Source organism: Dasypus novemcinctus, chromosome 9 (assembly GCF_030445035.2).
Source record: "Dasypus novemcinctus isolate mDasNov1 chromosome 9, mDasNov1.1.hap2, whole genome shotgun sequence".
Classification (NCBI taxonomy): domain Eukaryota; kingdom Metazoa; phylum Chordata; class Mammalia; order Cingulata; family Dasypodidae; genus Dasypus; species Dasypus novemcinctus.
Window position 1 is genome coordinate 113,495,404 of NC_080681.1, and position 121,896 is coordinate 113,617,299.

The 121,896-nt window shown below is 52.8% G+C and overlaps 1 protein-coding gene and 1 non-coding gene across 4 annotated transcripts; one reads left to right on the forward strand and one right to left on the reverse strand.

Moving 5' to 3' along the window:
• Positions 1-264: 264 nt before the first annotated feature.
• LOC111765508 (U6 spliceosomal RNA) lies at positions 265-368 on the reverse strand. Its single transcript, XR_002797822.2, has one exon. It is a non-coding gene; the product is annotated as a U6 spliceosomal RNA (small nuclear RNA).
• A 10,110-nt stretch (positions 369-10,478) lies between these two features.
• On the forward strand, positions 10,479-121,050 carry ECE1 (endothelin converting enzyme 1). Of its 3 annotated transcripts, none has more exons than XM_058304192.2 (19): positions 10,479-10,578; positions 62,132-62,218; positions 69,904-70,045; positions 75,334-75,546; positions 86,854-86,975; positions 89,119-89,265; positions 90,645-90,710; positions 91,735-91,926; positions 101,874-102,016; positions 103,491-103,605; positions 106,680-106,790; positions 108,793-108,891; positions 109,379-109,456; positions 110,909-111,012; positions 114,089-114,199; positions 114,850-114,917; positions 115,662-115,852; positions 117,857-117,952; positions 118,541-121,050. In XM_058304192.2, the coding sequence occupies exons 1-19, from the start codon at positions 10,576-10,578 to the stop codon at positions 118,715-118,717; spliced, it is 2,265 nt and encodes a 754-aa protein (XP_058160175.1). In that variant the 5' UTR covers positions 10,479-10,575; the 3' UTR covers positions 118,718-121,050. The 3 variants fall into 3 exon arrangements, with proteins under 3 accessions (XP_058160175.1, XP_058160173.1, XP_058160174.1); XM_058304190.2 differs by lacking the exon at positions 10,479-10,578 and adding an exon at positions 19,118-19,212; XM_058304191.1 differs by lacking the exon at positions 10,479-10,578 and adding an exon at positions 61,798-61,932.
• Positions 121,051-121,896: the final 846 nt, after the last annotated feature.

Below are 121,896 nucleotides of genomic sequence, written 5' to 3' on the forward strand. Positions count from 1 at the left end.
GAAATGGTTATTTTCGAGTCATTAAAATTCTCTTCAGGCCTGAAACATCTTGAGGACCTGGACAGTCTCCCAGGCCCGCGGGCTGCGCTAACGGCACCTGAGAGCAGCCTGGTCCGAGCACAGGCCTGCTGCTTTCTTTCCTGTCAGCCCGAGACAATTAAAGTACCATTGAAGAGACTGCTCCTTTCCATTTGAGTGGTCTTGCCCACCTTGCCAAAAATTAGTTGGCCATAAACGTGAGGACTGATTTCTGAGCTCTCAATTGAAAAACACGACGGCTTCACGAACTTGCATGTCACCCTTGTGCTGGGGTCATGCTAATCGTCCCCGTGTTGCTCCAGTTTTGCATATGTGATGCCAAAGTATAGGTTTTTTGTATAGGTTTTTTTTCCCAAAGAAGTGTATTTTTATTCTAAACCATATGAGAAAATGTGTATCAGGCTTCTCAGTCATGCCTGTTTGAAGGGCACTTGCAGAGTTATACCTCTGACAAATCTCAGAAACAATAATTAGAGCCTACAGAAAAGCAGCGGCACTACAAAGTTCTTTTTCCCATATATATTTTGACCCAACCACTGATATTTATGAAATTCATAATAATCTTTTAACTGATAATATTAGAATAGGGGTCGGGTAAAACTGAGAAAATAGGAGTTCTAATAATGGTTTTTGAAACATCGTTGGCTCCTTGATATTTCAAAGTAGTTTCTCATGATAACAGAATAAAGATTCTCACAGGGGAAAAAAAACTGTATACATATAAAAATTGCATGATTAAATAAATACATCTATAAAACGTGTGTAAATAAGCCTAAGCAAAACAGGACTGATGCGCTCACCTCTCACCACGAAAGCAACACTAACTCTAATGCGTGGAAGAGCCTCAGTGCAGCTAACAGAAATGACAAGCCTGAAGCAATAAGTCTGAAGAGTGATATGATAACACGGAACGAAGAGGGAAAACACAACTTCTAATCTAAAGCTTTGGACAGACACTGATGCTTTGCTGATTTGTGAAATGGTAACAAAGAAAGAAGACAAACTGACAAGATCCCTAGATAATCTTGAAAACTACGACCAAGAAAGGATTGGAAAGATTTGGCGATAAATTCAGGAGAAAAATCCTCAAATGTATTATTTCAAAGCTCTGGAGGCTAGAAATCTAAGATTTTTGTGTCAGGAGAATCATATTCTCTCCATGGAGGAAACGGCCTTTTCTCTCCTAGCCCCCGGCGGTACCAGCAATCCTTCGCATTGCTCAGCTTGTCGCAGTACCTGTATACTTACCTTTACCCAATGTAGCAAATGCTATTTTTCATACAAAGTATTACAAGAAAACAAAGAATATTATAACATGCATCCGTAGCCACATCTGAGTTTTGGCAAATCTTAACATTTTTGCCATATTTGCTTCAGCATTTATTTTCTTTTTAAATAAAACCAAGAGCTATGGTTGAAACCCCCAGAGCACCTCTTCACAATTTCTCCCTTATACCACTTCCCACCCGCAGAGTCAATTTCTCTCACAGATTGGGGGTTTATCATTTTCATTCATGCTTTGCATATTGTTAAATTTCGAATGAATGTTCTGCACATATCCTGCAACTCGCACTTTTTTTTTAGTTCGATGCTAAGTTGTAGTGGCGTGTTCGTGTACATCCATGTGGCTCTAACTTGTCCATTTTTATTGCCAGGCAAGATTCTGTGGAATGAATAGATCACAATTTCTTTACCCATTCCACCGTTGAGGGGCATTTAGGTAGTTTCCAACACTTTGCTTTTGCAAACAGTGCTACAGAACATTCTGGTACAAGTCTTCTTGTGTACAGTAACATGAATTTCTCTGGGATAAATTCCTCACATAGAGTTGCTGGGTTGTAGGGTCCATGCAATAGCATAACCTTCCTTTTGCTTAATTCAATCATTAACATTTTCCCACTTCAACAAATATACTGTATCAATATTTTTGATAATGGCTGGAGAGATTCCGCCCAAAATTTCTCAACACATTTCCTGTGGTGGGCCAGGAATAAAGTAGTTTGTTTCTATTTTTCCTATTAAAAGCTATTCTGCAGTAGGATATCTTTGGAGCTGTATTTGTGTGCATACCCTTAATTATTTCCATAGGAGAAATTCCTAAAGGTGGAACTTCTAGATCTAGCTAGCTAGCTATCCATTTTAGGAGGTACTGGGGATTGAACCCAGGACCTTGTACATGGAAGCAGGTGCTCAACCATTGAGCTACATCCGCTCCCCGGGATATATGTTTTTAAGACTGGCTGCCTTAAGAACTCTTGAACCACATGCTCTTCCTACCGGCAGGGTAGGGAGGGCCTGTTTACCCCAACTCTGGCCCTCTTGCCTCCATACAAGCATTTGCCTCTGGAAATCTTACCTGTCCTTTCACACTTACTCTCCTTCCCCTTCTGCTCCCCTCAGCCCAACTCTGGATGCCTGCACTTCTTAGAAACTCTTTTGTGGCGTTTATCTTCTTTCCTTTACTCCACATCCATTTTTGTGTGTAACTTATCTTTTTATCCAGATGTAAATCCTGTGATGTCAGGAACTTCGTTTTCTTCATTGTTATTCTTTCATAAAGTAAACCCCACCAAGTAACATTTATAGAACCCACAGTAAACTATACATAGAGATGGAACACCGGATAATGTTTTATAATAATATTCTGAGTCAATGAAGTTACTGCAATTCCATCCCATTCCACCCATCTGATGTTTGTTGAGAAAGCTCTCTGGTATGGGAGCTGTGGTGGTCCCTGGTAGGAAAGGTGAGCAGGTCTTAGTCCCTCCCATTCGGGAGTACATGGTCAAGTGAATGCTGCTCTGAGTATCCATTCAGTCAAGGAAAAAGGGAAACATGATGTAATGTCTCAGGCTCATGATAAAGAATGAAGGCCATTTCAGCTAGGAAATGCCCTTTACCCCGGGACTAAAACGCAAGAGGGAGTTGTTACATAGGGGTCAATATGTGAACCTCCATTTTGGGCAATATCTTTCTAATAGCCTTTCACAGACAACACTGGATGCTCCACTCCACGTGGGGTTAATTCCTCCATCACCTTCAAGGACAGCCAAGAGCATAATATGGAGACATTCAGTAAGGGTCTAAATGGTGGGGGTCCCACCAATGTAGCCTGGGTATAAAGTGTTCTGCTGGTTTAATGTCAACCCCAGATGAAAGCAGCCACCAGGTGTGTGGCACAGTAGGAACTGTCTAAATGAAGACTGCCTTCTCCCTCTAAGGGAGTGGAGGTGCCTGGGCACGTGCGGGCAAGGGGACAGCTGAGGTGTGGGTGACCTCATTCTGACCCAACACCCAGTAAACATGGGGCAGGGATGGCTGTTGGGATCCCAGTGACAGCCTCAGGCTTGGGCAGCCCAGATTGCCAGGGAGCCACAGGCCCTTTGATGGTTAAGTTCATGTGTCAACTTGGCCCAGTGTTGGTGTCCAATGTTTGGTCAAGCAAGCCCTGGCCTGATGGTTACTAAGAGGCTATTTTGTGGCTTAAATCATCATTAAGTTGATTACGTCTATGGCTGATTACATCTACCTTCAATTGAGGAGATCCTTTCAACAATGAAAGAAGTCACAGCCAATCAGTTGAAGGCCTTAAAAGGAGAAGTGATGATTTCAGCAGTCAGAAGAGAGGGTTTTTGTATCAACTTCAGCCAGCCAACTTCTTCTGGAGAATTCATCAAAAACCTTCATTGGACTTCCCAGCCAGCAGCCTGCCCTACAGAATTTGACCTTGTGCATCCCCACGGTCCTGTGAGCCAATCCCTATTAAAAATCCTATAACATTTATATAATACTAACATATATACATATCTCGTGTTGGTTCTGTTGACTGACACAGGCTCCACGTGACCAGTCCACCTGCGCCTCCCCTACCTGTCTCGGAGCTCCTCCTGACGGCCGCAGCTCCTGAGGGCACACCTGCATTCACACTTCCTCCATGGCACTTCACCATGTGACCTGGGGCCTCCCTGAGCCCCACTTTCCTCATCTGCTGAATGAGGATGCTGATGTATAGAAAAGAGGAAATCTGGGGTTGGAACCCACATGCACTTGTCTCTGAAGCCCAAGGCCCTCCCAGCTTTTCCTGCTTCTTGCCACGGGCCCTCACCAAGGGGTAAGACCAGGTTCTCAGGCCTCTCCATGCATCCAAACCACCAGAAGCCATTTACGGACTTTGGAACCCACCCCTCAGAGATTTGTATTTACCTGACCTGAGGTGAGTCCAGGCATGAGTACTTTAATGATGATTCAAATCCAACCCTTCATTTTCCAGATGAGGAAACCGAGACCCAGGGATTCTGAGTGACTGTCCCCATCACCAAGGCTCCCAGACATTTGTAGTCGTAACTGGAGTCTCTGAATTCTCCCTACCATGTGAAAGAACTAGTGAGGATATATAGAGTCACAGTGAAAAGCTGGAGCTTTGAGATCATTAGGTAATGGTTTCTTAGATTTTTACACCCAAAGCACAAGTAACCAATGAAAAAATAGAAAAATGAGACCATATCAAAATTAAAAATGTTTGTACCTCAAAAGACTTTATCATGAGAGTAAAACAAGAGCCTACAGCATGGGATAAAATATTTGGAAACCACATCTCTGATAATGGTTTAATATCCAGAATATATAAAGAAATCCTTCAACTTAACAAGAAAAAGACAACCCAATTAAAAGTGGGCTAAAGACTTGAATAGACATCTCTTCAAAGAAGATATACCTGTGGCCAGAAAGCACACAAGAAAATATTCAACATCACTAGCCATCAGGGAAATTGCAAATCAAAACCATATGGAAATACCATTGTGCACCCATTAGTTGGCTGCTAATAAAAACAAAACAAAGCAAAACAAAAACACGCACATACAGAAAACAACAAAAGTTGGAGAGGCTGTGGAGAGGATGTGGAGAAATAGGGGGAAGCGGACTTGGCCCAGTGGTTAGGGCGTCCATCTACCACATGGGGGGTCCGCGGTTCAAACCCTGGGCCTCCTTGACCCGTGTGGAGCTGGCCCATGAGCAGTGCTGATGCGTGCAAGGAGTGCCCTGTCACGCAGGGGTGTTCCCTGTGTAGGGGAGCCCCATGCGCAAGGAGTGCGCCCCATAAGGAGAGCCGCCTGGCGCGAAAGAAAGTGCAGCCTGCCCAGGAATGGCACCACACACATGGAGAGTTGCCACAACAAGATGACACAACAAAAAGAAACACAGATTCCCGTGCCACAGCAGAAGCGGACAAAGAAGAACACGCAGCAAATAGACACAGAGAACAGACAACTGGGGAGGGTGGAAGGGGAGAGAAATAAATAAATAAATCTTTAAAAAAAAGAGAGAGAGAAATAGGGACACCCTTTTATTGCTGGTGGCAATGTAAATTGGTGCAGCTACTGTGGCATACAGTTTGGCAGTTCCTCAGAAAGCTAGTATGGAGCTACTGGGTGACCCAGCTATCCCACTTCTAGGTATATACCCAAAAGAATTGAAAGCAGGGTCTCAGATTTACACACCAATGTTCATAACAGCATTATTCATCATTGGCAAGAAGCCCAATGATGGAAGCAACAAAAGTGTACATCAATTGATGAATGGATAAAGAAAGTGTGGTATATACACATAATGGAATATCACTCAGCTGTAAAAAGGAATAAAGTCCTGATACATATGACAGGAACCTTGAAGACATCATGTTGAGTGAAAGAAGCAAGGCACAAAATGACATACATTGTATGATATCACTAATATGAAATAATCAGAATAGAAAACCTCATGGAGTCAGAATCTAAAATTACCAGGCGATATATTGGAGATAGAGAATGGGAATTTAAGGCTTAAAATGCACAAAATTTCTGTTTGGGATGATCGAAAAGTTTTGGTAATGGATAGTGGTGATGGCACAACATTGTGAATGTATTTAGCAGCACTGAATTTTATATTTGAATGTAATTAAAGGGGGGATTTATGGGTTGCTATATTTATAGGTACTAGAATATAATTTTTTAAAAAAACACACAAAATTAATTAAATCATGGACTATAGTTAAAAATGCAATTATAAAAATGTACTTTTATCAATTGTAATAATGTGCCTCACTGATGTAAGGTGATAACAATAGGAGGAGGGTATATGAGAATCCTGCATTATAGGTAATTGTACAACTTTTCTAATAAATAAATTCAATAAAAAGAAACCAAATGGAAATACTGGCGAGAAGACTAGTAAATGAAATTAAATCTCCCTGCAGGGGTTCAACAGCAGATTAGAGCTGGCAGAAGAAATAATCCATGAATTTGAAAACAAAACAATTGAAATTATTCAGTCTGAGAAGCAGAAACAAAAAAGAATGAAGAAAAGTGAACAGAGTCTAGAGATCTTTGGGACACCATCAAGCATACCAATATATGCACTGTGGGAGTCCCAAAGGAGAAGAAAGAAAGAAAGGGCAGGAAGAATATTCTAAGAAATAGTGGCTATAAACATCCCAAATTTAACAGAAGATTCATCCAAGATGCTCAATGAATGCCAAATGGAGCAAACTCTAAGAAACCCACATTGACAAACATTATAATCAAATTGTCAAATGCCAATGACAAAGAGAGAATCTGAAATTTGCAAGAGAGAAGTAACTCTTCATATACAAAAGAGTCTCACTAAGGCTAAGGGTCTACTTCTCATAAGAAACTGTAGAGGCAGAAAAGCATGGCATGACATATTTAAAACATTGGAAACAAATTGCCAGCCAATAATTCTACATCCAGCAAAACTATCTTTCAAAAATGAGGGAGAGCAAAGTGGATGTGGCTCCAGTATTGGGTGCCTCCCTACCACATGGGAAGTCCTGGGTTTGGTTCCCAGTGAATCCTAAAGAAGACAAGCAAGGCATGAGCTGACACAATGGGCTGGTGTAGCAAGCTGACTCAACAAGATGATGCAACGAGGAGACACATTGAGAAAACATAATGATAGATACAACAAGCAGGGAGCAGAGGTGGCTCAAGCAATTGGCCACCTCCCTCCCACATGGGAGGTCCCAGGTTCAGTTCCAGATACTTCCAAAAAAGAAGATGAGGGAAGCGAATGTGGCTCAAGCAATAGAGCTCCTGCCTACCACATGGGAGGTCCCAGGTTCAGTTCCTAGGGCCTCCTGGAGCAGGCGAGCTGGCGTGACAGGTAGGCACGGCAAGCTGCTGCAACAAGAGGACAGCGACAAACTAGGGAGCTGCGGTGGCTCAAGTGATTGAGTGCCTCTCTCCCACATGGGAGGTCCCAGGTTTGTTTCCTGGTGCCCCAAGAAGGCAAGCAGACACAGAGACCAGACAGTGAACTCAAACAATGGGGTGGTGAGGGGGAGGGAATAAATAAATCTTTAAAAGAAAAAGAAAAGGAGCCATACAATGAGCAGACACAGAGAGCAGACAGTGAATGCAAACAATGAGGTGGTGGTGGTGGTGGTGGTGGTGGTGGTGGGAAAATAAATAAATTAATCTTTTAAAAAAAGAGAGAGGAAGAGTGTAAGACAGTCTCAGATAAATAAAAGCTGAGGAAGTTAACCACCACTACTCTGGCCCTATAAGAAGTGCTAAAGGGAGTTGTTCAGGTTTGATACACAATAGAGGGCCTGCTGAAGCAACCTGAGCTACAAAGTTTCTTTCCTTAAAGAAGGCAGTGGGAAGGGAGCCCATGTGACTCAAGTGGTTGAGCACCTGCTTCCCACATGGGAACTCTGGAGTTCAGTTCCCAGTGCCTCCTAAACAATAAGAAACAAACAAAAAAACCAACTCAGGGGAGCCAATAGGTGCTGGCTTCCCACATACGAGGACCCGTGTTGAGGTACCAGGGCTAGTACCTCAAAATAAATAAATAAATAAAAAGGCAGGGAGTAAGGGAGGCTATGAACAGGTTAATAATTTTTTTCCTCGAATAAAAATATGGACACACATGTTAATACACTAAATGCAGAATCACATTTAGCAGTGGTTATGTCAGGAGTAGGATTACAGGGGGCGCATTTCTTTCTATTGCATTCATGTCTATATTGTTTTTTATTTTACAGGGAACATGTAATACATTTGAAATCAGGAAAAAAATGGAGATTTAATCAAATTTTTAAAGTAAGGAAATGAAAGCAAAGGGAGAAAATAGTGAAAGAAAAAAGAGTAAGGCAAAAGCAGTATAAAGTGAGTATACAAAATATATTCCATTGGTCTGGTATTTTTTAAATCATAAAAAGCACTCAATGTGATGCGCGACATATGGTAGGTGCTTGATAAATAGCCTTATCTTAGGTCTGGGCATAATGGGCCTCTATCCCTCTCAGAAATGCAAACTGCCCATTGACTCAGAGTGGCTGGTGGCTCAAGGAGAAGCTGAGGTTGGCTGGGATGTCCTGGTCTCCAGCCCACGTTAGGTGCCCAGGGCAGGGGAGAGAAAAGGGGGGTTCTTGGCAACCTCTCTGCAGGGTTGAATGAGTCAAGAAATAGTCTAATTGGTTTTGACAAATTCTGCCTGGAACCTGCTCTACAGAGGTCTGCAGGATCTGAGCATGGAGCCCCCCCCACTCCCACCCCCGGCTCCTAATGGACTACCTGGACCCTCCCCAAAAGTAACAATTGCCTGGATTTGACAGCCTGGTTTAGTTTTGTGTAATTTTGAACTTTATGTAAACGGAGTGATACGCAGTGTTTTCACTGTGCTTTGTGGCTTAGAAAGTGCCCACATGTACAATGTGATGAGGTGGGCAGGAATCATGAACCCCATTTTTCAGAAGAGAAAATCGAGGTTCAGAGAGGGGAAGAGAATCCTTCCAATCACCCTGGTGGGAAGTGGAGAGCCAGGACCGATGGGCTCCCTGTCTGCCCAGATCTCAGAACATCTTCCCAGGAGTGAGGGGACGATTCCAGGGAAGACAGCTCAGCAATGGTCAGGAATGGGAAGCCAGGCCAGGCCTGAGGCGGCTGCGGACACGTCGCCCATCCTCCAGGGAGCAGGTCTGAGCTGGGCCTTCACCTTCAGGCCACCGTCCAGCCTCCTCCTCTCCACTGCTTTCCTTCTGCTCTGTGACTTTGGACAAATGACCCTCCTTCCCGTGTCCTTCCCTCCACACTGAAGAATTCAGAGGGCTGCTGAATGCAAGGGGAGGGTTACTTCCACAGAGCCCTCCCCCTCCCCCTGCCTTCTGGACCGCCCTGTGTGCCTAGATGTCCCCCCCCCAGCATGCCCCCAGGGATCAGGGCCAGCAATTTTGGGCAGGGGCTGCTCAGCTGCTCAGACTCCCTCTCCAGGCAGTAGGTCCCCTCCCTCCCAGAATCCACCCTGTCTCACCAATCCACACGTCTCACACACACACACATACACACACACAAGCACAAGCACAAGCACACACACCATGGCTGGTAGACAATTAGATTCCTAGGTCTTTCTTTCTGCTCTTCAAAACCCAAACCCACTTCCTCCAGGGTGTCTTTGTCTTTTCTAAACATACACTCATTAACACCCCACAAAACAGTTTCTCTTTCTCAAAACAACACTAATATAGATGACTACAAACTCACACGCCCAAAACACACTTTCACCTCATACACAGTGTTTCTCCATGTCTCTCTCCTACTCACAAACTGGGCTACATACAGTTGCACCAAGTCACTTGACATGCCTCCCCCATGTGCACACACACACAAACACACCTTCACACACTACAACCCCAAACCACAGGTATTTGGTATGTACATGTTTACCACAAGGGCACAAGGTCTCTTTGTACCACGTCAGCATGCAAGCCCAACAGGACAGATCATACATCACACAAGTAACAAGACACACACCTTTTTCTGTTCCTTCCTCTTTCACTCGGGCACTTACATAACAGAGACGTAGAGACAGTCTCCCCTGGCCATACAAAAGCACAGGCCCCGAGAGTTGCTCCTTCTCTTTGCTTCCCTCCCACCTCCTCTCGCTCTTCTCCCTCCTGTGCACACTCTTTTCTTCCCACACAAACGCACAGGCGCTCGGAGTCCACCCTCCCTGTCTGTTTCCCTCTCCCCTCCCCCTCCCGCCTTACACACACACACACACACACACACACACACACACAAACACACACACGCAGCTGGAGCACCCTGGGTCACATTCCAGGCAGGAGCCAGGCAGGAGACAAAGGTCGCCCAGGCTCTCGGCGCCCCGCATCGGGCGCTGCAGAGCCGCTCTCCCAGCTCCTCGGGTGCCGGAAGCCGGTCCCGGCGGGGTCTGGACCCCGCACCCGCAGCCGGAGGCCCCGACCCCGGCGAGCCCTCCGGGGTCCCCACGTAGCCCGGCGCGCGCAGGGTTAAGGAGCCCGCGGGGGGGCAGCCCGTCCTCGGGGCCTGATTGGCCGCGCCGCCCCGGCCCGGGCCCCCGCGCCCGGCCATTGGCTCCCCCGCGGGCCCCGCCCCCGCCCCCACCCCCCGCGATCCGGCGCCGGAGCCGCGCGCTCGCCCGCGGGCAGCCGAGACCCCGGGCGGAGCCGGGCTGGCGCGGAGCGGCGCGGGGCGCGGGCAGCGGAGCGCGGGAGCCATGGTGAGTGCGGCGGCCGCGCGCCGTGCAGCCCCGACGGTCGGGGGCCGCGGCGCCGCGGGCGGGACCAGCGCCGGCCCGGCCCGCGGGGCCTGGGCCCCGGCAGCAGAGCGGCCCCAGCCTGGCGCTCGGAAGGCGGGAGTCGGGGGCCGCCGGGCAGGGCTCGGCTCGCGGTCCGCGCTGCGCTCGCTTCCGTCGGGGGCGGCTCCGCCGAGCTCGGTTCTGGGCAGCTCGACCGGGCCGGGTTTGGAGGGCTCGGGGTGGCCCGTCCGGGTCGCGGGCAGTTGGGTGGGTCTGGTTTGGGGTCCGGAAGTCTCTGCACCCGACTCGGTTGGGGTCACCGGGCAGCGGGGCTGGGTCCGCTTCGGAGTTAAGACCCGATTCCGAAGCGGCTGGGTCCCGCTGGACCTGAGCGGCCCCGGATGCCGAGGTTGGTCCGGGGCTGAGAGTCAGCCAGCAGCATCGTGGGTGGCCGAGCCGAGTGCACTGGGAATGCTGGGTCGGGGCACTCCGGGCTGCTGTTCCCAAATGGCCTAAGGGGATGCGGGTAGGGGGCACTTGGGCAGCCAGGTCGCTGCGGTCAGAGCCTGGGGAACACCCCGGGTTTCCCAGCACCTCCTAGTATTGGCATGGTGTCCTTAGAGAAGGGGCAACTGAGCCTGAACGCTGACTGGGATGGGCAGGGGCACTGGGAGTAGTGGGGAGAGAGATTTCATGGGGATCTCTGAGCCAGTACCCCAGGAAAAGAATCCATACAGACCCGGCTGAGCTTGCCCAGGGCCACCGTGGGGAGGAGGGCGTGTCCCTGGAGCTGGAGAGCCAGGGCCCTTCGGTGGCCTCTCCACCATGGGGCTGTGGCCACCTCGTACCCTTCGGCTTCCTTCCCCAAGGCCAAGCCCCTCTGCTTCTCTCTTCTAGTCCTTCTCCTGTGCCCTGTGAGATGGAGACAGTACACCACGCAGAGCCCCGATGGCCAGGCAGGCAGTGATGGTGGCTGCCACTCACAGGGTCATAGCCACTTCCTCTTCTCTGAGGATGCTGCCAAACCTCAGGGGACCCGGGCAGGGAAAGGAGGAATCTCCTGTAGACCTAGAGTTCCCTAACTCCTGCTCTGCCCAGAGCTGGTGTCCTTTGACAACATCCCTTTCCTCTCCGCTCCAGGTCCCTCCCTTCTCGCCCCATTAGCATCTGCCTCCCTTGGCCACTAGCACTCGCCTCTCCAGAGTCAATAGTAAAGAAGTTATGGCTTAATTCTACACCTCGTGCTTAGAGACCATCTAGTATCCAACCTATCTCCCCAGGCAGGAATCGCGTCTCTGGAATGCTCTGCTTGAACAGTTTCAGAGGCAGGGAGTTCACTACCTGTGGACTGGCACTTGATTTAAGGTCTTAGCATACTGGCAATAAAAGAGGGTAAGAATTCAAGTTTATGTCATCCCCTGCTCTACACCAAGCCTGCCCTGATCTAAGTTCCTCAGAAAGGGAAGAAGAGTTTTCCTCCTTAAAAACCACTAAGGGGCGGCGGACTTGGCCCAGTTGGTTAGGGCGTCCGTCTTCACATGGGAGGTCCGTGGTTCAAATCCCGGGCCTCCTTGACCTGTGTGGAGCTGGCTCATGCGCAGTGCTGATGCGCGCAAGGAGTGCCCTGCCATGCAGGGGTGTCCCCTGTGCAGGGTTGTCCCCCGCATAGGAGTGTCCCCCGCGTAGGGGAGCCCCACGCTCAAGGAGTGTGCCCCGGAAGGAGAGCCACCCAGCCCAAAAGAAAGTGCAGCCTGCCCAGGAATGGTGCTGCACACAGAGAGCTGACACAGCAAGATGACGCAACAAAAAGAAACACAGATTCCCGTGCCGCTGAGGACAACAGAAGCGGACAAAGAAGAACATGCAGCAAATAGACACAGAGAACAGACAAATGGGGTGTGGGGAAGGGGAGAGAAATAAATAAATAAATCTTTAAAAAAACACACACACAAAAAACCACTAAGATGGCCACCCTGCTTTGGTGATTCTTTCCAGAGCCTTCCAAATGGAGGACTCTCTCAGCCTGATAGGACGACCCCAGGCTCTGGCATCGAGCACATTTGGATTAGAAATCCCAGTTCTGCCACTTCCCCATAGGGACTTCGGTCAAGGTGCACCATTGCTTCCTCATGTCAGTTTCCTCATCTGTGAAATGAAATGGTAGTCCTCTGTCTTGCAGATTCTGTGAGATAACCCAAGTAAAGGTGCTTTGCTCGAAGGCAGCTTTGTTTCCTTTCTTTCACAACCTTAAGCTCAAGGCAGGAAGTCCTACCTGACATCTAACTTACTAGTGGAAGAAGGATTAAAAGTTATTTGAAGGGGAGAGTGATACCTAGGGAATCATTCATTTGTTTATCATTCAACAGAGATTTATTGAATACTTAATACATGCCAAGCCCTTTGCTAGAGGGAAAGATGAAACCAACATAAATCCTGTGTTAAGGGAATGCCCACCAATCAAAATTGTCTACTCTGGGAGCAGATGTGGCTCAAGCTGTTGAGCAACTGCTCCTCAAATAGGAGGTCATCGATTTGGTTCCCAGTGCCTCCTTAAAAACAAAAAACAAACAAAAAAACAAACAACAAGCAAACAAATGAAAAAACCAGCTCAGGAGAGCCGATGAGGCTCAGTAGTTGAGTGCCGGCTTCCCACATACGAGGTCCCGGCTTCAATTCCCAGCCCCCAGTACCTCAAAAAAAAAAAAAAAAGCTCTATGCTGCCTCTCAGGCCACGTGGAGGTGGAAGAGCACAGGAAATGATCCCGAGGGGCTGCAGTGGGGCTTGCCTGGCACGTGGCCTGGGGAGAGCAGGAAAAGGGGAGAGGAGGTCCGTGAGGGATTGCAGGGGTCAGATGGTAGAAGGCTTAAGGGGTCGAGGAGTTGGAAACCCACTGTGGGTGCTGAACCCGCGCGTGGGCCGGGTAGAGCTGATGTTACGCCTCTCTGTCTCTGTCATTGGCTTCCCCTAAACACTAGTTCCCGAGCTGTCACTCCCGAGGAGGGAGTGATTCAGGGCTGCTGAAGTGTTTATTCCCTGGGTCTCCTGCTCCGTGGGTTTTAGACTAATCCAGGCTTCTCTCCCTCCAGCTCAGCCAAGTTTCCCATCCCCTGGGCTCCGAACTGGGCTGCTTTGGAGAGTGCTTGGGCCATTTCCTGTTGTCCTTGCTGAATCTCTCTGATGGCCCCAGCTCCCTCCCGCCCAGGTCTCTAACTCCTTGGCAGGGAGTCAGAACTGTTCTCAGAGGCCTCCAGTGGACCCCCAGCACAGCTAGGAGATGAGAGTTCCAAGGGGAGGCTTTTTATATCTCCTGTTTCCAATTGTCCTAAAACCACCCTACAGCTGGCACAGAGAGGTAGAGGCAGTTACCCGCAGTCACACAGTAAGATAGTGCCATAGCAGGCACAGCTCTCCTGGATGTTTGGCGGGTTAACCAAGCTGGCAGGTAGGGGGAGGGAGGGAGGAGGCCCAAGTCAGCATCGCCAGTCTGCTCTTGTGCTGCGTTGAGAATGTTCCTTCCCATTCCAAATTAGGGGCTGAGCTTAAGACCATGACTGAGGGCTGGGAATCGTCTTTACTGTACAGTGGCTAAGTTAAGAACACAGTCCCGGCTTTCAGTCCTGGATGGACCATCAACTTGCTTTGTGACCTGGGGCCAGCCACACCCCCACTGTGCTTCGCTTTTCCTACCAAATGGGGCAGATTTGCCTGTTTCTCAGGATACAGTGGATGTGGAAATGCTTTGCCAGCTATTAATAGCCCGAGGGAAAGCACTGTTACTCGAAGATCACCCTGAGCCAGCCACTTGGGCTTCCCGGGGCCCTGCGTACTTTCCCTGGGCGGCCAGCACCCGTGCTGGTAAATGGGTTACTCATGTTGCCTGGCGTTGGTTTTTGGTAAACAAGGATGTTGTTAACTTTTGGTAAAGAATAAATACATTGTTTCCCAGGCAGAATTAGAGACCAGGCCCTGTCAGCAGTGGAATGGGATGTGGGGCGTTAGGGGCTGCAGGGCGGACTTGGCAGAAAGTTTTGGGAATTAGCCAAGACATAACCTGAGAGGCTGGAGTCCACACTCTGATGTCGACGGCGAGGGAAGGACCATCAGCAAATGTTTGCAGAATTGTGTGTTTCTGCTCAATTTTCCCTTTTTTCAGAGAGTTGATTAGGCAAGCACCCCTGCTGTGGTCAAAGTGCCTCATTTGTTCATTCATTCATTCATTCACCAAACAAGTCTGCCTGTACAAGGTGAGCTGCTGGGGCTGCGTCTGTGGAATAAGACTGACGAGTCCCTCTTCCGCAGGCTGGCAGGCAGGCAGATGCAGAGCAGGAAATGGCAAGTGCAATTACTGTTACCACGGAGACAGGCAGGGTGCTGTGGGAGCAGATGGGGGGGCTGGCCTGGCCATCAGGAAAGGCTCCCTGGGGCCATGACATGAATGCGGTGGCCTAAAGAAGGAGTGGGTCAGGGGCGAGCACCGGGGCAGAGCAGCAGCGTGTGCGAGACAGGAGGACACGAGGTGCGTTCGGATGAGTTCATCTCGGGGTGCAGAGGGCGATGCTTGGGATGTGGGCAGGAGTGGGTCCACACTCAGGGGTGGGGGTCCAGGAGATGGATTCGGGCCTCCGTCCTAAGGGCCGTGGGGAGCCACTCGGTAGTTTCGAGTGAGGAGACGACATGGCTGGATTTGTGTTTTGAGGTGATCACACAGGCTGCTTTGTGGACAGTGGGTCACATGGGTGAGACTAGGGGCCGGGAGTCAGTTAGGAGGCTGTGGAGTGGTCTTATAAGAGACACCGGTGGTCGGGACACCATTCACTGCCCCCCCTGCTCCCCACACCCCATCACGCTGCTGGGAGTGGGCAGTGATGAGAGGAGGCGGCTGTGGCCCCAGAGGTCCACAGAGCCCCTTCCCCTGGGGCTGCAGACCTCACCCATTGACCTTCCTTCCCTCAGCCTTTCAGGTAAATAGGCAGTGGGCTCCTGCCCACAAGGAAATTTGATCTAATAGAGGAGAAAGGACAAATTCCCAAATTACTATGAAACAAGGTAGAATATGATAAGTACCAGCCTGGGGTTGCAGCTCAAGTGTCATCCTAGCCGCAGGTGTGTATCGGGGAAGGCTTCCCAGAAGAGGTGGCATTTGAGCTTCTTGTGGCAACACTTGGTTGAGTGCTTCCTAGGTGCCGAGCTTAAAAGAGATACAAATGACAAGATACCCTCCTGGTCCTTGAGGAGCCTGTAATCTGGGGAGCACATTTCAGTGAACAATCAATGCTGACTGAACCCTGCTGTGGAGTGGCGCTGGGAGGCAAGGGCGTGGGGGATCTACCCTTTCCCGCGGGGCCCCCAGTCCTGTCTTGGCTCTCTGACAAGCCTCAGCCAGGCTCCGGGGGACCCCGAAGGGAATGTAAGCAGAGGAGCACGTTTCTGGGGCGCATTCAAGAAATGGGTGGGGGAGGGTCTGACTTCAGGGCGCAGAGCAGGGCAGCGGGGCCTGCTTAGGGCCTGCTTAGGGCCTGCTTAGGGGCTCGGCGTGCTTGTATTAAAAGGGGATTGGTGGGGAGCAGAAGGAGCTCAGGGGTCCAGTGCCTGCTTCCCATGTACGGGGTTCCAGGTTCAATCCCCCGGACCTCCTAAAAAAAGGAGGGTGGAATTAGCAACCATCTCGTAATAGTTCAGCTCCCCTGTTTATAGGCAGGACGGCTGAGGGGCAAAAGAAGCTGCTTTTCTTGAGCACACACCGTACGTCCAGCACTTACGTGTACTGTTCACACGTGCCCCAGGCAGAGGGTTACCCCGCTTTAGAGCTGAGAAAGCTGAGGCTCAGGGGTCCCTTAGGGGACGAGGGACTGGGTCTAAGCACTGGCCTCCTGATCCCCGGCCTCAGGTTTCTGGCTTCCTGGATGTACGCGTCTGCTCTGGTTTAGCCGAAACTCGGCCTCCTTGGGGAAACCCCCAGGGACAAGGCTGGGACGATTGGGCAGTGGCCAAAGGCTTTGGGAGCTGATCAGAGAGGGCCGCTGGCCAGGCTGAAGGGCCGACCTTTTATCTTTGACCTTTCACAATCTCTCTTCCCCATTCCCTGACTGTTCTTGGGTCCTGCTGCCCGTTAGTGGCCGAGCTGGGCCCTGAACCAGGCCCTGTGACTCCCAGCCCAGACCCTGCCTTCCCAGCTTTGGTGGTAGCCCCTCCCTGCCTGGCATTGCCCGGGGCCCTGTTCCAGGTCCACAGTGGCCCCCAGACTGGAGCAGTCTCGGGCTTCCTGACCGTATGGCCCTGGCCCAGAAGCCTCCCCTCTCCCATTCTCCTCCACGTGCTCCTTTTCCTCCTTGGCTGGGAAGACAGGAGGACAGCGAGGCGGCAGCGGGGCGGTAGGGTTACAGTGTAAACATCGTCCCGTCAATATTTACCTCTGCTGCAACCGGGCCTCCCCGCTCCCTGCCTGCTGCTGCGAGCTGCTGTCCAGGGGCACTTGGCCTGCTCTGCCGCCCTGATGTGGTCATCGAGGGCAAGGCTAAAGTGGGGTCCTGGCGTCCAGCCCTGTCTCTGCCACTGACCTTTCACGTGACCCTGAACAAGACGCTTCTTCCCCGGGCCTCAGTTGTGCCATCTGTGTGGATCGCACTGACTCAAGGGCCTTTTCCCACCCTGTCGGGAAGGCTCGCAGGCAGAGCCCTCCAGGGCGGAGCACGGACTTGGAGTCGGGGACCCCGGGTTCGCACCCCAGCTCCACCACTTCCTCGCCGTGAGCCCGGGCCTGTCCCTTAACCCCTGTGAGCACTGGGGACCCTAATGGTACTAAGGAAGAGGGTACCGGGACGATGAAGGTGGAGGGTCCTCGGTCAGGGTGAAGGCGGCGGCGCTTGCTCTCGGCACAGGATAAGAACTTAATAAAGGGTGGTGGCGGCGGTTCTTCCAACTAACCGTTTTATGATTCTCTGAATCCAGACCCTGGGTTGCATCACTGGGGAACCGGAGCCAAGGGTGGGGACTCTAACCTCAAGCCCTCCTAGAGCTCTGGGGCCACAGGCTGGGCTGGGGGGGGGGGGCTGGGAGTTGAGAAATCCCTTAGTCAATACTGTACCCGCTCTGCCCCCGCAGCTGCCCAGGCTTTGGAGTTCCCTTTTATTGGGCGGAGGTCCAGGGCCGACGTGACCTCAGAGATGTGTGGCAGTGAGAGGGGCGAGGGAGGGCAGAGGGCTGGGAGGGGGAGGAAGGACACATTTCCTAAGCAGCGCTTGGCATGAGCTGTTCCTTCCAGCCCTGGAGAGGAGGGGCTGCGGGGCGGAGCCTGGCAGCCCCGAGCGGTGTGGGGAGGGGAGGGCAGGGGGCGGGGGCTGCTGGCCGAAGAAATCTGACCTCGGAGGGCGCAGGCCCCGGTTCAATCCTGGTCGGTCACTTTGGACACGTACGTACGTCACCTCTCTGGGCGATTTCCATCTCCAATCTGGAGATACGGGGGTCAGCCCAGTGGTGTTGCAAGAGAACCCAGCTCAGTGCTGGCACGTATCAGGGCTCAGTCGAAATCCGCTGCCATTGTTGTTGTAACTGTTATTGTCCTGCCAGTCCTGGTGCTGCCGGGCTGGGCTTCCTATGGGCAGAGATTGTGCTTTTTTTTTTTCAAATGCCGTTATGCACACACCTTGTGCAGCTCAGTCTTTACAAATGTATACACCTGTGTAACCACCACCCAGCTCAAAACACAGAGCGTTTCCACTTCCCCCAGAAAGTTTTGAGTATGCCCTTCCACCAGGCCCCCCGCGGGAGGGGATTGCCGGCACGCTTTCTGTCACTCTCCTTTTGCCTGGTGTTGAACTTGATGTGCATGGATTCTTGCTTGTTTGTGCCTGGTTTCCTTCAGTCCATGCCGAATGTTTCTGAGGTTCATCCTCACCACAGCCTGTATCAGTCCAGCCCCCTTAAAGGCTGAAGAGTGTGGCACTGGGTGGGCTGATGCCAGCTTGGGCCGTGGCGAACGGAGCTGCCGTGCCTTTCTCGTGCATCAATTTTGACCCAAAGTACTCGCTTCTCTTGAGCCTGCACGGAGAAGAGGACCTGCTGGCTCAGAGGTTCGATGTGTGTTTAACTTCCGTGGAAAGTGCCACACAGCTCTCCACAGTGGGGGTCCCATTTCCAGAGTGCATCTTCACCCTTGGCCTTCGGGCCCACGGCCTCGCCTCGAGTAAGCTCTCGATAGGTGGCTTTTGAAGAGGGGGGCATCCAAGCCCTTTCTTGGCCTTCGTGCCTCAGATCCGCTCTGCTGGCCCTGCCCCTGCCCTGCGGCCTGGCAGCTTGCGGCTGGCACTGTGCCTAGACCCTGGGTGTCAGGCCTCCCCTGGTACCCTCAGGGCAGGGCAGGGGTCCTATCCCTGGAGACTGCCAGCCACAAGGCTCCGCTGATTGGCTGTGTGGCCACAGGCGAGTCCCTCCCTCCTCCCTGACCCTTAGTTTCCTCTTCTACGAGACGCGGTGCTTCCCCAGAGCTGCTGTTTCTTGAGCTGTCTTCAAGTCTTGGTCCTGTTGGCTCTGGGCTGCTCTGCCTCCAGGGTATGGCCGGCTCCCCTCGAGAGCCCCAGCTGCCCCCTAGCTCCGCGGAGGGACCACTCAGGAAGAAGGTAGGCTCTTCATTCTTGCCACCACCCAAGGGCCTCTTTGCGAGCCGGGCCTCCCTCTGACGGAGGCTTGGTGGAGGTGGCCCTGCACCTGAATCCTGCCTCTTCCTGGCTGTGCAACCTTGGACAAGTCACTCCACCTCTCTGAGTTCCAGCATTTCCTCTGCAGGGCTAGAAGGACCATATAAGGTCCTCTCTTAATACAAGGACAGAAGTAAATGGGGCTGCAATATTTCTACGTTTCAGGAGCTACATTCTAGGGGAGAGAGACAGAGACTAAACAGGCCATCAACTAACAGAAAGATGGTTTCAGAGAGAAGAAAGAAAGAATAGGCTGAGGAGTGCTGCTCTAGGGGGGTGGTCAGGGAGGAGGCAGCTCCTGAGCTGAGGCTGAAGGATGCAGGGGGGCAGATGGCCAAGGTAAGGGAGAGGAGAGCTCCGAGCAGAAGGGGCAGCAAGTGCAAGGGGCCTGAGACAGGCATGGGGAGTTTGGCACGTGGAGGTGGCAAGAAGACCCGTGTGGCTGTGGGAGAGGGAGCAAGGCAGAGAGGGGAAGAAAGAGGCCAGCGAGGTGGGCACGGAGGAGCCAGGTCCTCGCAGCCTTGTCAGGCTGGGAGGGAAGTTTGTGTTTCCTTCTGAGTGATGGAAGTCCCAGGAGGGCCATGTAGGGGGCTGGTTCCACCTGGTTTGTTTTGGAAAGGTCCTGGCTGCTATGTGATGCAGACTGGGGGCGCAGGAGTGAGGCAGGGAGGGCAGTTCAGGGGAGGCGGCTGGGGTGGGTGAGAGGAGAGTATGTTCAGTGCATCCACACGGTCCTGAGCGACAGGAGGCTTATGCTTCTCCAGGATTCGTGTGGGATTCTAGGAGCTGCTTCAGAGGATGAGGGAGAGAGGTAGATAGCTGCATCCCAAAGCGGCGAAGTGCCCCTAGCAGCAGCGCATCGGGGGTAAAATTTGCCTTTCCCCCCAGACGGACCTGCCCTTGACACCCCTGCTTGAACTCATCCTTCCAGGATGAGCTTGGGATTCTCCCGAAGTGACCGTGCTCCTACCACTCCAAACCCCGGGGAGCCAGGAGACTGGGGCCAGAAGGGCACCCTGCCAGAGATGGCCTTCCCCGCCTCCACACCCCCTGCCGAGAAGCGTGCGTGGAGGAAGTGGTGGCTGCCAGGGGATGCCCGGCCCTCTGCCCTCCGCCTGGCGGCTGGGCTGCTCTCCCACGGCCGGGCTCGAGGAAACCCTGTGGCTTTGTGGTTCCTGGGTGTCCGGGCTGGTCCGGGGCAGGAGGCGGCCACGGGAAGATGGCACGTCATCTTTCCCTGCAGGCTGGTGAGTGGGTGGTTAGTCCACATCCAGCTGGACTTCCGGGCGCAATGGGCATGAGAAAGGGAAGGGCAGGCACAGGAGTTCACAGAGCCAAAGAAGGTCTGAGTGGAATGGGGACTTGGATGTCAACGAGTGTCACCCCGTGGTGCGAAGACAAAGGCCCAGAAAGGGAAAGAGATTTGCCTGAAGCCACACAGTGTATCAGAAGCAAACTTAGACCCCAATCTCCAGACTCCTTGTCTAGGGTTCTTTCTGGTCAAAATGTGGGTTTTGGAGCCAGGCAGACCCAGCTCTGCCACTTAGACCTAGCTGTGTGACTCAGGTGAGGTGCCTTTATTTCTCTGAGCCTTGGTTGTCTTCTTTGTGGAATGGGGTATGGTAATACCTACTTCACAGTGTTGTCGTGAAGACTGGTTGAGATGATTCACATAGTGTTTATAGAACGGTGCACGGAGTAGGTCCGCAACGAATGGGAGCTGTGCTGACTCACATCATTATTCTGTCGTTCGAAGCCTTGTGATGAGGTGAGTGCCAGCCTTCAGGTCTCCTCTGTCCAGTTCTGATGGCTGCAGCTAGGCAGAGGGGCTGATGAGATCCCTGGTCGACCCGTCTCACCGTGGCTTGCTCATCTTACTTCCCCATTAGAGGGGGTGTGTGTAACAAGCCCTTAGTGACCCGAGAGGGCCATCAAGGGGGTGGAGCTGTGCTCTCCGCCTCTAGCCCTAATGGGGCACGACAGACACAAGTGCGGGCCCAAGATGAAACAGTGGGTGGCTCCCCACTGCACCGGGTCCCTACCGCACCCACCCGTACTATTTGTACCGCGGTTAAGAGCAAGGGCTTGGAGTCAACTTGAGTTTGAATCCCGGATCTCCCACTCATTTGTCGTTAGGGACTTTTAACAGGTGAGTTCTCCCCTCTGAGCCTCAGGTTCCCCAGCTGTAAAGTGGGGTAGCAGCTCCCTCGCTGGGTGGGTGGATGAGAGAAGCTATGCTCTGGGCATATGTGGCACCTACTTGGTGCTCAGTGCAGAGGTGGGTGTCACTATAACAATAGGGGATATGTCCCAAACCCCTTAGGTTTAATTCTCTCCCTGCAGCTGTTCCCAGAAACTTTCTAGACCACTGGCCCCTAGAATGCCTTCTGTCAGGGCATGAGTCATCAGATTTCCCACTGTGTTCAAATCCCAGCTCTGCCATTGACTTGAGCAACTTCAGGCAAATTACTTAATTCATTGCTTCACTTTCATCTGTATACGTAAAATGGAGAAAATGACGGTACCAAGCACAGAGCTGTTTAATTAAGCAATATAATCTTTGTGAAGTACCCATCAGTGCCTACCATACAGTAAGCACCTCAGAAACGTCAGCCATCAGCGGTTACTAAACAGAGTTCTGCTAGAGCAGAGTCCCTGCCTTTTCAGTCTGCATATCCAGTGCTTGGCAAGGCCCTTGTAAACAGAGGTGTACAAATATTTGCTCTCCTGATAGGGATGGAATTGGAAGAGGTTTGGGGTCTGCAGGGATTTGCATCCTGGGCCACGGAGAGTTGCTTTACCAGTGGAACGGGCCTCCTGGGAAGACTGGGCCTATCAGCTTGTGCCTAGAACTGAGCAGGATGTAAACTGGAAGGGATGTGGCCAGTGGCATGGAGAGAGAAGCCTGCAGCATAAAATGCCTAATACTCTTGTCAATTTTCAAAGATGGAAGTGTGATTTCCAACAGGATCACAGGATGAAGGGGCTAAAAATAACCTCAGATCATTCTAGGCCAAGGTATCCCTTTGACAGATGGGAAAACCGAGGCAGTGACCTTGGCCTGATCTCAGGCCTCCTGGCTTTCAGCCCAGACCTTGTTCTAATTTTGGAGCAATCAGATCCAGATGGGGCTGCAGCAAAGCAGTCAGTGGCTTTGCTTTATTAACAAGCTGGGATGGGAGGGTCTTTTCTGGATCTTTTTTCCCTTTACCTGTGTATAAAACTCCCTCAAGTGTCCCTCAGTCCCTGGTGGCTCATTCCTGCAGCTGGCAGAGCTTTACTCCGAGCTCCGTGAGGACAGCAACTGTGTCCACTCTTGTTTGCACTGTATCGCGGCCAAAAGCACGTGCCAGATCCCAGCAGGGAGCTGCCTGTAGAGCACGGGCTGGGGAGTTGGGCGAGCTGGACTTGAGCCCTCTCTATCATTTATTTGCTGAGTGCTCTTGGCAGGTGACCTCCCCTGCCGGGGCCCAGACTTATCACCTGTAAGGGGATCGGATTGCCTCCCTCCCCGGGGTAACTGAAATCACTTACTGGCGGGCAGCAGGTCCGTGTCCATGCTTCTCACTGCATCCTGGGCACCTCGTCAGCTTTGCTGGCTCACGTGTCTTCATGCACAGAGGGTGATTTCTCTTGGAACAAGGTTTTGGGGATTGAATGCAGTGCTCGAGTTGTTCATCTTGCAAGCACCATCTTGCCACACTGAACACGGTCTTCGGCCCACTCCAGCAGCTTCTCATGTTCTCACGGCCACTGCTCAGGCCATGGGCCACGTTCTACACTTGTTTATTTTGTCAGATATTTCCCACCACCCTACTCTGCGTCGTGCTGTGCTGCAACCAAGCTCATAGTCCACAGGGGAAATGGGAGGACATCACTAAGGAGAAAATGATGGGCAGGGGGCTGGGTCTTGAAGACTCCCTGGGGTGAAATATGGTCTCAACTTCTGGCTACACTGGGGCTTTCTTCAACAGTCCTTTTTTCCTTTCTGCCGGAAGTGTTTACCAGTCTCAGCTATCATGTAATACTAACGGTCACATTTGTTGCTGTGTGCCAGGCACAGTGTTGAGTGTTTCATGTTACGAATTCATTTTAGTCCTCATGTCAACTCTATGAGGTGTTTCTTATCATTTTTCCCCATTTTATACGTGGGGGAACAGAGGTAAAGAGAGACAAGGTTTCTATCTTGCCAAGTGTCGCCGAGCCAGTACGTGGCAGAGCAAGATTTGAACCTGGACGGTCTGCCTCCAAGTCCAACCTCTTAACCATTATGCTGTAGTGCTTCCTTTGTAACTGATCTTCCCCCCCAGTCTTTCACTAGACAATCTCATGGACTCTGAGCACCCCACCTGCCATGGAGTCCTTTGCAGCCAGCAGAGGTATGGGAATTAATAGTTGGTGTTTTGTACAGCTGTCCTTCAGCATCAACTGTGGCGTGAGCAGGAAAGCAAGTCTGGAAATCCAAACTAGAAAATCAGGAAGAAGAACAGGAATTAGAATAGGAGGCATTTGGTAAGGAGCAGAAGGAAACACAGAAGACTGAAAAAAACTAGGCTTCCAATTGATGTGTGTGTTTTCTGTGCCAGGCGCTGCCCTCAAGGAATTTCCAAGAGCTGTGGGTAGGCAGGTCAACAGGTAAATTGCCAAATGATGTTGGACCTTTGAAGGCCCAGAGGAAGGGATAACTAGCCTGGCCTGGGGAGGTGATGTTTGATTTGGGTCTTAAAGGATGGGTAGGAGTTTGCCCACGAGTCAGAGCCAGTGATGGGAGAGCTGGTGTTTCAATTTGAGCAGTCTGTGATTCCACCCCCCGTAGTGCACTTAACTCTGCTGCCCTGTGAGGCCCAGCCTTGGGGAACACGATTCTCGGGGCCTGGGTCGCTCAGTGCAAGCCCTGGGCAGCTATCCAGCCCTGTCCCACCCAGCCCCCATTTCTGCTCCCTGCCAACCCTGCACCCTGCCCCTTCTGGAGGGGTGGTTGGCTGAGCAGCCCTGCAGGGAGGGTCTTCACCCTCTCTAAATGGCCCGGGCTTGTGGTGTCCTCAGAAGGATGCACAGATCCCATCCCCAGCACACCGGGCAGCAGAAGAGGCACAGTGGAGGAGACTCAGGGTTCCCTGTTTTGTTTTTCAATGCTTTTCTTTGAGTTTGTGAAATGTGTCAGACCAGGTACCTGGAGCATTTCATAAAACACCTCCTCAGAGTGTCCCAGCAACCCCAGCAGGTAGATAATGTTTACTGTCATTTTACGCATGAGGAAGCAGACTCAGAGAAGTTGAGCCACATAGCCAAGGTCACACAGCTAAGCAAGTAGAGGATCTGGAATTTGCTTCTATCTGTCTGACGTCAAGGCCCAACTCATCTTTTTGAGGCATTAGCAAAAATGCTGTTTGTTACAGGCATAATGTGCCTCTCTGGTGACAGATGCTGTCACCCCTTGTTGAGGATTTGAGTCCTATCCCCTATGAGGACATCTCATCCTAATCCCAGTCCTGTGGGTGTGACCCCATTTGTAAATAGGCCCTTTGGAGAGGATATTAGTAGTTAAGGTGTGGATTCATTTGTGGGTAGGATCTTCATTTGGATGAGGCCAAATTGAACCAGGGCGGCTGATTCATATGACTAGAGGGCTTATAAGCAGAGGAAATTAGATGTCAGGAGAAATCAGCAGAAGCCAGACGAGCAGACACAAGGAGAGAGAGAGATCGCCCTGTGACAAGAGTCACCCTGCTGATTCCTTGATGCTGGACTCCTAGCTTCCAAAACCCTGAGACAATACGTTCCTGTTGTTCAAGCCAACACATTTTGTGGTATTTGTCATAGCAGCCCTGGCAAACTGAGACACCCCTGTTCCAGAAAAGCTCAGCGCTTGAAATCAGGGCACCCAGGAAACAGCAATAAGTAGTGGTAGCAACAAGAAGACTGTGTTGATTACAGCATTTCCTAAAATGGAGTGTGTGGAAGAATCACCCAGGATGCTGGTTACAAACACAGATTTCACTGCTTCGGACCCAAAGATTCTAATTCAGTGAGTTCAGGGTGGCATTTGGGACCTACATTGCCAATAAACTCCCTGGCTGACCCCAGCGCTGGGATCGACCACAGAGCACACTTTGGAAATCCTGATTCGTTGCATGTCTGCTTTGGGTCCAGCATTTTCCCTGGCATTTTATTTTGTGATTTCAGCAACCAGAATGTTCTTTGGTGAGGAAAGCCAATGCAAAGAGAGGTAAAGAGTCTTGAAAGAGACTTCTGCCAGCTGTGGTGAAGAAATTTTTAACCAGTATCTCTAAAGTATTAATTTAATCTTCTTTTTAAAAAACATTTATTTTATGTATTTATCCCCCCGCCCTCCATTATTTGCACTCACTGCCCTCTGTTCGTCTTAGGAGGCAACGGAAACTGAACCCGGGACCTCCCATGTGGGAGGGAGGCACCCAATCACTTGAACCACCTCCGCTCCCGGCTTGTTGTATCTCATCGTGTTTCCTCTCTGTGTCTCTTCGTTGCGTCATCTCACTGAGTCATCTTGCTGCATCATCTTGTGTTAGCTTGCTACGTCAGTCCGTTGCACCAGCCACTCATGTCAGCTCGCTGTCTTGCTCGTCTTCTTTAGAAGGCACCAGGAACCAAACCCAGGACCTCCCATGTAGTAGGTGGGCACACAACTGCTTAAGCCATATCCACCTCCCTGATTTAATCTTTAAATCGACAGATGAGGAAATGGAGGCTCAGAAAGATTAGGTAACTTGCCCAAAGCCAAACAGTACATATAATGGCAGATCTGGGATTAGAACCCAGATCCTCAGCTCCCAAGACCTGTGTTCTTCTCACGGTACCACACTGCCTCTTATCACCACCCACACACAGAGATCCCCAGAGGCGTGGAATCTAGCTCTGCCAACCACTGCCGCAGGTGAATATGGGAAGATAAATGGTTGTTAGCATTTACTGAACACTCACTGCATGCCAGGTATGAGGGTTAGAATGGTGAGCCAACAGGCATGATCTTAGGTAATTAATTGCACAGATCTCTAATCATGAGTATGGTGCTCTGTGAGCTTATATCAGAGGGTCCTGACCCAGGCAGGGGCTGGGGGGGAGAGTGAGGCAGGGAAAATGTCCCTGAGGAAGTAACATTTGAACAGAGACCTCAAGGCTGGATTGAGTGTTAAACAGGTGGAGAAAAATATTCTAGGCCAAGGGAGCAGCATGTGCAAAGGCCCTGAGGTGGCAGATCTATAGTACTTTCAGTGTAGCTGCAGTAGAGAGCAGGGAGAGATGACCCAAGGTGAGGCTAGAGGGGTGGCCAGGGGCTGGCCCCTCAGGGCCAGGCAGAACTGGGTGAGAGATTCAGACTTCATTGCAAGTGTAATGGGAAGCCACACGAGAGAGAGAAAAAGAGAGGGAGGCCATGTTTTCAAGTCAGTAAACTTTAGGCTTTATTTTCTTCTACAACAGAAACACCCCATTTAATCAAGCCCACAAAGGTAGAACATTTATACCTGGCAAGCAAGAGGGTTCACCCAGCCCTTTGAAGAGGTGTCAGCAGAAAGTAACAGGATGTGGCTTGCCTTGTGCTAAACTCACCCTGGCGGGTGAGTGGAGTTGGACTTGGGGGAGGGGACAAGAATGGAGGCGGGGATGGTTGGGAGGTGGAGATGGCAGCGGTAGTGGCAAGGGAGAGGCGGACAGAGATATTCCGGGACAGCTTGACCAGGGGTGGGGAGCATTCTGCCCCTTTCCTGGGCAGAGGAGAGCTCAGAGGCGCAGGAAGGTGGAATGGCTGCCGCTGTCCCTCAGCTCGTTGGCAGCCGAGCCCAGATGCTGAGCCAGGAGCCTCCCGTCCCGGGGCCTGCCGGTAAAAGCTCTGACGTGGGCCCAATTCCTGGCAGCTGTTTTGCATTCGCCCTTTTCCAGGCCTTCTGGCTGCGCCCCCTCCTCACACTCCTCCCCGCCCCCACCGCAGCCCGGCAGCTCCAGGGGAGGGGTGCTTTAAACAGCTTCTGGCTTTGAAGCATCTAAAGGGGGAGGGGCAGCCCCCTGACCTCCAGATTCTTTCCCCGTGACCTCTCCTCCGAGAGCTCAGGCCCCTGGGACCCTGCCCTTCCCAGGCTTTGACCAAGTTCCACGGAGGTCTGGCTGGCGGGGAGAGAGGGCCGGGGCCGGGGGCCGGAGCCACTGCCCAACAGCCCCTGACTGGGAGAGGGTGTGGGTGCTCAGGGTCTGGGTGAAGCCCCCGGCCTGGGAGAGGGCTCCTGTGTGAGCAGCTCTCGGGAATGGATTTGCAGGGGCCAAAGCCCGCACCTTTGCCTGGGCCTGGTCTCTGCCCAGTGGGTCTCCCCAGAAGTAGCGCGACACCCTCTCCTGAACCTCTTGACTGGGAACTGTCGGCCGCCATTGTAAGATTTCCTTCGTCTTCCCCCACTTAAACCCTAGCCAGCAAATAAGGCCTCCGAGGCGGTCAGTTCAGTAGATTTCTAGCTCTGCAGGCTTCTCCCCGCCTCCCCACCCTGGTTCAAACTGTCCCCTCCTAGGATCCAGGACAGCTGTACCGCTCGTCCAGTATGTACCTCACCACTGCATCTGAGCACCCATTTTCCTTAGCCCTTGGACCCCATTTTGGGGTTCAGGCCATCCTTATGTCTCATCAAGTTCTAGGGCCCTTCCTCTCCCTGCTAATTGCCCCTGAACTCTGAATCTGGCCCCATACCCCTGGACCCCAGCCGCTCCCCCCCAGCCCTGCCACATGTACACAATCCCCAGGACTCTGAATCCCCCAGGGACTGGGCCCTTCTCACCCTGACACATAGCAGGTGCTCAAGAAATGTGCTCTCTTCCTGCTGCCACCCCCTCGCAAAGCTTCCCCCACCCCTGCTTTGCGGCCCCACCCCCCTCCCCCTCATGGGTATTTTTGCCCAGGGAGCGGCGTGCTGTGTGGCAGCCGAGCCGGGAAAGCAGCTATTGTTGGCTCCGAACATCGGGTGGAAGAAGGATAAGGGCTGAGAGGGACAGGAAAAGTGCTCAAAAGCTTCGGGCTCAGCCCCCTGGTCCTGATATCCTGTTGCGTCAGAGTGAGGCAAGTTCAGGACAAGTCAGAAAGTCCCCTTCCCACAGTTGGAGCTTTTTTGCACCAGTGGGAAATTGGCAGCAGGTTTGGAAAGAAGAGGTAAGTTGGTGAAAGAGCCTCCAGCAGCTTCACAGAGAGGCCAGCATCTCCTGGGAGACAGCACCCTGTTCCCATTGCTCGCTCACCGGTTATGTGTCTGATCCATGGAGCAGGAGGTAGAAGCCACAATTTATTGAGAATTAGCTTTGATCCAGGGTCCATGCTAAGGAACAGATGTGCAGCAGCTCATTTCACTCCTGAATCAGCCCTAAAGGGCTGGGTCCTCTTGTCCCCCGTTTAACGGAAGAGGACACTGAGGGTTGATGAGGTGAGGTGACTCGGCCAAGGCCACACAGCCGGGAAGTGGCAGAGCGAGAGGCCAGCTGACCCCAGAGCCTGTTTTCTGCAGGCGCCTATGGGGCATCCACCTCCAGGACTGAGGGTGGGTGTGCTTGGGGCCCAGAGAGGCCGTTGGCAGCAAACGGAGCCGGCGTGGGGGCACGAGATGAGGTTGCTCTAGGAGCCCACTGGGGAGTCTCTCGGGGGGCGGGGGGGGGGGGGCGGCGCCCTCCTCCAGGCCTGCAAACCTTTCATTGGGACCGTTATTTCCCTCCCTGGGCATCGCTGCCCTCAGCGGATGCTCAGGGAAAGATGCTTTGGGAGGGAGAAAACCCTCGGGGCTGAAATAGGGTCCAGCGTCAGGAAGGAGAGGACGCCCTCATGTCCCAGGTTGATCTTCTAGGGCCAGTTTATTGTTCATGATGTCATTGGGCACAATGACAATGGAAAATAGAATTTGGTGTACAAACCTGCACCCTCCCATCTGTTGTGCAATGTGCCGCTTTAGAGAAGAGGACCCAGAACAAAATGAATGGGAGCATTTCCATGGGCGATCTCTGGTCCCTCCATCAAAGAGACTGCATCATGGGAACTGCTCTCTGCTTTGGTGAGCCGTGCGTTTTCTTGCTGTCCCCAGGTGAAAGTGATAGAGCTTGTTCAGGAAAGTCCAGAGGAATTTTTCTTCTCCATTAGGTTCCGTTTGAGCAGGGCTGGGTGACACCCAATGACGCATTCAAGTTGGGTAAGGTGAGGCTGGAACACCCTGCTCCGCGGGTCACTTGCCTCCGCCGCCCCCGCCTTCCTGTGGCCCAGTGCCATCTCAGCCAGAGGAGGGAGGCAGATTTAGTGACCCGCGGGCCTCTGCAGCCTGACTCAGCCCAGCCCTGGGCTTTCTGGGTAAAGTGAGTCATTTCTTCAACCCTGCAGTGGTTTCTCTTTATGGGAGAAGTAGGGGGCAAGAGGCAGGGGTGGGAAGATCTCTTCTTGAGGGGTCCCCTCCAAACTTGATCCTCAGCTAGGAGGGTCACTCCAGCCACTGATGGAAGGATTCTAGGGAGACTCTTGAAAGGGGCAGCCAGACCTAGTTGAACCAATAAACCACAGCTCTCACAGCTACTGGGCAGAGCTCTCCTCGGGATGTGGGATGGACAGTGCCCCACCCAAGAATGCTCTCTTCCCTCGGGGATTGTCCACACCAACACGGCCCCCTGCCCCCTTCTCTGCCCACCCAAGGCCCCCATGCTGATCCATTCTACCCCTTACCTCTCTGAAACCTAATCACCTTATCAAGTTAAGAAGGTATATGAAGGGGAGTGTTTTTCTTTTTTTAAAAAAGGTTTATTAATTTTTCCCCCTTTCCCCCCATTGTTTGCTCTCTGTCTCCATTTGCTGTGTGTTCTTCTGTGTCTGCTTGCATTATCAGACAGCACTAGGAATCTGCGTCTCTTTTTTGTTGCCGCCAGCTTGCTGCGTCAGCTCTCTGTGTGTGCGGCACCATTCCTGGGCGGGCTGTGCTTTTTTCGCACGAGGCAGCTCTCCTTGTGAGGTGCACTCCTTGTGCGTGGGGCACTCCTTCGCGGGGGTTCCCCTGCATGGCACAGCACTCCTTGCATGCGGCAGCACTGCGCGTGGGCCAGCTCACCACATGGTCAGGAGGCCCTGGGGATCGAACCCTGGACCCTCCATATGGTAGGTGGGCGCTCTATCAGTTGAGCCGCGTCCACTTCCCGCAAAGTATTTTCACTACTTTGAAAATGTAGCCCCCCATTCTTCTGAGTCCCCCACAGTCTTCTTTTCAGCCACCTCCAAGATTATGCCAAACCCCCTTGATTAGTGACTGTTCTGAAGACTTGGAGATTGGACTTGAGCAAGAGACAGAGGTATGATCGATTAGTGATGTCTGTCAGTGCCAGGGGAAGGGTTGTTAGGGATGCCCCTTGCCTAGGAAGGAGCTGAGGGGTTGGGAGTTGGTCTTATGCTCTCCTTCCCACTTATTTCTTGGGAAATCATTTTACCTCCTTGAGATTCACATTCCTCCTCTGTAAAACAAATGAAAGGCAGGAAATCATTACCACCCACAGTTGTGAAAAATACAGGAGAAGACATCTGCAAAGCAGCCCATTTCCTTTGAGTCTTTACTCAATGTTACCTTCTCAAAGAGGCTTCCCTGGCCACCCTGTTTCAAATTGCTTATTCTGTTCCCCTTCCCTGCTTGGTTTTTCTCCTTAGCACTTACCACAATCTAACTGTACTCCATATTTACTTACTTATTTTATTCTGTCTCTGACCTCTAGCATATATTTTTCACAAAGGCAAAGATTTTTGTTTTATTCCTGGTTATATCTACCTAGATACTAACTATGATCTATAGTGTACATTTGGTATATTTTTTCTATACACCCCTTTTATTTTTTTCTTTTATTGTCTTTTTTTTTAAAGATACATAGACCACACAAAATGTTACATTAAAAAATATAAGAGGTTCCCATATAACCCACTCCCCACTGCCTCCCACTCCTCCCACGTCAATAACCTCTTTCATCAGGATGGTACATTCATTGCATTTGATGAGTACACTTTGGAGCACTGCTGCACAGCATGGATTATAGTTTACGTTGTAGTTTACACTCTCCCCCAGTCCATTCAGTGGGTTATGGCAGGATATATAATGACCTGCATCTGTCCCTGCAATATCATTCAGGACAACTCCAAGTCCCAAAAATGCCCCATATTACACCTCTTCTTCCCTCTCCCTGCCTTCAGCAACTCCCGTGGCCACTGTCTCCACATCAATGACAGAGTTTCTTCCATTGCTAGAGTCACAATAATTCTATAGTAGAATACCAGTAAGTCCAGTTTAATCCATATTTTATTCTCTATTATTAACACAGTACGTCTTTGGCATTGATGCAAGAATAGTAGAGTATTGTTCTTAGCTGTGGTCTGTAGGCTGCATTAATTGTGTTTTCCCATGCTTCACATTCTTACCTCCTTGCGATAGTGATGTCCATTTGTTTAGTTCATGGAAGGACATTCTTGTATTTGTACAGTTAACCACACTTCTCCACCTCTGGGCTCACATGTTATCCAGTCCCTAGATTATTCTCTAGTTTTCTTTCAACTGACAATTACATCCCTAGACTACCTTTTTCAGCCACAGTCCCATTGATAGCCTGCTGTATTAGTTCTACTCACTATAACGTTACCATCAACTCTATCCATTTCCATACTTTTACAGTCAAGTTAATTAAAACTTCCACGTACTTTAAGCATCAGTATACCTTCTCAGCCCTTCCATCTCCTAATCACCTTTACTCTAGGTTTTAACTCCATGTGTTTATTCTTCGTGTTTAGTTTATATTAGTGAGGCCATGTAATAATTGTCCTTTTGTAGAAAGTTCTTTATCAGATAATCACAAACAAGCATGAAATTGCAGTCGTGACAAATGCAGTGAAGACAAGGGTCCAGAAGCCTTGCACAAGCCACACCACAGTCATGCAAGGCACGATGCAGTACTCCCCTTTTAACAGATGAGGAAACTGAGGCCCAGGGAGGTGGCATGATATCCCCAACATCCCAGGACTTTCTGATGGCAGAGATGGACTGAAAGCAGCTCTGACTGACTCAGAGACCTCTGCTTTGCAGTGCTGCTTCTTGGACTTAGAGATCAAGGACACTGGAAGGTCCTTTGAGGTTACCAGACAGTGTTTCTTAATGCAGGTGCTATTGACATTTTAAGAGAGATAGTTTTTATGTTTTGTCGGACTGTCCCACACATTGCAGAAGGTTAACAACCATAGTCTCCAGGACTAAACCAAATTTTGACAACAAAATTACTTCCACATGTATACAAAAACTCCATAGGAAGCAGAGCTGCTCTGATTGGGAGCCAGTGATAATAAAAGCATACATAATGTTAATACCGGATAATATTGTTGAAGGCCTAGTATGAGCTAAGTGCTTAACCTACATAAACTTATTTAATCTTATCTGATGTAGGTACCGTTATTAGACAAATTTTACAGATGAGGATATGAAGGGTCAAAGAGGTTAAAGAACTTGCCTACAGTCACACAGCTTGTTAATGGCGGAGATTCAAATTTGTGCTCCTGTTCCAAAGAGGACAGCACACTGCAAGGCCTAGAGAAGGCAGGAGATATGCCCAGCATCCTACAGCGGGTGAGCATGGGTGATAGACTTAAACTCGGGACTCTCAGGGCAGTGCTCTTTCAGATGGCCGGAAGGATGGGGACGAGCCCCTAGCCTGTGGTTGAGGGAGCAGAGCTGCCTCCCGAGAGGGGGCCCTGGGAGCCTTGGGTCCAGCACTGTCCCCTCCCCCCGACACCTTTGTCATGTCTGCCTGCATCCCCTGTCCCTCCTCTTTTCTCCCCCTCCATCACCCCTAACCTTGTGCCCTTGGGCTGGTTCTATCAGGTCCCACCCCCAGCCTCAATTTCTCTTCTAAATAGGGGATTTAGAATATCTTTTGTGGGGCAGGGCAGTTTAGAGGGTCAGGTGACAAAATTTGTAATGTCAGGCCTGTAATCAGGTAATGTTTGCTAAATCCAAACCCCTTGTCCTTCCAACTCTCCCTCTGTCCTTTTTCCTCTGAGTCTCCTTTCTGTCTCTGGATTTTTCTCTCCTTCTTACCAGGCTAGACATTTTGGCCAACTTCTGACTCCCAGGGCCCAAATAACACCCCGCCTCAGAGTCCCACTCCCGGGGCCAGCAGTGGCCCTGCCTGGGGCCTGGGGCCTGGGGGCAGGCCCGGGGGAGGAGGGGCCCTGACACAGCCTGTGCTTCCCACTGGCCGGGTGGGAAGGCTGACTTCTAGCCTCTCGCCCTCGCCCTCGTAGTATTCTCTGATGTTTCCCTGGCAGTGGTGCAGGATCCCTCTGCATCTGCTGGGAGAAAGGCCATCACGGTCCCCACAGAGTGCCCAGTCTTGGGAAGAGAAGCCTCTTAGGAGGCAAGGGGTGGGCAGCACGGACTGTCCCCAGCGTTTAGTGAAGGGAGCAGCGCTGTGGGCTCAGTTGGGGCCAGAGTCTTCTGGTTTCATCTTCGCCCCCCACCCCCAGTCCATCTCACTGGAAAGCTGCCCAGTGGCCTCCCTGAGCCTTGGTTTCCTTATCTGTAAAATGGGGCTATAATGCTGACCTCAGAGATTGTCCTGGCTGCTCATGGGAGCCACGTGGGGGTGGCACTCGGGGAGCCCGGGGCAGCAGGCCTGTGAGCAAGTGGAGGTGGGAGGTGGGACCAGCTAAGAAAGAGGGGGGCAGGGACGCAGCGCTATTTCACTGGCACTTGGAAACCCACACGGCTGCCCCTTCTAAGCAGTGTGATCTTGAGCAAGCACTCTTCCCTCTCTGAGCCTCACTTTCCCCTTCTCTCAAGTGAAAATAATTCCTGTGTGACAGGACTGCTAGGAAAATGGGATCAGTTTGTGGCATGCCGAGCCCAGGCCTGGCCCAGCACACAGAAAGCGCTCATTAAATGTTGATTATCTGTGAAGGCGCTAACCTGAGCCTGAAGGACAGGAATTTCCTGCGTCAGCCCTGCCTGCCCAGGCCGTGGCCCCACAGGCCACTCCGGGGCAGCTGCTGGAGCTGCAGGGCTCCCTCCTCCCAATAGGGAATTCCTCTTTGTGTCATTCCCACCAAGACTTCCCGAGGAAGGCTGAGCCCTCTGTAAACGTCCCCAGTCCCCAGCCGGTTATCTGGCCTGCCCTGACGGCGCTTATCGCCCTTATCGCTCTCTGGTTTGTGTCAGGGTTGTTTGTGTCCATATCTTATCTCCCCCTGGAGACGGGGACAGCCTGGCCAGCGCCAGGACGTGGCCTTCGAGTCAAAGTACCCTCGGTTTGAGGCCCCAGCTCTGCCCCTTGCAGGTGGTGGAACCCTGGGCAAGTTACTTCGCTTCTCGGAACCTCAGTTTCCTCCTCTCTAAAATGGGGGTAATGCCTATCGTGCATTGCATTTGGGGAGAAAATGTCCACACGGTGCCTCGTGTGGGGTCGATGGGTCAACCATTGCTCCTTCGGCCATTGCCACACCGGGAAGCTCCGTGGCAGCCACGGGATCTACACACTCATACTAGGGGCAAGGGAAGATGTCCCAGACATTCACAGGCCACGGGTAGGGGTGGCTGCAAAGCTGAACCCCAGATGCTGGCAGCTCCCAGGGCCCACATGGCCTGGGGACTTCCCAGGAAGCCTCCTAGAAGCAGGGAAGGTGGGGGAGGAAGGCGGGCAGGTGTGGTGGTTAGGAGCCTGGGCTCTGGATCAGGCACACATTCTTCCATTTAACGGGGGCTGTGCGACCCCATCCAAGTGACTCGCCCTCTCTGAGCCTCAGTTCTCCAACTGTGAAATGGGGGCTAATGATCCACCCTGTTTCCTGGGATGGCTGCGCAGAGTTGATGAGATAATATGTGCAAAGCACTTGGCACAGTCTGGCTAAAAATTTACCGATTTACTTTTAGGATGTTCTCTCAGGGCCAAACTCCACAGCGACCCCTTAAAGAGTAATAGAAACTTTAAAGCTCCCGTGAGCCAGGCGCCATGCTCGGTGCCTTCATGTCACCCCATCTGATCCTCACCTGCCCCTATGGGGCAGGCCCTGTTAGCGCCTCCATCACAGGTGAGGAAGCTGAGCCCCTGGGAGATGGGGTGGCCTGCCCAAGGTGGAGCAGCCAGTGACAGCTGGAGCCTGCCCTTCCCCCTCGCCCCGCGTCTGGAGCGGGGACTGGAGCCGCTTGTCCGCCAGGTGTCAGCTGGAAGCAGCGAACCTCCAGTGTAATCTAAACAGAGGAGCCGGCGGGCGCCCGTGGAACGAAGGCCGGCCCGGGAGGCGCAGGGTCCGCGGAGGCTGGAGGCAGGCGGCCTGTGAACGTGTGTTTATTCAGCTTGCCGTGGCAGGCAGGGGCCCCGACCCGCCAGTGTAAACATCCGGATTGCACATTGGCCAAGTGGGGGGCTAAGGCCGCCTGACAGTGCCTCTGGGGGTGTCGCCAGTGCCAGGGGTGCCCGTAAGATAGAGGGCGTGGCAGCCTGGAACCAGCATTCAGCGAGCACCTGGATGTGCCAGGCACATTTTGTCCCTGCATGGTCTTTCCTTATTTTTCCTTAGCTGATGAGCAAGCAGCTCAGGGAATTGTCCAGACCCACAGAATTTAATTTGCTGAGAGGGAGAGTTGGCGAAGGCATCACTTGGGCCTCACCGGCCCTCTGGTGACTCCCTAGCAGCCTGCCAACGCTCCTCCGACCCTGATTCATTGTCCCTCCCGCTGTGATTCGGCACCTGGTAGATGTCGTCGTGCTGTCAGTCACCTCCCGGGCTCCTCTTGGGCACGTGGCCTGGTGTGGGCCTGTCTGGGCTGAGGGTCAAACCCTGCTGGCCTCCTTGCAGGGCCCGGCTGACCCCACTCAGGGATTTTGCCCCTTTCTCGCCCAGAGCGTGGGGTTTCGCTGGCTTTGTTTACTTAGGCCTGTGGGGTTTGGCCTGATTCAGGTAAAAGTTAGTTCAAAATCCTCAACAAATGAGATTTTAGTTGTCTATAAGACCTAAGATACCATCCCACCCATTTTACAGATGGGGAAACTGAGGCCCAGAGAAGGGAAATGCCCCCAAAGACTCCCCATGAGTGGCAGAGGCAGGACTGGAGCCCAGGTCCCTGGAGAAGGCACCCCAGTAAGGACTTCAAGGGCCAGGGTGATCTTGGTTAACGGGTGGGACAGTATGGGAGCACTATGTCCCCTCAGCACCCCCACTCCCTACTTCTGCTTCCTGGGAGTAGTGCCCCCAGAAATGCCCTTGGACTCTGGGGAACTCAGGACAAATTCCTGTGCATGTGCTATCAGGGTAGTTATTTGATTGGGTCCTGGTGACTGAGAGCCTGTGGAGGACCCCCTGCCCTCCACCTCCTGCCCCAGGTCTTGTCCCACCCTCTCCCCTCGTTTCCCCTCATACCTGCTCGTCCTTGGGTCCAACTCAACAGCCACTTGGGTTATGTCAAAGCTGGGAGGAATCTATTCAATAGAACAGCAGCCGGAGACTGGGCACCTAGAGAGCGCCATCCGGTGCCTCTGGGGTGCAGATTCTATTGCATATGTCAGTCCCACCCAAGGGCTGAGGATGTGCGGTCCCATCCCGAGCCTGGACCTGGCCTGGGAGACTGACATGCTAGGCCTGCACTCTCGGCCACGGCAGCCAAGGCCAGGGCCCTGCAAGAGTCACTTCAGCGGATTGATCTGGGTCCCAGGTGGGTGAGCCTCCACCTTGAGAGCAAGGAGCTGGGCTCTCGGGAAGGGCCCGGGAGACTTGGGCAGGAGGGAGCCTGGCATTCCTGGCCAGCTCACGTGGCATGGCTGCTGGCCCGGGAGGGGTCCTGAGAAGGCCAGGAACAGAAAGTCTTTGCGAAGGGGGTGCAGGTGGCAGAGGGAGTCCTGCCAACCCAGGCCCATGGCTTTGTATATCCTGATCAAAGGACCGAGATTGCCCAACCGCAGGGCCCCGACGCGCCAGCAGCCAGGAGTCGCCGCAGGCCAGCCTGGCCTTCTCCCTCGGGCCGAGTAACCCCTTTTACCGCTTCGTCTCAGGCCTGTGGATCAGGCCCTCCTCCTCTGTCCAGTCATTCCGGGAATTCCTCATAGCAGCCGCTGTGTGCTGAGCACCTACTGTGCACCAGACCCAACCTGGTCTTATTTAATTCTCAGAAGAATCCCAGGAGCTAGAGGGGTGGGTATCGGGATCCCCACTTCAAAGGAGACGACTGAGGTTACGCAGCAGGAAGCATGGCTCTGGCTTTAAATCCAAGTCTGCCTGACCCCAAAGTCCGTGTCTTTTTTGGTGGATAACAAATATTCCAGACATCCAAAAAAACATAGTGCTCTGTAAAAACAAACACTGGAAAACCAACGATCCAGCTTAAGAAATCAAACATTTCAAATTCGGTTGAAGCACCCCACAGGTCCCGCATCCTATTCCTCTCTTCCGGAAGAACCCATTTTCTTGACTGGCTGACTCGTTGCTTTTATTAGATGTGTCTGCCTCCCCACATGATGCATGATATTGCTCACATGTTTTTAAACCTCAAGGGACTGTTAGGTAGAATGCTGTATATTTGCTCCTACAGTTTGCTTTTCTCTCTTTATGCTGTTTGAGCTGTTCCCAGGTCATCTGCAGTGCTGTATAGTATTCCGTCCTATGGCTCCACTGAGGCTTATCTGCGCTGCTATAGGTTTCCTCTTGCTCACTGTTACAAACGATGCTATGGGGACCCCTTGTCCACGCTCCTAGTGACCACGGGAGTGTTTCCAAGGTGGGTATAGAGGTGACGGAGTGGAATTGTGTGAACCTACAGCGTCATCAGACTCGTGGGTGAGAGAATTGGTCAGCAACTTGGGGGATTCCCGCTCTGAGAACTAAAAGCTCCAAAGACAAGACTGTTAGTCTGTTTTATGTGCTGCTGTGAACAGTATTAAGAAGCATGTCTGGCACATAGTAGGTACTTAGTAAATATCTGTTGACTGAGTGAATGCATCCAGATGCAGTCAGGTGGGACAGCCAAATCATGCAGGAGGCAGCCTGGCACAACAGCCAGAGGCTTGGGAAATGAGCCCATCTGAGTTAGAATCCAGCCCTGCCACTGGCTAACTGAACTGAGTCCTTCATTCCCACCTGTTACATTTATTGCATGTAACAATCTTAGCACAGTACCTGGCACGTGGTAGGCCTTGCAGTAGTAGTTAGAGTGCAAGTGGAGAATGTTCTGCTAGAGACACATAAAAACTGCTACAGTTGCACACAGATAGGACACATATGGGATGGTGGTTTATGACATGGAAAAGGACTTCATGGGGAGATGATGTTTAAGCTGGATTTTGAAGGGTGAGTAGGAGTTCTCCAAGCTGAGTAGACCAGGGGCCAAGCCACTTCTGTGTGCTCTGTACTAGACCTGCTGCTGAGGCCCAGGACAGCTGTACATCCTGTCTGCAAATTGTTTACAATTAGATGGAGATACACGATCCTGTGGAGATGTTGCAGGACAGGCACCCACTGCGTAAGCAGAGAATCAGTCAGAGGAATACAAGAGAACCGTGGGCTGGCACAGTCAGGAAGCCTTCCCAGGGGAGGGATGGGGTTCAGATGCGAAAGGAAGAGGGGAGAGGCACCTCCTGACTCTTGGTTTCTCGGCTGGGATGGGTCAGGGAACGGACCTTCCCAGCCTGGCAGGGAATTAGGACAGACCTCATGGCGCTCTCAGAAGCTCAGCTGTGTCCCTGTTACCCGGGGTCTGTTCTGTTCCCTCCCTTGGAAGAGAAGAAAAGTTGTTCTTGATTGTTAATTGTGCAATTGGGAGTTGGCTCCTGAGCTGGGCTGAGCAGGCGCCAAGCCCTGGAATGGGAAGGAGGAGGCCCAGGGCTGGCCAGTGACAGAACCAGGGGTTGGGACGCCCTGGAGGGATACCCGCCTGGTCCAACCAGGCTTCCTTGCCCAGAGCTCCACTTCCTTCTGCAGGATTCTGTAGTGTCCAAGAGTCAGGTAGACCTGGGTTGGAATCAGCCCACCCTCTCACCAGCTGTGCAAATCCAAACTGGTTACTTGACATCTTGGTTCCTCTGCTTCCACATCTGTTACGTGGGGTTGCTGTGATGGTTAAACCCAAAACCTTTGCTCTTCCCACTCCAGGATGGAGGAGTATCCTATTCTCCCACGTGGCACTTGCCTTGAGTCGCCCCTCTGCTCCCCCTGTGTTGTGTTCCCCTGTACCATTTCTCCGCCCCCTTGGCTCTGCCCTGTGCGGGGGGACCACTCTGGGTGTGGGCTTGAGGCCAAGACTGCAGATGGGGCAGTTTGAGGTCCTTTCGATCCAGTAGTCCTTGGTCCCCTACTGTCAGCAGGACTCGGGCCACCTCCTCCCAGCAGGCCTCCCCCCTCACGCCCCCAGGCAAGCATGGCATATGTGTGGTGAGGAGGGTAATGGGGATCAGATGGAAAGCTGAGCCCAGGGTGGGCTTCGTTAGACAAGCATTCCTGGTCACCGAGGCAACGCCAGCTCAGGAGCATCTGGTTGGCCTGCGGGGCCTCCTGATTGGCTGGGGCAGCCCCAGGGAGTCCCTCCCACACAGGGTGGCAGGTGGGGCGAGGGCTTCCTGATGGCACAGGATTTCAGAGTCCATAGAGGACTTACCTGGGGCAGAGGGACAGACTGAAAGCAGCAGGAGGTCAGAGTCAGACAGACTGGGTTTCCAGGCCTGGCTTGATCGCCTTCAGGCTCTAACCTGGGCAGGGCACCATACTTCTGGGAGTTATGGTCTTCTCACTCAAAATGGGAGGCAGCGAGAGCACGTACCTCTCAATGCGTGAAAAAAAACAAATAAAACAGCTCCAGTGTTCAACATGCTCCAGGTATCGTGACCCCTTTTATTCTCAGAACCACCCTCTTGTGTTGTACTATTAGTAGCCTGGTTTTACTGATGAAGAAGTGAAACACAGAGAGGCCCTGCTAGTTGCCCAAGGTCAGGCAGGTCGTTGGAGGCAGAGCTGGGATCTGAACCCAGGCTGCCTGGGTCTGACATCCCCACTCCGCTATCCTGCCTCCAGCCGCGTGTGTGACGCCCGGCGTGAGCTGGGGTTGCTGCAGGCCTTCTTGCTCGGCTGACCCAGGAGCCCGGCTGCTGGTGGCATGTGGCCTGGGCCTTCTGGGTTGATAAATGGATGGACGGAGGAGTGGCTCGACCTTGGGAACATTCCTGCACGTCAGGCGAGGGGAAGCGCTGGGCTGGGACCTCAGGGCCTAGAGGTCTGGGCAGCCGGCCAGACCCAGCGGTTGGCCTGAGAGGACCAGGGAGGCCCACCCTGAAAACAGTAGCGCCATCCATCAAGCCCCCCTTTGTGCCACACACTTGGTCTGCGTTCTCTCGTTTAAGCCCCACAGCCACCCCTGGTGCCCCAGGTAGTAAAGTATGTATTTAGGAGAAGCTGATTTTGAACCCAGGTCCAACTAACTGCAAAGCCAGTGCTCTTTCCCCACAGGACCCATCTCCTGCTTCCTGCAGGGCGGGTTTCAGTCTCCTTGTCAAAGTGTTGTTTTTTTAGGAGGCAATTGGATGCTTGTGGGCAGAGGGGCAGACTGCAGGGTGGGGTCAGAAGAGCCTAGACTAATATTTTCATCCTGGTTGGCTCCTTGGGCAACCCCCTCCACTTCTTGAACCTCTGGTTTCCTTATTCGGCAGGAGTGATTTATGATCAGAGTGGAGCCGGGGGCCCAGCATACTGAGGTCTGTGCCCTTTAAGCCTTCATGGTCCCGTGGGAGAGACCGCCAGGTACCCAGGAATCCCCAGCAGCCCTGTGGGATCTGTTGGAGGAGTGTGCAGTGTGCTGTCGGAGCACAGAGCAAGGAGAGCTCACAGGGTATGCTATGTCAGCAGAGGTGGCATGGACACAGGGTGCTTTTTTTTTTTTTTTTTAAGATTTATTATTTTTTAAAATTTCTTTCTATCCCCCCCTCCATTGTCTCCTCTCTGTGTCCATTTGCTGTGTGTTCTTCTGTGTCTGCTTGCATTCTTGACAGTGGCACCGGGAATCTGTGTCTCTTTTTGTTGCATCATCTTGCCGCATCAGTTCTCTGTGTATGCGGTGCCACTCCTGGGCAGGCTGCACTTTCTTTGCGTGGGGCGGCTCTCCTTGCAGGGCGCAATCCTTGCGCATGGGGCTCCCCTATGTGGGGGACACCTCTCTGTGGCACGGCACTCCTTACACGCATCAGCACTGCGCATGGGCCAGCTCACCACACGGTTCAGGAGGCCCTGGGTTTGAACCCTGGACCTCCAATGTGGTAGGTGGACTCTCTATCAGTTGAGCCAAATCCGCTTCCCAAGGGTGGTTCTGAGCGTCCGCCTTCTGCTAACAGCAGCCCCTTCCTTGGGGAGCAGCTCCTCCCCACCTCCAGGAATACCGGTTAGGCAGCCAATCACAGTCCTCTGCCTCACCTCCACCCCTTTGCAGAGGAGGGCCTGCGAACCAGGCCTGGCCAATCAGAATTCTTCCCTGGGACTTCCTAACTCAACACAGGGAGAGAGAAAGCTGCTTTTCTCTGGGGTGGGCCTAATTCTGTGGGCATGAAGGCCATCTAAACTCAGGAGAGGAGATCAAGGGGAACACAGAGGACAGGCAGGACTGGGGTCAGGGGAAGGGGAGAGAACCCCAACAGCATTGTCTGAACTTCAGGATCTTTTCCTATCTGATGCCTGATCCCCCTTCCCCTTCTCAGCAAGAAGCCAAGATAGTTTCTCTGTTACAAAATCCAGTTAGAGCTCTGTTCTGTCGCTTACAACCCTGACAAGGAAGCTTCACAGAGGAGGTGGCATTTTAACCGTGTATTGAAGGAGTCTGTGAGACAAGCTGCAGCGATGAGATTGTGCCAGGCAAAGGGAGCTGGTGGGAATAACAGGACTGACCAGCATGGGGGGAATGGAGGCCCGTGGTGATCATGTCTGGGTGTTTAGAGGCTGATACGTGAAGCAGAGTCCAGACTCACTGACTCATTCATCCATCCATTTACTCAACCAACCAGTGCAGCATTCACTGTATACTGGGCACTATTTTGAAACTTTATGAAGAACTCATCTTATCTTCCTGACTACTCAAGGATGTCAGTACTAGCATCTTGCCACTTTACAGGTGAGAAAATGGAGGCATGGAGAGGTTAAGTGCCATGCTTGAGGTCACACAGCTGTTAAATGTCAGCACCAAGATTTGAACCCAAGCCGTCTGGCTCCAGTGTTTGTGTTCTTAACCACAGAGGGCAAGTGACCATTCCCTGGCAACAGTGCCCATGCCTGGAAATGTGACCCCAGAGCCCTGGAGCCAGAGTGGTAGGGGAAGGGAGGAAGTGCCGCAGAGATTCTCTCCGAGGAAGCGAGGTGCTGCCCTGGCCCAGCTCCAGACCGAGCTAGGGAGCTGGTGCCAGGTTCCTGCCAGGCGCCCTGCCGTTTCTGCGAGCTGTGATAATCTCCGGCAGCGGTGAATGATGGGCCCTGGCTGGGGCTGGCTAAGCCCTTGGCGGGTGGTCGGTAGCTTTAGGAAGCTCTGGCTTGCAGCCCAGGTACTGGGGAGTTTGTAAACTGCTCTGGCAGGGGAGGCCCTGGGGCAGGCAGGAGGGGCCTCGGGGCTCTGGGTTGCTTGGAGAGCGGAGCATCAGTCTGCTGCTCACAGCTCCCTGTGCCGAGGACTTCCACCTTCTCGACTCCAGAAGGAGGATTTATTAGCCTTGTACAAGGGGGGCTGTTGGACTCAGCAGGGGAAGCGACTTGCGCGGGTCGCACGGCCAGTTGGCTGAGCCCCCGCCCAGGGCTCTGGACGGCCTCACCCCTGCCTCTTAGACCCATCCCTGATCTGAGGACCCGCTAGAGCTCCCTCGGGCCTCACGACCCCTCCCACAGGATACCTTCCCTTCCTTACCCCCAACCCCCAATTCCAAAGAAGGGATTTTGCCCAATGAGAGAGTGCCCTTCCATTTCTGGGTAGGGTCCCGGCAGGCCCTGGGAGCCCTCCAGGAGTGGCAGCTGGGGCAGGCGCTGGGGACTGAGGCCTCCTACCGTCCCCCGGGCGGGGCCCGGCCGGGTATGTGAGAAGGGAGGCCAGCTGGTCTTGAGACCCTCGATAATGCCCTGACAAATTAAAGCTCCAAGGAAGGCACGATTAATGCCAGTTCATGTGGGGGTGGGGAGGATGGATTAAGGAAGATTTTGCAAAGGAAATGCTGTTTAAATGGAAACTGTTAGCCCTACTCATTGGGCAGAGTGGGGCAAAGCCTTCCAGGCAGAGAAAAGGGTCTCGAGTTAGAGAAGTACCAGGTGTGCCCGGGGCGGGAGGCATGCCAGGGGTGGAGCAGGCAGTTTTCTAGAGATGGCCCCTAGACCTTCTGGGGAATCCGGAAGGTGTGTGGCCTGTTGGGGTATAGGAGAGTGACAAACGAGGCTCTCTCCCCACTCTGCCGCCTTCCGTCCTGCCCCAGCGCTCTCTGCCCTGCCGAGGATGCTCCAGGCAGGGTCGGGCTCTCAAGTGGGCGGTGCCCCTCCCCTGTGCCTGGCTGCCTTCCACAAAGGCTTATCTGCCCCTTCCCATTTCCTGCCTGGAGCCGGCGGCCCAGGGGCAGTAGCCCCCGCGTGGGCACAGCCTGGTGATCGCGGCCGGTCAGGTCTCCCAGTTGAGTTTCCATTTCCAACCCTTGGTTTTCTTCCCAGAGGTACAAAGAACCCCAAGTGCTCCACACTAGAACCAGAACCCCAGACTTGGCAGGTGACCTGAATGGTCCCTGGAGTGCAAGGAAGCCTCTTCTCGGGGACCCCACGCTCCTAATGGCCTCACGACAGTGACCGGAATAATGTTTAAAACTGACTTTTTATGGAACGCTCACTACATGGCAGGCACCATGCTTGGCGCTGTTCTCAGTGTCTCATTTAGCACTCGGCAATCCTGCAAGGAAGCCACTCCTATCCTAGAGGAGGAAACAGAGGCTCAGAGAGGCGACGTCATCCGCTCAAGGCCAGACGGCTGCTCCGTGGCTCAGCCGACCGTGCCCGACTCCATAATCATCTTCCCAGCCACGAATGGAGCTCCTAGCTCTGACCCCTCAGAGTGCTGTGCGGAGCAAAAGCAAGTTAAAGGGAGTGAGCCCACATTGGAAATGAGAAAGCCAGGTCCCCAAGGTTAGGTGGCCCAGGCAGGGGAAGGAGGACAGCTCTGAGCAGAGAGCAACCTGGGAACTGGGGCGTACCCTGTACCCAGAAGAAAGGAGAGAATGTGGTGCAGGGAGGCAAGGGACCCCTTGGCTGACCTCAGTCATCCTAAGTCCAACAGTGGGCGCAGTCCCTTCTGCCATGCCCTGAGCATTTGAGGCAGAGGGTGCAGAGCTGTAGAAGGAGCACTGGACTGAGAGTCCAGAGGCCAGGCTTGGACCTGGCGGAGCCCTGATCCAGCTTGCTCAGTGGCTTTGTCACTCAGCCTCAGTCCGTCTGTAGAATGGGATGGGATGGGGTCGGGCAGGGCTCACTCCCCTCCTTAATCACTGTGCTTGGTCCTGCTTTTGGGCTCTGCTCTCGCTGTTCTAATGGCCGTCTCGTGGTTGACACCTCATCATTCTGCTCTCCGTTCCCATGTCACCTACTCTCAGGGACTTTCTTGATTCCTTCCCAGGCTCCCCCTACCCCATGCCCTGCTGTACTTTGTGCAGAACACTGGCCATTTTCTGCAGCGAGGCAGTTAGTGTGCTGTAGGTACAGGGACTCCCGAGGCACGTTGCCTGGGTTCAAATCCTGAACTCCATCACTTATAGTTGGGTAATCTTGGCCTTAACCTCTCTGTGCCCTTGTTTACTCACCTATAAAATGGGGTTAGTGATAATCCATTTCTTTATTTTTGTAAGTATTAAATGAGATAATGCATTAAAAAGCACTTAGAGGGAAGCAGATGTGGCTCAAGTGATTGGGCTTCCACCTACCATGTGGGAAGACCTGGGTTCGATCCCTGGGGCCTCCTGGTGGGGAAAAAAAGCATGCCCGTGTGGCGAGCCAGTGCCTGTGCGGCGAGCCAGTGCCCGTGCAAATGAGTCATGTAACAAGATAATGACACAAAAAAAGAGAGACAAAGGGGAAAGTCAGGTGAGGCACTACAGAAACCAGGAACTGATGTGGCACAAGTGATAGGGAATCCCTCTCCACATCAGAGGTCCTCAGGATCAAATCCCGGTGAATCCTAGAGGAAAAAAAAAAAGCACTTAGAATAGTGCTTGGCACATAGTAGGCCCTCAATAAACCTTGTTTATTGTTTTTCTCCCCTGTTTGTCTTGCTCAGTGATGTATTCCTAGCACTGAGCTCATTTCTTGGTACACAGTAGGGACCTCATAGATGTTTTGTTGAATGAATAGATGAAAGAATGAATGAACAGATGAGCACCAACATTCCTGGCCTCAAAAGGGCTTCATATGCCTGGATATTGAGAAGAACAGATGCTGGGAAGACAGACCTTGATTCCCAGAGAGGCCCTCTCTGCCCCCAGCACCGTCTCTGGTAGGCTGTGCTGGGTCCACGCCCCGCAGGGCAGAGGGGCCCCTCTGGGAATCAGGGAGGCTTCCTGTCCCTCTCCCCCTTGACTGCAGCACTGGGTGTGCATCTGACACTGGGCATGGGGCTAATGTAGATTTTTCCCCGTGCTCAGCAACGCTCCTTCCTGAGCCTGCAGAGTTGGCCCAGCCAGCTTTATCTCTGCCCACCACTAATCACTTTCAAAGGCTGCTCTTGCAAACAGAAATGCCCCCAACTGCCCCCCACACCTTTTCCCGTGCCTCCCTCCTGTTCTAGAATTTCAGGGTGGGGCTGCTGATGCACTGGTTCTCCTGCAGGCCTCTTCTTAGACCCTGGAGCTCCGTGCACCCTCAAGAGGTGGCCAGTCCTAAGACGGAGGGGGAGCTTGTTACACCTCACAGCCACCTCCCATAGTGGGGAGGCATCCTGGGGGCCCCACACTTGGTGAGCGCCAGAGTCAGGATTCAAACCCAGGTCTCACCGTTCACCTCTTGTACCTTCATTCATTCAACTCATACTTATTCTGAGTCAGTCACAGTGCAGTAGTGATCACGGTGCCTCCTCTGGCTGGGGACCCAGGCAGTAATTTGGACCCGAAATTAGCCCAACTCTGTAGCCAGCACGTAGGCCAATGTCGTCCAGTAGAATTTTCTGCGCCGAAGGAAGTGTTCTATATTCTTGCTGTCCATTAGCCATGTGTGGCCATCGAGTACTTGAAATGTGGCTAGTGTGAATGAGGAACTGAATTTTCATTTGCATTTCATTTTTTAAAATTTTAATTAAACAGCCACATGCGGCCAATGGACTACATGTCTGTACAGTTCTTTGAAGATCAGTCACTCAGAGCCACGCTCTCAAACTCAAATGTGAGCAGGAGCCAAGCGGGAAACCGGGTTGATTTTTCCGGGACATCTTAAGTTGTGTCTTCTTTCACTATTGTCAGGATATTAAGCCCACAGGCACTTTCTTGACATCCACAGAGGAATCAGTCCTGTTTTCCTTGAAACATGAGAAGCTCCTGATCCATCTTACATTTTTCCTCTTTTTTTTCCCTTCTGAGGTGTAACTTATGTAGAATGAAGCACGTAGGTCACAAGTGAACAGTCTGATGAGTTTTGACTAATGTGGACACTCCTGTAGCCACACTGTAAGTAAGAACGTTTCCCTTCCCCAGGAAACTCCCTGGTGCCCCTTTCCAGTAGCTCCTGTCCTCAGAGGCAACCACTGTTCTGATTATCTGTCCCATAGATCAGATTTGCCTGTTTTTAAACTTCACATAAATCATTTTCCCACTTCTGACTGAGACAGGGTACAAGACATATTTCACTTTTCTCTTTACTATAAGAAATGGAGCCAGTGTGATGAAGAGTGTCAGGAAGGCAGGAGCTGGTGGCCTGCCCAAAGGGGTGGCCGCTCCCCACCTCCAGCCAGCTGTCACCATGTGAGAATGTGGGTCCGGCAGTGCCAAGGTTCTTGTATTTGTTTGTTTAAGAAAAGCTGAAAATTCTGATTTGTGTGTGTGTGTGTAAAATCTCTGGATTTCAGAAAATTTTGTAACACTGCAGGCCAAATAATCCAACTCTTTGGGGCAGATTTGACTGCTCAGCTTGCAAATCTGCTTTAGGCTAATGAGAATGTGAATAATCATAATTGCTGATATTTGTTGAGTGGTTTCTTTGTTTCAGGTCCTGTGTTATTAAGTCATTTGATCCTCATAACAACCTGTTAATAAATCCATTTTACAGATCAATAAACTGAGCCCTGGAGAGGGGGTTAGAGAGGGAGTGCTGAGCAGAGCTGACCTTTGAACCCTGACTGCCTGATTCCAGGGTCCGTGTTCCCAACCACTACATGTGTTCCCCGGGAGTGGAGGTGGAGACCGTGGCAATGTTTATGCTACTTGGGTGCAGCTCTGCAGGCCACTGAGATACCCTGCTGGGATGGTCCTGGCGTGGGCATTTGTATGTCCAGGCTTCCAATTTTAGGAAGTGCTGGAAAGAAGCCAGTGGTTGGGTTGGGGAGGATGGAGGCTTGGCTGATGCTTAATGAGGAGCCTTCAGTGGCGCTGGGGAGCAGCTGGGCAAGTAGGGGCAGAAGTGGTAGGAACCAGGCAGAGGGAGGGCCCAGGCCCGGGAGGGTGGCAGGGACAGGAGGAATGACGACAGAAAAATCAGCCAGCCTGGGCCCAGGGCCAGGACAGGTGGCTGCTGCCAAGGGAGCTGGCAGCTGGGGCCTCCCCACTCCCTTGTGCTTTGTCCAGACAAGCCCATCACCTGGGGAAGGATGGGGAGGGGATGATAAGGATTTCACCAACAAAAACAATGCTGCTTCCATTGTGGCAGGGTGGCAGGGAGTGGGGTGGGGCATGGGAGGAAACGGAGGCTCAGAGAATGAGCTTCTTAGCAGCACAGCCAGGATTTAGCCCAGAACTTCTGACTCCCTCTCCAGTGCTCTTTCTGCTCCACCTGGCTGCATCCCTCAGGACCCATCCCTCAGGGAGAAAAGAGATAGCTGTCACTAACAGGCAAGCCAGGTGCCTGACAGGTGTGGCCCGGAGGGGCCCACAGACGGGTCCAGATCCTGCTTTCCGCTGCTTATCACGCAGTCCTGAGCTGGGCCTGGCATACTCTAGGTGCTAAATACATGTTTGCCATTGTGGCAGTTTGAAATTATTTTATGAATCCCCAAAAAAGAAAGATTATGTGTTTAAACTAATCTGTTCCTGTGGGTGTGATACTCTTTAATTGCAGTAAATCTGGTTGAGGGTCCTTTGATTAGTTTACTTGATAAGATTGATTTGGGGCTTTTGTGTGGACTACGTCAGTGAGGTGTGACTCAGGTTAAGTCTCCGCCTTTTGGCTGGGTCTGATAAAAATGGAAACACAGGAAAAGAAACCCACCATTTTTGACCCTGCCATGTGAGGGAGGTTAAGCCAACCAGCTTCTTCTGATCTGTACGAATAAAACCACTGTCAGCCTGGACTAAAAGGGACAGGGAGGGGAAGAGATTGAACGAAAATGGCTTTAAGAGGAAAATCATGGAACCTGAGATCTGGAACTAAGACATCTCTGGCCAAGTGGCGGACCCCACTCGTGTGTACTGAAGAGTGAGCTTGCCTTGGCATTTGAAGAGGGCGGCTGTTCCATCCCATTGTTGAGGGAGAGTTTGGCCACCCCAGGCTACAGAGAGGGTGGGGTGCATTCCCTAGCGGTTGGGGAGAGTCAGGGTGCCACCCGCTGTTCAGAGGGGCTGGACCAGTATGCTGGAGATGAGGGAGAATGTTGCCACCACCTCACTGTACTTAGGGGGTTGAGACTTCACCCCAGAGATTGGGGCAAGTGTGGCTGTCACCCCAGTGTTCTTGGAGGGTGAGGTCTGGAGCTTAGTCACCACCCAGATGCTTGAAGAAGGTGAAACTGAAAGTGTAGCTGTTGGGTGAGCCCATGGAAAGGGTGGGCTCCCTGCAGCCCTGAGAACACTTTGTTCTAGAGATGACTCCAAGACTTTGAAATCTAATGGAGTATGCCCTGCAGATTTTCGGAACTGTTTGGGATATATGACACCTGTTTTCCTCCCAAAGTCTCCCTCTGGTAATGCAAATATTTATCTTAATGCCTGTCCCTCCCTTGTATATTGAAAGCAGAAGACTTGTTTTGTAGCTTTCACAAGTCTACAGCCAGAGGGGACTTTTGACCCAAGACAAACTTCATGCCTGTCGCTGATTTTTATGTGATTCAGCTTTGCTACTAAAATGATTTAAGGTCTTTGGAATATTGTGATGTAATGAATGTATTTTACTTATGGAAAGACATGTCTTTTGAGGATTCAGAGAATGAAATGTGGCAGTTTGAAATTATCTTATGAATACCAAAAGTAAAGATTATGTTTTTGTAAGTAATCTGTTCCGGTAGGTGTGATACTCTCCGACTGCATGAAAATTTGGTTGAAGGTCCTTTGGTTAGATTACTTGATAAGATCGATGTAGGGCTTTTGGTCGGACTACATTAGTGAGGCACTCAGGTTGAGTCTCTGTCCTTTGGCTGGGTTTGATAAAAACAGAGAGACAGGGAAAGGAATCTTTCATTTTTGACCCTATGAGAGAAGACTAGAAGGTCCCTTAAGCACAAAGCCCCCAAGAGGGAGGGCCCACGGAGCAGCTCCAGAGGAGCGGGGCCCTGCTGTCTGCCTGGTAGCTTACAGCTAAACTCAGGAAGAAAGCAGAGCAGCGAGACTGACAGAGGAGGCCTGGAGAGGGACAGGCCCGCTGCCTGGTTGCTCACAGCTGAGCTCGGAAGCAGCCGAGACCGCGCAGGGGCGGCGGCCATCTCTCTTGTTTGCTTTGACAGGAGGATTGACAGTAGCACCTTTGATGAGAAAGCACCTCTTAGGGTGCCTTGAGCTGGACTTTTTGCGGCCTTGAAACTTTAAACTTTTACCCCAAATACATCCCCTTTATAAAAGCCAAGCCATTTCTGGTACCTTGCATTGGCAGCCTCTAGGCAAACTAAAACAGCCATTATTAGTGTTATTTTTCCAAGTTGATCCTCACACCCATCTGTAAGATCTGCACTGGTACTGTCACCCATTTTACCAGTGAGAAAGCCGAGCTCAGGGAGGTAGCGGTGGGCTAGTCACACAGCTAGAAAGTGGCTGCCGTGCCCAAATGAGCGGCGTGTGGAGTGTTTAGCACGGGGCTGGGTCACAGCTGAGGCTCGTGTGTGAGGGTCTGGGCTGGAGGAGCAGGAGGTGGCAAGACCGGTCAAGGCAGGCTACCTGGGGGAGGTGGCATGGGGCTGGACTTCAGGGGCTCAGTCTCCTAGGCTGCTTGTTCCCTGACCCAAGGCTGTTTCCTGGGTAAGACCTCCGGCCAGGTGGGTCTCCTTGCTCTGAGGATGCCACCACGTGTCAGGGAGCCATGCAACTTGGACTGGTACCCCAGGGCCCTCCACACCAGGGAGACCCTGTGCAACGTAGAGGGGCAGCCTGACCTCGGACTAGTTGTGCCACCTCTCTGAGCCTCGGTTTCCTTTTCTGTGAATTGGGTTGGTATGCCCACCATGCAGGCTGCAGTGAGGGCCTGGCCTAGGATGGGTGCTCTGTAACCGGCTATCCCAGAACCTCCAGGGAGTGGCTCACGAATTGAACTGGTCCTGCGAGGGCAGGGGACAGACGCCCCGAGGCAGCCCAGGAAAGTCTGAGCCACAGGTATAATTCAGAACCCAAAATTCCAGCAACCGCTTTTGAACCTGCATGGTTTTAGAGCAGGGGTTCTTAACCAGGGGCCCATGAGCTTGAATTGAAATTTAAACATGATTCTTGTGGGGACATGTGAGTGCAGGTGTGATATATTCATTAAATAAGATACAGTAAAGTGTGGACTTAGTAAGGGGTCCATGGTTCTCACCTGACTGGCAAAGGGGTCCATGGAACAAAAAAGGTTAAGAACCCTTGTTTTAGAGGGTCGGGGGACCCTCCCCCCTCTTCAGCTATGTCTGTGTTGGGTGAGGGCACCAAAGGGCAAGTGTGCCATTCTTTTTTGGTCCCTAGAGCCCACAGCTGTGTGCCAGGCACTGTGCCAGTCCCTTTATGTCATCATTTGACACAGGAGGAAACAGAGACTCGGGGAGGTTAAGTGACTGGACCCTGAATTCTCAGGTATCTAGTGGTAGATTTGAGATTTAAAACCGAGGTGGTCTGGCACCAGTCTGTGCTCTCAAGAAGGGAAAATAAATCATCTAGCAGAAGAAATGAAAAGTCCTATTAATTTTGTGCACATGATTTAATCCCATCCTGATGACACCCAGTCAATAATGTTATCACCCTGGTTTCACAGTCGAGGAAGGCAAGGCCCACGCAGGGGGCGTGACCTGCCCTGGGCTGTGTCTACCCTGGGTGTGTACCTGTCCCTCACCCCTGCTTTGCAGTTGCCTCTGGGGAAATGATTGTGCAGCTTGAGTGGTGGCGGCAGGCAGGTCTCGGGGAGCCCTGCCACAGGCCGGGGAGCGCGCCTTGATGGTGAGCCCATGCCTGGGCCCTTGCCACGGTCCCCCCGTCCGCCCTGCCTGCAGTCTCAGAGCCTTAGTGCCCTAGGACTCAGGGAGACATGTAGTCAAGGGATTTTCAAACTCTGTTCCTGGGAACACCTGGGGGAAGCCAGCTTCAGAGTTGAGATATGGGACACAGAGTGCCCAGGGCTCCAGGCCGTGTTCCATCATCACCATGGAAGTGCCACTTATATAGCTCTTTTGTACTTCGGGGTGTCAAGTTGAGGTGTTGTTTTTTTTTTTCAATTATTGGATTTTAAATTATATGCATGTTTCAGAATCACTTCCCTAATTCAACAACTATCTGGCCATTTTACAGATGGAAAAATTTAGTCCAAGGCCCATGTCATTTCCATAAATAGTAATACTATTCTGGCATTCTAAGTTTTTTTCACTAATTTAATCCTCACAACCCTTTGGGGGAGGCACCGTTGCTACCTCCGTTTTACAGATGAGGAAGCTGATGCTTCAGTGATGACACACTTGCCCACAGAATAGAATCAAGTTGACTAAGCTCCCACGTCCACTCTCTCAGCTACCCTGGGCCTGACAGATACACTTTCTCTTTGTGTTCTGGAAAGGGGAAGTCACTTGCTAAGCCCCAGCCCTCATTACTTCCTCTTGCCCTAGGCATCACCTGGGCTGAAGAGGGAGATGAGCGTGCTGTGTGAGCCCTGGCTCTACCATTCTGTTTGGCCTTGGGCCAGTGAATGAACCTCTCTGAGCCTGTTTCCTCACCTGTATGAAAGGTGTCTACATTATGGGATTATCATAAAAGCTAAATGTGATCATCCACCTGAGCTGGTTGGCGCTGGACCTGGCACAAGCTGTGAGGGCCCTGGGCACCCTCAGTTTATGGATCCAAGGAGGCCCCAAAAGTTTCCTGCCCTGCCTGCTTCCTCTTCCCTCATTTGCAGCCCCTACCTGCCCACCTGTGTGATGAAAATACTGATTACAGCGATATCTGTGAGCTGCTTCCTGGTTGAGCCTAATTTCCGGACAGCTCAGTCATCACTATTATAAATATCATCAAATGGGACAAGTTTACTTTGTCCTAAGTTCTATGTTTTAGGTCAGCAAATAGTTTGGGTGCACTTGGTCTCTCTACCTTGGGGCTCACCCAGTCTTCTCGTCCCGCACGACTTAAGAAATCACACAGGGGGTGCTGGGACATGAGAAGGCATGCAGCATCTGGAGAGGGACCACCTGTGGCTTTCTGGTCTTTCTCGAAACTTGGGGCTCTGAGAAGGTCGGAGTGGACAACCCAGCCCCTTTAATCCGGCTGGGAGGGGCAGGCTGCAGCAGTAAAGGCGAGCAGTGGGGCTGGGGGCTCGGGTGGAGAGGAGGTGGTGGCTGCCATCTTATTTGTAGAGGTGAAACCACAAGCTTCGAGGATAGTTATACTTGGGTTCAAATCCAGGTTTTGTTATTTACCAGATGTGTGGTTTTGGGCAAGTTACTATCCCTCCCTGCACTTCATTTTTTTACGCTGTACAATGGGGAGAGTCAAGGAGATAATCCGTACCATCACTTCCCAGTCCTGGGCCAGCGTGTACCAGGCCATTCCTGGTCATCGTCCCTTGCCTCCCTCTCCCCACCACTCTCAGTCCAGCTTGAAGAGCTGAACTCACCACCATCCACGCCGGCGTGGACCGAGTGCAGCTTCTCTGCTAGGCCCTGGGCTGAGGTCTTTCTGCTTCTGATTTTGTGTCTTGCATCATTCACCCTGCCCTATGGGTAAATGCTCGATAGGGTGGGTGCCATTATTATCGTCATTTGACAGATGAGGAAACCGAAGCACAGGAAGGAAGTGAAGTGGCTCTGCCAAGGTCACGCGACTGTGCTTCACTGCCAGCCAGTGTGATGAGATGAGGTGCAGGACTGTCGGGGAAGGCTGCCTGGAGGAAGAGGCATCTGAGCTGAGAAGCTAGCCAGGCGGAGAGGAGAGGAAAGGCTCTGCCGGCAGAGGGCCATGGCTGTGCGGAGGCTTGGACGAGGAAGCGGAGTGTTTGGGGGAACTAACTGTATGTTATTGTGGTTCGAACATACGGGGAGGAGTGGTGAGAGATGAGGCTGGAGAGGAGCTGGGAACCAGATCCAGGGGTGCCGTGGGGAGGCCAGTGGGGAGCCTGGAAACCGGGCCAGGGCTCATGGCCTTAATTCTGCCAGCCCCAAGGAGTCGGCGTGTGGAGGACGGCCCTGGATTATGCACGTCATTTAGAAAGTTATTTGGACCGCCGGGAAATGAGGGACAGGAAGGAGCTACAACCGGAGGGCAAGAGGGGCAGGTGCTGCCCAGGGCAGTCTCCCCGGGCGGGGGTTTGGAGCCAAGTGGGCAGAGGGGCTGAGAGGACTGATGGAGGCTGTCAGGTGGTGCAGGGCGGCGGGGTCGGCGCGGGCTGGGGCGGCAGCCTGGGCCGGGGAGTGAGTGATGAAGAGGTTGCCGGCCGGTTTGGGGCTGTGGGTGGCAGTGGGCTGGCAGCACCGAGCGAGGCTCTCAGTGCCACCCAGGGCTGCCAGGCGGGTGAGTCGGCTCCAGGCCAGGGGGAGAGGGTGTTCGGCCCCCAGCGTGTGTGGGCGAGTCTCCCACCGCCAGCCTTCAGGGAAGCCCAGCCCTGGGACCCGGGTACAGCCCGAGGTGACTGAGAAGAGGCTTTTACCCGCCTTGACCTCCCACATGTGCTCTGCGCCCTTGGCCTTGGAGTGTCCCCCGGAGTCGTGCCTTTAGGCCGCCCCTCCCACTCCTGCCCGCCTTCCCCTTTGCATTCAGGTCTCCCTCTTCATCTAGCCCCTTGGCCACATGCATCCCGGTCCAGGGCCCCTGGGGGCAGAGTCTCCCGCCCCTCTACCCCCAGGTATATCCCTCCTATTTCCCATATTCCAGGATGGGGCAACCTGTAGCATCCTGGACAGCCCCGGGGAGGTGGCACAGGAAAAGGGAAAGAGCCCTGGATGCGGATCCTGGCTCTGCCGCTAGCCGGCAGCTGCCTCCTTTCTCTGAGCCTCGTTGTCTGCCGCTCTACTAGGATTCCAGGGCTTGTTCCTTTTGGGGAACGGGGCAGTGCTGTGCCCGTGTCGGGGTCAATGACTCTATTTTCTTTTTGACAGGGCAAACAGTTATTGTTTAGTTAAAGAATCTCTTGTTATAGAACAGTTTTTAGATTTGCAGAATTTTTGCCAACATAGTACAGAGTTCTCTTAAACCCCACCCCCACTAGCCTCTTACACCACGTGGTTCATTTGTCACAATTAGTGAACCAGCATTGATACGTTATTAACTAAAGCCTGTACTTTATTCAGATTTCCTGGATTTTTCCCTGGTGTCCTTTCTGGTCCAGGATCCCATGAAGGATTCCACATTACATTTAGCCGCCATGGCCCTTTAGGCTCTTCTTGGCAGCAACCGTTTCTCAGACTTTCCTTGTTTTTGATGACCTTGACAGTTTTGCAATTTACTAGTTAGGTATTTTGAGGTATGTCCCTCAGCTGGGATTTGCCTCATGTTTTTGGGAGGAAGACCACAGAGGTAAAATGATGTTTTCATCACATTGTATAAGGGGCACTTATCACTGTTGATATTAACCGGATTGTCTGGGCGGGCATTTATTTTGCCCTGAGTATAGCAGCAGCAAGGCAAGGTCAATGTCCAGGTGTTGACTGAACTAAGGCCAAGACCAGGAAATGTGGATGAGGGCAGAAGTAAATGGGAAGGTCATGAGGAAGAAAAATAGGGCAGCGGACTTGACCCAGTGGTTAGGGCGTCCATCTACCACATGGGGGTCTGCGGTTCAAACCCCGGGCCTCCTTGACCCGTGTGCAGCTGGCCCATGCGCAGTGCTGATGAGCGCAAGGAGTGCCCTGCCATGCAGGGGTGTCCCCCGCGTAGGGGAACCCCACGTAAGGAGAGCCGCCCAGCGCGAAAGAAAGTGCAGCCTGCCCAGGAATGATGCCACACACACGGAGAGCTGACACAACAAGATGACGCAACAAAAAGAAACACAGATTCCCGTGCCACTGACGACACCAGAAGCAGACAAAGAAGACGCAGCAAATAGACACAGAGAACAGACAACCGGGGGTGGGTGGGAGAGAAATAAATAAATAAATCTTTTTTTAAAAATGAGGAAGGAAAATAGAAGCAGGAGTAGGCTGCGCAGTGTGGCCCTCAGGTGCCAGGCCATTCGGGGATGGCCTGCTGAGTGCTAGGAAGTTCATGTTTCAGCTCATTTAATCTTGACAATGCTTTATACAGATGAAGAAACTGAGACCCTGAATGGGGAAATGACAGCCCAAGGTCACATGAGCCAGGCGACCTGGGATTTGGCCCAGTTTTTCTATACTGTCTCAGCTTCTCACTGTTGAATAGATACCTTGAAGCTGCAGTCCCAGGAGAGGAGAGTAGGTTAGGGAATGTGTGTTCCTGATACATGTTTCCAACTCACTTTTTTCCACAATCTACAAAGAATTCGTGATGGGTTGTGAATAAAACACGGTCAGTAAAGCAATATGCAATAGAAATGGAAGATCTTGATCAGGCAAAGTAGAGTGGAAAATGTGGCCCAAGAGAAAACTGAACACAAAAGCCAGGAAAGTTCACATACTTTCTGATTTGGCTATGAGCTTCCTGGCAGCCAGGGAAAAAGGGGATACAGGCTGGTTCTTATGATTTTTATTGTTAAAAATCAAGGAAGTAGTTCACTTTTTCAGGAACTTTGTGGTAAGTTTAAAAAGAAATTTCTCGTGTAAAAGACACCAAGAAGTTTCCTCAAATAAGGTAAACATAGAATTGCCATATGACTCTCCTTGGTAAATACCCAAAAGAATTGAAAACAGGAACTCAAATAGATACTTGCATGCCAATGTTAATAGCAGCATTATTCTCAAGAGCCAAAAGATGGAAACAACCCAAGTGTCCATTAACAAATGTTTGGTTAAACAAACAATGGGACATTATTCAGCCATAAAAAAGAATGAAGTTCTGATACATCTGCTACATTGAAAATATTATGCTGAGTAAAATAAACCAGACACAAATATTGGATGATTCCACTTATAGGAAATATCTAGAATATGCAAATTCATAGAGACAGAAAGTAGATTAGAGGTTACAAGGGGCTGGGGGAAGGGAAGAAATTGGAGTTATTGCTTAATGTGTATAGAGTTTATGTTTGGGGTGCTGGAAATTTTTGGAAATAGTGATGGTTGTGCAACATTGTAAATGTAATTACTGTCTCTGACTTGTACACTTAAAAATAATGAAAACGGCAAATATACACACACAGAAAGGACACTGAGAAGTGTAATGGATAATGGAATAGATGTCACATGGCATCATCTGCAGGAATGATGGCCACATTTTTATAATCTGGCTCCTTGCCCAAACTCATCCTATTTGAATTTTACTTGTCATCAAGCAGCTAAACTCTTTTTTTTTTTTTTTTTTTTTTATTGTTGAAGTCACAGATGCCTGGGCCTTAGTGAAAATTTGGGATACAAATTACCCAGTTACCTGTATAATGTGTTCTGTGCCAGGTGCTGACGATGGAGGGCAGGAGAGGATGATTGCCCCCCCCCCCACGCCCAGGTACTCTGCATCCCTGGATGGAGACACCTGGACGAATCCTGAATGTAATGAGGGTGCTCTGCCAAGGGCGCAGCGACGGGAAGGGCGTGCTTCCCTCTGACTGGGGAGGGGGGAGGCCTTCGTGGAGGTGGCAGGCTCGGGATGGAGGCACCCGGTCTTGGGAGGGAATATCAGCCTGCAGGCCCCTGGAGAGTGGTCACTCCCTCCGTCGGCAGCCCCGGGCCTGACAAGCACAAGCCCAGGTGAATTCCCATGGAGTGATTCACACCTGTGGAAGGGGATATGTGGGGGATGAGCCTGGAGAGTAGGTTTCGCTCTTAACATGCCTGTTAACTCTAAGTATTTGGCTATCCTGTGTCAGTGTGTACTGGAGCACATGGAAGGCTTTGACTCACCCCAGCCAGTTGCTGGCACCAGAGGCAGGAATTGATGGAGCCTTAGCCACAGAGGGCAGCATCCCTAAGGGGCTGAGGCCGAGAAACAGAATGTGAAAACAGCCCAGAGGGCGTGGTTGCCAAGTCCCCAGCCTCAGGACTGCCCTCCCAGGGCTGCTCTTTCCTCTTTCTGACGTGCTGCGAGGCTCTTTGAAGATCCCCTGCCTGTGGGGAACCGACCACAAGAGCCATCCCAGTGACTGATGTGGTCAGGGCAGATGGGTTCGTGCCCGGGTGCCACCGGGCCGTGAGGCCTTTGTCGTCAGAGACACACGCGCGTCGATACTATTTTTCATTTCTGTTCACCGCAGGCCTTTCATTTCCACGGGGTGGGGCGCGCAGGGCTGGGGACCCCTCGCGGCCCCATCTGGCTTCTGCTTGGAGCCGGGGCCCCGGCCCAGGACGGGCAGCCCGCGGGGAGCTGTGGTTGCCACTCCTCCGCGCTCAGTCTCCGCCAAGCCCTCCTCCTGAGCGCCAGGCCCAGCGTCAACCCAGGTTTCTCCTCCAGGGCTGGGAGAGGAGCTGAGCAGACCGAGGCAGGACTTCCCACAAAGCCGCAGTTGTTCTGCCCTGTTCCCCAAAGCTGGGCTGGTGGGGAGCAGGGTGTGGCACCCAAACCGCAAATGAAGCAATTAGGGAGAAGAAGTGCCGGCTGCTCTGCCAGTCCAGCCTCTGCCCAGGCACCCTCCCGGAGCAGCAGCTCCCACCTCCACAGAGAGCACTGGAGCAGGAGTCTGGGGCCCAGGTTCTAGGTCCAGCCCCACCTCTCGCTGGCCGTGGGGCCGCGGGGTCAGGCAGGCGCGTGTTGACACTGTGGCTCCCCTCCTCTCCGGCGGTCAGCCTGGCCTCCTGGCTAACAAGGCCCGGGTCTCCTCTGTAAAGGGGAGCGATGACTCTCAGCTCACTGCTGACTCGGGGCTGGGGGTCAAGTGGCATCTCGTGGGTGTTCAGGACGTGCCTTCTCCCACCCCTGCCACCTCTCTAAGATGGACACGAGGCCTGGCGTGGGACAGGGCTGCCTCTGTGGTCGGAATGTGGCTCGTCCGCCGGGGCGGGGGGCCCTCCCTCCAGGACACAGCCGGCTAGCCACATCCGAGGTTTCACTTGGGCCCCCGAGGCGGGCGTTTCAGGAAGGGCCCCTCATCCTTTGTCAGTTGAAAAATAATCAGCACTCCATCTTGGCCATTTTCTCCGTGGGTGGCGTGTGAGCTCCCGGCGTCTGCAGACGGGCGGCAGGACAGCCCGGCCCTGGCCCCTGGGTGGGCTTCCAGCCTCCCTCCCTTGCCTCCCCCACCTCACTCAAACAGCTATGGCGGCCCCAGCCCCAGCTTTTGAGGTTCGCTGGGGGTGAGGAGTGGGAGGGGGAGCACAGAATAGTGAACTCAACCTTGGGAGAGGGGGGAGGCGGTCAAGTGAGCTTCCCAGCAGAGGTGACCCTGAAATGAGACTGGAGGAGGGGGAGCCAGTGCTTGACGGCACCTGGCACATCACTTCCCTCAGCCTTCAGTTGGGTTTCCTGTAAAAGGGGCCACAAGTACCTGCTTCAGAGGGCAGGGCGGGAGGCTTAGCAGAGGCGACAGGTGTGAAGGAACCAGCAAACACCTCGCACCCACGAGGTGCCCAGGAGACCCAGCAAACACCTCACACCCACCAGGTGCCCAGGAGACCCAGCAAACACCTGCACCCACCAGGTGCCCTGGAGATCACAGCAGCCCCGCCTGGCTGGGGAGATATTTGGTGAATCGAATTTCTTTCTCGAGGACTTTTTTCCTGATGCTTAGTGTATCTTCCCCTCCAAGGGATGCAGGAGCTGGGGCTCAGATTTGCCATCTGCCCAGGGCGCGCATGCTGGGCGGCTGGAGTCAGAACCCGGGCTTGGCTGCCTCCTCAGGACACCAGGGCCCTCCTCAGACGGTGGGGGCCCCCCCAGGCCCCAGCCCAGAGGGAGAGTCTGGCCCACACCTTCTCAGCCAAGGTCCGCACCCCAGGCTGAGGGCCCGGGGCCTCTGCTCTCTAAGGGCTCCCACCCCCCTTCCTGGGGCTCTCAGGACACTCCCAGCCCCCGGCTCCATTCCTTGTTCAGTTTCCTCCCTGTTTCCGGGGAGGATCCTCAAACTCAAATCATTCCAGTTGGAGGCCTGGGGGCACCTGTGTCCTCCAGGCCTGGGGCAGCGGGAGGCCCGTGGGATGGAGCTGCTCCCCTGTGCTGCCCTGGTGAAGCAGGACTTAGGGATTCTCAAGGATCCGGGAGGCGCCCTCTGGGCGGCCGGTGGGGAGAAGCCGTGGAGGGCGGTGGTGACACGGGTGAATCGGCGGCGTTTGCAGCTCATTAAGACCATACCTTGGGCAGATGTTGTGCAGTGGTCTCTTCACATCGTTTTGCTTTTAGCAAAATAACTCCCCCCCCCCCCCCCCCACGGAAGCCCAGATAAAAGGAAAACTGCTCTGAGGTACCTCCGCCAACCTCCAGAGCTGCACAGGACCCCGTCTGAAAACTACGAGTCCTGAGGGGAGAGTGGGGCTGGAGCTGGGAGCACGGGGACCAAGATCGACTGTGCCGCTAAGTTGCTGTGCGACCTGGGGGATATCCCTACTCCTCTCTGAGTCTTACTTCTTAATCCCACATAAAAAGAGGAGGTTGGATTATTCAATTGCAGCATCTGATATCCAGATCTGATATTCTTGATTCTGACCAAAGATTGATTCCCCCCACCCGGCATCAGAATGATCCATGTAGTCTGTCTGCAGAGAGTTGCTTTACTTGATAGGCGAGACAGAAAGACTTGCTTTAAGGTAATAAGCTCCCTGTCACTGGAGTTAATGTAAGCACAGTTGGGGGTCCATTTAGTAATGATGCCACAGGGAGCTGTCATTTTTGGAGTGCCAACTATGTGCCAGGCCTTGGGCTATGTGCTTTACATACATTAACTCACCTAATCCCCACCCAACAACCTCGTAAGGACAATTCGTTTTATTATGGCCCCGTTTTAGAGATGAAAACACTGGATCGTAGGGGTTAAGGGACTTGCCTAAGTTTGGACAGCACGAAAAGGATGGTTTGGGATTCAAACCCAGACGTGCCTGCCTCCAAAGCCCTGCTTCTTCCACTGTACAGTGCAGACTCCCAGTTTCTGGGTCCAGGTTGCATATCACAGGGGTGAGATTGCGTCCCCAGATTGTGCCTTGAGCCCAGGTGTCCTGTTTGAGAAAAATGCCAGCTTCAGCCGCCTGTTAAGTGAAGTAATCTCGGAGGCCTTTCTCACTCTGGGGTGGGTAATGGGAACTCCCCGCACTGCCCCAAAGCAGTGATTCTTAATGTTTTGGGGAAGGGTCACACGGTTCAGCATGGAGGCAAGCACTGGATTGCCCCACCCCAGTGCACACACTCAGCATTTTTTATTCTTTGCTGGGGGAGTTCTCTGGAACTTTCTGAACTTGGTTCATGAGTTTTGGCTTAAATATCCCCGAGCTAGAGGAAGAAAGAAATGAATGGGGCGGGGAAACACCTTCCTCCTCTATTCCACCTTCCCTCCCCCTTTCTAACCTTTCTAGCTCCGTTGGGGGGGGGGGGTGGCTGGCGGTGGGGGAAACCTAAGAGCTGGCCCTGGAGGTTCTGGGTCTCGGGTGGGTGGGTACCTTCGTAATTCTGATTACCATTGGGGATTCTCTGAAGAACGTCAGATTTCTTAGAAGGAGCCGTCGCAGCCAGGCCTCTTCCTGCCTGCTGGGCGCTTGCCGGGACGGACCCCTCTCCCTACCTCAGGGGAGGGGAGCGGCCCCTTGCTCCCCCAGGAACTCGCGGGCCTCGGGGGTCTCCTGGGAGGTCCGGGCGCGGGGTGGGGGGGGTCCCGGAGCCGCGCGCCGAGCAGAGCAGGCCCCGCCCGCGGAGGCGGCGCGATGCCAGCCCCGCCCCGGCCCACCTCTCTCTGCCAGCCCGGCACGGCGGCGGCGCCGGCGGCAAAGGGACTCGGGGGTCCCCGGGCGCAGCATGAGGAGCGTGTGGCCGCTACACCCGGTGGCCGCCGCGCTGTCGGCGCTGGGGGTGAGGGGCGGCGTTGCAGAAGCGCGGGGAGGGGGGAGCGGAGGGGGCGGGGCACCCTCCCCTTGGGCCGTCCGTGGGCCGGTCTCGGGTGTCCCGGCCGGGGCGGGGCGCGGCAGTGCCGGCGCTGGGGCCGCTTCCCCATTCGGGGACGAGAGCCATGGAGGCGCTAAGGGAGTCCGTGCTGCATTTGGCCTTGCAGATGTCGACCTACAAGCGGGCCACGCTGGACGAGGAGGACCTGGTGGACTCGCTCTCCGAAGGCGACGTGTACCCCAACGGACTGCAGGTAGGAGCCCCCCGCCGCCGCCCTCCGGGTGCCACAGACGCCCCAGGGCCGGGCGTGGGCGCTGTGGTGGCCCCTTCCCATCGCACCAGCCTGGGGTCCTGGGGGTGTGAGTACCTCTGAGGTGCTACCCCCTCACCCCAGTCCGGAGCCCCCTGCTTCTGGGACAGCCCAGGTGGCAGAGTAGGTGCACCCTCCAGCCTGATGTGGTGGGGTTCCCTTTCCACAGAAGAGGCAGCTCAGCCTGGCAGGGGGCAGCACACACGGCCCCACAGCCCCATCCCTACAGAATCCTTCAAACGCCAACCCAGCCATCTCCCACCTGCCCTTCAAGGCACTCCCGCTTTCTCTGGAAATACGGTGACCAGCTGGTCCCAGTTTGCCCAGAACTTTCACACTTTTCTCACTGAAAGTCCTGCATCCTAGGTCACCCCCTCAGTCCCTGGCAAACCAGGACAGGTGGCCACCTCTTACGGCTGGCATTACCTCATCCTTCTCTCCCCTCAGATCCCTGACTTTCCTGGGGTGGGGGACAGAGCCCACGCGCTGGCCTCTCTCCCTGCCCCTTTTCAGCTTGCTCAGGACGCCCACCCTCTCTTCCCCAGGATCTGCCCTGCGGGACGCTAATAGGCCCCCAAGGCCCCCGCAGTGGGGAGAGAGACCCCTGCCAGTGGGGTTTGAACCCAGGCGGGTGGGCTGGAGCGAGCTGGAAACATGAAGAATGCCCCAAAGGGTCCTCTGGTGGGGCCCGTGAGAATCCAGCACAGGAGGAGCCGGGGCACCTAGGTCCATGAGGAGTCTGCCCGGTGGGCCGAGGGAGGCATTGGCCTCCCAGGCAGCTCACCAGATCACAGCTCAGCCTGAGGGCCAGCTTGGGTGGGGAGAGTCCAGATTAATAAAACTAATAACGGCAAATGGCATCGACTGAGCCCTCTTCCAGAGTGGCTGATAGGCCCAAGGAGATAGGAACTCACAAGCCCAATGCTCTACCCACTGGGGTACAGCGCCCTTATCCCCCCAGGAGCTGTAGGATTACTTTCCCTACTTGCAGATGTGGAAACTGAGGCTCTGAGAGGGGTAACAGCTTGCCTTAGATCAAAGGGCTAGAATAGGGGGAGCGAAAAATCAAAACCCAGGTCAGTCTAGGACTCTTCCCTGCAGACCCTTCTTATGAGGCTAAATCCAGCAGGAAATTAGATTTCTGTGGCAGGCACTTTCCCTTCACAAATCAAAACAGAATCTAATCAGCAATCTTTTTCAGTCTCATCTTCTGCAGAAGGTTCTAAATATAACAGCACAAAAGCATTGTGGAATTCACAACAAAATAACAGTGCCATGTTATCATCATCATCACAACAACAGCCCACATGGGCATAGCCTCTTGCCGATCACAAAGTACCCTCCATCCCGGTGAGGCCACTTGGCACAGTGGAAGGACCCAGTCTCTGACTTCACTCATGACCTTGTTGGAGACGCTTAATCTCTGTAAGCCATAATTTCCTCATCCGTAAAATGTGAGTCAGAGAAAGTACTCACAAAGCACAAAGATTGAGCCTCCTAGGGTTATTGTTATTATTTTTATGATTGATGAGGTAACATTGCTGTCCCCATGTTACATATTCAGAGAAGGGGGCGTTCCAGTGGGCACACGGATATCTTGTGGGTTGGAGTTCACTGTTGGTTTCTCTACACCAAACTGCAGAACTGGGCACGTCTTCAACTTTTTGTGCAGGAGAAGCCAAAAAAGTTGGCTCAGGGATTTGGCATTTCTCTGGGTACCCAACCTGGCTTGCTCTCTACCTCTGCAACTTCCCTGAAGCAAATGAACTAATCAGTGCTTGTTCTAAGAGTCAAGACCCTCAATTTACAAAGGAGAGTATTCTATTAATTTTACTTTTTTAATCATTGGGTTTTTGTTCTCAATACAAAAACTTTACATGTTCATTTGTGGAAAAATGTATTAAAGAAGAGAATTTTAAAATAACAGTAATCCCACCACTCAGCGATAACCATTTTATATTTTTGTCATAGTCTAGTCTTTCATACGTACGTATATATATTTAAACATAGTTGAACTCACTCTAAATACACAATGTTCTATCCTTTTTTCACTAAATGCCACTTCATAAGCACTTTTCTTTAATGTTAAAAAAAACTTCTGAAAAATATTGCCATTACAAATCATAACACCTAAAGAAAAGCATAACACCTCATGGTACCAATGTATAAAAATGTTTTTATTTAGTCTGCTGTAGTTGGAAAATTAGGCCAAATTGCTCTGTTAATTGGGTGAACATCTTAACCTTTCAGATCATTTCTTGTGGCTTGGTGCTATAGACACAACTGCTCTCTCAACTTTAGATATATTTAATTGGCCCCACACCCCAAATCTCTCTTGACAGGTAGCCATAAAACTAAGCTATTTGATTTTTTAAAAGATTTTGAAGCTCATTGAATCTAGGAATTCCAAAGTTATTAATACAATAAACTGTCAAATGAAAAATGCCTTTTTCAGCCAACCTTACCGCTTCTTTCATTGGATGTGCAGGTAGAGTTGAATTTACCTAGGTCTTACCTGCAAAGGTCTTCTTTTTCTTTAATCTTATTTTTTAAAATCACAAACCACCTGTGATCCACTAAAACTAGTTGCTTGGAGACCAAACAGAGAAGTCAAAGCCAGAGAGCACTAACTTGGAGCCCCAGCTCTGTGTCTCGCGGGCTGGGAGACCTGGAAGCAACTCACATCAACGGTTTTCTTTGTGAAGATGGGTTAATATTATTTACCCATCTCTCAGAGCTGTTGCAAAGATTCAGATGACACAGTGACAAAGTGAAAGCATTTTGTGTTGCATGCAGCAAATGGATTTTGTTGTTACCAGGAGTATGACTACGAGCCACCAGGTGTAATATCTCACTGGTGCCCTAGATGAAAGCCTTCGCCTCCAGAGCTTCTGTGCTGCTAAACCTGGCTGCCTCATCTCCATCCCAGAGCACATCCTTTCAGTGGCTTGAAGGGAAATAGCCAGAGTTACACCTACAGCCTAAGCTACAGCTGCTTACTAAAGCCCTTGACCTTGTCCAGTTACTCTTAAAACTCAACTTTTAAAAGAAAAATGAAAGCAGAGTTATTTAATTCTTAGTAGCGGTTTTCTCATTTTTTTCTCTCATGCACGGGGCTGATTCTTGAGGATGATTTTGGGGTCAGTCCCATTCAGTACTTTAAAAAGACTGCTCTGCTTCCTGGGAGATAGTCTCAGTGTCATCCACCTGTTAGAGCATTACATTCCTGCATTCAGGTTGTTTTACAATCTGAGACGGTCTGTACTGGGACCTCATCCAGCTTCCTCATTCTAGAAATGGGAGACAGAGGACCAGAATGGTGGTGGGGAACTGTGCCCAGCAACGCACAGTGGGGTCTTGACAAAGTCAAGGCTGAAACCCAGGCCTTCGACTTCTCAGGTTTGCACTCTTTCTTCCATGCCGTTGGGTGCTGGGAAGCCAAGGGACCTGGGAGGCGCTTCTTCTAAGTGCTAGACTTTAATTCCTGCTAAGCTGCCAAGAGCCCCCTTCCCTGCACAGTAATACTTTAAGCTGTTCCCAGTCCTTGGAAGAGAGTCAGGCATGGGGAGGCTGGCAGGTAGGGCACCAGGCAGGGGATGGGAGGACGTCATAGTTTTGCCCCGGACTGACTCCCTCATGAGGCAGGGTGCTCACGGAGCCAAGCCGTCACGGTCCATCTGCACTGGAAACTGACTCCAGGCGGGTGGCCAGGCTCCTGGGCTGCAGGGGGTGGGCTTCCTGCCAGATCCTGGGCCAAACCACTCCTGTTTGCTCTTCAGTGCTGCCCAGGTCGCTGGGGGTCCTGGCTAAGGCTCAGGGACAGCTTCTGCCTTCCCTCCCCGACCCCCACCCGGCTCCCCACCGCCTGCCGCTGGCTTGTCTCCTGGGCCCCAGGCAGCTGTGCCCTGTCCTCACCTGCAGAACTCGTTCTTAGGCTAAGCCTAGGCGCGCCAAGCACTCACTTCTGTAACTGAATATTTATCCCAATTTAGGGCTTTGCTCCCTTGGCCGTGAAAACCCTGGGAACTCCTGGGCGGGACGCTTCACTCGGTCTCCCTCTCTCTGTCTCGTTCTCTCTGCCTCCCACAACTGAAAGTGGGAACTTAAACCTGCCAGGGAGCCCACAGCCACGGGGTTCCTCATCACCGCATCACCTCCGCTCCTTGGCTGGTGGCCACTTCGCTGCCACTTCTCCCGAGAAGGATTGGGCCACTTGCCAGTAATCCGGCTTACGCTCTGCGCCACTGTAGACCAGTTTCTCCTGATGAACGTGCCCTCAGCTCTAAAAGGAGAGTGGAAACTCCTCGCATCCTCCCCTTGCTGGGAGCTCATCTCCCTGAACCCTCCTAAGGAGGAGGAGGGCAGGTAAGCGTGGAGCTCACAGGAGGGTCTCGGCCAGGCTGCCCACCCGTGGGAAGCAGAGCAGTGCCCTCTCTGAACCGCAGCCCAGGTCCCTTCCGGCGCACCCAGGGATTGGGCTGCACTCCTGGAGAGGCGCCTTGTTTCCCGACGCAGTCCCTCCCCCTGACTTCTCCCCCATTTCTCCTGCCCCTGGAGGATGCCTCTGGTTCATTCTACGCTCAGAGACAAGGGCTTGTCCAGAAACCGAGAGGCCCCTAGAGGCAGGGCAAGTTACACGAAGAGCATTGCTAAGGTTAAAAGCCCTATTTTCAAATTCCGTTTGTCATTTCTGCCTGGAACTATGAATTTTTAATTGAGTTCTGACTTAATTGTAATTTAATTTTGCAGTGTACACCATCTGTTTAGGTTCACTTTGTTTGACATCAAACAGAGGCTCAGCTCCTCGGGGTGTGCACAGCCTAACTGGGATGAAGCTGCAGGTTCTGGAGAGATGGGTTGCAGTGCTGGTCTTCCCCCCTCCCCCCTCCCCCACCACCACTTTCACTTCTTGTATTCTTCTGGAACTGATACCAGTACTTACTCCTAGGGGGTGTTGTGAAGATAGCATAGAATAATCTAGCAAAAAATGGAATTACCCCAATGCTTTGCTCATAGCTGCCATTGTTATCCCCTGCCCCTGTTCCTATCATCTTCTCCCTTCCTTTGCCTCTCCCTTTCACCTTTCTGACACCCCATTTCTTTGTCCTTGCTGCGGGCTGTCTCCTCGCTCTCCTGTCTGTGGAGTTTGTATTTCTCCGTCTAGGTAGGGTGAGGATTTCTGTGTCCTAAACCTGGACGGCTGTCCTCCCAGGCGCTGTCAGGCTTCCTAGAGCCAGCCCAGGCAGCGGTGCTTTCTATCCAAGATCTCTCTGCCTCTTGCCTTTTGTCCCAGCCCCCCTCCAACCCCATGTGCTGAGCCATGATAATGGGGGTACTGAGAGCTCTAAAGGGGAGGAGCAAGAGGAAAAGTAGATGTCTGCGTCTGCAGGTGAGGCAGCTCCTGCTTCAGACCCTTTGGGGCCCCTGATTACCAGTGCCCAAGGTGAACTGATATCTTTTTGAGACACTTCATAAACTTTTTTTCATTAGAGAAATTAGATTTACAGAAAAATCATGCACAAAATACAAAGTTCCCACATAACCCCCTATTAATACCTTGCATTAGGGTGGTACGTTTGTTACAATGAAAAGAATATTATTTTAATTGTCATGGCTTACATTAGGGTTCCCTGTTTGTGTTGTACCGTCCTATGGTTTTTTGCTTTTTTAAAAATTTGTATTCTAGTAACGTACATATAACTTAAAATTTTCCCTTTTAGCCAAATATAAATGCACTGCTGTTAATTACATTCTCAATGCTGTGCCACCACAACCATCCATTACCAAAATTTTTCCATCACCTGAAAGTTGATAAACTTTTGAGAGCTGTGCACATGGTAGCATCATCCCTCGCTATCTCTGCCCCAGGCCCCCTCACCCAAAGTCAAACTAATGAGAATAGCAAGGTCAGAAATCTCCATGTCTCACATTCTAAAAAGATTCTTACAGGGTTTCAGGAGGCAGCGTCCCTCCCTTTACTTGGCACAGTTTTCTGCTTGGGTGGCTGAGCCTTCTAGACCCTGGAGGGGCTGGGGAGCAGGGATCCCGCCGGCTGGACCTCTGCAGGGAGGTCCCCAGGCCTCAGGTTCCTTTCCTTGGTTTTAGGAGCCAATTTTCCTTCCGAGAAAAGTGCTTGTGTTCCCCTTTCTCAAGTGCAACAATTCCTAGTCATTTCCTGCACAGAAAACACCCAGCGATGACCACGCAACCTCCCGGTGCCCTGCTGGTGGGTCACTTGGCAGGTCCAAGTCTGGATCTCCCGTCTTCCCTGGCAGGCTCCCCTCTCCCTTCGCCTAGGCAGGCCGTGGCAGCCCCCTTAGGAATCTCCCTGCCTCCATGCTCACCCCCTCCAAGCCTTGTTCCCCCATTCTTGGCCTCTCCAAAAGGCAAATCTAATCGTGCCACTCCAGCTCGCAGGGAGAAGTCCCCACTCTTTAACCTGGCTTTCCGGGCCTCCTAGGACCTGAGCCTTATCCCCTTCCCTTGTTCACCTGGACAGCACCTACTTATTCTTTAAGACCTAGCCCACACATCACCCCCTCCAGGAAGCCTTCCCTGACTGAACCCCTGCCCACCCCAGTCTGCTTTTTAATCTGTCTCCCTTCCCTGCTGAGCTGTGAGCAGCTGGAAGCAAGAGATCTATCTTCCCTGCTGTATCTCCAATGTGGCCCTGAGTCAGTGCTCAGCTATGTGACACGACCACATGGTCACTGAACCAAGCCCCACCTTCAGGTGCCCCTTGCGTCCTATGGCTCTTGGTTTTACAGGACGCCCCTCTTGGCACGGGGGGACCCCCGAGCTGGCCTCGGGTGTGAGGGGCTGGACTGAGGGCTCGGAGGGCCTCTGGCTGGTGTGTCCTCAGGCCTGGCGGGCCCTGCCACGCCTCCACTTCCTCGCTTTGTGCCTCCCTTCCTGTTTGGCCAGACTCTGAGGCTGGGCATTTTCCCTCCCTTTGAGGACCTGCCTCAATGGAGCTATTTCTCCTTGCGAACCCCCCAACATCTTCCCAAACCCAGATCTCTGACCTGCTGGTCGGCTCTGGAGTTGACTGATGCGGGTTTGAATCCCAGCTCTACCACGTTTAGCCGAGTGACAAGGGGTGAGGGGCTCACCTCTCTGGCCCTCAGTTTCCTCAGCTGTAAAAAGAGGAATTACAACGCCGCTCTCATGGGCCTGTGAGGGCTAAGGATACCCGTGCTTCTGAAATGTGTGTGCTGTGGCCGCGTCACTGCTGTCCCAGCCCCGTTGGTGTGGGGTCTGTGAGGAGAGCCCAGCTGGATGCTCGCTGGATGCCTGCTAGTCCAAACATCCTGTACTTTTTTGAACTCCTTACTGGAGAAATAGGAAAAAGCTTTTTTTTCCCCCTTCCACCCTATCGGGTGACTAAAAACACAGGCCACGGCTGGGTTAGCTGCTTGACTCTCTCATGGTTGGGAGCGAATCTGAGCTGTGAGGAGGGTAGCGGTTCCTTTCCTGGATTAGGGCTGATTCTGTGGGAACCAGACCCCATCTGAGACAGGAGGACCACCCTGATGAGTCCCTGCGGCCTGTCCCGGAGCCCCTTCCTCCTGGCGAGGGGGAGCCTGGGGCTCATGTTCTCCCCGCCTCTCCTGCCTCCTTCCTTACAGGTGAACATCCACAGCCTTCGGAGCGGCCAGAGGTGCTGGGCCACACGGACCCCGGTGGAGAAGCGGCTGCTGGTGCTGGTGGCACTTCTGGTGGCGGGGCTGGTGGCCTGCTTGGCAGCGCTGGGCGTCCAGTACCGGACAAGTAGGTGTCTCCACATTGCGCCGTGGGCTTGGCTCTCTCCTGCCCCTGGCTCTGTGTCCTTGTGCAAGGGGGAACGTCCCTGCTCCTGCTGGGACCGACCGGCCTCGAGCTCGAGGAGGGGAGCTAGGCCTGGAGGACCTGGGAGGGCGGGCAGGGTGGGCTGGTGAAAGATTTGGGAGTCAGAAGGATCTGAGTCCACATCCTAGCCCAAAAACTTTTTGGCTATGTGGCCCTGGACAAGTCACTTAACCTCCCAGAGCCTCTGTCTCCTCTACTTTAAATGGAGAAAACTGTGCTCAGTTTTAGGATGGCTTTAGAATTAGAGATAATGTCTGTAAATACCTCGTGCCTAGTCAGACTCGTTTAACCTTAGCTGTGGGTACTGTTTTGTTAGGACGTTGGATGGTTACGCACACCTTCTGTCATCCTTAATTCCAATAAAATAGCAATAATGACTTCCCTTCGCTGAGTATGTTGCATGGACCAAACCCTGCACCACCAAGTGATATGTGTAATCTCATTTCCTCCTTTCTGCAACCCTAGGAGGTATGGTTGCTTTGGGCCCCATTTTCCATATGAGGGAGCTGAGGCACTGAAACTAAATGACTTGCCCATGGTTACTTGGCTGCTGAGGAAGGAGATAGGGCAGCTGAATTCAAGCACAGGCTCTACCTCCTTCGGTTGTTGCAATGTGTCCAGACATGTCCAGGCACGCAATGGCCTTTTGGGCTCCAAATGAGCCACATCCTTGGGAAAGCTCCCCTTCCGTGGTCCAGGCGCCCTTCGTGAGCCTCTGTAACGCATTTATCCTTCCTGTCTTGTGTATAGCAATGTGGGGACGCGTATCAGACCCCTTTCTGGGCCTCTGATGGTGGTTCTCTGTGGGTCTAGCTCAATGCTTCGCAGAGCCAGTCAGGAAGCATTCATGGAACTGGCAGGGTGGATCAAAGTTAAAAATGGAAGTGGAGAAGCCGGCCAGTTCCAGGATCTCTCTCCCTCCCTTGTGCCCCAGCATCTAGCTTTGGATGATCCACGTGGTTGAGGGGCTTCTGTGGGCTTCGTTCAGGGTCCCATCCCACCGACTTGTTCCCTCACCCATTGGAGAGAATGTGCGTGTTCGCAGGGCCTGGGGACTTCTGCCACAGGCTTGTTTGAGTGCTCCCCCCATGAAGCTGCTGGTCTGCCTGGGCAGCCATGCTGGACGGAGCTGGCAGTGGCCATGGGCTTGCAGAGGGGGCAGGACTTCATCTGAGGCTTCCTTGCATCCCCCTGTGTCAAGCACCCAGTCACTCATTCATTCATAAACTACTTGATTATTTAACTGACTGTTTAATGGCTTGTAGGTTGTTTACCAAATGTGCCTGGTACTGTGCCCAGACCATGAGGTGCTTATTGCATATTTAATTACTTAACTGATGGTTTCTAGGCCCTTAACTGTGTGCTTAGCATAGCATGCCATAGGTGTGCAAAGTGAATGGCTGAATGATTGGATGGACAAAGATCCAAGAAGGAGGACTAGGCCAGGGGCAGCCTTTCTCTGCCAATCACCATCATCCTTCCACTGCCATCTTGCTTTATCCTAAATCAGTGTCAGCTCAGAACATCCTACCTGCCAGTCTTGCCAGTCTCTTCTGCCCAGCTGATGGCCCTTTGGGTAGTAACAGGCCAGATTGTGCTCAGGAACTCCCAAAATGTTTCTGTACCTGAAACTTGCAGGGAGCCTCCGAGGACCAGCTCCTTGTGACTGGGCACAAAGCACTTCTGCTGTTATCGCGGGTGGGACCCACATGGGAGAGATCTTGGCTTTGCTGCTGTCCCAGCCCTCACGGGGATGCAGAAGAGTTTTTCCCAGGCCTAGACTTGGGTGAGAGGATGGTCCTTCTTTGTCAGGTTGGTGCCGGCTCAGAGATCAGGTAACCCCAGAGCTAACCCACGTGTTCTTATTGGCTGCCTTGACCCAGGAAAATAGTACCCACCCCGACATCCGTAGTGGCCTCAGCTCCCAGTGGGTGCTGGCATCGGCCGTGTCTGAGCACACATCAGACCAGTCAATGCAAATCCTCAGGTGATTCTGAAAGACCCACCTAGAAGTTATGTCTGGGCACTTAAGGATATATTTACCTTCCTGCTGCACAATCCAGAAACTTCAGGTGCTTTGCAAAGAACAACAGCAAGACAAATAAATTCTCCCAGAAAATATCCTTACCGTCTCACACAGTGACAAGGCCAGGCAGTGACCAGACGAGTATCTGGGAATTGGTCCTGCCTTCCTGACTGATTATGCAAGTTCTAGAGGAAAGAAATATTTTCTTGCTCCAACAGGTGGGGACCAAGTGCTAGACAAAACTCTTCTGTTCACCCATTCATTCATTCATTCATTCATTCAACATCGTGTTAAACAGCTAAGTGCCACGTACAATGCTGGGCAAAAGAAGGACCTAAGCAAGTAAGACACTGGCTCCAAGTCCAGCGGGGAAGGTAGACAAGGAGGTGGCATGACAGTGCCGGCTGATCCCTGAGCCGGCTCCAACCTGACAAAGAAGGACCATCCTCTCACCCAAGTCTAGGCCTGGGAAAAACTCTTCTGCATCCCCGTGAGGGCTGGGACAGCAGCAAAGCCAAGGGGCTCAGGAGAGGGGCAGCTAGCTCCTCTGGGGGTCTGGGAAGGTTCCCTAAGATGGACGTTTTGAAGGTGTTGACCTGGATGTTAGTTGAGGGGGCCTAGAAACAATCAGTCATGTATTCATGAAGCACCTGCTGGACCAGGCACATCCGACAGAGGTTCAACAAACTATTAAATAATCAAGCGATTATTTCTTAAGCATCCCCTAGGAACCTTGCCCAATATCTGGTAGAGCAGTGCTCAGTACAGAACTCAAATCTGCGAGGCTGATTCCCTGGATGGGTTTCTTATTTTTAACCCAAGTCGCTTTGTGATAACCACGAAAGCCTTAATCAGTCAATCTCTCTCTCCCTCTCTTCCCCCCTTTCTCCCTCTTTCTCAGACACACAGACACACACACGTGCATGCACACGTGTTCTGACATGCCCAGACCTTGAAAATCACTTTCAGAGTCTATCATGTGGGAATTCTCATCAGCTAAAGCTTGTTCAGGCTTTACTTCCTGTAGTTTGTTGTATACAATAGGTATTCTTTTCTTTTTCCAAACATGGAGTTATCTATAATAATGAATAGGCTTTTTCAAAGTACTCAGAAATTTTCCTCCTCCCCACCCCACACAGAGATTGTGGTACATCCCCCTAAATTGGGAATGGGATCTGCAGGTCTGATTAAGATGATCTGCTTTAAAGATGTTTTAAACGGCATCATACTCCCCCCACCACCATTTCATCTGTGTTTTCATGCCCAGTGGCACAGTAATTTGAAGTTGTTGTATAATTATCTCAAAATAAAGTCACCCCGATTTTCCTCTGAGTCCTCAGTCAGCCCACAGGGCCTTGTGGTTGTCATCAGGTGTTAATAAGCCCACAGTAAGGCCCAGAGGACATCCTGGTCCCAGCTGACATTATATTTTCTGAGTGAGGTGCAGGCTGCCCCGGCGCCCCGTGCATTCTTTTCTGCTTCCTAGAGATTGACTTGAGAACATCCATCCAGACAAGGGGAAGGGGCTGGGCACATCTGCCCCAAGCCCCCAGCATCCCCCAAACCCCTGTCCACAGAGGATATGAAGAGCCAAAGGCAGGGGTCGCGCCTTAGGATGCTGGCCACCCGTTACTGTGCCTCGGCTCTCCCCTCATCCCCGTAGCCCCATGACGTTGGTCCTATCGTTCGTCCTAATTTCTAGATAGAGAAACTGAGATGCCAGGAAGCAGAAAGCTGGGACTCCATCTCCCAGGTGTAACAGCCTCCAGAGCCTCCCTGTGGTGGGGAAACTGGGCTCGCCTGTTGGTCCACACCCTTGACCTGTCCGGCAAAGTGGTGGCGGGGAAAGCAGCCTTGGAGCTGATGGTCTCCCGCTCTGCCCAAGACCTTCCTCGGCTCCCTGTCCCCAGCCTCAGCTTCCGGTTCAGTAAAGGGGCGTGTCCCACCTTGCCTGCTGCCTGAATGAATGAGATCACAAGTGTGTTGGAGCCTGGCACGGTGGTGGTGAGTAAACCCCCGCTGCTGCCAGCGTGGCCTGTGTCGGCCGGTCAGCAGACCTTTGAATAGGCTGGTCTGTGTTCTTAGCTCACGCCTGGACCTTCGGCCTCCATCTCCTGCAGAGTCAGATTCACTTCCCCTGCCTGGGCCGTTCCTGAACTCCCCTGTTTGGCTCCTTCGCAAGAACCCGCTGAACAAGGGTCCTGGGTGGCCCTTGAGGCAGAGGTCTGCCGCCTCCATGGCCTTTGGACACCCTCTACCCCGCAGCTTCTAAGAACCACCTCTACCCTGCGTCCTATAAGAACCTGCCGCATTCTGCTCAGTGGCGTTTGGGGGCTGCATGTAGGATTTGGCAGGTGGCCCCCCTGAGAGGGCTCTGCTTCCAGGCCTTCCCGCCGGCCCGTGGGGAAGGGGACGCTGCAGGTGGACAGAAGGCGGGGCGCAAATTCCAGATTAGACATCAGCAAGGTCCTTTGCCCCCCCTGTGCCTCAGTTTCCTCATGTATAAAAAAATCACCTGAAAAATGGTTTCTCAGGATTGTTTTGCTTTTGAGGACTCTGACGTAACTTCCTGGCCTCTTGTCCAGAGGGAATAATTTTTGTAGTTCCCTTCTTTCTCTAAGTCTTTCCTTCTTCCTTCTTCCTGGCCTGTGTTGCCTGTAGGAAATCCTCCCTTCTGTTTGTGGCATGAAGGACAGATGTTCTCGTACTGCTGTTTTTTTACTTTCTTAGGAAGGTTTTAATCCCCAACTAATTATTAGCTCTTGAAGGGAAGGACTGTGCCTTTTATATCCCCCCCACATCACACCACACACACACTACTCAGCAAAGAACCTGGAAGATACGCAGCTATTTTATTGAATAAATAAATGCACAGGTGAGTGAATAAATTTGTTGAGCATCAGCGACATAAAAAAAAATCAGTGATAATCTGTGGAAGAAACACTTTGTTCCTGGGTACTTCTTTAAAGCCACAGGAAGGACTTAAGGCAGCTAAACAGAGGTCTTGTTTCATATGCCAGGAGAACCCAGATCTACTGAAGTCATTTCTCTGTAGGGCCTGCTCACCATCCGGTCTGGTCAGGGCTGGGGGTGGGTAGCATTCCTGGGCCCCAGGCCGGCCGCACTGTGCGCCCCAGCCTCCTCACTGCCTGCCCTAACTGGCCTCTTGTTCTGGCCCCCACAGGAGCCTCCTCAGTGTGCCTGAGCGAGGCCTGCATCTCGGTGACCAGCTCGATCCTGAGCTCCATGGACCGCACAGTAGACCCCTGCCAGGACTTCTTCACCTACGCCTGTGGCGGGTGGATCAAGGCCAACCCCGTGCCTGATGGCCACTCACGCTGGGGGACCTTCAGCAACCTCTGGGAGCACAACCAGGCCATCATCAAGTACCTCCTCGGTAAGCACGGGGCAGGGAGCCCGATGAACGGCTGGGCAGCTCAGCAGAGTGGGAACACTAGGCTTTGGAATAGGCGGAATGGGGTTAGAATTCCTTCTGTGTCCTTCTTGTGTGATCCTGGGGGATGAACCTCTGTTTCTTCATCTGTAAAATGGGATAATTACACCCACATTGCAGAGTTTTGAGACCTGGAGAGCATAATGTATGGCACATAGTCAGTGTATAATGACTAACTGTGATGGCTACTTTTATACTTTCATGGCTTTAAGCTGCAGCTTAGCCCTGACTGGTTTTTGGTGTTTTTTTCAGATTTATTTGTCCTCCCCCCTCCCCACCCCCCCCTTGTTTTTGCATTCACTGCTCTCTGTGTCCATTCTCTCTGTATTTTTCTGTGTCTGCTTGTCTTGTCTGCTTGTCTTCTCTTTAGGCAGCACCAGGAACTGATCCTGGGACCTTCCGGAGTAGGAGAGAGGTGCTCAATCTCTTGTGCCATCTCAGCCCCCTGGTCCACTACGTCTCTTATTGTCTCTCCAGTGTCTCTTTTTGTTGTGTCATCTTCCTGCACTCCGTATGGGCCAGCACTCTGCGTGTGCTACCTCTCCACGTGGGCCAGCTCACCTTCACCAGGAGGCCCCAGGAAGCAAACCCTGGACCTCCTCTGTGGTAGACAGAAGCCCAATCGCTTGAGCCATATCTGCTTCCCAGCACTGACTGGCTTGTGAGAGTTGTAAGCAAAAAGAGTTCTGGCTGGATATGCTGGATCAGATTTTAAGGTTGTGATCCAATAGAAGTTTTAACAACAGCTGCTCAGGTTGCTGGTCACTGAAGGCAGTGAGCTAGCGCTTGGCCTTGTGGGCTGAAGGCACATATGATAAGCTGTCTAACAAAGTTTTCCCCTTCGCACCTTGTTAGACCTTTGGCTCCTCTAGTTGACTTCAGCGTTAGCAGTTTAATCCTTCGATTAGCATCCCACCTCCGTCCTGTTTGCAGTTACCCATAATTAATGTTTGTTGAACCAGGGGCTGGGCAGGTAGGTCCTCCTCGGAAGATTAGCACAGTGCCCTGTGCTGTCCTACCCTGAAGCCCTCAGCAGCTGGGGCCTCTGCCTTCTCCCTCTGGCCCCTGCCCCCATCCTGGGAGAGGCTGGATCATGAAAAGCCAGTGATTTAACCTACCAACGATGTAACATAGATTTGACAAATGCTTGTTAAATTGCATTTTTACAAAGCCCTCAAGAAAATCAAAAGTAGGTAAAATGGAAGACCCGTGAAAGTGGACAAATCTTCTCAAAGGGGCAAAAAATCTTCCTTTGTCAAAGAAAAGATAATTTGACAGGCATGTAAGGCTACCTTGTCTTTTAGATGAAAGTGGAAATAAGCGAACCAGGTTAAGAGGACCTTTCCTTTCTTTCCTACCCCAGCCCCAGGGGATGCACAGCTGCTGCTGAGACACACCCGCCATTCCTCCTCGGTCCCAGCAGCTCGTGGGCAGGGGCTCCTCCAAGCAGCAATAGCCTCCTGCTAATTTCCCGGAGGAGCCGCGCAGGGTGGTGGACGGGGCCGGGGTTGATGGAATTCTATCAGAAATAGGAAAGCCCAGCCTGGGATGCCTCCCTACCTGCTGTACGCTACCAAGATGCCTTTGAAAGGGGACACAGCCTTTCATTTTCCAAACTTGAAGTTTAAAAGGCAAATACGTCTGTGATCATGAGATTTGAACTCAGGGATGTCCCTTGCCCAGTGGCCAAAGACACAGCTGGGTCCTTGGCAGGGACTGTCAACCAGAGTAGAGAATAGTCCAGGTAGTAAGATGGTCTAGAGCCCTTGCTTCAGAGTCACCAGGCCCTGGGTTTAAATCCTGGTTCTGCCAATTACTGGCTGTATGCTCTTGAGTCCATTTTATAACTTCTCTGGGCATGTTTTTCTCATCAGTGAACCATGCCTCCTCCTCAGGGTTATGAGAATTTCATGAGTACTTAAAGTGCTTGGCACAACACTGGCGTGCTGTGGTGACTGCTGTGTGTGTTGATGTTACTGTCATTATTCGCCCCTGCCTTTTGCACAGCATCTGATGGTTTACAGAGATCTTTTTTAGATATCATCCCATTGACATTTCCATTTGGGAACGTATTGTTCACCCCATTTCATAGATGAGAAAACCGAGGTCCAGTGAAGCTTAGAAGTTCTGCCAAGATAGGCTAGGACGTGGCAGAGCTGAAAATGGCCTGATTCCAGTCCTGTGTCCTTTCGCCTGTCCCATCACCCCCTCTTCAGGTCTAAGGGACTGATACAGCTCCCTTCCCAGCTTGCTGGAGAGAGCCTGGCAGGGAGCAGAGAGCTCTGAGCCCCTCAGGGAAAGAGGAGCGAGACCAGCGTTTGAATGCCTACCGCGTGCTTGCCCAGTCCCAGGCATTTTCTATCCCCTGCCTCTTAGATCCTCACCACAAACTGAGGCTGAGGTTGCCAGGAACACACAGTGAGAGTAGAGAAGGGGGATCAGGCCCCAGGCAGAGGTCACCCTGAGAGGGCCCCCGGGGAGAAAGGCGATGGGCCCTTCACTTCTCAGTCAGACCCTGGAAGGGCCCTTGTGTGCAGGAGCAGGCCCAGGGGTCCTGACCCCGCTCCCCCCAGGGGGCAGGGCTCACAAGGAGTGGACGTCAGTCCTGGGCCCTGGCCTTTCATTCACCCCGTCCTTGAGGTTCAGGCTGGGGGTGGGCAGCTGCCCTGAGCTGGGCCTGATTGACCAGAACCACACGTTCAGGCCCCTGACCCCAAGGCCGGGGCCTGGTGGCATCAGGAGGCCAGGCTGCGGCGCTGTGAGGCCAGGGGGCCTTGGGTGCTGGCTGGGCTGCTTATCAGCTGGGCGGCCTTGGGCCAGCGCCCTGGCCTCTCTCCAGTTGAGTTTCGTTATCTGTAAAACGGGGACAGTGATGGCACCTATCGCAGGAGGTTTCTGTGATATCTGGTATCCAGTCGCCTGTGGAGGCTCAAAGGGCCTCGCACAGAGCCGGCTCGTGGGAATGCTCCGTAAACCGTGGCTGCCCTTCCTGGTGGGGGTGGGCAAGCTCCAGCCGAGACCCCTCAACAAGCTGTGCACACGCAGGGACCACCCAACCACTCGGGGCCTCCACTTTTTACCTGTAAAGGGGGATCTTACCCAGATCATTCGTTGGGAGTTTCTAAGCATTGAGTGGTAAATGAGAAAAGTAATTATGGCTTATTATGAGTATTTCATTTCTGACAGAAACACTGATGTGGGCACAGTTTTCAGGGAAGGAGGTACAGGCTGTTTTGTTCTGTTTTGTTTTGTTTTTACTATTGTTATTGTTATCATTTTTAGGAAGGACTGGGGATTGAACCCAGGATCTTGCACTTGGGAAGCAGGTGCTCAACCGCTTGAGCTACATCTGCCCTCCATATTGCTATCTAATTCTCGTGGTAAAGCCATGGAGGAAGCTCTGTACGCCCACCTTACAGATGGGACTCACACATGCAGAGCCACTACCCCAAGGCCACGGAGCTGAGATGGTGGAGCTGGGATCCATAGCCAGAACCTGTGCTGTTCTCTCCCGACTCCACTGAGCCAGACTCACTGGATAGAGGCCCCGGATGGACCTGCTCAGGAGGAGTAGCGGAGAAGCCTGGTTTGCCAACCTCCTTTCCCGGCTTCTCAGCTGAGCCCTCCAGGGCAGATGAGAGCTGACCCCCAGTCACAGTAGCTGGGGCCACCCCCACATCACGGTGATCAGGAGCTTCCCCAGAAGGCACATCCCCGGATCTCCTCCCCCAGGCCCGGGTCGGGAACTGATCTGGAAATGTCCCCTCACTGTGTGCCCTGGAAGCCCCTTAAGGGGCAGGAGACGGCGAGTGGGAGACAGAATGCAGGAGCGTGAGCTAGTGCGTCCTTGGGCTTAAGGCCAAGCTGGTTTCTGCTTCCCCAAGGCAAGGGATCAGCAGCCAGTAGCCTCAGAGGGAGCGAGAGCTGAGCGGGGCAGGGCCCAGGCTCCCGAGCCGACCTGCAGGCGGGCTACTCTCAGGCGGATCGAGGAGAAGGCGCGTTCAGACTGCAGTTGAGGGTTCTGTCCACTGGCCAGGAAGGACAGCTGTCACCACCAGCTTGCTGTGTGACCTGGGACGAGCTGCTCCTTTCTCTGGATGGTACATCTTTTTTTTTTAAAGATTTATTTTTATTATTTAATTCCCCTCCCCCGGTTGTCTGTTCTCTGTGTCTATTTGCTGCGTTTTGTTTCTTTGTCCGCTTCTGTTGTCGTCAGCGGCAGGGGAAGTGTGGGCGGCGCCATTCCTGGGCAGGCTGCACTTTCTTTCGCGCTGGGCGGCTCTCCTTATGGGGAGCACTCCTTGTGCGTGGGGCTCCCCTACGCGGGGGACACCCCTGCATGGCAGGGCACTCCTTGCGCGCATCAGCACTGCGCATGGGCCAGCTCCACACGGGTCAAGGAGGCCCGGGGCTTGAACCGCGGACCTCCCATGTGGTAGACGGACGCCCTAACCACTGGGCCAAAGTCCGTTTCCCTGGATGGTACATCTTTATGCACCCTAGCCCCCTCAGAGGAAATCCAGGCAGCTCTGTAGCAGGTGGGCTTCCCCAGGCCCAGTGCCACCAGGGCATGTCCTTGCAGCCAGCTGGCTGGAGGAGGGTGACCTCGGCTACATGAGACACAGCCGCCTCACCCCCACACCCTGCCACTCACCCAAGGCGCCAGCTTCGGCTGTCCTCGCAGGCTTTAGGGAGACAGGAGTGTGGCCTCACTTCATCAAGGGAAGGAGCCCTGATCGGCAGCCAGGGCCATCAGCCCCTCGACTTGGCCTTGCCTTAGGCTTTCCAGCCGCAGCACTGTCGTTTCAGACGGTCCCCCATCTGGAGTGCCTACCCCGCCCCCTGCCAGGCCTTTAGCTTGGCTCAAACCTGCTTCCTCTATTAAGCCTTCCATGATGGCCCAGGGTCTCACATTCTGTGTGCCCATCAAACTTGCTTCGCTCTGTTTTACATTATAAGATCAGTGCGTGTTTGTGGTAACAGTATAAGGGACACTTTTCCGTAGAGGAAAGACTAGTCTCCCCTCCTTCTACCTTCTTTTTTTTTCCCTCTCCCTTTCCCACCCCCTCCCACCCCCAGTTGTTTGCTCTCTGTGCCCATTCGCTGTGTGTTCTTCTGTGACCACTTCTATCCATATCAGCGGCACCAGGAATCTGTTTCTTTTTGTTGCATCATCTTGTGTCAGCTCTCCGTGTGTGCGGCGCCATTCCTGGGCAGGCTGCACTTTCTTTTGCCCAGAGCGGCTCTCTTTATGGGGCAAGCTCCTTGTGCGTGGGGCTTTCCTACACAGGGGACACCCCTGCCTGGCACAGCACTCCTTGCGCGCATCAGCACTGCGCATGGGCCAGCTCCACACGGTCAAGGAGGTCCGGGGTTTGAACTGTGGACCTCCCATGTGGTAGGTGGATGCCCTATCCATTGGGCCAAGTCCGGTTCCCTCCTTCTACATTCTGACACCAGTCTTCCTAAGAAAATCGTTCCAATAGCATTAAATCTCTCCGTGTCAGTGATTTGGCAATTAATCATGTCACCCTGTGACCTCTTTTGTGTTTTTATTTTGATCTGTTTTCCTAGTCTTTACTGTCTATTTTTTTTTTAAAGATTCATTTATTTATTTATTTCTCTCCCCTTCCCCCGCCCCGGTTGTCTATTCTCTGTCTATTTGCTGCGTCATCTTCTTTGTCGGCCTCTGTTGTTGTCAGTGGCACGGGAATCTGTGTTTTCTTTTTTTGTTGCATCATCTTGTTGTGTCAGCTCTCCGTGTGTGTGGCACCATTCTTGGGCAGGCTGCACTTTCTTTCATGCTGGGCGGCTTTCCTTACGGGGCGCTCTCCTTGCACATGGGACTCCCCTACACAGGGGACACTGCTGCGTGGCAGGGCACTCCTTGTGCGCATCAGCACTGCGCATGGGCCAACTCCACACGGGTCAAGGAGGCCCAGGGTTTGAACCGCGGACCTCCCATGTGGTAGACGGACGCCCTAACCACTGGGCCAAATCCGCTTCCCTTACGGTCTAATTTTTTTTGTCTCATTTCCTGGTGCAGGTCAGAAACCCTCTCTGCATAGGACCTGCCTCTTAAATGCTTTTTTTTTTTTTTGAGGTATTAGGGATTGAACCCAGAACCTCATATGTGGGAAGCTGGTGCTCAACCACTAAGCCACATCAACTTTCCTGAGTTGTTTTTTTGTTTTTTCTTATTATTGTTGCATCATCTTGTTTCATGAGTTTGCAGGCAGGCCATCTCTCTGCAGTGCAGGCCAGCTTTCCAGCTTTCCACAGAGCATCAGCTACGCCTTCACCAGGGGTTCCAGGAACCCCCATATGGTAGATGGGAGCCCAGTCGCTTGAGCCACATCGACTTTGTCCTGAGTTGGTTTTTTCATTTGTTTGTTTTGCTGTTGCTAGCCTTTGTGTTTTTCAGGAGGCACTGGGAACCAGACCTGGGACCTCCCATGTGGGAAGCATGTGCCCAACTGCTTGAACCACATCCACTCCTCTTAAACGTTTTTAGTCCAGTGTGATATCTGCTTGCAGTGGGCTCTCCTCTCATGTCTGTGGAGTGGTTAAGTGGGTTGATGGATAGATTGATCGAGTCAAGGGTGGGAAGGGCTGTCCGGGGTGTTTTAGGAAGCAGCTGGACTGTGTGGGCTCCACCATGGGGTGCCCGAGCCAACCTGTCAGAAAGAGCTTAGACTTCAGTCCTGGCCTCTGCCACTTTCTTGTGTGACTTTGGACAAGTTACCCGATGTCTTGCCTATAAATTGGGTGGATACTAATAACCATGGACGACACAGTTTTCATAGCCATACCCACACTCTGAGGCTTAAGAGTGCTCAGTTCAAATTCCAGCTGTGCCAGCTAGCACCGCCTCCCTAGGCGGGTACCCTCACCCCCCCCCCACCCCTCACCTGGGTGTCTGTCTCGGTTTCCGTCTCTGTGAAATGGGATGAGATGCAGTGCAGTGGGATGGTTAGCCGTGTCTGCAGAGCCAGGCCTGCAGTAGGCCTAGTAACTGACAATGGCATTAGCATTACTTTTGTTCTGCAGGAACAGGCGCCTCCCTTATGGGCTCCCCTCCTCCCACAGGATAGGGTTGCTAAGGCCTGTCAGTGTCTGAGCTGAGTCCTTGTTTTATCTAAAACAAGCACTGGCCCCACCCGGGTGTAGAGTTCGGCCAGGATGGTCCCGCTGCAGCCAGGGAGGCCAGCAGGGGAGGCCGCAGAATTCCCAGTAGCCCCATCCCTGCAGCGGGCTTCAGTCGCGGCTCATCTGCTGGTGCGTTTGGTTCCTCCCCAGGAGTATTGTGGGAGGGGGCGTCCAATGAACACTCCCGGAGGAGATAGCAGGCCAGTTAAATGGGACTTCGGGCAGGTGCCTGCGGAGGTTTCTGGAACTCAGCGTCCCTGAAAGGAAGCACCTGGAGGTTGGGAGCCCTGTTGACACCATTTGCATACACCAGTGCTCTGGAGGTGCCCATCACCCAGTGCTCAGTCCCCGGGGCCACCCTGTGGGCCACTGGCCTCCGCCTTGCCTGCACCCACGGAACCTCCTTCCAGCGTGTTAAGGAGACCAGGCTTTTCCTGACAAGGACACTGCCTGGGGCTGATGTCACTTCGAAGCCAAGCCTTGTCTCTGGGGCTCAAGTGACGATATCTTCCTCTGTGAAGCTCCCAGAACATTCCTTCATTCACTCGCCATTCGTTTATTCACTCGACAATCGACAATCGTTTATTGTGTACTTGATGAGTGCCAGGCTCTGCCTGGTGCTGAGGAATGTGCAAGGAGTGAGACTGTCCTTCCGCGTGGCACTTACCCTCCGCCGGGGACGAGGTCAGAGCCACGTCCAAGAGGAACGTGGCAGCGGGGTAGTGGAGACTGAGGGCTCTGAGAAAATCCAGGAGGGCACCCAGCTGGAGCGGAAGGAGGCCGTTTTCCTCCTGCTTTGGGTGATATTGCCCCTGTTGAGAATGTGTTGAGAATGGGGACTCATAGGCAATTTTAAGGAATCTCTAGTGCTTTTTTATTTTTAATTTTTTCTTTTTCTTTTCCTTCTTGTTTTTTCCCCCAAGTGTTTTTTTTTTTTTTGACTAGAAAACAGCTCAAGGCAACACCTCTGTAAACACCGAGGCCTGGGTTCTACTTAGATGTCTCATAGAAACCGAGCTGCTTACCCTCCTCCCCAAACCCGCCCCCATTCCCAGCCTTCCTCATCACAGCAAATGGCAGCGCCTCGCTCCGGCCAGGGACACTTGGTGTCCTCTGCCTCTCATTCGCCAACCGCTTCTTGCCATCTCAGCTGCCCCCCCAGCCCGAGCCACCACCACTGCAGTCCCCCCTCCCTGGCCAACTCGCTTCCGCTCTTGTCCCCTGAGCCCGCAATGCGGCGAGTGCCCCGTGACTGAGGAAGGCGGAGGGAGGAGGGCAGATGAGCTGCCGTGGTCCCTGTGGGCTCCATGGAGGAGGGTGGAGCAGTGGAAGGCAACGTGACCTCCCACAGGACCCCAGCCCCTGCGGCCCAGCAGCAGTGGGAGCCCAGTGGGCCGCGTGCGGAGGGGACACGGGCGCTCACTCCTGTCCTTCCTGCCTGGCCTGCCTTGTCTCCTCCCCGTGCGGGTGTCCAGCAGGCCCCTGGCCTTGTCACCCCTTCGCGTCCTTCCTCATCCAAAGCGGACAGCGAGGCCCTGCGACGTGTCTGCCCAGTGCTGGCTCCGGGGGTACAGGGATGGCTGAGACCCGGAATAGCGGGCGGGGCAGCACAGCCCCCCTCGCCTGGACCTCACACCCGCTCTCTCAGGGTGGGCTGCCTGGCTCCCCTGTAGAAGAGACCCCTCCTCCTCGCCAAGTCTTCCTGCTCTTTCCCTTCCTAGCTTTCACCCCAGGGGTTTTTCCTTGCAGCCTGCTTCACCCACTGGGCTGCAGGCTTCAGGGCAGGTCTGGGTCGTCTTGCCAGCTGCACCCTCCGCTCCCAGCCCAGCACCCGCCACCATGTAGGACCCAAATACACATCTGCTGGGAAAGCAGCGAACCTGATGCTTAGGGTGTTGGAGCTCAGAGGAAGGGCGTTTGCCCTGTGCCTGAGGCAGCTGCTCAGAGCAGACAAGAGGGAAATGGAGCTGGAAAGGGGAGGAGGAGTCCCTCTCCCTCGGAGACGATCCAGGGCTTGTGTACAGGTGACAGGGAAAGGGGGCACTGTGGCTGGGCCCCGGAGTGGCCCAGCCAGACCGTTCTCGGAGGCCTTCCTCGGGGTCTCTTATCTCCGTGGTCTTGAGCACTGCAGGGAGGCAATGCCAGGCAGCCCTGCTGCTTCAGGGTCATGGCCAGACCCAGATGTGGACGGGGAGGCGCTCCTTCCGGGGCCTGGCCAGCGGTGAAGATTCCCAGGCTTTCCCTTCCGGGAGCCTGGCTGCTGGGAGGCGTTGCCAGAGAAACAAGGCCTGCGTGCCTGGTGTGACACAGGTTCTCCGGTCCTAGGCGGGGAGTGGCCCCTCTCGGCCGATGCTCCGCTTCTGGAGCCTGAGGAGCAGGAGAAGCCCACCCCTCCACCGCCGTGAGGCCTTTTCTCTGCTGCTCCCACGGGGCCGGGGGACACATGGAGTCTCCAGGGCTCAGCCAGCACTGTGGCCGCGGCCTCTGGCTCTGTGTGCCCCTCCGTACCCCTCGTCACACAGGGGTCTCTCTCTTCTGTCCCTTTCACCCTTCCAAGTAGCCCCAGGCTGCCCCGTGCCCTCTGCAGGGACGCAGCCCTGCCCTAGAGGACCTGGGCAGCTGATCTCTGACCAGTGAGAACCGTGATGGCTCAGGACGAGAACTGCGGGGGCAGGAGCGAGGACTGGGAGGGCTGATCAAGGACTGGCCAGGGAAGGACGTGTGGCCACACCGGAAATGCGTTTCTTCTCTCCAAACCCATGCCCTTCTATGCTTCCCTGCATTTCCTCAGCTAGTCCACACCCCTCCGCCACCCTCTTTTCTATCTGATGAGCAACTTTTTGTCCCTGAGAACCAGCTCAAATAGAGCGTCCTCTCCACACCCCTCCGAAGGTGGAGACTTGGCTCTGGACTTCAGTGGCTTGCACTAATCTAAGCATTTTCGTGCCTTACAGCCATTTCCCTGTGTCTCCATGTCCCCCATTGGGCAGGCGGTCTTCCCTTCCGTGTTCACTTGTCGGTTATCTGTGTCCCTGCACTGGAAAGGCAGCTAGCTCCGTGGGGACCGGGATACTGTCTTCTGCATCCCTGGTGCTTGCGCGCTGCCTGGCACGGAGTCAGCGTCCAGTATCTCTCTGGTGGATGAATGGGTAACATTCTGCAAAACAAATCTTTGTGGAGGAGGTGGGGTTTGGAGGAGTCTTTGAGGAAAGCCGAGGATGGGGCTCATGGTCTGGGAGAGATGACTATGAGGGGAGGAAAAGGAGCGGAGGCAGCAAGGCGTTCCCCAGGGAGGGAGCAAGCGGGACAGCCAGACTTGAGGGCACAGAGGGCCTGGCATGGCTTGGAGCTGGGCCCTGGGACAGCTGAGGCACAGGAGCCCTGGCACGTAGTAGGTCTCTTGAGAACTAGAAGTGGAGGACATGGTCGCCGTCCCTGGATGTGGCAGGAACCTCCCCGTGCTTATGCACACGGGCATAACACCTTCAGCTGGCAGTGTCCCGACCAGGGCCTAGAGGGCCAGGAGAAGGACAGTCTCCTGGGTGTCCGGCTGTGCAGTCTGAGAAGCCACAAGGAGAGACACACGGCTTGCCAGGGTTGGGAAGGGAAGTGGACAGCGGCCCTGTGCGTCAACTGCAAGTCTGTCGAACATGCCCAGTGCCTTTGAGGAGGAAGCAGAGAGTAAATTCATAATAAACAAAGCCTTTACATCTTCTGCCCAACTCCACTCCTCATCCAAGGACGGTCATTTGGGATCTGAAAACTAAGACGGCCACTGTCTCTGCACCAGGCAGGGGTGTTGGTGCCACATGTTGGCCGGCGAGGGAAGCAGCCTGCCCTCCAGCTGCCAGCCCGGGGACACGCCTGCAAACCTGCCCCGATGGTGTGCCTTTCTCCAGGGCAGGGAGTAAACTCAGCTTCGCCAGGCTCTCTCCCGGGGCGTTCGCGTCCCTGCTGTGACCGGGTTCCACACCACTGCCCACAAGCAGGCGTCATGGGTCTGTTTTGCAGCTGAGAAAATCTAGGCTTTGCAGACTCACCCAGGGCCACCCAGCGAGCAAATGGGGGAGTGTTGCCAATGCTGCTCTCTTGTCGTTCCAGAGAACTCCACAGCCAGCGTGAGTGAGGCAGAGAGGAAGGCCCAGGTGTACTACCGTGCATGTATGAATGAGACCAGGCTCGAGGAGCTCAAGGCCAAGCCCCTGATGGAGCTGATTGAGAAGGTGCGTCCCCCTGGGCCAGCTGGGCAGCCTTCCCCATCCCATGCCACCTGCCGGCCCCTCCAGTGCCTGCCCCAGCTGCGGGTGCCACTGGAGCTCAGCAGTCACCTGCAGCCCCCAGGCCGGCTGGACCGCGGCTGGCTGTCTGCTGACGTGTGCGTGTGCGCACGTTTGCATGGCTCTGTGTGGGTGAAGGCCTCTGTGTCTATTTGTGTGGGGATGTGTGCCAGCATCTGTCATGAGTGTCTGTCATGTCTGTGTGTCTGTCTGTGCATCTGTGTGTGGGACCAGGGCCCTATTTACCAGGAAATGTTGCTGTGTCGCTGCTTCCTTCTCCTCCGAGGCTGTGTTAATGAACGTGGAGGGGGGTGTGTGCAGGTTCCAGAAGGACAGGCAGCGTCTTGGACCAGGACCCGAGCCCTCCCCGTGAGGGTGACCCTCCTGGCCCAGCAGCCTCCCCTTCCTCCTGAGTAGGGGATGAGTCAGGACCCCCCAGGCCGCCTTGGGAGGATGCCAAGGGGGGTGGCCTGGCCCAGACGGACGGGGCGGCCGAGGCAGGTTCCTGGCCGCCTGGTGCTCCCACTCCCTCGCGGGCCCTGCATCCAGCCCGGCCTGGGGAAGGCCCGCAGCAGGGGGTGGCAGCCGAAGGCTCTGGGGATTCAACCAGTCCCTCCTTTCTGGCCCAGAGCCCAGGTGCCAGCGTGGCGGAGATGGATTGACCATGTGTCCAAGGCAGAGAGATGACTGAGAAGATTTTTAAAATCCCAAATCTCAGAGAAACTAGAGTAGGCCATAGCCTGTCAACTATTGTTTTTTTTTAAATCATGGAGTCATTCTTGCAATAGGCACAACTGAATTTATTTTGAACAGCTTTATTGAGTTATAACTTACATACCATATAATTCTCCCATTTGAAGTGTACAATCCAGTGGTTTTTAGTATATTCACAGATATGTGCAGTCATCACCATAGTCAATTTTATCACTCCAAAAGAAACCCTGTACCCTTTAGCTATCACCCTACCCCAGCAGGAACCCCCTGCCTCTAGCAGACACTAATCTACTTTAGATTTTTATAGATTTCCCTACTAGTACTTTTTCCCAGTTGTGGTAACAAATATATAACATAAAAACTTTCTATCTTGTCTATTTGTAAGTGCAATTCAGAGAAGTACTATTTCCTTTCATAATCACCACTATTTCCAAAATGTCCCATCACCCAAAACAGAAATTCCTTACCCAATCAGCAGTTACTCCCCATCCCTCCCCACCCACCCAGCCCCGCCCCTGGTAACCTCTGATCTTTTTTGTCTCTATGGATTTGCTCTGTCTAGATATGTCATAAAAGTGGATTCATACAATATTTATCCCTTTGTGTCTGGCTTGATTCACTAGCATAATGTTTACAAGGTTCATCCATGTTGTAGCATGGGTCAGAACATCATGCCTTTATACTGCAGAGTAACAGCCCGTTGTGCGGCTAGACCACAGTGAACGATGCTGCAGGGAACATTAGTGTGCAAGTATCTGTTTGGGTCCCTGCTTTCAAGTCTTTGGGGTGCATACCTAAGAGTGGATAATTCTGTGTCCTTTTGATAATTCTGTTTACCTTTTCGAGGACCCGCCAAACTGTTTTCCACACCAGCTGCACCGTCTTCCATTCCCACCAGCACTGCACAGGAGTTCCTATTTCTCTGCATCCTCACCAGCACTTGGTTTTTGTTTTTTTCACTAGCAGCCATCCTAGAGGGCATGAAGGGGTGTGGCACGGTGGTTCTGATCCTCACTTCCCTGAGTGTGTGCTTTAATAGGCATGCCATTCACAAAGCGCAGCATTCAAAAAGTAGCCCGCGGCCAGGGAAACGCCTCCTTCCCAGGCCTGCCCCCAGTCCCCAGCCAGCAGCCAACACATGGACCACGGTTCTCTCGTCTAGGATAAGTGGCTGCTCTCCACCCGTGGACCTTGGCTCCTGGCCAGAAACCCCTAATGCCCCCTACCCCTTTCACTGACTTGTCTGGTGATGCCTGGTACAGGGTCACAGCACAGCAGCTGCAGAATTGGAATTCGTGCTTAGGTCTCCAGAACAGAGCTTTTCCCCAGGCCTCCTGCCACCTCATCCTTCCCGGTGACTCCTCCCTCTTCACAGCTTGGGGGCTGGAACATCACAGGTCCCTGGGACAAGGACAATTTCCAGGACATCCTGCAGGTGGTCACCGCCCACTACCGCACCTCCCCCTTCTTCTCGGTCTACGTCAGCGCCGACTCCAAGAACTCCAACAGCAACGTGATCCAGGTGAGCCCACGGAGCCCCAAGGGGAGGCACACCCGTGACCCTTTGTCGGCTTTTTGTCCTTTGACTTTTAAAACATCATGGCCCATCCTGAGTTTGGCAAACTCCAGGGTGAGGATAGGCTGGCCCTGGGCAGCAGGAGGCCACCAAATGGGAGAGTCTTACAGCCAGGAAGTTACAAAAGAAGCCGCAGGTGGACACTGCTGAGGTCAGGCTGCTGCATGGGTGGTGGGATCACTGCGGCAGCAGGTGAAGCTGCGGGATTCAGGTGTGACGTCAACACCTGGGCACCCCGGGGCACCTCCTGGCCCTCTGCCTCAGCCTCTGGCCTCTGTCTGGCATGGTTTTGAGTCCATCTCTTCCTGCTGGAGGCTTCCCTCGATGGAGGATTGGTACATCCAGGGGAGCTCAGCTCGGGGTTACCCCACCCTCAGGTGCAGATGGACAAAACCCAGGCTGGGTCGTGAAGGCCCAGCTCACTGTGTGACCTTGGCAAGTACTTCAACATGCTGAGCTACAGTTTCCTCATCTTTCAAATGAGCTATAATAACCCCTGCCTTAAGTATGCCCTGGTGTGGCCATGGGCTACAGAATTGGCACCCAAGCCCCCCGCCCCCCAGTGCTCAGCCAGCTGTTATTGGCACTGTGTCCTTGAGTCCTCATTCCAGCCCTAAGGGTTAGGTTTTATTTCCTCTATTGTTCAGATGCGAAACCCGAGGATCAGAGATTAAGATACTTGACCAAGGCCACTCAGCTTGTGAGGGGCTCTTACCCACCATACCTGCTAGGGAATGAAAGAGGGTAACTTGGGAAGCAGACGTGGCTCAACTGACAGAACATCTGCCTACCATATGAAGGGTCCAGGGTTCGATACCCAGGGCCTCCTGACGCGTGTGGTGAGCTGGCCCACGCTCAGGGCTGCTGCACAAGGAGTGCCGTGCCACACAGGAGTGCCCCCACGTAGGGGTATCCCATGTGCAAGGAGTGTGCCCCCCAAGGGAGCCACCCCACATGAAAAAAACACAGCCCGCCCAGGAGTGGCGCCGCACACAGGCAGAGCTGACACAGCAAGACAACAAAAGAGATGCAGTTTTCCAGTGCTGCCGGATAATGCAAGTGGACACAGAAAAACACACAGCAAATGGACACAGAGAGCAGACAATGGGGAGCGGGGGGAAAAATAAAATAAATCTTAAAAAAATAAAAAATAGGGTAACTGTCCAGCCCTTAAGGAGGACCCAGAATCCCTGTGGTAGGAATGCAGCCCCAAATGTGTCTGTCCCCTCCCTGGGTGGGCCACATGGCAGGGGTCCCCCGGGCAGACGGAGGCTGCACGGCGTGCGTGTGCTCCAGGGATCCCTCACTCCTACCCTCCTCTCCAGGTGGACCAGTCTGGCTTGGGCTTACCCTCGAGGGACTATTACCTGAACAAAACCAAAAACGAGAAGGTGAGTGCACCCCTCAGAGGGTGGCTCCCGACCCCAGCCCACCCCACCTCCTGCACCCGCTTTGTGTCCAACCCCACCAGGGTCCCTGATGCTGGAGGAGCAGGAGGTGTCACTTTCCTGATGGTGGCAGGCAGTCCCTGGCAGGGGAGAGACCCCTGGGCTGACTGTGTCACCCTCAGGCATCATGGCAAGGGCAGGCAGCAGATGTCATTTGTCCCTGGAGAGAAGTGGCAGTGACGGCCACCACCATTTGTGGGTCTAGACCCTTTATGTGCATCACCTTGAATCTCCCAAAAACCCTGCAGACACTTCACTTCTCTGAGCTTCATTCACCTCACCTGGCAAATGGGTATTATTTTTACCTTGCCTTTTACGGAGGAGGGAATAAGGCTCAGAGATCCTGAGTGACCTGCTCAGGGCCACACAGCCAGTGAGTGGTGGGGCTGGGGTTCAGACCTGAACCTGCTGACTCCAGAGCCCAAGGCTTTCCCTTCCCCCTCCCCGCCTCTCACGACACCCCCCGGGAGACCTCGGCTGAGGCTCGCCCAGCGCTGCCTTTATTATCCCACCCACTTGTATCGTTCAAGTGTCTGCTAAATGACTTGTGCGGGATGTGGTGGGAGCAAGACCCCACGGGAGCAGCAAGTCTCCAAGCGGAGACAGACGTGAGTTAACTAACCACCAAATTAAATATGTGACTACAAGCTGTGATAAGCAAAGATGATCATGAGAAAAATTAACCCAGGGACCTAGTTCAGTGCCAGGGACATGGTGCGGTTCAGAAAAGCTGCCTTCCAAGAACTGAGCTATGGCCACGTTGGTGACTTTTCATGTGGCAAGTGTGGGCCAGGTTGGCGGAGACCATTTGGGCTTTACCCTGAGGGCTGCGGGGAGCCGGTGGAGAGGGGTAGAGCCAACATCATTCTTTAAGCCGTGCCTCCGGGCGGGCTTGCTGGGTGCTTCCCTCCCTGCCCTGGGCAGCAGCTGGCAGCCACTGACAGTGTGGGGGTGCCTGGTCCCCCAGGTGCTGACCGGATACCTGAACTACATGGTCCAGCTGGGGAAGCTGCTGGGCGGGGGTGATGAGGACACCATCCGGCCCCAGATGCAGCAGATCCTGGACTTTGAGACGGCGCTGGCCAACATCACCATCCCCCAGGAGAAGCGCCGCGACGAGGAGCTCATCTACCACAAGGTGACGGCGGCCGAGCTGCAGGTAACTTTGGCTCTCCCGGCACACAGGCTCGGAAGCCCTGGGGCTTCAGGACATAGGGCACCGGCAAGAACCCTCTGAATTGGGGATGGCTGGTGTCCCCTGTCTTCAGGTGGACAGCCTAGACCCAGAGCGATCAGGTTACCTGGTGAGGGACTTGGCAGCTGGTCTCTTGCCCTACACCAAGCCGCCTTTCTGTATGTCCCCAGGAAGACTCAGTGATCCTGATGGTAGCAGCTCTCGCTGAGTAGGCATTTCCAGCCTCCTGAGCGCCAAGCACATTGAGCCTGGCTTGCAGTAACACTTAGTAAATGTGAGGTGTGCATTCTGCCATCACCTCCCTTTTCTAAGCGGGTGGGGAAGTGATAGGTCAAGACCTCGAGGCTTCGAAGTGGCAGAGGAGTTGGGAACTGGACTTGGGCTTGGCTTGCTGATGTCTGTGCTCTTAGACACCTCCGCTGGCACTGTCGTGCAGGTGTAGCTGGCAGTCAGCACTGCACTGCTTTCTATAACTTGGGCTCATCCACTCCTGGGCTCTCTCCAGCCAAGGCAGTGGGTTTGGCTCTCTGAGATGCTCATGTCCCTCTGAAGTCAGCATCTGCCACTGGCCACCCCTGGTGGCTGCATGGGATCTGAGGGACATGAGTTGGTGGCCTGCCAGTTCCTTCTTCATCAGGGGTTGGTGGCCAGCCATGTCCACAGTCCCAGGGGCCCCAAAGGAATTAGCAGGGGTGGCTTCGCCCTCTGGGGTCACCCAGAAATGCTTGGCTAGGCCTTGCTTCTCCCCTGGGGAGGATGACAAGGCCACTGTGTGCTGGGCCGCCACTGGAAATGTCTTCAGTCTTCTCTGCTTTATGACCAGCCACATTCTGCCCTTCCATTAGAATGTGGTTCCTTTCCTGCCTCGGTCAGGAAGATCCCTACTCTTTTTTCTTCCTCCATTTCTCCATCTGATTTTGGGGGATATAGTTGAAAGGCCTAGACTCCCAGGTGAGTGGGGGACACCAAGTAGGAAGCAGTCCCCATCTCACTGCCAAATGCTTGGGAAAAAGAAGCAAGGCATTGGGAGCCAGTGGCTGGGAGGTCAGGGAAGGTGAGCCTGTCAGGTGGGTGGGCATTAGCCAGGTGGACTGGGCATTCCAAGGTCAGGGACAGCCCATGTAAGGGCCTGGGCATGTGGGCAAGAGAACCTGGCTTCCTGCTGGGTGCCAGCTGCCCTTTGGGCCCCCTGAGAAAGTTGGCATCAGGCGTGTGGTGCTGAATGGGTTGTTATGGAGATTGCAGCCTGTGTCGGGCACCATCTGGCACTGTTTTTCCCCTCTGAGGCCAGGAGGTCGAGGCAGATGCTGTTTGTGCAACAGTAGTTTGGTTTGTCCCAGCTGTCCACTTCTCAGCCCAAGCAGGCTGCCAGCAGCCCCTCAGCCGCCCACAGTGGCTGTGATGCCATCTGTCTATCCCAAGAGTGGCAGAGAAGGCAAGTAGTCCTGAGCAGCCCCACGTGGCCAGCAAGTTCTACCCCCAGGTGTCCTGTCACCATTGCTCTTGCTCTGAAAGGAAATGCCTGTGCTCCCTCCCAGCTGTGCAGCTGCCAGAGTGGGAAGCATATTAGCAGAGGCAGCGGCCTGGGGTGGTATGAGCACTGGGCTTGGAGTCGGAAGACAACTCCAGCCCAGCTCCACCACAAGCTGTGTGACCTTGGGCAAGTCACATAACCCGCCTCTGATCCTTGGTTTCCTTCCTTGTAGAATGGGGCTTTGCTCATTCATCCACTTAACAAACCCCTGCTATGTGGCAGGGCACAGAGACAAATGAGATGTAGACCCTGCCCTCCAAAGGAGCAGTGGTTCTTAACTTGTAAGTCAGAGTCCTTTGAGAACAAGTTGAAAACTGTGCAGTCTCCCAGAAGAAATGGGCACATGCAAATAGAAAAAGAATATGCCTACCATTTAAAGAAGTCCCTGCAACCTGGTGTCCTGGCCTGTTGCAAGAAGATAGGATGAGGCAAAAGATGAGTTTCCATTTCGTAAACTGACGTGTTCGATACAAACATAACATGCTATTATAATTATCATCCCTTTGTTATTGTCCATGTCAGATCAGGTCCCTGGCACTAAATTAATCTGATTCATTCCACCTTGGCACAGAGGATGCCTAATTGTTCCTTGGTGTCTGGAAGTTTGGTTTTCTTCCTGTGTTCCAAGTGATGGAAGGCTCTAGCCTTCACGGTGTGGTTCCAGGCTAGCCCTGGTGCAGAGTGGTTCTAGGCTAAGCTAGCCCCTAGCAGGACTGGATTCAGAGCCATGAAGCACACATTGTTCTGTTGCTTCTCTGAAGCCTGAGGGCCTTCCCATTTCTTTTTTGGACCATCCACACCGAAGGCTATTTGGGAATAAACCCTATCCTGTACTTCTGTTACTCTACATGAGATAAAGCACAAAGCAGCCTCCTTTTCTCTCCAACTTCAAGCCTTAGATTTTCAAGCCTGCTTGAGTTGGTTGATCAGTGACCAGCAGTGGCTTTTGGCTATGGATATGGAAAATAGAGTTCATTGGTGTGCCCCTAGAGGGTCTGAGTCACCAGTGGAATGTTCTGGTCAACTGAAAAAGCTGTCTCCCCGCTGCCCATGGAGAGGGACCTAGGTACATATGTTTAAGCTAGGAGCTCACTAAAGCAATAAGATTGAAAATGTGAAAATCTTGGTGCTCAACACACATCTCTCTCTCTCAGAGTTGAGGGGATTTACCTGCACAGGACACCCCGGAGGAGAATGCTTGTGTTCAGTGTACCGGGACTTACAGTTGATGCTGTAAGTTGCTGTTGATGAAGCTCTTGTTAATTGTATGAACAATGACATTTTGTAGACCTATCCATTTCCCAGGGATCTTTACTATCACATCCTGCAGCCAGGTACCTCTAACGGTGGTGTCCCCTTTAAGTTTTGCAGCCACTGAAGTGTTAAGGAGGCCTGGCAGAGATTACCTGCCTGAGGGTGCCCTGCCAGGAAGAGGTGGAGAAGACAAGATGGGGAGAAAGGACAGTCAGTTTTACTGAGCAAACTGTTTCCCTGCAAGGCACAGAACAGCCAGCTCTGGGGCGGGGTGGGATGGGGTGTTGGTCCCCATTTTAAAGAAAGGATAGAAGGTGGCTCAGGGTCCCAGAGCTGACTCATGGTAGAGTCTTCAGGTCTTCCCAGTCCAAGCCAGGGTTCTCTCCAGCAGGTTGGTAGGGTTTCTAGTAGGGGGGTGCCAGAACCTTCCCAACTCTGGTTCAGAGACATCACATGAGCGTTTGCCTTGGCCATGGTGGGAATATTTACCCACACATGATACAAACTGGGGCTTCCCCCACCCCAGCACTCCATGGCCTGTGGGAGCCGCTGCCTCACAGGCTCATCCTGTCCTTTGAGGTCCTTGTTCCCCTCCTTGCAGCTGAGCTGTCTTTTTTTTTTCTTTTTTTTTTAAGATTTATTTTTTATTTATTTCTCTCCCCTTCCCCCCGTTGTCTGCTCTCTGTCTATTCGCTGTGTGTTCTTCTGCGTCCACTTGCATTGTCAGGCAGCAGTGGGAAACTGTGTCTCTTTTTTTGTTGCGTCATCTTGCTGCGTCAGTTCTCCGTGTGTGCAGCGCCACTCCTGGGCGGGCTGTGCTTTCTTCAAGCAGGGCAGCTCACCTTGTAGGGCGCACTCCTTAGTGTGGGGCACCCCTACGTGAGGGCGCCCCTATGTGGCACGGCACTCCTTGCACGTGGCAGCACTGCGCATGGGCCAGCTCATCACACGGGTCAGGAGGCCCTGGGGATCAAACCCTGGACCCTCCATATTGTAGGGCGGACACACTATCAGTTGAGCCATGTCCGCTTCCCCTGAGCTGTCTTTTTAAACGTGCAGTAGCTGCGTGCCTTCGCTCATCCGTCAAATCAGCGTTTGTTACGTGGGGACCTTCATGGCTGCCTCTTGCTGAGGGCTGCCAAGGCATTTACCCACAGGTTACTGATTGCTCTTCCTATTTGAAGGCCCCCACTTCCTTCAAGGCACTTTTAAAAATTTTTTTTAAAAAACACTTTCAAACTTATAGGACAGTTATAAAAATAATACAAACTCAATACAAAGAACTCCAACATACACCTCCCCTCCATCCCAACTGTTACCCAGATTGCCAATTTTACCATATTGCCACATTTGCCATATCATTCTTTTTTTTTATTTTTATTTATTTATTTTTATTTCTGCCCCCCCCCCGCCCCGCCCGTCTGTTCTTTTGTGTCTATTTGCTGCGTGTTCTTCTTTGTCCACTTCTGTTGTTGTCAGCGGCTTGGGAATCTGTGTTTTTTTTTTGTTGCGTCATCTTGTTGTGTCAGCCCTCCGTGTGTGCAGCCCCATTCTTGGGCAGGCTGCACTTTCTTTCACGCTGGGCAGCTCTCCTTACGGGGCACACTCCTTGCACATGGGGCTCCCCTATGCAGGGGACACTCCTGCGTGGCATGGCAATCCTTGCGCGCATCAGCACTGCACATGGTCCAGCTCCACACGGATCAAGGAGGCCCGGGGTTTGAACCGCGGACCTCCCATGTGGCAGACGGATGCCCCAACCACTGGGCCAAGTCCGCTTCCCTGCCATATCATTCTAATGATCCATCCATTTATCAATCCATTTTCTGAACACTTGAGTGTAGATTATATATATTCATGCCTCTTGAGCACATAATACTACCATATATACTTCCTAAGAACAAGGATATTCACTAATGAAGCCACCATAGGTGCAGTAATCAAGTCCAAGAAGTTTAACAGTGATGTAAAGCTTACAGTCTATATTCCACTTTTTTTCATATATCCCAACCCAATAATGTCCTTTTGGGCCATTTCTCTTTCCTTGTTAGGGATAACATATTACATTGCATTTAATTGTCACTGTCTCTTCAGTTGCTCCTTATTATTTATTTAATTGTCAGAACATATATACAGCATAAACTTTGCCATCTCAACCCCTCCCAAGCATAGCATGAAGTAGGATTACTCACATTCACAATGTCACAGTCCCCTCACCGTCTTGCATTACTAAAACATTTTCGTCTCCCCAAAAAGAAACCTTGCACTCCTTACGTTTTAACTCCCCTTTCCTCTTGCTCCCAGCAACCTGAATTCTAATTTCTGTTTCTATGAGCTTCCATATTCTCTGATATTTTCTTTTAATTACCATGGGGCTTAAATTTCTTACCCTAAATCTGTAACAATCTCGTTTGCTTAAATACCACCTTAACTTCAATGGTCTACACAAACTATATTCCTATACACCTCCCCCCACCCCCGTGTGGTTCTTATAAAAAATTGCATGTTTATACATTTTGAGTCCAAAACCACTGATGTCTCATTACATTTTTTTTTTAAAGATTTTTAAAATTTATTTCTCTCCCCATTGTCTGTTCTCTCTGTCCATTCGCTGTGTGTTCTTCTGTGTCTGCTTGCATTCTTATCATGTGGCACTGGGAAACTGAGTCGCTTTTTTTGTTGGGTCATCTTGCAACATCAGCTCTCTGTGTGTGCAGTGCCACTCCTGGGCAGGCTGTGCTTTTTTCATGCAGGGTGGCTCTCCTTGCAGGAGTGCACTCCTTGCATGTGGGGCACCCCTATGCAAGGGACAACCCTGCATGGCACAGCACTCATTGCACACGGCAGCACTGTGCATGGGCCAGCCCAGAACACGGTTCAGGAGGCCCTGGGTATCGAACCCTGGACCCTCCATATGGTAGGCAGACGCTTTAACAGTTGAGCCACAACTGCTTCCCTCTTATTATATTTTATGTGTTTGCCTTTTAGATCCTGTAGGATGTAAAAAGTGGAGTTATAAACCAAAAAATACAGTAGCACTGATATTTATATTTACTCGTATTTCTACCCTCGCCAGAGATGTTTATTGCTTCATGCAGCTTCAATCTATTATCTGTTGTCCTTTCCCTTTTACATCTCTTGTAAGGCTGCTCTAGTGGTGACAGATTCCCCCAGCTTTTGTTTATCTAGCAATGTCTTAATCTCTCAAACATTTTTTTTCCATTATAATAGCCATCTTTATCAAACATTTTTGAAAGGCAGTTTTGCCAGATACAGAATTCTTGGTTGGCAGTTTTATGCTTTCAGCACTTTAAATATGTCTTTCCATTGCTTTCTTGCCTCCAATGAGGTTTCCAATGAGAAATGACAATCTTATTGAAGCTCCCTTACATGTGACATGTTGCCTCTCCCTTGTGGCTTTCAGAATTCTCTCTCTATCTTTTGCATTCAACAGTTTGATTATAATGTGCTGCAGTGTGGGTATATTTGGATTTATCCTGTTAGGAATTTGTTGAGTGGCTGGGATGTGTGTATTCATGTCTTTCATTAAATTTGGGAAGTTTTCAGCCATTTTTCTTTCCATCTTCTCTCTGGCCCTTTCTCTCTTTCTTCTCCTTCTGGGACTCCCACAAAGAACATACTGCTATGCTTGGTGGTGTCCCACAGGCCCCTTAGTCTTTAATTTCTGTTATATGGCCTTCAGCTCTGTTTGGTTCCTTTGCATAATTTCCAACTCTCTATTGATATTCTCTTTGTGTTCATCTTTCACTTTCCTGACCTTTGGATCTTTGTCCATGTTTTCCTTTAGTCCTTTGAACATATTTTGAGCATATTTAAGTCCATTTTTCCTTAAAGTCTTTACCTGGTATGTCCCAGGTCTGGTCTTCCTCATTGGTGGTTTTTAATGCTTTAATTTTCTTCTTTGCCTGGAACATTGTTTCCTGTTTCTTTGCATGTTTTGTAACCTTTGATTGAGATCTGGACATTTTGATATTTTAATGTGCAATCTCTGGAATTTAGACTTTGAGTCATGTGTTCCTTTAGCTTGTTGTCTGTAGTGTTAAGACATTTCTTTTTTTTACTTTCTCTGCCCTCCCCCACCCCCTAGTTGTCTGCTCTCTGTGTTCATTCTCTGTATGTTCTTCTGTGTCTGATTATATTCTTGTCAGCGGCACCGGGAATCTCTGTCTCTTTTTGTTGCATCATCTTGCTGCTTCGGCTCTCTGTGTGTGCAGTGTCACTCCTGGGCAGGCTGCACTTTTTTCACTCTGGCGGCTCTCTTTACGGGGCACACTCCTTGAGTGTAGGGCTCCCTTATGCGGAGGACACCCCTGCGTGGCACGGCACTCCTTGAGTGCATCAGCACTGTACATGGGCCAGCTCACCACATGGGTCAGGAGGCCCTGGTTTTGAACCCTGGACCTCCCTTTTGGTAGGTGAACGCTCTATCCGTTGAGCCAAATCCGCTTCCCTAAGATACTTCTTAACACTACATTTCTTGAAGGCCAGAAGCTAACAAAAGAAAAAAGGAAATATCTTTCCCAGTCTTTGCAGATTTGCTGGTGCAAATGTGCTCCTTCAGGGCATATCCTTACGATGAGTTTAGAGACTAGCTCGAGGCCAAAACTCAAGGCCTTACTCCTTCCTGCACTTGTGTGGTTTGTCTTGGGCCTGTCCATGTAGCCCCAATTACATGGTTCTGACTGTCCCCTCTTCCCTAAAACAGTTTCCTCAGTCTCGGGCGCTGCACTTCAACCAGCCATCCCGAGCCCCAGGCAACATGACTTGACTGCTGTCTGCATTGCCCTGGGAGCCACCTTCTTCATGCAGGGCAAGTTTGGGACAAATGAGTCCCTCAGGCCACCACCAGGCAGGTTGGGTCAGACACAGTGTGTGTACAAGGAAGCGGAGTGCACGCTCCCTCCAGAACTGAGACCAGAGATCCGCTCTGGAAGCACGGGCCAGCTCTGCGTCGAGCTGGTGAGGGGTGGGAGAGGCCCAGCCAGGGCACCTCAAGATCCTGTGCTTTTAGGTCACCTTTTTCTCTACTGAAGTCCTTTAAGTGTTTCCAGGAGCTTTGAGAAAGGTATCTCAAGCAGTTTTTGCTGATAGCCTCTGTGAGAGGATAGAGCCCTGAAGCGTCTCACTCTGCCATGTTGATTGGGCTGCATCTCGGCTGTATCTTGTTACGTGCAGATTTTTAAGGTTCTGGACCATGTGAGCACAAGCTAAATTATATTCTTGGACATCTTGGAATCAGAGAGAGCCAGAGCCATCCTTGGGAAACCTTGAGCAACGATTTTAATAGCTAACATAGCCTGAATGCTTACTGAATACCAGGTACGGTTCTAAGTGATCGACATGTCAGGTATTTTTGCTGTAGCACAGAGTAGGTAGTGCTGAAAAACCTTGCATTCTTTAAAGTTTCATACCAAAACTAACAGGAGGCGTGGAGGAAATGGGGCCTAGAGCAGATCATTCAAAAGCTGTGCAACTCTGTAATCAGAACTCTTAACAAAACAGTCCGGGGAACCTTGGGAGATAGCTCAGCATGGCTGGAGGTGCCTGAGGGGAAATGGAAACGCTGGCTGGTGGGCACTGAGATCCTGCTGGGAAAAGTGGATATGACGAAGGAGGAAGTGGTCTGCTGTGAGCTGATTATGTACAGCTGGGAGAGTGTCTCTGTGAGGATGGAACCCTAGATGCAGGTGCTCATTTAAATTTTCTTAAAATAGAGCTGCCAGCGTTCCTCTGTGCATCAGCTGAGCTGAGCGCCTTTCCTTCTTGCTGAAGCTTGTGATTCTCCTGCTATTCCAGATCCCCTTGCCTGGGAAAAATCACCTATGGACCAATGCAGTTGGCACACTGTGCTGCTCTCATTCTTTTTTTAAAGTCAGATTGGTTGAAATATAATTTCCATATTAAATTCAGACTCTTGTGTAAATGTCAATGGGTTTTGTCAGATATAAACAGCCATGTAAGCAACAGCATCATTATAGAACATTTCCATCACCCCGAAGTTTTCAATCAGTGCTCCCTTGTAGCCAGCCTCTCCCAGGCAACCACTGATTTGTTTTGTCCTTATGTTTTTTAATTTTTAAAAAATGTCATGTAAGCAGAATCATACAGTATGTAACCTTTTGATACATTGCTAACCTTCTTGAATTTACCAGTTGTGTATGAATTCATTGATGTTACAGAGGTGCACACATTGAGCAGGAGAGACAGTGTTAACTCATGTGATCCTCACAGGAACCCTCTGAGGTGCTGTTTTGGTTTCCCAGGTTGACTTAAACAGTGGGGATTTGAGGCTAGGAGAAGTCCGACATCAAGGCGATGCTCTCTCCCAGAAGATTGTGGCGTGGGGCCGGCTGCCGGCCCTCCTTGGTCCTTGGCTTTTCTGTCACATGGCAGTGCACATGGTGGCCTCTCCTCACGTCTCTGGGTTCCAGTTGACTTCCAGCTTCTTCCTGTGGCCTTCTCACTGTGTTTGAACGTCATTCCGCTTACAAAACACTCCAGTAACAGGATTAAGACCCATCCCAGTTCATTTAGGTCACACCTTAACTGAAATAACCCATCGAAAGATCCTGTTTACAATGGGTCCCCACCCCCAGGTATGGATTAAAATTAAGATATGCTTTCCTGGGTTACATAACTCCAAGCCTCCACAGGTGGGTTATATTATTACGATGATGCCCATTTACAGAGGGGTTCATTAACTTACTCAAGATTAGCTGGAATACAAACCCTGACTCCAGATTCTACACACTTAACCATTCCAGGCCTGTCTGAAGCCCAGTCTTCTCCTCGGTGATGTAGGGGTGCTAGTTCCCACTGCCTAGGCTGCCGTGAGGACCAAATGAGAGATTAGGTGGGAGTCATTTGAAGTGGCGCCCGATACATAGGAGGGGCTTTGAGAAGGGAAGCTGCTGCCACCTCTGTTGTTGGATCTCCTCTTAGGCCACCTTGTTCCATTTCAAGTTCAAGTTTGGATTTTGACTCCTGTAGAATTCTGTCTATGAAAGTCAGCCAGTCTCTGTTCTTCAGAAGAACATGCTGGAAACCTGGGCTGGGAGGACCAACAGCCCAGCCAGAGTCACACTGTCCTGATTCCTTCCAGGCCTTGGCGCCCGCCATCAGCTGGCTGCCCTTCCTCAACACCATCTTCTACCCCGTGGAGATCAATGACTCGGAGCCTATTGTGGTCTATGACAAAGAGTACCTCGAGCAGATCTCCACCCTCATCAACAGCACCGACAAGTGGTAAGGGGTCCTCGGCAGCACAACTGCTGCCCCCTTCTTTCTCAGGCAGGATGGATGGGGTAGGGTGGGTGGTGAAAACCTGACTCAGGAAAGTGGGACCTGGGATTGGCTGTTATGAGAGGCAGGAAGGCATCATGGTTACCGGCGCAGGTTCAAATCCCAGCTCCTCTGCTTCCAGCTTTGTAGCCTTGGGCAAGTCTTTTAACCTGCTCAGGCTCTATTTCCTCATCTATAAAATAGGGAGACAAATAGCACCTACCATGGAGGGCTGCAGTAAGGGTTAAATGAAATAATCCATAAGAAGTATTTTAATACAGCACCAGACACATACTGGGACTCGATAATAACTTTTAATATATACATTATAATATTGTTATCATATATAACAATAATAACTATTAATTAGTTGATATTTATAGTACTTTTAAAATTTTAAAGATATTTTGAAATTAGAAAAAAAAAAAGTAAAGCTACCCCAAAAACTACAGCTGATCTTTGGGAACAGCACCTTTGTGTGGGTGCTTATGTGGAGAGAGAGCATTGTGACAGAGGACACAGATTTCTTTATACCTCATTCTGTGTTTTCCATCACTGTGAGTAGATGCACAGCCTGCTTTTCCCTCACCCTCTATCATAAACATTGTTGCATGCCACCCCACGTTCTAGCAAACATCATTTTTCATGGCTGCATAGCACTCCCTCGTGTAAATACACTGGTTCCCTCACCCTCCCCTGTTGTTGGACACTTAGATGAGCCAGTCTGAGGCTTGGTATTTGCCCTGAACATCACCATTATGCTAAGGCGACGTCTTTGCAACGATGGCAGAAAGCTGCAGAGTTTGCCTTGAACACCTGGTCTGACTGGCCCAAGTTTCCATTCCTGCCCCTCCTATTCTTTTTTTCCCCCTTTACTTTACTGGGGTAAAGTATATCTAAGATAAAATTTGCCATTTTAACCATTTTTGAAGTGGTTCAACTACATACAAATCAGTGGCACTGATTACATTCACATTTTGCAACCATCCCCACTAACCATTTCCAAAACTTTTTCATCGCCTCCAGCAGGAACTTTATACCCATCAAGCAGTAACTCGCTGCCTTCCTGTGCTTCCACCATGGCAGCCTCTTCCCCACTCCCACCCCATAGCACACACACCCAGGGTGAGCCTCCATGCTGCTGCACAGCTTCCAGACAAAAAGCAGCTAAGCAACAAGCATTTACTGAGTGCCTGCAGTATATAGGTCGTGCACTAGACATGGAGGCGTTTTCAACAGTAGAAGAGCCAGGCTCTTCCCTGGAAGAGATTGCTTTCCAAGTGCTTAGGAGGAGCAGTTAGCAGGCTGCTGGGGCTGGAGCCTGGGGCCAGAAAGCTGAGCTTGAGAGCCCCCTAGGGGTCAGCGGGGGAAGTGCTGCAGCAATTCCTGCCTTTCTGGAATTCCTTTCTGAGCCCTCTTGTTGCTCTTCCTGCCCCAGCGTGCTGAACAACTACATGATCTGGAACTTGGTGAGAAAAACAAGTTCCTTCCTTGATCAGCGCTTTCAGGACGCAGACGAGAAGTTCATGGAAGTCATGTATGGGACCAAGAAGGTGAGCCTGCCCCTGTGTGTTCCCATCCATGTGGGGAGCACCGACTGCATACCGGGCCCTGGGCCGGCACTACCCCATGCCCCTCCCCCACGCCAGAAGAGACTAAGGAGGGCCACCTTAGGGGCCTTGCCCAGGGCCCCACAGGAGCACAGAGGGTACCTAAGCCCGCCAAAGGCTGCCGGGAGGAGGTGATACCATCCTACAGGGGAGATGTAAGTAATAGCTAATTCATGGCAAAAGGTACTTCTTCCTTCTCTCCCTTCTGGCTCCCTGGCAATGATGATGATGATGATGATAAATGCCGTCCTTGTATAGCTCGTTTAATCCTCATGGCCCTGTGAGGTGGTTGCTGTTTATCCCCATTTTTTGGAACAACCCCCAGTAATACTAAGGACTAGTCCCCATCCCATGGTAAGCATTATGTAAGTGTTTGCAGTTATTATTCTAGTTATTTATTATTATTCTCCTCTTCCCAATGTATAGTCTGGGGAACCCCTCAGGCCAGAGCCAGCCCCCAGGCTTTCTTGGGTAGCAGAAGTCCCACATCCCTGACCAAGCAGTCTCCACCTCCCTCAGTGCCCTCATGACCCCTGAGGGTCTGTTCTTTCAGAGGCCCCCCCTGGCCACCCTGGCCAAAAGCTCCCCAGCCACTTCCACCTTCTCCCCAAGGAAGTGACAGTCACCCTTTCATTCATCTGGCCAATGAGTGGTCATCCATTGAACACTTGCCCATTGCCAGGCTCTCTGATCCCAGAATAGGGATACTGAGAGGAGTGAGGCGAACCTGTGCCCCCAGGAGCTCTCGTCTGCTGAGGGAGGCAGGTGGACCTGATTGGTCCTCGTGTGATGTTGGGATACCCCAAGCCAGGGTCCCTGAGGGCACCTGAGAGGGGTCCCAGGTACAGAGGAGTAGAGGCTGGGGCTGCCCAGCCCACCTGGCACAGCCAAGGCCACCCCGGGCATGGCCTCTGGCCACTCCCCATAGCAGATAGTAAAGACCCCAGCAGACCCCCCCCAGAGGGCCGGACCCCAGTGTTCTCTCCTGGAATCCATAAGAGGGTGCAGAGCCAGCTAAGGCTGGCAGTTTATCCTGGGGCTCATCATCCTGTAGCACTCCCAGGCACTTCATTATCTGTAGGCAATGCACCCGGCTGGGTTCAAATCCCACCTCAGCCCCTTCCTGCTGTGTTGACCCTCTCTGTGCCTCAGTGCCCCCATCTGTAGAGAGAGCCTCAAGAGCACCTGTGGTGGAGGGTCCTTAGGAGGCTCGTGCTGGGGGATGCCTGCAGACCCTCTGGCTAGGGCCCGGCACACAGCCGACGGTTCCCACCCTCCCTGCGGGTGTTACTGTGAGGATGTGCGTCTCTCACGAGATGTTCTGGGCATCTCAATCTTGGGCCAGTTCTGTAGATTCCCAAGACCTTGCACAGTCAGGGCTCAGAGAAGGCTGGAGATGTGAACTGATGAATGCGCGCACGCTGGGTGGGTTGATCCAGAGACGCTCCCGCGATCACAAGGAAGAAGAAGCGGCCCCGACTCAGCCCCCACAGCCTACAGCCTGCGCAGAGCCTGGAAGTCAGCATCCCCCTAGTCATGACCTCGGGCACGGCCGGCCTCGGCCATGGCCAGGTGCAGCCCCTCTTGTCCAGTGTGGGCTACACAGCGGGGCGTGGGGGGAAGGGGACAGAAAGCAGGCAGGTGTCCACAGGGACACGTGGTTGGGAAAGCTTAAAAAAAAGCTTATAAGAACTTAGAGAAGGCCAGAGTGGAAACCACTCTCTTCCTTCCTTCCTCCTTCCCTCCCTCATTTCCTGCTTCCCTCCCTTTTTCCCTTCCTCTGTTTCTTCCTTACTTGGAAGAATTTTTTGACAAAAGTATGATTGACCTGCAATAAAATGTACAGAACACATGAAGTGCCATTCAGTCCATTTTAACAAATGAACTCACCTTTGTAAGCACCACTCCAATCAAAATAGAAAACTTTTCTGTCACCCGCTTATCCAGCAGAAAGTTCGCTCATGCCCCTTTCCGGTCACTCCACCTCCCACGCCCCAGAGGCAGCACAGATCTGACTTCTGTGACCAGTAGCTTAGGTTTCCACCCGTTCTAGAACTTCCTGTCAGAGGAATCAGTCTGCGCTCTTTCCTCTGGCTTCTTCTGCTCCGTGAATGTATGTGATTCCTCCCTTTTCGTTGCCAAGCTGTATGCTATTGTATGAAAATACCACATTTTGTTTCTCCACCTGCCTGTCGGTGAACATTTGTGTTGTTTCTGCCTGAGCCGAGGTGGTTTTTATCACTTCTTCAGGGTGGAGAAGGTACCAGCTTCCTCTGCAGCACAACCGAGTTACATGAGCAGGGCCACCACGTGTGGCCTTTCAGACTCTGTCCTGTGGAGGGACACCTGACCTAGGGAGCCCCCGTGCTCAGCAGGGCCTGCTCCCCAAAGCCGCGCCGCCGCAGGGGCTGTTTCCCATCCCGGTGGCGTTGTCCTGCGGGCTCCCGGGACCTGGTGTGAGACCACGTGGAATCCTGCAGTGACTGCCCTTTCTCCGGGAGGCTGTAAAATGCTCTTGACCCCTGGCCTTCTGGAAACGTTCTCCTGTTTCTCGGGGCTGGACGAGGTGACTTGCCCAGAGTCCTCCAAGAGGCAGGGTGGCAGAGGGGCAGCGGCACAGCGGTTTGGAATCAGACACCTGTGCTCTGGTCCCAGCAGCACCCCTCACTCGCCGTGGGGCTCTGGGCCGGCAGCTTCCTCTCTCTGCGTTTCTGTTTCTTCCCTGTCGAGCATTCCCTGATGACTGCCTCTCAGGATCGTTTGGATGGTTCAGTGAGATTCCGTTTGTGACGTCTGATCCCAGAGCGCGGCTCTCAGGAAATAGTAGATGCTGGTGCTGAGGGATTTCCCATGACCTCTTGGTCCAGGGCCTAAAATAACTTCCACAGGATGAGAAAAGGTGCCCCTGAAGTTCTGGAAGGAAGCATGGGCCCCACATGGTGCTACCTCCCAGAGAGAAAGCAGCTGGGGAAAAGAAGAGAGCCAAGGAACCCCTTCCTTCCCCTTGTGTTTTCCAGACCTGTCTTCCTCGCTGGAAGTTCTGCGTGAGTGACACGGAAAACAACCTGGGCTTTGCCCTGGGCCCCATGTTTGTCAAAGCGACCTTTGCCGAGGACAGCAAAAGCCAAGTAAGTCAAGTTGACCTGACCACCCACTCTGGTCCTCCAGGCCAGAGGCCACCAGCATCCAACCCTAGCGCGAAGGTCCTGTGTTCCTAAGCCTCAGATACTGTGAGTTACTGCCCAGAGCTCCTGTGACCCAGTGACAGGCACTTTGTCTTTATTTAACCTTCAGACAGCATTCAAGTTTATCAGAGGCATCTCCACCTCCAGGGGGTACCGTGAGACTCCATGAGAGCATGTGGGCAGCAGCTCCAGCCCGGGGAGGTAACATTTTTCTTTCTCTGCGGGTGGCAGGTTTGCTCTAGTGTGGCAGCAGAACTTCAGGACTAAATGCCGTGAAGACCACCAGGCCTGGGCGAAGGGCCTCCTCCAGGACTTGCCAGCCGGGTGCCTTGGGATGGTATTCTCACCTCATTTATAACATACAGGCGGGACAGCCATCCTCAGGGGGAGATTACGTGAGATGCTATAAGTAAAGGGCTTAGCGGAGTGCCTGGCCCAAAATAAGGGCCCAGTAAATGGTAGCCATTCTGTTACCTTTGTAATTGTTACTAATATTGTTAGTGATGGAGGTATGATCTGCAGGTTCAGATTAGCAAACTGAAACTCAAAATTAAGGCAGCTGAGGCAGAAGCCAAGTGGAGGTCTGTGGATACCAGCCTTTCTGTTCTCTCCTGCATGACCCCACCTTCCCCTTCCCGAGAATCCTTGACCTTCTCTTCTGCCTCTGGGTCTGCCTGAGAGCACAGCCATTCATTGCTAGCCTGAGCTTGACATTTCTGAAACTGCTTCTCGTAACACAGGTTCTCTAGATTTTAAAGCCCGTCACATCCAAGAGAGAGCTCTGTGGGTCAGAAAGTATGGGAAAGGGGAAGCGGCTGTGGCTCAATCAGTTGGGCTCCCATCTACCATATGGGAGGCCCTGGGTTCACGTTCCAGGGCCTCCTTGTGAAGTCAGGCTTGCCCACACTGCGGAGAGCTTCTGGCCCACAAGTGCTGCAGAGTGCCACCCGGCCCGCAAGCACCACAGAGAGCCGACTCAGCAAGGTGACGCAATAAACAGGGAGACAAGTGAAAACACAAAAGAGCACGCAGCAAATGGACACAGAGAGCAAATAACAAGCAAGCCGCAAGCGGGGGAGGGAAATAAATACAGACACACAGAAGAACGTACAGCGAATGGAGACAGAGAGCAGACAACAAGCAAGATGCAAGGCAGGGAGAATGAAAAATTTTAAAAAGTTTGAGAAAGGCTATATATTCCAACCCTCTCCAAAAGGATTACTGTGTGCATGTTACCATATTAAAGGCTCTGAGAGGGAAGCAGATTTGGGTCAACTGATAGAGTGTCTGCCCACCATGTGGGCGAAAATCTGTGTGGTAAGTCGGCGCACACACAGTGCTGATGCGTACAAGGAGTGTCGTGCCACACAGGGGTGTCCCCCACATAGGGGAGCCCCACGTGCAAGGAGTGCGCCCCATAAGGAGAGCCACCCCATGCGAAAAAGAGTGCAGCCTGCCCAGGAGTGACACTGCGCACACAGAGAGCTGACACAGCACGATGACGCAACAAAGAGACACAGATTCCCAGTGCTACTGGCAAGAATGCAAGTGGACACAGAAGAACACACAGCAAATGGATGCAGAGAGCAGACACTGGGGAGGGGGGCAAGGGGAGAAAAATAAAAAATAAATCTTAAAAAAAAAAAAAAGATAAAGGCTCTGAGAAGCCCTACAGTGAAGAGACTTTGCTAACTTTCCTGAAGCTTGTCCTGCACTTGTCTGACCAAAAACCCTATGTAGAAATGCATTTTTGTCTTGCAGGACAGCAGTGTTCCCAGGAGAGCATGGCTGTGGCTCTCCTTAGCCCAGGACCAGAGAGCCTGAGGCTTTCAGCCCAGCGCTGAGTTTAACCTCCGCCCCCACGGAATCCCTCTGCAGGGGGTGCCTGTTGTGTTTAGGCGAGCCCAGTGCCCAGGCCTGACTGGTGTAGCCTCTGTCTCCTCAGGCCAGCGAGATAATCTTGGAGATCAAGAAGGCATTTGAGGAAAGCCTGAGCACCCTAAAGTGGATGGATGAGGACACTCGGAAATCAGCCAAGGAAAAGGTGGGGCGTGCCAGGCGCTTGCAGGGTCCCTGGGGCTTCCGACAGCCCCGGGGGGAGGAGAGGAGGGAGGAGGGGCTGCTTCCATCGGGGGAGGACAGCACAGACACTGCAGGGGCCAGACCGTCCAGCAGGGTGGAGGGACAGCCTTCAGCACGTGACCACACAAATGAAAGTATAAGAACAAACGGTGAAGGCGTGCAAGGGGCAAGCGCAGGAGGTGATGTGTCTGACGGAGAGCGAGGGACCTGGTGCTCCATGGGTGGTACTTAGGGAAGGCTCCCTTCGGGAAGTGACACTTAAGCAGAGACCCAAAGGAGGACAGAAGTGAGCCTAGAGCGGGATCTGTCCAAGAAGAGCTGTCTGCCCTGCGGCCAGGGAACCTGCCCTGCCTCCCTTGACCCTGACGCTGAGCTGGGCGCGCATAGAGCTGAGGCCGGCCTGGCCAGCATCGCCCCGTGCTCACCGACCTCTTCTCTCTCCTGTCCAGGCAGATGCAATCTACAACATGATAGGCTACCCCAACTTTATCATGGACCCCAAGGAGCTGGACAAAGTGTTCAATGACGTGAGTGGCTTCCACCCACCCCCTGGCACCCCCCAGCATCCCCGAGGGAGGGCAGAGGCAGAGCTGGGTGCTGATGGTATGCTGGCGGCACCAGGGCTGCTGAGACATGGAGAGGTGATCGTGGTGTGGGGTTTAGGGATGCATCGGGCATTGCCTGGCAGTCAACACCAAAATACATGCCAAGCGCCCTGCTGGAACGTCAGCTCCACCTGAGGAGGAAATGATGCAGAGGGAGGCCACAGATCCTAAGAGGCGCGGAGGGAATTGGCATTCCTAAAACATCAGGGGACAGGGTAAAGAATGGAACCCTTCCTCCCCTGCCCCCCAGAATTGCCTCATATCCATGGGCTCCTCCTTCAACTCCCCAAAGAAACTTGGACCTCTGATTTTGATCTTGAAATACTGATGGGAGAGAGAAAACATATTTCCCAAAAGTACCTTTAAGCTTAATTTAGGCAACGAGGGCGGTCGACACAGCCCTGCTGGTTAGAACTCTGGCTCATCGCGCCTTTAACTGGATTGTGCTTCTGTACCAAGAGATAAAGATTTATGTCTCCTTATGATTGAAATTTGTCAGTTCCAGCATTTTTGAAATTATAACCTCTCATGATGGTTATATTTAAAACCTAAGAACATTAGAACTACCTTTGAGACTATGGAACTCATTGTGCAGCCTTTTCCCTTGAGAATAATTGAAGACACCCCAGATGTCATGATATGAGGCCCAGGTGCTCCTGGAGACGGCCCAGGCAGAGGCCTGGAGCCCTGGACAACCCAGAGTCAGAGTCCTGTCCCAGATCACCCTGTGTTTTACCAGAGCCCTGATGTAAAGCTGGAAAGATCTAGAATGGATCTAAGGGAGAACTTTGCAACTGTCAGGAGCCAAAAGGCTGGGCTGAGTGGTGAAGATGGCATGGGGTAATGCCTGGCCCTGGACATGTCAGAGAAGGAGGTGGATCCCAGCTTGACATATTAGATCTGTGCTACCCAGGATTCTAGCTCCGAAACAAATCGCTATTAATTTGTATTTTCATGGATTAAAATTAAATTAAAAATTGAGTTCCTTTGTAGCACTAGCCACATTTGAAATGCTCAGTGTTCACACGTGGCTAGTGCCTACCACAGCACAAACACAGGTTATCTCCATCATTTCTAGAAGTTCTGTTGGACAATGCTGGAGCTATTTCTTGCCTAAGGCCCAAGCACCACTGCGGGGTCCTCCTGCAGCCCCGGGACACTGTCACGTAGCCCTTAGCTGAAAGCCGTAATCTGTCCTTGAAGAGAGTTGGTGCCAGCCGCCATCAGGGCGAGGGCTGAGCCCTCCAGTCTAGTCTCTGACCTGCCGACCAATCCTGCAACCTCGCTGGATCTCAGTTTCCCCTGTTCTAGGGGGGTTTGCCCTGGAGGACCCGAGGTGCCTCCCAACCTGGGCGACGGCTTTCTCTTTTGCAGTACACTGCAGTTCCAGACCTCTACTTTGAGAACGTCATGCGGTTTTTCAACTTCTCGTGGAGGGTCACGGCCGACCAACTCAGGAAAGCCCCCAACCGAGATCAGTGAGTCCCCCACCCCCCGCCCCGGGTCTCTGGGAGAGCGCCGGCTCCTGGTACTGGGGGTGCCCTGGGCTTAGCTCGCGTTTATGGCGCTCTTCCCGTGTGCCAGGTATACCTGTCACGAGCGCCCTCTGGAGGGTGGAGACTGCCTTTATCCCCACTTCTCAGATGAAGAAACCCAAGAACAGAGGTGCTGCCCAGCCAGGAGCTGAGGTCAGCTTGCTGGCGGACTGAGCCTGGCCTCCAGAGCGGAGCGGACCTGGCACCGTGTTGGCATCCTGAGCCTTCGTTTCATCACCTGCCAAGAGGGACGGGAGTAGCTGGTTCTTAGGTGGTTGTGACAGTCAAACGTGAGAACTTCCGGAGAACGTCAGGCATGGAGGAGGCTCGACGAGGGCTCGTTTCCTGTAGTTCCTCACTAAAAGGAGTGGTGATTTCTCAGGGACAGTTCTCATAGAAACGTGAGGATGGTTCTGGATAGGCCCTGGAACTATCCTGGTCCCCACGCCAGACCTTCTTAAATCAGAATAACCTCATTGAGACCTGGAAATCTGCCCTTTTTTCTTTTTAACAGTCTCTTCAGAAAAATTGGATGTAGTCAGCCCAAAATTGGTTCTGAGACAATGCTCACGCCATTCCTAAAACACTTTGCAGAGTAAATCCTACCAAAAGATCAAAGCACTTTCTCTTTCCTCTGGTGCCCCCTCGTGGACAACAGGGGTTCAAACGTCCTGTTTCCTTTAAGTTTCCCGTCGTTACCCTCTAAGCTCACAGGACACTGGGCTGTCACCTCCAGAATATGGCATAGGCGCTGCGACCAGGTGGTGAATTTATCTGAAATCTTTTCATTTAGTTTTAAAAAATCATGTGGATGTTGTGTCCTACCCAGTAACGTATCCATGGATACATTAGAGTATAAATAGGGTGTTTTAAATTTCTCAATATACTTCTGTGGCTTCAGGCACCCCTTAACATATCTCCTTGGGACTCACCTGGAGGAGGCAGAGCAACCTTTTGGGCTGGGGGAGAAAATGGCCTGCCTCTCTCTACCCCTCACCGGCCCCTCCCCTCCACACCAGAGCAGCGTTGAGAGGCCAAATATTTCGTTATGATATACCATCATTTCCAAACTTTGGTCCCAGGACCCTTCTACATGCCTAAAAATTACTGGCCCTCAAAGAGCTTTTGTTTTGTGAGTTATATAAATTTTTATGAAAATTTTATTTTGTGAAAAATAAAATGAAAACTTGGCCCAGTGGTTAGGGCGTCCGTCTACCACATGGGAGGTCCACGGTTCAAACCCCAGGCCTCCTTGACCCGTGTGGAGCTGGCCCGTGCGCAGTGCTGATGTGCGCAAGGAGTGCCGTGCCACACAGGGATGTCCCCTGTGTAGGGGAGACCCACGCGCAAGGAGTGTGCCCCGTAAGGAGAGCCACCCAGCGTGAAAGAAAGTGCAGCCTGCCCAGGAATGGCGCCGCACACACAGAGAGCTGACACAGCAAGATGACGCAACAAAAGAAACACAGATTCCCATGCTGCTGACAACAACAGAAGCGGACAAAGAAGAGCATGCAGCAAATAGACACAGAGAACAGACAACTGGGGCAAGGGGGGAAATAAATAAATAAATAAATCTTTAAAAAAATAAGTAGAAGACAGCTGGAGTCTCATCTGCTTCAGCATTCAGTCCATTGCAATATGTTGTTTTGACATATATAAAGAAAATGTAGCTTCACATAATAAATATAATAGTTGGGAAGGAAGACCCATATTCATAGTCTTTTCTGGTACTTGTGCCTCTTTTCTGATACTAGACCAAAACTTGACAGTAGTAGTTTCGTAAAGGTTAGCTGCTTTGTGGAATCTGAACCATATCCTTGAACTTTTCATTCTCTGGTATGTTAAAATCCATTGGCTCATCTTGCACTTTGAATAAGTCTTTTATCCATGCATAACTTTATAACATCATGCATTGGTCATTTGGAAAGCAGTGGTTCACTGATTTAACAGTCTTCCAAATGCTGACACTTTTATGAAAAAGAAAATCACCTTTTTAAAATATTACCACTGATCTCATGAGAAAAGTCTCTTAAGTTTTGGGAAGCTGCCCCATTTATGGTGACTGATAAAAGGTTTTCAAATTTTTAAATTTTGCTTGAAATCTTGAATTTTATCATGGTCAACAAATAGTGTAGGTTGTTTCGCTTAAAGTGAGCTTGTCACTTTAAGCATTTTCAAGATAATGTCTGCCAAATACTCAAATCAAAATTTCCATAGTTTGTCAGTCTCTCTCAAGTAAAAATGGTGTGACAAAACAGAAGTGCTTTAAGTCTGCTTCCCATTAGGTCATATGAAATATTAAAGTATGTAAGGGTCTAGATTTAATGAGATTAATAATTATGTACTTCACCAAGGACATTTTTAATTTAAAATGGCACTTCTTGGGGAGTGGATGTAGCTCAGTGGTTGAACACCTGCTTCCCATGTATGAGGTCCTGGGTTCAATCCCCGGACCTCCTAAAAATTGAAAAAATAATAATAAAGCACTTCTTTTTACCTTGTGTACATGCTGGTGACAAACACAGTGACTGCTTGAACAATTGGGTGTCCCTGCCTTGATTTATTCTAAGGCACCAGCATTTTTACCTGTTGTTGCTTTTGCATCATCAGTGCAAAAGTCAACTCAGCGGAAAAGGCAAATAATGCCTTAATATTATTATGAAAATAATTTTGACCTTACAGACCCCTGAATGGAACTTGGGGACCCCACCCCCAGGTATCCACAGTCCACACTTTGATACCTGCTGATAGATACATTTTGAGTTTAGACAATGATGACTTCAATACCTGAGGCTCTTTGTTAAGAGGCTTAGTATCCCCTGTGCAGATATGATAGCATTTACCTAATCGATGCCATGGCTGTAGACGTGTAGGTGTTTTCAGGTTTTCTCCTCTCAAGGACAGTGCTGCCATGACCGTCCTGGGACTGGGGTGCACTTGGACCCTCAGGTCACGAGGTGAGGGCCCCCTACCCTCGCCAGCCGGGCCCGCGAGCTGAGCTCCCACCTGCTCCTTACAGGTGGAGCATGACCCCCGCCATGGTGAACGCTTACTACTCGCCCACCAAGAACGAGATCGTGTTTCCAGCCGGGATCCTGCAGGCTCCGTTCTACACCCGCTCCTCACCCAAGTAAGATGCCTCTGCTGCTCCCGGCCCCCGGCCCCCGCCGCTCAGCAGCCCCCCCGCCCAGTCTGCCCCTGTGGCCACACGACAAATTGTGGTCCTTGGCCCAGTGGCCCAGGTGATAGGGAGTATCAGAGAAGTTGCAGAGAAAACATCCTGCTCCCTCTCCTTTCCTCCAGGGGTCCTGGATCTGGAAGCCCCCACGCTGTAACATCTTGGGGGGCATGTTATGGGGTCAGGGCCCTGTTTAGGGCAAATACCCCTCGAATCTTTGACTAAGGTCATGGTTGGGGAGTCGGGAAGACTCAAGGTACTGCCTCAGAAATGAAGTCCACGCAGCCCTGAGTTTGAAGGCCAGGTTTGCTGTTTGCTGTGTGGCCCTTAGTCAAAACGGGGGAGCTCTTCCAAGGCGCAGTTTGCTCGCTTATGGAGTCCGTTAATGCCTGACTCCTCTGAGAGACTGAAGCGGACAATGGAGTTGTGTAAAGCATCTGGCACAGTGCTTGGTACCCAGCAGGTACCGGCTGACCCCACAGATTCGGGCCATCCCCCAGTGGCTGGTCCCCAGGCCCAGGAAGGAAGGTTTGGACAACTGGGCAAGAGCGAGAGGCCCTCCCCTCACGCCACCACCCTCATCTCTGTGTGCCCCCCTCTAGGGCCTTGAACTTTGGTGGCATCGGCGTCGTCGTGGGACATGAGCTGACCCATGCGTTTGATGATCAAGGTACGGGCTCCTTGGGGTCCCCTTCGGCTGGGGCCCATCCAGCCCTGCAGCCCCTGCCTTCTGCTCCCTTCACTTCTAAGGGTCTTAGCTTTGGAGACAGAAGGACCTGGATTCAAACGCTGGCTCTGCCACCTGCTGGTTGTATGAGTCCGGCATGTCTCCAAGCCTCCATTGCCTTGTCTGTAAACTGGGAGTAATGATACCAAACTCACATCCTGACTGGGAGGATGGTGAAGCCACCTGCCCAAGGAAGGCGCTGAGTACGTGGCGGTGCATATTAGAAGTCTGCGAGGAGCCTACGTTTCTTCATGGCTCCAGAGACTTCCCTGGCCCGACTGCCATCAGCAGAGCTGAAGTCAGTCCCCTGCTCACTAGCTAACGTCCAGAGTCCTCCTTCGGGTCCCTAAGCCAGCAGGAAGAGGCAGAGAGCTCGGTGGCCAGGGGCCTCTCTGTGACCCAGGTGCTGCCGGCTGCATTCAGCCCTCCCTGGGCATCACTTCCACGGCCAGTCTTGAACATAATCCAGCCCCATCGGAACAGTGAGCTGGTCCTTTGCAGGCTCCTCACTCTCCTCCCTCCTCCGCCTCCTACTGCCTCATTCTTCCTCCTCCTCTGGCATCAGGTCAGGCCCTGTGCCCCTGCTGTGGCTAGACAGGGATCCGTTTCTTCCCGGAGGGGCGAGGAGAGGGCGCTGCTGCCCTGCAACACCTCCTCCTCTACCTGCACGTCCCTCTGTCCCTGCAGGACGGGAGTACGACAAGGACGGGAACCTGCGGTCCTGGTGGAAGAACTCGTCGGTGGAGGCCTTCAGGCAGCAGACGGAGTGCATGGTGCAGCAGTACAGCAACTACAGCGTGAACGGCGAGCCCGTCAACGGGCGGCACACGCTCGGCGAGAACATCGCCGACAACGGGGGCCTCAAGGCAGCCTACCAGGTGGGGTTCCCCGCCCCGCGTGGGTCTTCACAGGTGCCCTTAGGCCAGGCGCGACGGCTCTGCGAGCTCCAGAGGCCCCGCCTGCAGGGTGGGTGGTGACGGGCACTGAGGGAGGTGGTGTCTCTGAAAGTACCCAGAGCGGGGCACCCACAAGGCTTTCCATCTTGAGTCTCTTCTGGCCTGAGAGCCTCAGGACAGGGCTTGGGCCGGAGCTGCCCAAAGCCCCTGCCTGTTCTTGCGGTGGCAGGGAGGAAGGCACCACTAAGGCTGGACAGCAGCAGGCCAGGGAGGCTCTGTGGGGGGCGCCGGTGGAGAAGCAAGGCCAAGGGGAAGGGGACGTCGCACGTGGACCCAGCCCTGGGTTCACATCCTAGTTCAGGAGCAAGGCCCGCAACCTCCTTGAGCCTCAGTTGGCTTGGCTGTGAGGACCTCATATGTGCATCGCTGGGTTGCTATGGAGATGAAACAAGATAACCTGTGCAGAAGAGTCCAGCACCAGGCCCAGTCCAGAATGGTGCTCAGAAATGTTGGCTGATTTGGGTGGGAGGGATAGCAGAGAGAGGAGGTGTCTGCCGGGGAGAGCAGTACAGAGCTTCCTCTAACCCTGATAGTAAGAGTCCCAATATGGAGAGGTGCCGTTCACTGAGGCCCCACCCCAGACTTTACAGTTAGGTATCATAACCCCCATTTTACAGGTGAGGAAACTGAGCCCAGAGACGTTCGGCAACTTACGTAAAATCCATTAGTCAATAAAAATTTATTGCAAATCTTCTACCTACCACATACTGAACAAAGTTCTGTGGCAATAAAGACCTAAATAAATAAATAATGGCAGGTGTTGGTAAGGTGAAGCATATAAAATAGGGTAAACTAATGAACAGTAACGGGGAGGGGAGTGGTCAGGCTGGGTCTTCTGGAGGGAACTTTTAAATTGAGACCTGAATGGTGGGGAATTGGCAGGGAAAAGCAGGGGAAGTGTCAGCAAAAGGAATCGCAGAGGCCAGGAGATGGGCACAAGCCCTGCATGTTCAAGGTCAGGAAGAGGGACGAGGGGGGCTGGAGCAGCGGGAATGCAGGGCTGAGAGGGAGGGGCAGGGCTGCAGTGGCAGCGGGGACGAGATCCCCGCACAAGGAGCTGAGGTTTTACTCTGGTTGCAGGGGAGCCAACCGGGGGTTTTAAGTAGAGGAATGACATGATCTAATTTATCTTTTAAAACAAGTCAGCAAGTCTCCAGGCCACAGGCCAAATCCACCCTGCCACCTGAATCTTGTAAGTAAAGTTTTGGGAGTACACAAAAACGCCCATTTGTTTACATATTGCCTGTGGCAGAGTTGAGCAGCAGCATCAGATACGTCAGGCCCACGAAGCTGAAAGTACTGTCTGGCCCTTCCCAAAAAAAGGTTTGCCACCCCCGGCCTCCAAAGGACCGCTGAAGTTGCTCTGTGGGGAGGGCACTGGAGTTGGGTCAGTCTGAGTCAGGAAGACTAGGTCGAAAGCTGCCGTGACGGGCCAGGCAAGCGATGGGAATGGCAGTGGGCAGGGGAACGGGGGCCAGGTCTGGGATGTGCGGTTTGATTGAAAGAAAAGAATTGAGGAAGAGTTCTGGGTTTTTTGACCTAAGAGACTGGATGGGTTGTGGTGCCATCGACTATGGCAGGGAAAGCTTGGGCTGCGTGTGAGAGAGCTGTCGTTCTGTGTGGGCCGTGCTAAGTCTGAGGTCCCTGTGGGACGTCCAGCTGGAGCGGCTAAATAGACAAACCAGGGAGGAGGCCGGAGCAAATGTGAGAGCCACCAGCACGTAAGGGGCGTTGGAAGGCGTCGGGCTGAGGAGTGCACGTAGGGAAGGGGCTCCTCCAGGTGGAGCTGGGCCATCCGAGCTGAGGCCCAGACCCCCAGGAACCGGGCGCTGCTCCGACAGGGTGGAGCTGCCCGAGGTGCCCCGCACCAGCCCCCTCCATCGCCACCCGGCCGGGAACTCCAGCTTCTGGTCTTCTCCCCTCCAGGCTTACCAGAACTGGGTGAAGAAGAACGGGCCCGAGCAGACGCTGCCCACCCTGGGGCTCACCAACAACCAGCTCTTCTTCCTGGGTTTTGCACAGGTGAGTCCATCAGGAAGAACTGCCAAGCTCAGACAAATTCTGCCACCTGGATGTTCCAGGAGCTCTGGTGGCCTAAGGCCAGCTCCCCCTCAAACAGAGAACATCCTCACCCATCGGGCTGCCCACAGGCGTCTTCCAGACGCTTCTTGCCATTAAAGAGCGTCCAAGAAGGGCCAGGAGAGCTATTAAAAGTATTCCTGCATTGGGTGGATGGAAGCGTGAGGTGATGGCTAAGGTCCCTGGGGTCTAGAAATTTCTCAACCTCAGAATGCCCCAGATTGTTTCTTGAGTTGAGCATCCAGTTTACAGCCTTGCGTTGGTCTCCAGAGCTAACACGCTATTTGACAGTTTGCTCTGCCCAGGAGATAAAGGATTGGGATTCAATCTAAGGTTGGCAAACGGGCTCTTGGAGCAGAATCCCTGTTCAGGTGAAATCGAATCCCCAGGCCAGAGACGTTGCTCTGGCTGAAGGAATGCAGGCTGGAAACCACAGCGCTGCGGGCTGGGATGGGGCCCACTCGGGAGGCCCTCCTGAAGCCTGCGTGGCCCCCAGTAACCCCAGCCTCCCCCTTGTTGCCCCTCACGAAGGTCTGGTGCTCTGTCCGCACGCCCGAGAGCTCCCACGAAGGCCTCATCACAGATCCTCACAGCCCCTCCCGCTTCCGGGTCATCGGCTCCGTCTCCAACTCCAAGGCCTTCTCAGAACACTTCCGCTGCCCCCCCGGCTCCCCCATGAACCCTCGTCACAAATGTGAAGTCTGGTGAGGGACGAAGTGCAAAGAGCCAAGGACGAGGAGGGGAAGGGGCTGAGGACTGCCCCCTCCGGCCAGCATCCGGACAACGCCCACCCCCTTGGCCCCCCAGGGCGCCCCTTCCCTGCACTGGAAGGTTTCAGCCAGAACCGAACCTGCGTGGTGGGTTCTCAGCATAATCCAAGGTTCGATCCATGTGAAAACCCTGTCATCCCAGGCACACGCGTGTCGACTGGAATGGGCACTCGGGTGTCGGGCTGGTCGCTCACCAGGCCTGGGCCCCAGCCCACCTCTAGCGCCAGATACACCACAAACACCACTGTGTCAAATACTTTAAAGATATATTTTTGGGCAAACTATTTTTTAAGCATTGTGGAATACACTGGAAATCTTCAGGGAAAAAAAATGCATTTCAAACACTTTTTTTTTACTTTTAGGAAAGGATTGGTATATTTATTACGTTCCACTTTTCTAAGTAGCCTGTGGACAAGGGACGCCCCTGTGGACAGAGAAGCCCCTCTTCTGTTTTCCTCCCTCACTGCCAGGCTGTGCTGAGACAGCTGTCCCCGGGCCACTGGCAGGTCCCCAAAGCTCAAAGCTGCCTCACCCCTGAGGATATGCAATTCCAGCCTCCCGGGCAGAGAGGAGAGGCAGGGAGGCGCCCTCAGGAGACCCGGCTCTTGGCATTGTGCCCTCTGCTCACCTGCCCTGTCCCCGTCAGGAAGCTCTGATCCCCAAAGTCACGGCAGGGATGGCTGAGGCAGAGTGAGGCCGGGCAGGGCCCGTTGAGCCCAGGCTGGGGCCCCCAAGCATGCTGGGCTGGACCCCGGGCATCCCCGCAGGCTGGGGCTCCCCAGCAGCCGGGCACTGCTCTGCTGCAGAGGTGCTGCCCCACCTCTCCCCAGGGCCTGCAGCCTCTCGGTAGCAATCCCCCTTTCCCAGCTGCTTCCATCTGCCTTGCCTGCCCCTTCCCCTGGGGGATGGAGAAAAGGATAAAGGGCTCTGGTCTCCCACGGGGCCTCCGTCCTCCCTCTGAGCTCCGTCCTGAGCCCAGGCCCCAGGACGGCAGCCCGCCCAGCCCTCCCCGTTCTAGTGCCTTATCTGAGGTTGCCGTCCCTGGACTCTACCCTGGGACACGGCCTCCCTCTCCCAGAGCCCCTTGGCCCCCTGGGCGAAGCCCCTAAGTGTCCTACCAGGAAGCCCAGGCCGTGCCCTCTGCTCCCTGTGCCTGCAGCTCCCGCCACCTCACGTCAGCCAAGGGGCTCTGGCCTGCAGGTCAGCGGCTCCAGAGGCCAGAGGTCTGAGGCCTCCATCCCAGCCTCGGCCCCTCGGGGAGACTCGAGGAAACACTGGTAGCTAGATGGGCTCCTCTCCCTTGGGGGATGCTTTCGGCCATGCGAGGCTGGCTGTGAGGGGAAAGTGCCCCCGCACGGTCTGGCCCATGGTGTTGGGGCCAGGAATGTCACCACCTCCCCGAGCCACAGCTTCCCCCAGCGGCCGCCTCAGGGGCTCCGCCAGGTGGAGTTATTTGTAGCCACTGCTCGGGTCCTCCAGGGAAGCACCTGTGGCCACGGCAAGAGCCCCTGCCCGCCGCTGCCGTCCTTTCCCCCAGCAGCCCATGCTGCCTGGCCAGGCGTCCCCTGGAGAGACCACAGTGCTCGCCCCTCCCCCAGGAAGCTGGAATCCTCCCTGCCCAGAGGAGCAGACAGAGCTGTTAACTCTCCTGCACACCTCAGACCTGCCCCAGAGCTGGGGCAGGGGTGTCCGAAGTGGGTCCCAGATGAGGGCCGTGGTCCCCCGTACAGCCAGCCTGGTAGCTCCTTGCAGGAAGGGTAAGGACAGACAAGAGCCAGAGGAGGAGCGCAGGCTGGGGGCTGGCCACGTGCGCCACAGAGAGGGGCTTTTCCGGGCCCTGGCGTCCTCCCCGCGCCTCCTCTCCCCCCACCCGCCCACCTCCCTGCCTTCCCGGGGAGGGCACAGTCCTCCAGCGTCGGCACTGTGGGCAAGCTGACCTCCAGCCAGAAGCAGGAGAGCCGGCGCTGGGCGGCCAGCCGGAGGCATGGTGGGACCGCACTCAGGGCAGGGCGTGGGGGCTCTGCCCCAGCAGGGAGGGAAGCAAAGGAAGCACCCCTTTAACACCACCCCCAGAGCGCCGAGCAAGGCTGAGGTGAGAGGGGCAGCTGCCCTGAGAGGCTCTCCGTAGGTCCAGGAGCCCAAGGGCTGGCTGCTCTGCAGGTACACGGGCGTGAGGCTTGGAGCTGGGAATCTATTTTTTGTATTATGTTTCGTGCTACTGTCGGTTTGGTGTGGCACTATTGTAATTGAAATAAAGTACTTGTACCTAGGGCCACGTGCCTGAGTGTGTGTCTTCCCTGCAAGCACAGAACTGCCTGTCCTGCCTCACCAGGGCCGACTGCACCTCTCCCTGGAGCAGAGGCCTTAGACCCTCAGAGGTGACTCAGTGCCTGGGCCCACCTGGATGCTCTTCTCTCATTGTCACAAGGGCACCCCCTGCTGGTGAAAATGATGCATGGCTCCACCTGGGCCCAAGGGGCCTCTGGTAAAAATAATTTTTCCATTATCTTGGAGCAAAGGATGTTGGCAGTGGCATTCCAGCCTCAGATGTTTGGGCAGGAAAGGAGGAGGGGATTTCAAAGAAGTTCAAGGAAGAGTCTCTGACATTCATACATCTTGCACATTTTTCCTTTGCCCTGGAATGCTCTTTCCCACTCAATAAATTCCTACCCATCCTCCAGTGCCCAGCTCAGCCTCGCCTCTTCCAGGAAGCCCTTCCTGACCTCCCAGTCTGAATCAAGTGGACTCACACAGGCTTCCCTCTCTCATGGCACACCCCACTCTGGACTTGGGTGTCTCCCCTAACTGGACTGAGCTACTTGAAGGGAGGACCTGTATTATTCCTTTCAGTGTCCCTAGTGCTCAGGGCCCAGCACAGAGCACTTATGTAGACTGTCTATTGAATGAATATTTGTTTTCTCTCACAGATGCCCATTTTCCTGCTTCTGTGCCTTTGCTCAGATGCTCTTCCACCCCGGAAACACCCATCTGCCTTCAACATTAAGTGGCACCTCCCAGGAAGCCTTCCTGGCTCCTTCCAGCTCAGGATGTCTCCCATACTGTTCACATTCCCACTGGGTTTTCTTGGCCCATCTTGAGGCATTCATCCAGTTTTAC

Bases quoted from the DNA above. Each gene is read 5' to 3' on its own strand.
- ECE1 (XM_058304190.2), top strand. From the start codon at position 19,147: ATGGCCGGCTCCCCTCGAGAGCCCCAGCTGCCCCCTAGCTCCGCGGAG. The intron at 75,547-86,853 runs GTAAGCACGGGG...TTGTCGTTCCAG, and splicing joins CATCATCAAGTACCTCCTCG to AGAACTCCACAGCCAGCGTG. The intron at 109,457-110,908 runs GTGAGTGGCTTC...TCTCTTTTGCAG, and splicing joins TGGACAAAGTGTTCAATGAC to TACACTGCAGTTCCAGACCT.